Genomic DNA, 144,179 nt, shown 5'->3' with positions numbered 1-144,179 from the left:
GTGTTATTCTGGGGGAGGCCGTAGAGTGTGTAACTTTCTCTCGTCAAGACTTTTCCAATACTTAAAATTGTTGTCCAGGTGCTGCATGAGATTCGGTAAATCTGCAAACGCTGCAAAAGAATGAAAAACACACAATCAGAAGAAGCATTTATTGTGTGTGTGTGTGTTGTGAGAGCATGTGTAAGCATGCTTACCGTCCCAGGCATCAAACATATCTGTTATGAAGTAGTCAATGAAGGAGATCTGGGATTTGGGAATGCTGCAGGTGTTCCGATCAAACACTGGCATCACCACTGGCAAACCCTGCCTTTTCTCCTCATCGGTCTAACACACACACACCACACACACATACCCACACACATGTATTGCTTCTGTATCTCTTTTTTCCAGTATATAAAAGGTATACTGATGCTTTTATGTATTTGTATATATTAATAACATTTTTTAACCTGGGCAAAATACTCCTCTGAGATCCGTCCGGCCCACTCAATGCAAAGCTCCAGCGGTCTGCAGGGGTTTGAGATGTCTGCACATTTTATCAACATCCTCTTCACCAGAATTCGGTTCTCTGGAACTGTCAGAATCCCCTTCACTGTCTCGTCGTCTCCATTGCCCTGTGGGGGGGTGGGTACTCGGGTTAACACACACCATAGGCCCTGTCACACATGAAAATCTGGGGAATCTGGTCCGGAGATCACACATGCAGAGCACAGCGAGAGATTTTCTTTGTCAGATGTCTTCTCACAGGGGGAAAGGTGCTGTGTGCTTTAGGCATGTGGCGATGCCTGGGCAGTGTGTGCAGGAAATACTCCTGAACATTAGCGGCTCTATTCATACGTGTGTTGACTCAGAGTTACCCAGAGTCTTTACTAGGGGGCTAGGGACAAATATTTTGGGTGTTTGTGGTCACAAATACAGCTCTTCTGGGTAAACTCCGGAACATTTCTCGATTACCATACTTGTGTGTAAGAGGCTTGTTTCTTACACATCTGCATAAACATCTCCATTACCCTGCAGGGGGCGCCACAATGATACTCACTAACTGTAAATACAGACCACCTGGTAATATGTCTTATACTGAAGGTATACTGAAGACATCAGCTAACACAGTTAGAGGGATTTGTGTTGGAAATTTAGGGGCTTGTTTGGAGGAACTTTTTACAAGATTAAGGGAATGCTTCAGAGAAGAAAATCAGGATTGAATAAAGTTTTGGTGGATATCTGGAGTAATTTTATTTATGTTTGGGGTAGAGTTAATGAATGTTTAGGGTAGATTTAGTGTCATTTTGGTGTGTGTGTGTGTGTGTGTGTGTGTGTGTGGGCAAATGTTCCTCACCCCATTTTCTTCCAGGGCAGCAAGCGGTTTGTTGATGCTGTTGACAAATTTATTGACATGTTCGAAATGTTTTGTCATCTCAGTTGCCAGCACCATGTCTATGATTGCCTGCCTCAGAGTGCGATACTCATTCCTGAAGACAGAGAGGTATTGTTATCATATTCATTATCATATTAATCATTCTCATCACCAGAGTTGCTTTCATCTTTACAATTACTTTGATCATCATCATCATCATCTTTATCATTGTCACATCATCATCACTATCATTGGCAGTGAGAGCGATAGAGAGGAGTATGAGTATGAGTATTTCTCCAGATTTTTGAATAAAATATGGAACTCTTGTTGGCCCAGGTGTGGGAAGGCTATAATGACTCTGTGTGTGTGTGTGTGTGTGTGTGTGTGTGTGTGTGTGTACCTCTCCATGTTTTTAAAGATGTTGCTCTTGTCATCCCGGGTGCTGAGCTGGAAGGCAAGTGCTGCATGGTGACTTTCCAGGACAGCCGTATCATTGTAGAGCACAGCTAGCTCACTTCCTGCATTACACAGGAAAGAGTTTGTGCGTCCTGGATGGTCCACGTCATGCACTGTTGCAGCTATCAGTGCTGCAACCTCGTCCACTGGGTCCAGACTTTGCTGAAATCAGAAAGAAGGACAAACACAGACTGAGGGGGTCAGTGTAAAATTTGACCAACTGATGTTCATTCTAAAATGGGAAAAAGAAAACAACATGGCATGGTGGCAGATATTGCACTGAAATGTATGGTTCCAAGCCCGTTCTGCTGACCAGAATCTCTGCACACAGTGAAAGAGTGTAGAATAAAGTCAAAGCAAATGTATTTAGTGATGAGTCGTCGTCTTCTAATAAATCCATTCTGGAGTGTCTCAAAATCAAGATCGACTCCAATATATTTTTAACATATATAAGGGCCGGGGCCAATATAGTATTATAGGAAATAGTGTTGTGTGCGTGTGTGTGTGGGTCTAGATATTCATCATGATGAGGGGACCAAAATCTATCTACACACTCGACATGACGAAAATCATGTCTCCATAAGGCAAAGGACCCAAAATGTGTTAAGGTTAGCATTAGGTTTAAGGTTGGGGTAGTAGTAGTTATGGTTAAAGCTAATTTAATTCTAGGTCTATGTTTGACATGTGCTGTGCGCAGAAATCTAGCAGTGTCTCTGCTGAAACAGTACAAAAATCAGGACCCTTACTAAACATATAATCTTTGTCAATAAACATGCCAACAAACAGCTGTATTTTAAACTGTAGCAGCATTTCAAGAATTTAAACCCTGACCTTGTAAATGTAACGAGACCAATGGCCTAATTTGGCAGCAAATCAGGTCTATATTGGATTTTATTCACACAAAAAAAAACATGTTTAAATTAAGACAACATAGTTTATTTCAGCAATATATAATTATTAAAGACTTTTGTAGATTGTATTATCACAGGAAACATGCAGGGCAAACATTCGCCTGGTGATCCTGCATCTGCTGTAAAATAAGTGTTGAGGAATGGTTCCAATGCTGCTTGTACGCAGTGCAGGTTCTGGTGTGAAATCAGCACAAGTTTCCATGAAAGTAGTGTAAGTTTATACAAGGTCCCCCTACGCCTACCATTTAGACAAGACTAAATGTGTGTGTGTGTGTGTATACCTTAACTCGATCTTTAGACAGAAAGTAGGCTGTGGCATGCAGGACATCAGCAGCATGTGTGGAGTTGTGGTATGAGTTGCTGCAGTGGTAATTGGCCTCGATGACCTGCAGCCAGGCGCGCAGCGTGGTCTCAGGGCAGTTCAGAAATTCACACACTCCGAAACGAGAGAAAATTTTCAAGCCCAAGTATGTCAGCGGACTGAGGGGAACAGCAACAAAAACAATATCATGGGCTTACATTTTATATATATTAAATATTAATATAGTGCCTCTAAACCCAGCCAAAGTTTTCCTTAAATATAATTTGTATATTAAGTGCCAGTTTTCTTTTGTAATCTGCTCTTGATTTTGTCAGACCTGATATGAAGCTTATAAGCAGAAGTGTGTATACCGTTTGAGTGTGGCTGCCTCAAGGCTGAAAATGTCAAAGTCCCAGGATTCCTCATTTTCCATTGTCTGAGCCACTCGTGGAGGAATATCATTCAGAGACAGAGGCGTGATTAGGTGAGTTGGCAGGTGATGAGGATCTACACAGAGCAACATAATTACTGTTGTTAACTCAGCCTCAAACTACAATAAAACTACATTTGACCAGGGGTGCCCAAAATTTTGAAACATCCAGAAATACACATTACACTTTACTTTGACAATATGCAACTCATTGCTGTCACTAAATGAAAATCATCACACTACACCAAATCAATACTAACTCACTTTTTACATTCATTCATTGTCTGTAAGTTCTTATCCAGTTCAGGGTCGCGGTGGGTCCAGAGCCTACCTGGAATCATTTGGCGCAAGGCGGGAATACACCCTGGAGGGGGCGCCAGTCCTTCACAGGGCCCCACACACACACAAACACATTCACTCACACACTCACACCTACAGACACCTTTGCGTCGCCAATCCACCTACCAATGTGTGTTTTTAGACCATGGGAGGAAACCCGAGCACAAGGAGGAAACCCACGCAGACACAGAGAGAACACACCAACTCCTCACAGACAGTCACCAGGAGGAAACCCATGCGGACACAGGGAGAACACACCACACTCCTCATAGACAGTCACCAGGAGGAAACCCACGCGGACACAGGGAGAACACACCACACTCCTCACAGACAGTCACCAGGAGGAAACCCACGTGGACACAGGGAGAACACTCCAACTCCTCACAGACAGTCACCACGAGGAAACCCATGCGGACACAGGGAGAACACACCACACTCCTCATAGACAGTCACCAGGAGGAAACCCACGCGGACACAGGGAGAACACACCACACTCCTCACAGACAGTCACCAGGAGGAAACCCACGTGGACACAGGGAGAACACTCCAACTCCTCACAGACAGTCACCCGGAGGAAACCCACGCGGACACAGGGAGAACACACCACACTCCTCACAGACAGTCACCCGGAGGAAACCCACACGGACACAGGGAGAACACACCACACTCCTCAACAGACAGTCACCTGGAGGAAACCCACGCGGACACAGGGAGAACACACCACACTCCTCACAGACAGTCACCAGGAGGAAACCCACGCAGACACAGGGAGAACACACCACACCCCTCAACAGACAGTCACCCGGAGGAAACCCACGCGGACACAGGGAGAACACACCAACTCCTCACAGACAGTCACCAGGAGGAAACCCACGCAGACACAGGGAGAACACACCACACTCCTCAACAGACAGTCACCCGGAGGGAACTCACGCAGTCACAGGGAGAACACACCACTCTCCTCACATACAGTCACCTGGAGGAAACCCACGCAGACACAGGGAGAACACACCAAATTCCTCACAGACAGTCACCCGGAGGAAACCCACACAGACACAGGGAGAACACACCACACTCCTCACAGACAGTCACCTGAAGTGGGAATCAAACCCACATATTGACTCACTATCTATTCTATATGAATTTTTATGTTCATATAAATTATGTTTAAAATATAGCAAATTGGGCCTCTTACAAAGTATTCATTGGTGGCTCTAAATTACATGCACTGAAGCTGGTTGAATTTTGCTGTAATACATGTTTAATTATCAAACAACTGTTTATTACATCAGATGTGAAGCAGTTCAGACTTTATTCAGGACACTGGGCTCAATTATACATAACTATGGTGAAAATTGGTTGTTGATTAGTGAAAATACACACTTTGCTTCAGTTTTTCTTCTGAAATGTAGGGGAACTTACGCTTCGTAGAGAAGATGTACTCATTCCCTGATAACCTCCGCAATCCATCCTGAATGACACACAAACACATATGTTACAAAACCACCAGCAACCAATGACTTCCTATAACTCTAGATCATGAAAAAAATTTTCACACCTCCGTACATCAGATATATGTGCAGATATATGTAAAATGTGAACTGGCACTCTGTGTGTTTGTGTGAGTGAGTGTGTGTGTGTGTGTGTGTGTGTGTGTGTGAGAGAGAGAGAGAGTGTCAGAGAGAGTGTGCGAGAGACAGAGAGAGAGAGAGAGAGAGAGAAAGAGAGAGAGAGAGAGAAAGAGAGTGAGAGAGAGAGTGTCTGTGTGTGAGAGAGCGAGTGTGTGAGAGAGAGTGTGAGAGAGAGGAAGCAGCAGCTCATCTTTGACCTCCTCATTGTCTGATGGCACCACAGCTTCTGTACACAAAAGATATTTTAAGTCATCCCCCCCACCCACACACACAAAAATCAGTGCCTCTGTAGTTAACAGAATATATTAGCTGCACGCAGATATGTACAACATTGCTACACATTTGTGTGTGTGTGTATGTGTGTATATGTGTGTGTAAGTGAGAGTGTGTGTGCACATGTAGAATTAGGTATACAAATAAGTTTTAAAGGGTTTTTGGTGTAACATATAATTGTAATACAAAATCTTGTCTATTTATGGCAACTGTTGCCCAACATTAAAAATGACAATTGTCATTTTATTTTATACAAAAAATAACCAAACAATTAAATAGTTTAAAAATGACAACGAAGAAGAATTAAATGGTAACTGCATTCATTATATTAAGTTTTATATTTATTCATTCATTCATTGCCTGTAAACGCTTATCCAATTTAGGGTCGCGGTGGGTCTGGAGCCTACCCAGAATCACTGGGCTCAAGGCAGGAACACACCCTGGAGGGGGCGCCAGTCCTTTACAGGGCTACACACTCACATATTCACTCTCACACGCACATGTATGGACATTTATGAATCGCCAATCCACCTACCAATGTTTTGTTTTTGGACTGTGGGCAGAATCCAGAGCACACGGAGGAAACCCATGCAGACACGGGAAGAGCACACCACTCCTGACAGCCGGAGTGGGACTCGAAGCTGTGTGACAGCAACACTACTTGCTGTGCCACTATGCTGCCCAAGTTCGATTACTAATAACTAATAATAACTAATGGTATCTAATATGTACATGTCTGTTTCAATGTGTGTGCATGTGTGTGTGCGTATGTGTTAGAGAGAGAGAGAGAGAGTCACCGTCATGAGCCCCCCGACAAGGTCGTTGGTGTGGGGGTCCTCCTCCTTGGTGCCGAGTTGAGGAGAATAGAGCTCTGTGGTCCGAAGGATTTCCAGAACTCGATCCAGAGCCTCAGCCACCGGCATTGGACTGCTCTCCTGAGCAGCATTAATGATGTTTATCACCTAAAAACGCAGTATAGGCAAACACACACACTAAGGATGTATATCTTCACCACTAATGTCGATTCGATACGCATCTCGATACACTGCCACCGATACGATATAATTGCGATACACTGAAAACCCTTGTCGATACGATGCGATACAAATCAACCCTGTTCAGGATACAATGCGATTCAAAAATGATTTGATAACGATATGACTTAATTATAAGAGGATTTGGTTTTATAAGTAATCATTCGATACAGTTAGTTGAGGTTTGAGGATGTATTAGCCTAACCCATCAGTTTTCTTAACTCAATAGCACAATTCTGCTTTACTCTCTGTAACAATCTGAGGGATGTATGCATCTGGTTGTTTTCAATGGAGTAAAACCAATACATAATATAAAAAATCCATAATTCAATACATTCAGACAGAGAATTACATTTTATTCAGTTGAATTACTCAGTTATATTCTCCGTCTATATTTATACAAAATGTATAAAACATATAAGATGAACAGTTTTCAAAAGTGCAGTATTAAAAATATGCATAGAGAAAATTATGATTTGCAACACATACTATTGTCTGCTAGACTTATCTGCTACTCCACACCATGCCGTCGTGCCGTCACCAGGTTTGTCGTGCTACTAACGTATTTTATAGCCCCACGGCATTGCTTGCAGATTGAGTGCATCTTGTTAAGTTGACCACCTCGCTTAAAAAAAACCCAAAATATGGTCACACGTTTGATTTGTGTGTCTTTTTTGGTGCATTAAATATCTCTTTGTCGTTGCTAATGCTCTCGTTTCCTTCCATTTTTGTTGTGTACGTCTGCGTGCTTGAGTCCGTGCCTGAGGACACGATGGTGCATTTATGTTGCCTCAGAAAAAAAAAGAAATCAATAAAAAAATACGTTGACTCAGAAAATACGTTACAATAAGGAATTAATACTGCAAAACAAAACACCCGATTTAACCATGGTATTTGCCGATGCAAAAAGGCTAGAGGAGATGCACCGTAAATTCGCCCGCAAATTAAACCCGATGCAACTTGAATCTACCGGTGCAGTCGCATCGCAGACATGTGTGCCGAACCACCGATGTGAATCGGTGAATCTCCCCATCCCTAACACACACACATTAATAATTAAAAAAAACACATTTTTTAGTAAAATCTAAAATATATCAGTGTTGTGCTGAGTGTGGATGTACCTTGGTAATTGGAGCCTCTATTGTCATGGAGTGGATTCTAGCCATTGACGAGTGTCTCCTTTGAGAACTTCCTGTAAATTAAAGACATAAACAAACAAATCAATCAGGACAGTTAAAGGTGGCATATTATACCCTTGTCCACCATTGAACACAGTTCTGGGGTCCTAATGTAACATCTGTGACATGCATTGTTCAAAATACCACAAGGATCAAACACCACAGCCCTATTCAGAAGATTAGGTATTGTTCCTTTAAATGAGAAAGAGCCACAGCTCACATTCAGCACATAAGTGAGTGAGCAGAAGCACTTGTTTTTAGACATTCTTGCATTGTTCTCTATCTTCTCTGCTTCTTTCACCACATTTAATCAGTACCTATTTGTCCATGCTTGTTGTGATTTTTGCTCCATTTAACCTTGTCTTTGTGCGCTCACATAAAACAGCTCCACTGACCATACAGGAGCACTTTGATGTTCTATAATTACAAAATATAGTCTATCTGTTGCTCTGCAAACTTTATTTGCCCCTTTCATTATGTTCTTCAGTGTTAAGGACCCCCTAAAAAACCGCCACAGAGCAGGTGTGATTTGGGTGATGGATCATTCTCTGCGCTGCAGTGTCACAGACAAGGTGGTGATGTGTTGTGTGTGTTGTGCTGGTATGAGTGGATCAGACACAGCAGTGTTGCTGGAGTTTTTAAACCCCTCTGTGTCACTGCTGGACTGTGCAGCGCCAGATTAGCTACTGTCTCTGATTTTACATCTACAAGAAGGACCGACGAGGTAGACGTGTCTAAAAAAGTGAAGCTATGTCTGAAAACTGCTGTGTATATAATGCTTGCTCTCTCTCTCTCTCTCTCTCTCTCTCTCTCTCTCTCTATGTCACATATACACACACATTTCTTTCTCTAGCTCTCACCCACCATCACTCCCTCGTGATGTTGTAGAGCGAACGTCCAGAGATCCTTTCCTCCGGTCTTTATGTTTACTGGACTGAATATCTGAGAAACAAACACATCAAACATAAACAACACACATGAACACAACTCTTACATACTCACACACACACACGTCAATTTGATTTATATACAAATGTACAGTTCAGTGAGTGAGTACAGCTGAGTGTAATTATATGTATGTTTCATACCTGTTTGTGATTCGGCCTGGACACGTTCACTTGACTGCTCAGACTACAAGAACATACACACACACTTTAGTTGACCAGATTTTTAACAGATCAGAAAATGAACAGTTGAGCAGAGGACATCATAGTTTTCAGTAACGTTTTAATAATATATCACTACTGACACAGTTTATAAAGCTATTTAATTTTTTTTACTTAATTTTTTTATTTAAAAGCAAGAAAGACACTATCAGCCATTTTTAGACAGCATGTGTGTGTGTGTGTGTGTGTGTGAGAGAGAGAGAATGTGTTTGTCCTGTACCTTGTTATTGTCATTTAAAGGCCTGTTAATGGACACATAGTGTCTGACTTTACTGCAGGAGAGAGGTCAGATGTGAAACAGTTATATATTTTAAATATAATTACATATATTTATTTATATATATATATAAATAAATAAAGTGGCAGGTTACTTACCCTCCCTGTCCAATGACAGGTGTTATCTTCACATTCTGCTGGACACTGTCTCCATTTTTCTTTTTGGCGTAATATAAACCCTGCCACTCCTGCAACACATTGACGTTTTTTTTCACATCATCGTCATCACTCCATGTTAAACTCATTGTGGAGAGTGTGTCACAATGTCTCTCTAAAATCAAACACTGCACACACATTACACACTTGGTTTACATGATATTTTAAGAGACAATGGGATGGCACTTTGGAAAAACCTCTAAAAAAAGTCTAATAAATACATGTTGTATTTTGTCTTAAATTATCAAGTTAAAATAATGTACTTTATTTATTACATGCACAATATTTGGTCATGAGGAGTGAAAAGCAGAAAAAACATATATTTTTGAATAATGAAAGGATAAAGAGGTGTTTGTAGTTTAAATAATTAATCATCTCTGATCAATAAGCACTCAACAAGGGTGTGTGTGTGTGTGTCTATTTGTATGTGTGATGCTGAGTACAAAAAACCCCCCCCAAAAAAACCCTGTGTCCACTGTCTACTGTTTGATGTGCTTCCCCACAGACACACAGCCTGTTTCAAGTGTGTGTTTGTGTGCGTGACCTTTCTGCTGTGTGAAGTTCTCTCACACTGAGCGACTGATGTGGAACTTTATGGAGCTGAACCTTTAGTTTCAGACCCAGGACTAGGGCTGGAGTTTATGTGTGTATTTCCCTGACTATGTGGTGGATACATATTGAGTTCATTTATTTGAGACCAGAAACTTTTACTTTGAGAGGGAAACTGAATTTCAGAAGTTGCTCTGAATGTATAGCCAATCAACTTGAACACCATTTAAGGTTACATTTAAGGTACACTTCAACGATCAGCAACCTATGTGTTTTTAAACCTTTAAATCTGCTCAGTGGTCCCCATATATTGAAAATCTGCAAGTTGGGTCCCATAAAAATTTCAAAATTCAAAGAACTCATTAAAAAAAGTTTTCTGTCTTAACTCCAGAAATCTGTTATGTTTCAAATCTGCTCAGTGCAAAAAGTTTAAACATAAATACACACACACACACTGTCCACTCTGTTTGGCATGGTCAGTGTAGTTGATAAAATGTACAATGAGTGTAGTAGATACAAGGTCCTAATCCAGTGATCTTTCAGTGTGTACATTTTGAATGGAAAAGGCATTGCTAGGTGGGCTTTTCAGTTTCAAAAGGAACCAGTGGTTCGTCGAGCAAATCCAAAGATATTTAACTGCTCATTTAAGTGCTAATAAATGTAAGATCATCAATTGGGTGCTCAGCGCAGTTATCATCTCAAAGTGTAATATTCTCTCAAATTACAGCCTTCAATTATAAATTCTGCTGCAAAGAGAGTACTGTTTAAATGGATTTTAAGTATCTATGATTTAGATTTGCATGTGACTTTTTAGTGCATAGTGCATTTGTAAAAACCTCCTAAAAACAACTGTGTGTCCCGAGTTTACTTGCACACACTTGGGCCACACCCCTCACCTTTCCTTTGCGGATGCAGTTGTTGATACTCTCCAAAATGTCAGGTTTGTTTTTCTCACTTTTAGGCACTTCTACATTCTCCTTGGACATCAGCTCCCCCTGCTGGTACCCCATCATATTCTCATATGCAGGGTTAACATACTGACAGAGAGAGTGAGAGAGAGAGAGAGAGTGAGAGAGAGAGAGAGATCTGTTCTTAAAGTGTAGGTCCAGAAAGAGCTCAGAGCCTCAAATAAAAAGTTATCGCGCAGTGCAGCTGGACACTGATTATTTACGGCATGTTACACAAGTAAATAATTGGATATAAAACAGAAATGTGTTCAATATATGTGTATATTCTGGGGCTGTGTTTAGCATGACACAAGGTGCACTGGCTTCTTTTTTCCACAGGTCAAAAGCTCAGCAGTATGGCTCACAAATCTACATTTACCATATATATATATATATATATATATATATATATATATATATATATTTACCAAACAGCAACACTAGAACAGAGAGCAGAGAGATGCCACTATGCACCCGTATCCTTGGTTCCCTCAGGAGGATCGGTGCAAAAAACACCCCATCGCATCATTTTGACCTGTTGCTAATTTAACACCACTCAACAGCAAACTGAAGGCAAACTGCACAGATCTGTTAAAGCAGCTGAAACGCAGACAGGTGTGAGATGAGGGATCATCAGCGGGATTTCGAGCCTCGGGTGCTTCAACTCAGTCGAACATGAATCCATTCAGTTTGGTTATGTTCACTCACTACAAAACTAAGGTAAAATGTGTGTACGTGTTTGTATATAATGTTCACCTGTATGAACTGGTCTTCATTGCTGATCTCAATGGCATCCTGGCTCTGTTCCAATGCTGTGAAAATAGCATTACAGGCTCTACACACAGACACACACAGGCACACACAGACACACACAGGCACACACACAGTAAATCTCTGAGGGATTTTTTAATATGGTATATATAGAACTCTGAAATTAAACAGCCAAAAATCATTATCTCCGTTTTGAATGCTTCTTAGAGGTCTGAACAATAGACCTAGAATCATTAAAGGTTTCCCAGTGAAGTGTGGGTTTCTGTATGTGTGTGTGTGTGTGTGTGTGTGTGTGTATATGTGTGTGTCTCTGTATGTATTACCTGAGTTTGATCTGAGAGCGGATCTCCCCGTGGTGGAGTTGGATGAGTTCATTGTAGCAGGCCATCATGTTGGGGTTTTCAACATATCGCTGCAAACACACACACAGTTACATATTGCAAGAAATAAACAAACACACAGATATACACTACAAACATGCACTCTCACCCTGTTAAATCCAGCAGATAGCAGAGGCATCACAGTGGCTTCCTCCCGGTCTGGCCTATGAAAACACAGAAACACATAAAAAACACTCACACAGTACTGATACATTGATGTCATATAATCAATTAAAGATTTTCTAATGCGTGTGTGTGTGTGTGTGTGTGTGTGTCGGTACTCACCTTTTCACAACAGCAACAATAACAGTGTTCTGAGATGAGCTGAGAGCCCGTATAGAGCTGAAAACACACAAAGAGACACAGTCAAACACAGCATACCAAAAATAATCACCTATGAACACACACACACAAGTACTTCTGGAGTATATCAACTGGTAAGTCTATTATGAAATAGAAAGAGACTTATATCCTCCCACAGTCCACAGACACACATTTGTAGGTTGACTTGCTGCTTAAAAGTGTCCATAGGTGTGAGTGAATGTGTGTGTGTCGCCCTTTGAAGGACTGGTGCCCCCTCCAGGGTGTGTTCCCGCCTTGAGCCCAGTGATACTGGGTAGGTTCTGGACCCACCACGACCCTGAACTGGATAAGCGGTTACAGATAATGAATGAATGAATGAATGTTTGTATGCAATGTTTATATATATATATATATATATATATATATATATATATATATATATATATATATAAAGGAGAGAGAGAGAGAGAGAGAGAGAGAGAGAGAGATAAAGTGTGTAAGATATATAAGTAGAGCAAACATTAACATTATCTTAATATGAAGGACAGCACAATGGACAGAAGTGTGTGTGTGTGTGTTGTGGCTGAATCTAAAGATAGATCTGCAGAGACACCACAATCTTCCAGTTACTCACTAACACATGACTAAACTAAACATTCTCTCCTTCTCTCTGTCTCTGTCACACACACACAGGCAAATTCTCTCATTTTCTTGCCATTTACACAGAAAGAGAGAGACAATGAGAGAGATAGAGAGAGAGAGAGGTATATACAACCATGTTCAAAATTTTAAACCAATAAATGGTCAATAAAATGCAGTTTGTGCAAATGTTTTAAAAGGCATATTTTATATTCTGTTTTCTCCAATAGGAAAAAGCAGTGTATGTAGTTGTGGACAAAGTAAGCATTATAAATAACTGTGTTTTACAATGTGCAAAAATGTGTTGTCTGTAGAGATATATGTTTTTGTTGATTTGAAATGAAAACGTAATTTGATTGTGTGCGCTTAAATTTTGCACACATCTATGTAATAAAACAAGCAGGTGTTTTATCAACATTGTCATGGTTACCGGCAGAGTGCTTCAGCATCAAAATTTCGGGAATGTCTGTGGTCGATGATGATGAGGTCATGGTGTTTCTCCAGGAAGCTGTGGAGTGCAGACTCGGGCGTGCGAGCTACACTCACTCGGAAGTTGGCTCTCTCACACGCCCAGCAGAACCCACTGCTCTGGCTGTCCTCTTTGGCAAACACTAACAGTACCTGAAAGAAGCAAGCAAACATTGCCAATCGCGTATTTAAAAAGAATATAAAAATATTATTTATTTATTATTTTCAAATATATATTGATAATATATAAATACAATAAAAAATAATAGAATTAATGTATGAATGAATGAATGAATAAATGCACAACTTCAGATAGTTCTGTGATTTATTTTCCTTAAGCGAGTTACAATCTTACGGAATCCACCTTTAGTCAATAAAGTATACAAATACAATCTGCTGCTATAATCTGGATTTTAGATTACACACACATTCAATTTCATGTACATATTCTTAAATATGTTTACATACATGCACACACACACACACACACACACACACACACACACACACACACACACACACACACACACACAGTTTACCCGCAATTTACATCCCACTGAAGTCATGTATCATTCTGTATCAGGATCAAGACCATGTAAGGAATGTTGCACATTTTGCAGATTTCTTATTGACAGAAATAAATGAGATGTTTGAAAATCTCTGCTATCGTGTCCTACACGCTCAGAAAAACTGTCACTGGTGGTACACTCAGTACGTGTTCTGTACTTTTAGCTAGGGAACGTAACTGTAAAATATTAACTGTAGGTTTTAAAGTCCTGTTGATTTCATGAGCCCATTTCATCTTCAGGACTTATACTGTATTATTTTATTTAACACAGTTCTATAATAAAAGCTTACAAATATTTACTTCTCCTTCTGGAGAAGAGAATGTAATGTACCTTTAGGGAACAGAACAGAACTTTAACACCACTGTTGTAGGTACATTTACACTGTTTGTCCCTTTAGTGACAATAAGGAACCTCTACAGTACCTTCCTTCATATAGTGTATGGTAAATAACACTATTCCAAAATAAACATGTTTGTCTAAAATATCCCTTTCAAACCTCAAGTCACTAGTATGTCTCTCTGTCTCTCTCTCCGTAATTGTCTGTCTCTTTTTACTTTCTTTATTCTCTGTCTCTCTCTCTCTCTCTCTCTTCATGCGTAAATGGGAACAGCTCAGAGCTGAGTCACACTCACGCACACACAGTAAGTAGAGAACAGTAGAACGTACAGAACATTTTAACAGTTTGTGAGGGCACGCACTCACACACACGCACACTATTATACAGAGTAAAACCCTTTTTTCTTAGTGTGTTCTGTTACATTATAAAAATCAGTGGAAACCCACTTGTTTAATACAAGTACAAATGAAAACTAAAGGTTAAACTTATTATTCACCTAACAGAAATTATGCAATCAAGAATTTTTCCCCAAATAGTATCTATGTAGATTCAGCCAAGCTTTTCTACCACAGGTCAGGACTTCAACTGGACCCAAAGACATTAAACATTATATTAACTACCAGCATCACTGGTTAAAGAAAGAGGAATCGACCAATCACAGCCTGATTTAACATTCCGAGAAACCGCTCTCATTTAGGTCCACTGTGTGTGAGTGTGTGTGTGTGTGTGTGTGTGTTCGAGATTCAGCTGTGAGGACGGGTGACAAAAACAGGAAAAGGAAATCACCCAGTTTCATTTTCCTACAATAATTAAAGATCACTGCACATTCACAGTCAAACACACACACACAGGTCACTGACAGCTGGCATTTCCATATTATATAAACAAACAGAAAAAATCAAAAAAGGTTTATTGAAAGTTTTTATCTGATATTCTGCAGATTTTTTCCTGAAGCTGAGTGTGTTTCTGAGGTTGGTTCAAAGCTTTTTAAACTTCAGCTCTGTTCAGAGAACGTAAAGGCACTTAGAAGGATTTCAAAAGATTTTAAGGTATTTTAAAAAGGAACATAGTATCCTACTTTTCCAGAAGTTAATATGGTTCTGGGGTCTTAAAGAACCATCTGTGGCATGCTTTGGTCAAAATATCACAAGGATCAATCCCCTGTCTAAACAGCTCTGTCCAGAACGTCTAGTTTCAGCACCCGTTCCAGTCGGGAGCAGCAGTTGTATTTTTAAGTAACTTTTACTTGGTCCTCGTAATCCTCTGTTCTCATTTTTGCCATATTTAATCACTGCTCTTATTTATCCTTTTTCCTGGTATTTGTTTTGCTTGGCTCAACCTCGTCTTTGCGCTCACACATAAACACAGGTCCAGTGCTGTGATTGGAGAGACTCAGACATAGTGGCAGGACGATTCTATAATCTCTGTACTCTAGGTAATGCTAACTATACACTAGAAAACCCTATGAAAAGACTTAAAAGGTTAAAGTCTGACACCTCACACCAAACAAATTTTCAAGTGATTTCACACTTACGTTGTTGCGAACAAATTTCCAACGTAAGAATATAAACTTTTGAGTGGAGCTGGACAATATGGCCATAAATTATCTGAAAATATTTCTTAATTTTGGTCAATATGAAGTAATTCCAATCCTGATATGAACAATAAAAAGCCACAGACAAACTGCCAAGAACGGAAAGCAACATAACAGTCGGTCAGTGACAGATGCTCTAAATAATGTATATTGAAAATGTGTATAAAAATCATGTCATTTTATATTGTGATATATATCGATATTGGATTATTGCCCAGCCCTATATTTGTCTTGCTGGAGTTGCAGAGCACACTCAGTCTCTGTTTTAGAGCTGTTTTAACTCTTTTTCTCAACTTGATGTTCTAATTAAATCATTCATTCATTCATTATCTGTAACCGCTTATCCAATTCAGGGTCGCGGTGGGTCCAGAGCCTACCTGGAATCATTGGGCACAAGTTGGGAATACACCCTGAAGGGGGCGCCAGTCCTTCACAGGGCAACACAGACTCACACACACACTCACATATGCTCCTCACAGACAGTCACCCGGAGCGGGAATCGAACCCACAACCTCCAGGTCCCTGGAGCTGTGTGAATGCGACACTACCTGCTGCGCCACTGTGCCGCCCCTAATTAAATCAACTGTGTTTAATATTATCGCAAGTCTTTAGGCTTTGCTGATGCAAATAGTGTGAGGCTGATGTTTTAAATGAGGCACAATCTACCAACATGCACTTCATGCTCTGCCCTAATATGTGGCCCCAGTGTGTCGATTTTTGATCAGGGGGCTCCAGACCAAGCAGCTATATTTGACGAGTGGGTAATGAGAATGTGGAAGTGGTGGATGCTAATAAAATTGACGGTGAAGCGGGGGTCACTAGCAGCAGTGGTGTGATGAGTGAAGTGGTTCAGACCGTCACTCAGCGCAGAGATTCAACCCCTTCATTGTCAGAAAAACAGTATGGCAGAGGTACATTATTTGTCACTAAAGATACAAGCACCCTAATGGACCTTTAAAAGGCACAACAGTGGTGTTAAAGTACAGCTGTGTTCCCTAGAAATACATTACATTCTCTTCTCCAGAAGAAGTGAATATTTGTAAGCTTCAGTTACAGTACATGCAAAATAAAATAACATCCATCAGTCCATTATCTGTAACCCTTATCCAGTTCAGGGTCACAGTGGGTCCAGAGCCTACCTGGAATCATTGTGCGCAAGGCGCAACACAGACACACACACTTTTGAGTCGCCAATCCACCTACCAACGTGTATTTTTGGACAATGGGAGGAAACCGGAGCACCCGGAGAAAACCCACGCGGACATAGAGAGAACACACCAACTCCTCACAGACAGTCACTCGGAGCAGGAATCGAACCCACAACCTCCAGGTCCCTGGAGTTGTGTGACTGCGACACCTACCTGCTGCACCACCGTGCCACCCTATAAAATAACATTATATACTAAATGTACTAAATATGTACCCTTGAGGGTACCACTACAGCACTACCACTTGAGGGTACACCATTTTACTGAGAGTGTAGTGAGAAATGTATCTGCAGTCTTGTGACACTGTCTTTAGATATGGTTTTTTTTTTTAAGTATTTTCAGAGTCTTCTAGTATATGGTTCGCATTAGTTAAGCTCTCCCAACCACCTCACACCAAATAATCGAGACGACAGGAACGAGCCGCAACTCTTGCAAGACTCGCATGATTTGGAACATTGGAAATCTGTCTACAACAGTAAAGTCGCTTGAAGAGACATCTGGGGTAAGGCTGGGATAAGAAGCAGGACAACATTAGAATGACTCATTTTATTCTGTGTTTTCTGAGAAAACTGACTGGGTTCTTTTCTTTTGAAGGTTGTTGGTTGGTAGGAGCTCCAGGTGCCCAAATAATGTACACATGCACTAAAAAATCATTTTTAAATAATTATATAGGTTGTTATTTTTACAGTGCCTTTAAGACTGTATGCAAATGAGCTCAATACAGTGCCTCATACAAAACTATAACTTCAGTCCTATATGAATGTGCCAGTGTCCTGCTTATTCTGAGTATTTCAAAACTGTACATTTTGAATAAATGTAAAACATTTTAAAAACAATTTCTTATCATTCATATGAGGATATATGCAGATCTCCTGTGTTTACTTAATACAGAAATGTATTTTTGTGACAAAACTGTTTACTGTTACAGATTACTGGTCTGTTTATTCCATATATGGAAAAACCCATATGATCATTTAGTTTCTGAAGAGTGAATTGTACATTTAAAACAGGTTTATATTAAAATATATAAAAATAATAAGTTCAGAATTCATGTTTATTAATGAGGTGCTCTTCAGCTCACAATAAATATTAAAAACAGAGCAGTTACACAACATTCCATTACTTCATTTTTTAATTATTCATTTTATTGGTAATGATTACACAATCTGGATACAATTTTACTCATAACAGACACAACACGCATAAGTGCAACTGCCCCACGTCCTCAAGTACTCCCTAAAACTGATAAGCTAAACTAGCCAACGGCATTTGTATTATTATTGTTATTTATAGTATTAGGAAGCAAGAGAATTAAACTTTCAAAATGCAGAAGAACAACTTCTAGTGTATTAATGTGAACAAGGTTAAACACTTGATCTTCACTGTAAAGTGGGAGGGGGGTAATTCAGATTTCAAAAACCTTACTGAGACATAGTGTATATGCCCAGACTTTTTCAACCAAAGTGGAACTGGTTCAGTTTCCATTTGTGCAATCAATTTTGAACAGAGTAGATCACAAGGGAATAAAAACAGCAAAATGCTACGTCTGTGTGCTTTTGACTGTATTCAGTGCGTCATTTATTTTTCTCCTCTGTTCTCATTTACCAGCTCAGCAGGACGGCTCTGGATCATACTCCAATATACTCATTTTTAACTTAAATATACAGAACCTGGCACTGTGTACATGTGCATCACATATCAACATGATCTAAACATGCTGTAAACAATCATTAACAATGATATTTTATTGACTCTATCAGTTTCTCTCTGGCTTTGGAGCTGTCTGAATAACGCACACTTGGTTTCCATCAAAAGAGGTGTAAATGTGGACAGACTCGCTGAACAGAACCAGTTTAAGATCTTGATTTCATTGAAAAGAGCTAAAATGAATGTGTGAGGGAATGGAACTATTTTTCCTTGTGGAAAGTTGATAAAATATATTTTTTCCTGTGTTCTTTAACATAAAACCTAATTAATAATAAACAATGGTAAACAACTGTGGAATAATTACACTCGAGGTTCGTGCTATAATGTGAATGATATAACATGATACACAGTGATATAATACCACACAGTGATACAGAGTGTTACATCCTTTCGTTAGCGCAGTGAATGTGTAGTACAGTTTGTGGCAGTTCCACACTTACAGTTCACAACTCTCTCTGTAGGGAACAGAGCATGGACTGAGAGCTTTGTGGTGTGTGTGTGTGTGTGTGTGTGTGTGTGTGTGTGTGTGTGTTATTCATACGTCACGCTCCTGGTGACGACACACACTAGGAGCTCTATGGATGATTGTTCTTCGAAGCACGTTCTTGTTACTGTTTTGGTTTTGGTTGCTATAGAAATGGTGGGGATTTCAGCTGCTGCTGTGGACTGGGGGACTACACACACACACACACACCTGCAGCTCTGCCAGATACACAACAATACACACAGCCACCTCCAAGACCAAAACTAAGCTTTTATGTTTTTATGTCAGAATACATTGATCCCATACCCTCTCTCTCTCTCTCTCTCTCTCTCTCTCTCTCTCTCACACACACACACACACACACACACTAAAATTCAAATGATTCACTCACAGAACATATATATAACATTATCAACTGTTTATCCAGCCTAAAAATTCTTAAAAACAAAAAAATATTCACTACTAATACGTTCAACACCAGTACCTGACTTCACAGTATGTGACTGTATGCCATCAAATCCTTAAAGGATAATTCCACAACATCTAGAGTACTGCTTTTCCAGAAAAGTAGAGGCCCAGTAATTTCAGAAAAAAATGCTGGATGAGCACAATATCCACAAACCTCTGCACATATAGTGTATCTATGTGTTGCAGTCACAGGATTTTTTTTGGCATGGGCACCTTATTGAGGTCTGGTTATTGATTGTCTGGTATCAGAATGCAGCACTAATGTAAACAGATGGGAACGACGGATACATTTATCTCATACACAGCTCCTCTTTCTGCCCTGGAGAGTCTTACAACACTCAGAAGCACAGCCCATCATTTCATTACCAGTTTCACAAGAGCATTTCTCTGCTTTTCTGTCCCAATCTGATTTATTCATATACAGATAACAGCTTCAGTAATTGTCTCCTATTTCGCTCCTGTGTTATTTGAGTTTGTAAGATGATTACAGACACAAGCCATGCAAATCTTGTGTCTCATTTCCCCCGTTTTCAGGGCAAATATTCTGATCCTGCTGTCCCTCTGCACTGAGAGTGGAACAGACTGTTGGAGGATAAGGTTTTATGGCAACTGTCTGCCTAAATTTATCGTTTACGTTTTAATAAAATAGTTCTCCCTATTGAGTGATGTTTCTACACAGCAGCCGAATATCTTCTGGCACCCTCTGTAGGGCACAGTGTCTGTCATAAAATAATGGTTTCACATATTGCATTGTATGTTGAAAAATGATTTTGAGTGAGCTATAAGGTTCAAGTTTCCCAGTCGAATTAACGTAATAACTGTCTGTATTATTAGTTGTATTATCTGTGATGTGTACTATGTAGGGAGTATGGCACTACTTTGGGATGCATTCTTAGCTCCTCTACTGACGGACACAGACAAACAGAGCTCCTTTTACAAATGTGACGCAGTTAAATGGGTCAGGGATCCATACTTATATTTCTTTAATTTTAACATCTAAACGAGGACTACAAATTTTGACAGAAACAATATAACAATTTAAATATCACCGTTTTTATTTGAGCTGTGTGCTTGAGTAATCAGTAGATCCTCAATATGCTGGCTATTCTACACTGTGATGTCAGAATATTAATTATAAAACCCTTCATTTATAATGTAAACACAAACCCAGGTGTTTTACCTGAAGCTGATCTTCATATAACTTCATTGGTCCGAATTGCACCTCAGTCAGCGAATTCTGAAAAAACACAAAAACAATCAAAAGCTCATTAAAACATTCAGGAAAGAGTCTATAGGCTTCGATGATGCAGAGAAGTCAAAATAAACATGCCACAATGCTTAAAATATACATAATTCTATTCTATTATACAGTTATATTCTATATTCTATTTTTACTGTGAACGTTATAGCGAACACTGGATTAGGAACACAGGAGCATTTTGTAGTTCTTTAATCACACTGTAGTCCATTTGTTTTGCTGCATATTTTCAGCAAATGGTGCATCACCATTTTACCCTGCTCTTCAAAGGTTAGGACACCCACAGGACCACCACAGAGCAGGTATGATTTGGGTGGATCGTTCTCAGTGCTGCAGCGTCACAGATGTGGCGGTGGTGTGTTAGTGTTTGTTGTGCTGGTAAGAGTGGATCCGACACAGCAGTGCTGGTGGAGTTTAAACCCCTCAGTGTCACTGCTTTGGCTGAGAATAGTCCAACAACCAAAATTATCCAGCAGACACTGAATATTTGGTCCCGTGTCCACTGATGAAGGACTATAGGACAACCAACACAAACTGTGCAGCAACAGTTTAGCTACTTTCTATGACATTACACCTACAAGGTCAACCAATGAGACAGGTGCGTCTAACAGAGTGGACAACGAGTGGACACACGGTATAATAACTCCAGCAGCACTGTTGTGTCTGATCCACTTGTACCAGCACAACACACACTAAAATACCACCACCACTGCAGCACTGAAGATGACTTTTGAAAAGCAGGATGAAGGGGGGAGACTACGAAGTGCATAGTATGGTCAGTGGAGCTGATAAAATGGAAAAGTGTAGATACTAATCTAGTGACCGTTCAGTGTAATGTTCAAGCTATTTTATAGGTTGCATACAGAAGCATAAGCCCTACATCCTTGGGTCCGTGAGGCTGCAGTCAGATACAGGAGTACTTTCCACTTTCCACTGATTGGCTTACTTCAAACCTCTGCAGTGGTTTACACACAACGACACACGCACACAGACACACACACATTATAACCATCCATCCATTATCTGTAACCGCTTATCCAATTTAGGGTCGCGGGGGGTCCAGAGCCTACCTGGAATCATTGGGCGCAAGGCGGGAACACACCCTGGAGGGGACGCCAGTCCTTCACAGGGCCACATTATAACCAGCAGAAATTAATATGAAAAAAAGTGTAAAGTATGAGAAAAAGTTGTGAAGCACTATAACACTCAGGTTCTTCCATCCTTCCACACAGGCGTCACTAGTCATGGAAACAAACCCCGGGAGGGATAACATCCCATCAGGACCGCCACAGTGAACACAATACTCACGAGAAACACACGTGCACACACACACACAGTTGTGATGGCAATAAAACACAAACAAAGCACACTATCATAGCTACAGACACTGCACACATTAGTTTCATAATTCGAAACGGATAGCTGATAATATATAGTAGATACTGAAAAATTCATTGCAATTCTATATTTATATCCTATATTTAAAAAAACTAATAATAATACAAAATAATTTAGTTTTAACCCACATATTATGATGTATTATGATATTTACATCATAGCACCAAGCCTTGGAGTGAAATGATTTTGGACATTTTTTCATTTTCAGAGCAGATCAAAATCTGTGAGGAATGCGGTGTAACACGCTGCAGATATTTCTACACAATAACTCTGTCTTGAATCTAACCTTTGCACAGTTATCGAATTCCACAGCAAATATTTCTTCTACAAAGATGATGAAGGAAACCAGTGGAAATCTCAATTAAAGATGTTTCTTAATCTCACACCCTCCTGCACGATAAGATCAGAAATCTGCAGTGTGGTCACCACCATTTACTGTAATGACTATGTGTGAGGAGCTTTTAGAGAAGGACATCTGCCTCTGTTCACCAACACTCAACTACTGAACATTTTCCCACCGCTTTGTTTACATCTCAACCAGAGAATTATTGAGTATAACTTTAAATATTCGCTTATCATTATACTGTCTACATTGGTGATAATAATCTTTAATTAATATTGCATTTCCCTTATAAAATCAGCAATATTTAAATAATGATATTATAAGTCTACTGTAAAGATAAACCAGTCACACAGACTGGGACTTCTGTTTAAAAAAAATAAAAGCCCTCTGACAGTGAGCAGATCCAGGAGCTCAGTGTGACAGAAGCTCTGTATTTGGTGATAAATGGTCATGTTAAAAAAAAAAAAAGAAAAAGCCACCAGCTACACACCCAAGTCACCTAGCTCCAAAACAGTACATTTTAAAGAGAAACCAATACAACCTTAAATTATAATGGCACTTAATGTAAAAATGTTTTTTCTTTCAAAAAGAATATGGCATGCATGACTTTAAGGTCACTAATAGTAATATAATGTAATAACAATGATGTAATTATACAGCAACAACCAAAAGACAATTGAGTATAATAACAAGTGTAATATATCATCATCATATTATATATCCACACACTCCCAATACAGTAACATACACATTTTCTCACACACAGACTAATACCCTGACACACACACACACATTGTGGTGGTATATGCTACAGCAGTGCTCCACTGAAGTGAAAAACAGGAAATTGGACGACATTGTTGAGAGAGCAGACGTCAGTGGAGACAGATATAGAGGGTAAACAGCTTCCTAACACACTATACACACACACACACACACACACACACACTCCAAAACATAAATCATACATACACATTCATTACATACACATATTATACATACACTGCATACCATATACACAAACACACTAAATGTGAAAACTCAACATAAATCACATACACAACATACAATATACATACACACCTACACATTATGTAGCCCCCCTCACCACCACAACACACACAGTGGGCCTGGATGATTATAATAAAGTGCACGGTCAGAGTGCAATTTCATATATTAATTCATTTGTTAATTCAATGTGCAATATTGTACAGACTAAATCTTAAGTAGATTAATTGAACAGAGGGAGTGGGGTGTGTGTGTGTGTGTGTGTGTCTCTAAAGAGGGCAGTAAGCCATGTGAGTTGTTCAACAACCTAAAGCACCAAAAGAAAGACTTTTTGTTCTCTGCTCTCTCTATGCTCTTCTACAGGCCAACCTCCCTCTCTCTCTCTCTCTCTCTCTCTTACACACACACACACACACACATAAAGAAAAAAATCATCTCAATATCTGTAATGCTAACGTGGTATATTTTATTATAATCTAAGCATGATTTCCATATAAATAATTATACTATAATACAACAATACATTTTAATATTAAGTAATATTCCTTAAAGGGCTGTGGGGAAGCACAGTTCTCTCTGGTTTCTTCATGTTCAGGAGCTTCGCGTCTTTTAAATCTGTGTATTTGAGGGGAAAAACGACTGTTTGAACGTGGCTGAAGTTTAACTCGTCTGTACGTTTTTATCCACTGTCTGAATTCCCACAGAAACTCATTTGTAAATCAAACTGTTTAGTTTTTTAGCACTTTTGCTAATGCAGTTAGCCGTCTCTCGAATTCGGAGACTTTTCCACCTTAAGTGACAAGAAACAGCAAAAATAAGTCAATTATTATCGACCTATGAATAGGAATAGAACAATATCCTCATCTCAGTTCATCCTTTGAAAGGTTGGAGTTCTCTTTTGTCAGAGAGAGGAATCCTAGCATAGCATATCTTTTTTTTTTTTTTTACTCATTTACAAACGCTGGGGCTTTGTAAACATATCAGACCGGTTTCCAGCATGGAAACAGAACAGAGGAAATATTTTTTTGAATTTTATAAAAAGTGTTTTATGAGTACAATCATGAACGCCACTTTTAATTATTTATTAAAGTGTAACATACAGCAATACAGAGGATTCTGTAATATATTAATGGGTAAATGCATGACTATGTGTGTGTGTGTGTGTCCTCCCCCATCCACCTTCAGGTATTTCTGTCCTGATCCTGATTATGTCCCAATCCCAGATAAACCTGATCCACACCTTTACCACAAACACACACACAGACACACACACACAGACCTAAAATCCACAGGAAGATCTTAATTTAAAATGTCAATAATTTATATTAACCCACACTGACCCGTTCAGATTAAAACAAACACAGAAAAACAACTTCCACCTCACAGTAAAAGATTTACAGAGAATTCCACATGCTGGGACAATTGCAATTTAAAAAAAAACAAAAACAAAGCAATGAAGTGTAAATCCACTTTAACCTCTATTTAAATCACAACAGTAAAGAGACCATTTGTAAAATGTATCCTATTCAAATTCATTCATTAAAAATAATAATAATAATAAATAATATTATCCTTAAATAAATGCATGCACCATATTGCAAATTCTCAGACTAGACACACTGAAAAACATTAAAAATCATCTTATTTAGGCGATGTAATGAAGCTCTCAGATAAAGGTAACTTCCTGGGAAACCCTACTTCTCTTTGAAAGAGGGTCAGGTCAATGATCAACACTTACATAAAGTCCTCAGAGAATATTCCAGCAGGTTAAGTGCACCGTGGTGGCAAAGAATTTTCTGCAGCAAATTAAATCATCAAAAGATTCAGGAAATCTGGACAAATCTGTGCGTAAAGATCAAGTCTAATCAGCCCAACTGAGCTTAGATCCCACAGGCTCCACTGCGTTAAAATCCAGGACAAAATTCTGTAGTTAATATGGTCACATGGGCTCAAGAATACTGTCACAAACCTTTGTTAATATCCTCATTCCGTTGCTGCATCCAAAAATGATAAATAAACACTGACGAAATCTCTATTTGAGCTCATCTAGATCAAATTGATGCTGTGGTTCAGAAGAATCAAACTTATTTATGGAGTTTTTTACGTTCTCCAAGTCAAAGAGCAAAAGGCCATCCCAGATTATAGCATGAATTTCAAAAGGCACACTGATATGGTAGAATATTTTTGGTGTCTGAAATTTGAAAAATGTTTTTTTTTAACCACAGCAAACGATGTTTGAAGTAAATTTTGCCAGATACTGTGAGGTTCAGATCATTTTTGGTCAGATACAATCAGGTTCTGACAAAACGTTTTCAGATACAGTCAGGTTGAGATGGATGTTTACTGGATACAGTCGAGTTTAGCTGGACTTCTGTCAGATACAGTAGGTTCTAAACTTGTACATAAGGGTTTAATTGCGTGGAATATCCTTGTGATATTTTTATGTTGCGATCAAAATTTAATTCCTGATTAAAATCCTTAGGGCCAACCTTATATGATCCTAACAATCACCCAGGTCCAAACAGTTTGTCCCACTCCTCAGCCCTGAGCTGGAGTCCAGATTTAGATCTCTCAGCTGATTGGTTATTATGCTTTAGAGGTCACAGGACCTGCAGGGAATTGTGGTCCAGCTTTAGCAGAGCTCCAGAACTTTGTGTTTTTAAAGTGATGAAGCTAAAACTCCAGAGGCTCTGGAACTGAGTATCACATGGAGTCGCATGATCATACGGCTGCAGGGAAGAAAGAACACACACACACACACACACACACACACACACACACACACTAAAATCAAAGTTTGTGAGATGTATTCTGCAGAAAACTTCACACAGTGATGTTTTCACCAAGTCGCTGCTTTCTTTCTTAAACCTCGTCTCTGTTGTCTATTTATTTCTTATTCCTCCATTTTATCTAAAGCTGCTCACACTTTCCCAGATACTATCCGACCCTTTAATGATTGAATTATAATCAACATCTTTTCAGATGTAATATACATCTTTGTATATATAGCATGGACAAATATAAAAATATGTCTATGTCTATCTACGGGGTTAATATGTGGAATAGTTGTGATAAGGGACTTAAAATGTGTAGCTCACTCTGCAAGTTTAAAATATGTTCAAAAGTAAGGTGGTAAGCACAAACCAAATGATCATTATTATGTAAAAAGTGGATTTATTTCCTCCTGTTGTTGTTTTGTATTGTCTAAAAAGAGGAGTTAAAGACTGTTAATTAGCTAAGTAAAAAGGGTAGGCACAATAAGCTAATGCTGCAGCCTATAGCTCTTTGGTTTTTATTTGTTTTATTTGTCATCTCTTTAAATTTAATATTTGTTATCTTTATGGGTTTTTTTGTACTTTTAAAATCAGTATTAATTTTGAAAAACAAATAAAACAGTAAATACTAAATACAATTTTGAGTTTCGTATTTTGTTTGATGTTATTCAGAACAGAGGACTGTATTTACAGCTTTATGATGAACATGACCGAATGGAAGATATAATATTGGCAATAAATCTATTTGTTTATAAATAAATGTCCTAATTGTGCTACATTTTGAATTCAATCTGAACTAAACTGCTATATACCAGCAAAATAACAGAAAAAGAATAAAAAAAGTAGACTGGAAACACACTATATTTCTGTTCTAAATAAATTATTACGTTACACTCCCTCCAAGTCTCTTGCCCTGTTGATATCACACAGGTTTAGAGCACAAGGATAAGGGCAACATTTGAGACTGGACAGAGGTTCTCAATTTTTCTCCCCAATTTACTCACTGCCAGCTTCACACATTAGTTGCCCTTAAGCAAAGCACCTAACTCCCAATTGCTCCCCAGGTGCTGGGATGGATGCCCACTGCTCTGTGAGGTGTATTCACTACTATGAACGTGTTAAATGTGGAGCTCAATGTACGTTGTGCGATGACACAAGGTTATACAAGCACATTTTATGTTTTTACTAGTGTTGTCAACTGATTACAAAAATGTAATTAATTAATCTCACTATTTGCTCCAATTAAACACGATTAATCGCATTTGTCCATTCTTAATGCTTTTTAATAATGGTTATTTAAATGTAAAATAAATGAATGTAAGATTAACCCAATGGAATTTATATTGGTAACAGAGAAAACTAAGGCTACAGCGCAGCTCAAACATGGAGATAGGCGTGTGTGTGTGTGTGTGTGTGTGAGAGAGAGAGAGAAAGAGAGAGAGAGTTAAGATAAAACATAATCTACCTTCTGAACTCAACAGTAGTTATGCTGTGTTCAGAAATATCTCTTGAATAAATAAATATGTTTTATTTAAAATTGTGTAAACAGTTGAATAAATTAAGTTAAACGTGGTTCTGTGTAAAAAGACTGAGTGACACTGCACAAGCTTGGGTTATAAACTGATGTCGTCACTTCCTGTCAGGAAGAGCATATACAGCACATACTCAGTTCAGTTTCTGTCTTCTGATGGCACTTCCTCTCTCTGTGTCTCTTCCTCTCTCTTTTCTCTGGCTCTCCCCCTCTCTCTCTGTTATGTTAATGTAAATCAGAGAAGTACTTTCTTAATGCACAGATATGGACTGAAATGTTTCCACGCATTGTGGGGAGATTCTTACATTACGTTCCATTAATGTTGTGGGGACTTACTCTAACCACAACTGACCTAACACTTACTGCAGTTCTAACACATCTTAGGCTTAAACTTTAATGATTTATGTTGTGGGGGCCAGCTTCTGGAAGTCAGGTCCCCACAATGCAAGTATGTAAACAGATTGTGGTCTGCACAACGTTAATGAAACTTGGCACACACAGAGAGCGAGAGTGTGTGAGAGAGAGAGTGAGAGAAATCACTGTTTGTCTAAACACACAGTGTGAAAGTGACATGGTGATTATTCAGAAACACCGGAGATTCACAGGAAGAGGAAAAAGAGCAGAAGCACTGCTAATTCATTTTCTCTCTCTCTCTCTCTCTCTCTCTCTCTCTCTTAGTTCCACTATACATGTTAGGACTTACCATAGACATAACGATTACCGTAGGTAATTAACACTACACTTAACCCGAACCCTAACCTTAACCTCAGTAACTAAAACTTTTGGCTCTTTTTAGTTTTTGGAATAAAAATCAGGACTTGCTTTTTGTCCTGACATTTCAGCAAAAGTAAACATTGTCCACTTTCTCACACACACACACACACACACACACACACATAGCTATCAGATCCTCACAGCAATTTTCCAACATCCTGTAAACCTTTGAACATACAGTGTATTTCACAGTGCAGACGTGGATAAACTAAAACTTTGAAAACATTTTAAAAGTGATAGCTTCTGAAATGTTAGCTAAATTATTTCAAATGATAAGGTGACATTCATTCAATTTTATTTATAAAACACTCTGCAGCCAAATGCCACCGTATATTACTTCAGTGATGTCTGTTAATAATGGTAATTATCTGACTCACTTCAGTGGTGGGATCAACTGCCAGGTAGAGAGAGTTTTAACTGAACCGGGAAAAACTGCTTTTAGTCACAGTGCACCTGTGAGCTGGAATCCACTTCCACTCAGCTCCTCATTTTAAACTTTAAATTCATAACCACTTCACTTTGCCAGTAACTGTTTAATGTTTTTCAAATTAATATTATTTTAATTATTTTAGTCCATGGGAGGCACGGTGTCGCAGCAGGTAGTGTCGCAGTCACACAGCTCCAGGGGCCTGGAGGTTGTGGGTTCAATTCCCGCTCCGGGTGACTGTCTGTGAGGAGTGTGGTGTGTTCTCCCTGTGTCCGCGTGGGTTTCCTCCGGGTGCTCCGGTTTCCTCCCACAGTCTGAAAACACACGTTGGTAGGTGGATTGGGGACTCAAAAAAGTGTCCGTAGGTGTGAGTCTGTGAGTAAATGTGTGTATGTGTCTGTGTTGCCCTGTGAAGGACTGGCACCCCCTCCAGGGCTTATTCCCACCTTGTGCCCAATGATTCCAGGTAGGCTCTGGACCCACCGCGACCCTGAACTGGATAAGCTGTTACAGATAATGAATGAATGAATTTTAGTCAATTTTTGTGTTTATTTTTTATTAATATCTTCCTTAATTTGACTTAAGTTAAAGGTTCTTTTATTTTTTATTAGAATATGGTCTAATATCGTATTGTATGTTTATGGCAGGGCGGCACGGTGGCGCAGCAGGTAGTGTCGCAGTCACACAGCTCCAGGGGCCTGGAGGTTGTGGGTTCGATTCCCGCTCCGGGTGACTGTCTGTGAGGAGTTGGTGTGTTCTCCCCGTGTCCGCGTGGGTTTCCTCCGGGTGCTCCGGTTTCCTCCCACAGTCCAAAAACGTGCAGGTGGATTGGCGACTCGAAAGTGTCCGTGAATGTGTGTGTTTCTGTGTTGCCCTGTGAAGGACTGGCGTCCCCTCCAGGGTGTATTCCCGCCTTGCGCCCAATGATTCCAGGTAGGCTCTGGACCCCCCGCGACCCTAAATTGGATAAGCGGTTACAGATAATGGATGGATGGACGGATGTTTATGGCATTATTATTTCAGTCATTTTAAATAACTGAGCTTTATTCTTATTTTCTTTTTTAACTTTTGTCTCATTTGTTGTTTTTAAATATCACTGATTTTACATTTGTTTTATTATCATTTTAACATTGCTTGATTTTTTTTTCTCTCTCTTTTACTAATTACATCCTAATTTGTCAATTTTGTCATATCCTATATACTTAAATGAATCACGTGCCTCCACTGATTAAAATTATCCTGTGAAACTGCAGTCAAAAAAACATTTAATGTAGAAATATTGGTCAAATCCCTGTGAATGTCGATTCTCCTGACTAAAAGCTCATAATTATTTCTCAGAGTGGTTCACACAGTGCTAGTGTTGTGCTGTGTGCAGATCTGTGTTTCATCTTGGTGATGGTTCAGCATTAAACACTATTTTTTACCTATAATTTAGTGATATTCTGCTGCAGAGTTTGGTTCAGGTGCTCACACAAGATTCACTACTGTTTCCAATTTCCTCTCTCTAGATATATACGAGCTTCGGGATCAACTTTAAACATTTTCCAGACTCAACACATAGCACGCTAGCACAAAACAAGCTAGCTAATAGCACAGGGATCCCCCCTCCTGAAGCTAACTATGCCTCTAGTTGAACTGTTAAAAATGCTGTGAGGTTGAGGGGCCTTTGGGATGGAATTGGTCTAGACACATATCTTCCCATATGAGCACTGTATGAGGAGATCAGGCATTGGTGCACAGATTTGCATAGTGTGAAATCAATACCAAGATATGTCAAAAAGGCATTCCCTGAGACATCCAATTGAAATCAAGTCCATTCTGAATATGGAATGAAGGTTTCACACGCTGCGTTGTGGACACAACACTAAAACACCAGGTATCTTCAGAGTGGACTGGATCAACACATCACATTGGCCAGATTCATTTGCATACATTCTGTCTCAGCTCAACCGTTCCTCACACAACATTCCCCAATTCAAAGGGCCGGCTGCATCATGCCTTTGACTGGGATACGGGTTGGGGTGTTGATGCGCCAGAGCAGGGCAAATGCAGAATTATGCCTGGCACACACTACAGGATTTTAAAAATGACTGATATTGAAATCATGAGACACCCCACATATAGATATTTTTTAGAATTTTCTGTGCTTGATCATTGTAGTCCCCAAAGTTCACAGAGAATGCTCACACTCGACAGACAACTCCAGACCTCAAAACCTCAAGGGTGCTTCTCATGAACTGAATGTCGCGAGAACAGGCGGAGTTTCTCACAAACTGGATGTAAATAAACATCCAGTCCACCACACACTACTGGATTCTGAGTCATAAATATAGAACATGTTTCACATTTACGATTCACAGTCGGGGTGCCCCCGAAGTCACTGGGAGAAAATGGTAGGAGTAAAGGCTGGATTATGGACACACACTGCAGGTTAATGTAGAAATATCTTTTATGATCCCCCCAAAATTAGGAGAACTATTGAAAATATTGGAAGGAGCAAACTGGCCTCAATATCAGCCCGATTATGCTCTAGGGTGTGCCAAGCATTAGTAACTCTACAGCAAGGACTGGTTCCTTAGGTTTATGGTGTAAGAAACCCTGGTAGTCTGCATCCGCAGGTTTGGAACACGGCAGTATCAAAACAGACTGGCTAAGCCATGGCCTTGACTGCTTATTTTGCTTACGATATGTCTCCTAGTGTCTAAGCAACACCACACAGATGTGTTAGGAAGGTTTTCAAACTGGTGGACTGCTGCACCTCAAAGTGGAATGACAATCAGAATAAGATTGGGTTTTAGAACGTATTTCACACCTTCATTTATTGCCAACTTTGCTTTAGTCCATCACTCTTGTGTTTAGGTACGGCATTTAGGTCAAATATCATGTTTTACCCCTAACATGTGTTCAATAAACAGAGAGAGAGAAAGACAGAGAGAGACAGAGAGAGAGAGAGAGAGAGAGAGAGAGAGAGAGAGAGAGAAGGGGTGGTGGAGGAATGGAGTTATGAGCCAAGGCTAGATAAACCACGGCCTGTTTGGAGGAGGCCGAACACACACACACACACGCATATGAAATTGAATTAAACACTGACAATAAATGCTCCAATTCCCACATTAATTCTCCCTCTCTGCCTCTCCCTTTCAAAGTCTCTCAGACTGTCCTTCTCTGTCTCTTGCTCTCCCTCTCTCTTTCAGTGTCTCTCCCTCTCAGAGACCCCCTCTCTCTCTTGGTGGAATGTGTGAGTGTGTGCATGAATGAGAGAGAGAGAGAGAGAGAGAGAGAACCTCGTCAGACCTTGTACTCGAGTCTTATCACACACTCGGCCGCCCAGATGGTGTCGCGCCCTTGACTCAACACTGCAAACACACACACACAGACACACATATACATATACACACACACACAACTGGCTTAAAAACACACTAGAGAAATCACATGCAGAAACGAACAAAAAGATGTTCCGCTCTCACTTTTCAAACTTTTACTGCAGTAGACTCACATTCATTACTTACATTTTCATTAACATTAGTGAAATTCACTACTTTCCTGGTGGAGAGGGACATTCAAGTACGATGCGAAGAAAAGAAACTTATTTAGTTGAGATTTTTCACTAAAATCTCATCACTCCATATAAAACTGTAGGCTGGTGGAGGTCACTGCTCTTTGTGTGGGGGAAATAATGCAGCAGCATGTGTGTGTGGTAGACTTGGGATGTCTGGTTCCATTTACCAACACTGGAAAGAAATCACACGGGACTCTGGGGAAAATTTGTGGAAAATGGGTGGAATTCCCCTTTAACTGTCACAAGCTCAATGTTAAAGAAGATGCTTTAACTACAAACTGCAGCAGAGCAATCCTAGCCAATCAGCTGAGAGACGATATGATATAGCAAAATTATCAGCATTAAATACACACACACCATATTAATGTCATTCACACACACACACTCTTTCACTATGTTTTACTGTGTGTGTGTGGCCTTCAGATAAAATGTGGCCTTCTCTTAAAAAATGGTTTCAGTCTCATCTCACAGGACCTGAACCAGGACAGTATGTCTGTCAGTCAGTCTGTGTGTGTGTGTGTGTCTCTCTCTCTCTCTGTGTCTGTCTGTCTCTCTCTCTCTCTCTCTCTCTCTCTCTCTCTCTCTCTCTCTCTCTCTCTCTCTCTCTCTCTCTCTCTGTCTGCTGAAAGTTCTGAAATTTGAACATGACATTCTTTCTCTGTCTGTAAATCAGAGTGTGATTATTAGATTCTTCTTTTTTCTTCCTAAAGAAGCTGGAAGGTGCTCTAAGGTGTGTACTTTAAGTATACTTCCTGAAGGCCTGAGAAATGGAGAGAATCTTGGCTGAATCTACCTGGAATCCACAGAGAAGGCAATCCGAATCTGACAAATTTTTGCTGGGTGTTTGAACATTTTAAACCTTCAGTTTGTGAGCAAATCTCACCAATGAAATAATAGATTTAATACAACACTAACACTGTGTTAAATACAACAATCATGATGATAGTGCAATAAAATGTATGCATTTCATTTTTATGAATATACTATATCTGATTTTAGAGTCAGGTTCAATGTGAATAATATAGTGTTAATGACAACTTACACCAAGTGATTCACCAAAAATAACTAGAGCAGGGCCATGTAACACCAGTTACAAAACCATTACAGCAGCAGCTTACACACACACACACACCTTTCCTAATTCCCCCTAATGGCAGTGGGAAATCCAACCAAAAATCAGCCAATCAGTGGCAAGAAAAGTTACATATAAAGTAAGAGAATAAACAACTGAAACTGTTCTTTCTCCATAACACGCGCACGTGTGAGTGTGCACACACATACACACACACACACACACACACACACACACAAAGCCTGAGGGAATAACTGTGCAATGATGTGTGGAAACAATTAAACAGGTTTAATAACACACAGTCACCATATAATTAAAGTACAGTAAATAAACTCTCAATGACTGTGTTAGTAAGGCAGTCTCAGGTTTTCTGGTAATAAACCAAAGGTTTCCAGCTGATTAAGACAAACAAAACTGCACTGTCCAAAAGATAAACATAGCTGAAAATTGTGACCTAAAAACTGACAAATTTTTTCTGCCTCAAACTGTCCTGCACACCCCTCTTTAACGGGAATAAGTTAAAAAGAAATCCTTCTCTAAAATGTGGTAAATGTGGTCAAACATCAGCAGGGTGGCCAGCACCGTTTACTGTAATAACGTTCTGTAAGGAGTGTTTGGGGGGGGGGATGTCTGGTTCCATTCATCAACACTGTCAACTGCTCTAATGTAGTATTTCAAGAAAGAAAAACAAACAAAAAAAAATAGTGCCAAAGTCTAAAAGCCCACATCCAACATAAAGACACCATTTTCACCTTAAACACATGATGTCCACCTTATGAAGACCACATCCCCTTCCATACACACAAAACAGCAGCTTAGTTTCAGATCTTTCAGAAATTTCTGCATATTTTCACAGATATAGTGGTCCCCCTTATCTGCAGGGGATACATTCCAAGACCTCAGCACATCATTCCAAACTCTATGTTGAATATTGTCACTGTCCAAAGAAAAACATCTCCAAAATAGTAACTTTACAGGAGAAGGGAAAAAAAACCTTTTTCAAAAGTAATGTCTATGGTTCATGTCTAAGTCCATTCATCGTGAACTTTTCACATTTGTGTTCAAATGATGTAGTAAACTAATAATAATAATAATAATAATAATAATAATAATAATAGCAACTTACATGTTTTTCCTTGCTTTTCCCATAAATACCTATGACTAACTGCAGGTAGCGTGTACAGTGTGGATACACTGGACATACATTATTTATGCCCTAAGCAGAACAGCACAGGGTTTCTTTATACTCCTCAGAATGATTTGTGGGAAGTGAGGATTTGATGGGATTAAGCCGGATGAATATAAATATTAAAGGTGATGTTTACGGTTATGACAAGCTTTTTACGAAATTCACATGTTTTTTCATATTTGCTAGCTCTCCAGTCTGTTTGCGTAAAACCAGTCTAATGTGTTTACGAAGTCTCTGCACCAGTAAACGGGTAAAAAAAAAACTGTGTCTCGGTCCAGTATGCTAGGCTCACAGCAGCTAAAAACCATCTGGAATTTTTTAGACAACAGAGAGAACTCCAAACGTTGAAAAGCACTAACCCCAATGAGGATATTGCTCTATTATTGCGCCACAGATGGGTAATACTGACTTATTTATACTGCTTCCGATTAATTAAAGTGACAATATCTGCAGATTTGGGAGACTGCTAACTGCATGAAAGTAAATAGGCCAAAAGTACAAAACTAAAGAACTTGAGTTACAAATGAGTTTCAGTGGTAATTCCAACAGTCAAACTTTAAAGTTAAACTTTAGCCACCTGTTTTTATCTCAAACATACTGTTCCACCTTAAGAGACGTGGAGCTTCTGAACATAAACAAACCGGTGAAAACAGCAGTTCCCCACAATTGTAGATGTTGTCTTTTATCAGTCAAACACCACTCCAACGTGTCCCAAAGTTATGGATGGAGAGCCTTCACTCCAGAGAACACAGTTCCACAATGTTATGGTGGACTCGTGGCAAAAGGCTCATGCGTTTGTGCTTTAGCACATCTCCTTTCATCTCATGTTCTTCTATAAAGGTTATAAACACTGTCTAGAGATTATAGACTATTGTGGTCAGCAAATGGGGTTGATTTACTGTTGATTGACTGAAGCAGAATCACAGACAGTTCCGGGCAGTGTGTGTAACTGCAACTGAGTGTTCCTAGAAACACACTCATGAAAAATAAATAAATAAAAAATACACCATACATACTAACACATGCACACAAACACACACACATCCCATATGCAAATAATGTACACACTCCAAATAATGTGCACATACACTGTACCATAACTTTGGCACGGGTCACATTTTTGCCCAGTTAAATTATTCAGTAAATTAACAGTAACTGTGTGTTAAAAAAGGCCATTGACAGAGTCCTCTGACCAATCACAGAGCAGTTTAACAAGTCCTCCAACCAATCACTGACTGAGTCCAATAATCAATCACATAGAAGCTTGCTGAGTGATATGACCAATCAGAGCTCAAGATGAGTCTAGAGAGTGTGTGTAAATATTTTTACACAGAAATCTGAGAAACCCACTACAGTATATATATATATATATATATAATAAAAGTGATTTATCAGCAGATCCACAGTTTATTGTAGAACCTCTCTCTCTTTTTGTCTCACACACTGACACTCACACACACACACATTTCTGCAGAAATGTTCAAATGACAAAATGGATTTCTTTTGAAAGCACAGATTTTTATAAAATGTCACTGATTTCTGTCACAGAAAAATACAATTTAGATCCAGAACTCTGTATATGTATTCACAGGCTCTACATCACATCATTATATCACATCTACAACAGAACCATTACAACCGTTAGACATTTACTGCACTCTGATATTCCAAGTCCAATATAAAATCTTTTAACGGTTCAGCCATAATTAGAATTAAAAACCTGAATACGACAAACGGGACATATACAGGTGTTTACGCTGCATGTAACCATTTTCTAAATACATATGTGTCTCCAATACGGTCACGTTGGAGGAGAACGCAAAAATTGTTCTGCTTTTAATTAGAGAGGGGACAATATGTTATTATTGATAAGTGTTGTTATCAAATACACTTCTGAGTATACGCTGGATATGGTCAGTACTTAAAGAGCACTACCACCCCCATGCTTCTCTGCAGTGAACATAAAAACCTTCATTTTTCTTTTTCTTCAATATTATCGTTATTAATATGTAAAGCCTCCCATTCACGGCATTTTCAGCAGTTGTTCTATTATAAGAACGTATAATATAAAAAACATCACGTAAAGCAGTCTGAAACAAACACACAATCGTCCCTGCTTACGAAGATGTTGAGCAGCATAGTGAGGATAAAATTCAGTGGCAGTTTTAAGGTATAGCGTTCTGTCTGTGTTTTGCAAATCTATTACGTGTAAATACAATTATATAAATATTAAATCAGAATGTGTATACTTTCAATATTCTCATTATAGAGGAACTACACCCAAAGACATTTTCCACCATTAGCAGAATTTTTGTATTGATTTGTACTATTAAATTATTCCAGCCTAAAATAAAACATGGAAATATATTTATAACTGTAAAAATAACATGGTTATTGCGGTCAGTTCCACATCAGCAGAACAGCTTGGTTTCAACACTGTTGTATTGATGGATATTTGATAACAAATTGCAATGACACATAAGAATATGGAAGTCAGTAAGCCTGTATTCCCGCCTCCTGATGACCCGGTCCTCGTGCCGCAGTCGCACTGGAAGATAATGTCCACTAGCACTTTATCCTCATTGATTTACTTGTTGAATGGGATTTTATCTTTAATTTTTGAAATGCAACACATTACAACACAACAAATCCTTGACTCTGTCTGCTGCTTTCTTTGCAATGGCACCTGTCATGTCAAATAATTATTCAAAGTTAAAGAGACAGGTTGTATTAGTTATCCTTTAATCTTTATATTTATTAATCTTTGCTTTGTAAATGTTGCACTTTAATATGGCATTTTGTCTCTATATGATATACAGTTCCCGTCAATAGTATATATTTCTATGTATCTATCGATCTTGCTTTCACTCAAACCAGGTCAATTTTGGTGCATTTCTATTGGTCCATCTATCATAAAGTATTTGAGTAGCATATAATGCAGCAGCTGTGTTCAGAAGATGCAGGGAAATAAAGTTATGAAAAAAGGGAAGAAAATGATGATGTGTGAATTGTTTTGGGGACAAAGATGACACATGAATCCACATAGAGTCCATGGGACCCTCACACAAACACAGACACACTCACCTTGGTGCAGGGTTTGATGGGAAGGCCCTGGTGTGTGTTGCTCTGAGGTGGAGAGAGCGAGTCCTCTGCTTCTTTCCCGCTGTGATACACCACCCGATCCGAGATGTGGATGCTGGAGGCACAGCCCATGCTTCAACACACTCCTAAACTCTGTCTCTTCTTTATCAGCTCAGCTCAGGCCTCTCTCCGCGTCTCTTGGCCTTTAACTCTCAGCCTTCTTCAGATCCTGTGTTTCTACTCTATGCACTGAATGTGTAAGCTCAGTGTAAATGTTCAGGGAGATTAAACACAGAGAAATAACCCCCCCCCCCAGCCCCCGAAAAACACCGGGAAAAAGATCTCCAAGTCTCCTTTGGGCCTTGTGTGAGGAAAATGCATGAGTGTGCGTATGTGTGTGTGTGTGTGATGTGTTATCATTTAGCCCCATCCATCTCTTCTTCTTCTTCTTCTTCTTCTTTCCTTCTTCTCTCCCACCACTTCTCCATCACTGTACCTCCATTTCTCCAGACCTCTGACCCCACTGTTAGAGTTTTTATTTCTCAGGCTTTACACAAATCCATGGCCGTAAACACATCACACACACACACACACACATTTAAACACACAAGAAAACCAAAAACTATAAGAAGAGAAAAAGTGTCTGGTGCTCTTTTCAAGTCTCATCAACAGGCTGTAATATTCCTGATGCATAGTGGTTCCTCCAGCCTAAAGAAGGTAGGGGGGGCTTCAGTATCCAGCACGAGCTTAATCCCCAACACACACTCCATTGACACAGCCACACACACACAAACACTAAACATTCAGAATAATCACACAGATCCTCCAAATTCTCAGAGACAACAACAAAAAGACTGCCAGAAAATAAAAGCAGCAGAATAAGGTGTGCGATCCTCCACCAGGGTAACCCCCCCCCAACTCCAGAATCCCCCAAAAACAGCAAATCCCTCAAAACCCTGTCTCTGAGGAGCTCCCGAAATCCGAATGCTGAAAAAACACGCAAAAAACAAAAACAACAGCAGAGAAAAAAAAGGAAAACGAGGAACCCACAAAACAAATCCTATCGGCCCTTTAAGTTTGTGTCGATCCCGAGGAGAACGGCGTCGCGCGCCTCCGTCGCTTCACGAGGCGTTTTCTCCCTTAGTGTGTCTGAGCGTGTGTACATATTGAATAAAATAAGACCGTAAATCCATAAATACAGCAAGGAGTTTTTCTTTTTCTTTTGCGCTCTTTCTCTCTCTCTCTCTCTCTCGCTCTCTCTCTCTCTCTGACAGCGGCGGATCCAATAAAAGCGGCGAGGATTTGACCTCCAGCCTCTGCTGACGTCAATGCAAATGAGCCGCGCGGGGGGCGGAGCGAGCTGGGAGGAAACCAAGAAACACACCCGTATTCGAGCAGAGGAACAGAACATACCCGCTTTCTGACAAACACACACCGCTTGTCCTACACAAAACCAACCCGTATTCCGTTCGTTGTCTGAAACCTACCCGTATTTAATCCTTGGTCAAAAAACCCACCAGTATTTCGTTCTTGGTCTAAAACACACCCGCATTCTGTTTTTGGTGTAAACCCACCTATATTCAGCTGTTGGTTTAAAACACGCCTGTGTTCCTTTCTTGGTCTAAAACACACCCGTATTCTGTTCGAAAACCTGTACAGTTCAGTGGCTGAAACACGCCTGAATTACCTTTGAGGAACTAAAAGCATCAGTTGTCCGCCAACACCATTTTCATACATATTTTCCATTTTCTGACTGGTTTTGAACAAATATTAAGAATTCAATTCATACTTGGTACAAAACTCACCCATATCTTCGACCCACAAAAAACACACCAGTTTAATACACATAAATCACCTGCACTTCGCCAAAACCCCCTACTCGAATTCTGTTAAAAAGCCCCTATTCTGTAAAAAACCCAACTACACCTGTAATCCGACAAGTGCCGCCTTCAAGTGACGCGATTGGTTGGTTCTGTCTTGAGTTTCTGTGGCCTGATTGGCTGACAGCTCACACGCACGCGCAGGTTTCACAGTTATCCGAGCGCTGTTTGTGAGAACGCGTTATAGCTGGAGCTCAGCGGACATTTAATATATATGTAAATACAATTATTTATATTTTATATTTTAGACAGTTAGGACTCGACAGTATGTTAACCAAACACACACACACACACACACACAAGTAGTGTCGGGGAAATGAGTAATAATAATTTAACTGCTAATAATTCTATACAAATGGTCTAAACTAAAAAAAAAAATCAGGCAAACTTAAGAGCTCAATTACGGTTATTTATCTTGACGGTGAGACGTTTCTGCATTTTTTTTATCTAGCCGGCCTGCGTTCGTGAGGTTTAATGGTGTATAGCGCCACCTGGTGCTTGTTCTAGGCTCTTGCAGGCGTGTAAGAATGTATATCAGTCACTAAGTCCGTGACTCAGAAAACTTTGAATCTCAAAGTACTCTGATTAGCCGTGTCAGTTCTGACGGTGTGGAAGTCAGTTTAGTTTAGTCTTAATTTGATTTTTAAGCCGCTATGAATCTCAGTATGCCACACTGGTTTGTAGATCATTTGGCCACCAGAGGGCAGCACATTCCGCTGAAATTATTAGGATTTAAATATTCTCCACTAGTGTCCTGTGGTGAATTTATGAAGACTGATGATTATCATTTAATCATTAAAACCTGTCATATTTTATTGAATATAAGTTTTAATATAATTAGAGAGAAGCTGCATTGTGTCTGAAAGCAGTAAAACAATACAACTGCAAATATAGTGTACAACTGTGTATAAAGTAGATAAAGCAGTACAAAATTCTGATTATTTTATGCATTCTTGTGTGATTTTATATTGTAGTAATAATAGTAAATTTAGAGGATGAGTAAAAACCATCTGCATTTTCAGTGGACACCAATAGATGGGGCATTTTTATTGGTCCTTTTATAGTGAAATTTCAACACAGCAGCTGTCCTTCGCACTATGTGAAAACTGACAAAAATGGATTTACATGTTTATCTTTGGAGATGTAATTTAAAAGTTATTTTTAAACAGTTATCCCTTTGTCAATTTAAATAATTGTAAATTAATCAAAAAACATGTTTTTTTTTCTCAGTCATTTTTTAAAATTTTATTTTCACATCATGCAAAGGTACATTTTCCCTGAATATGTTTCTTATAGAATTGTCATGCTTTGACTTCATACATATTGCTACACTTCCCTAGCTTTAGGGGTCAGTTCTGCCACTCACCAGCAGGGTGACCACTTTGAAAGCACTGAAATGTTCCCAAAATTAAAAGAAAAACAAAACAAAACAATAACACATTAAAATGTGAAAATATAAGCAGCGAAGCAGTGAAGCGGCAACAGAAAAACTTCAAATCTTACCAAAAGTTCACTATTGAACAGAAACAGCTACGTCAGCAGGAGACATAGGAAAAGAGCCCGAAAATTGTACGAAAAACGGTATTCATGACATACATATATATATTTACAGTTTGGTTCACATTTATAAATATATTCTAGCTAAGAAATCAAATGTGTAATGACCTATGACAATGACTGATAAAGAATGTAAAAAATTCATGGGAGAATTTTGCTCCTTATGAAATAAAACAATTGTAAATAATCGTTGATCGAAATAGGAGGTAGAGACTGTTTGTCTGTTCCTGGTCTTGTCTGTTTTCTTGGTGACGTGGAGGAGCAGGGGGATTATTAAGGGACGGTGCTGCATTCCTACAATAATTAATTTGCAAATGTATTAAATACATTGCAGTAGTTGGTTATTAACATTTAGACGTAGCCGGTCAGAAGAGAGCAGTTGTTATTGAGGCACCAGACTTCGGCACTGTTTCTGTCGTTTCTGTTTTTTGTTTTTCTGTTTGTTGTTTGGCAGAAGCTCTTTAGCACAGCAGTAAAATCCCAGAACATGCAGCGGAGCGGATCATAAGTAACTGGATGTCCAGTGTGAATGCTCATCGCTGTGAGAGTTAAACTCAATAAGAACTGCCGTGTTCTGGCGGCTAGTGGAAGTAAGACTGCAGTGTTCCATGGCGACGGATGTCGGTGGTCCAGCAGTGGAAGCCCCCTCCGAGAGAGTTAGCGTGACGGATGCTCACCTTTATTGTCTTTATCCCTGTTTAATACACAAAATGTCAGTGCAAATCCTCATACTCATTATTATATCTGTCTTAATAAACACTTTAATGCATTTCATTATAAAAATCAAACCTGATCTAAACAAATTTTAGTAGACATCACATATTATGAGTCAATTCAGTTGGTTTAGCCTGCACCCGCTGTGAACACAGACATTGAGATGCTATGTAAGAGATGCTCATATGCCAAATGTCACTATGCACAATGCCAAGTGTCTACTTTTGCCCATAAAAGGTACTAGTTGAAGTAGCTGAAAAAAGCTTTCATGTGTTTGGAACTGAACTATGAATCAGACTTTGCAGAGAATGAGATATTTGCAGTTCCATCTTGGGCAGGCACCACAGTGTAATATCTGTATCTTTTATGGTGGAACTTCAGTTTGAGGAACTCTGAGTTATTTAAAGAGTCAGTATAGAAATATTTAAACTCAGATACTGCAAAATCAAACATCACTCACCAAGGTTTTCAAACATTTTCTGGATGCTTGTCTCATTGGCGTCCACCATGACACGCTTCTCATCTAACATCAGAACGTTCATGGACAGCCATTTGGATGACATCCAGAGAGGGTGGTCTATAGAGAAATAAAATGCAGTTTAAGTACATAGACATATAAGGTACAGAAAATAATGGAGAAAAAATAATGATGTGTAAATGTGATGCAATAACTCAAACTGACTGTCTGGAATTAATGGAGTTGGAGGTTTCACCACGCTCCAGCCTGCTTTCTTAAACATCTCAATCTGGAAAAAAAAAGAAGCAAAAAAACAGGCAATTTTACCACATTACATCATTCAGACACAGGAATGAGTTTATGGGCGGGCTCAGAGGAAGCTGCACACCCAGTGCAACAAAACAAATAAAATGGAACAAGTAACATTGTAAGGTGCGGCACAATGATGCAGCAGGTAGTGTCGCAGAACCCACGACATCTGGAGGTCGTGGGTTCAAGTCCTGTTCTGGGTGACTTTGAGGAGTTTGGTGTGTTCTCCCTGTGTCTGTGTGGGTTTCCTCCAGGTGCTCCCATTTCCTCCCACAGTCCAAAAACACATGTTGGTAGGTGGATTTAGGTTGGTAAGTGTCTATAGGTGTGAACGTGAGTGTGTGTGTGTGTCGCCCTGTGAAGGCCTGGCGCCCCCTCCAGAGTGTGTTACTGCCTTGCGCCCAATGATTCCAGGTAGGCTCCGGACCCACTGTGACCCTGCACTGGATAAGCGCTTACAGATAATGAAAGAATGACAGTAATATCATTGTCCATCAGTCATTCTGTAATGCTCCTTATATCAGTCTCTGTAAAACATTTCATCATTCAGTCACTGAGTAACATTATATCATTCAGTCATTCTTTACCAGTCCATCAGTCAGTCATTGTGTAACAGTCAATCAGTTAGTCATTTTGTAATTTTGGCAACAATAACCCACTGTTAATAACAGGGTCATTCTCTTATGTTTCAGTTTCTCCTGTCTAACATTATGTGTGTGTGTGCATGTATGTGTGTTTTTGTGTGCGCGTATGTATGTTTTTGTGTGCGGGTATGTTTGTGTGTGTGTGTGTGTGTGTGTGTGTGTGTGTGTGTGTGCACGCATGTTTGAGTGCGTGTGTGTGTTTACCTGTCTACAGGGTCTGTCTGGATTGGACAGTACCAGGCCTGGCCCAATGATGTTAAAAGTGGCATCGATGTGCATGGGGTTTGGGTCTTTGAAGGAAATTATGTGAACTTTATAGTTTGGTGCCAAGTGACGACGCATCCACTCGATCCCCATAAAATTAGTCACCTGTAACCATGGAAACAGCAATAATGACAAATTAAAACGCAAATCCAATAGTGTATATAGGTGTGTATGTAGACAGGTGTGACAGGTGTGTACATAATACATAACAGTTATACATGTGTGTTTTTAGTTGTGTTTTTGCAGGTGTGTGTGTGTTTTACCTGACTCCTCTGGACAAATATGTCAGTTCCTGCTCTGATGAAGTCTGCAGCATCGAAGCAGGGCTCGTGTTCAGTCGTCACAAATTTACCTTCAGCAGCAAGTTTGTGTCTGTCCTCCACTGTACGGATTGGGTAATCCTACACACGCACACACACACACAGTAAATATGGAAGGCCATGGCTGTAAATTCCACATGCAGTTTCTCAGTCTGCCATCAGGGAGAGACCTGATGCAGATAGCCAGTGTAGGGGTAATTTGAGATCACAGCCACATAACCATAAATCTTTTGTGTTTTGTAAATATAGGTGTATTCCATATTTAATGCCTGCAATATATTCTAACATGTTGGTAAAGGATAATTTATACCACATTTATCACTTTCCTCTTTTTTCAAAATGTAATAATAAAAATAAAAAAATTAAGAATTCAGCTGAAGTTTGCAAAAAAAAAATCTGCAATCTGTTGATCTTTACATACAGCAATGAGCCTCTGAAATGTTTGATGATAACATTTCTGTAGCCACACAGTGTGTGTGTACCTGGTCATACAGAGCGTCACTCATGGTGGGTTTAGGGGCAGTGGTCCACTTGGCTCCTTTGCTGAAGTACTCTTTGATGAGGGGTCTGTATGCCCTGTACTCAAAGAATCGGGCTCTCCATGCCATGGGTGCCTCGATGATCTCATTACCCACCACCAGCAGGATGTCTCTTGGCATCGCTGCATACATACCTACACACACATACACACAAACACAAACAAAACACACAAACAAACACAGGGCATGTTGCAGATGTTCTTTTCCAGAATGGCATACAGTTATAAGGTGAATATAATGTGAGGAATCTTGTCCAAGGGACCCTTATTGCTATTGCATGTTAAGGATATCTGAGCTGGGAATCAAACACTGCTCTCCTGCTCTACTGTTTTTATCTAAATACATATTTTGATATTGGTTTAGGACATAATATTCATTTACACATTACAGTGTAAACTGGAGTGGGATTTTTATTATGCACCTTCTGTTTGGATGGGCAGTGAGACCCCCAACACAACACTATAATATTGTGCTTCCTTTGTCAATTTAATATATAATAAACAAGAAATACTTGCATATAAAACGTTAATAATGGTTACCAGTTTGAATTCACTGACTTGACAGAGTCCTCAGATCACTTACAGATTAGTTAGTTTTCTTTTACAATTCTGTGTAAATGGTCTGTTCTATGAAGGATGTTTTGTTGATCTTTTTTATTTCCGCTCACCTGTGGAGGCAAAGTCAGGTGTTTTGTACTCCATTGACCAGTCGATTGGCTCAGGTCTGCGGACAGTAACACCCTCGAGGCGCAGGATGTTGCACATCTCCTCAATCTCCGCCACTGCCTTCTTCAGGTGGTCCTCCGGAAATGACTGACCTCCGAACTTCTGATAGAATGGCCAGTACTTTTCATAAGTGTTTGCCTGAGGAAAGAGAAAATTAACATAATTTTACACATCCGGAAAAGGAATAAACATCAGCTGTGGCCTTTGGCTAAATCAGGGGAAAGGTTTATTGCTCTGAGGTTTATTACTCAGATATTGCTTTAAAAGCTTTAAAAGATTATGTCTCAACCTTGACCTCGACCTCGATCTGACCTGTGATTTTAACTGCATGTGTGTTTGGGTGTGTCCTGACCTTGACCTCAACAGTGAATGGTGGAACTCTGGCATTTTCAGCTCGACCCACGATCACCTCCTCGAGTGGGTCCCACTCATTAAAGGAAGAGACTGGACAGTCCTCGGCCTCATCATGCAGAACTGGAACTGCTGCTGCTGAGCTGGAATTACGGAAAATACCCTGAAACGCACCACTAACTGAGCGGGAGATCTGCATAGAGGATAGAAAAAAAGAGAGAGAGAGAATTAAATACTCCAGGAGTGAATAGGTAATGGAGTCAATGCACAGATGTACTGATAAAATAATGTTTAAACAAATCATAGAATAAGTAAAATAATGAGTAAATTGATGACTGCATGAATGATGAAGTGCATGAACAAATGTATTTTTTATTTACGAATGCACAGAAATCCCAAACACTGCATTAAAAGAAACATATATGACGTGTTATAATAAAGGTATATTTGTATAAAACAATGCAAAGGGGTATTATTACGCTGATACAGTAAAATATGAATGAATATAATGGAATGAATGGATAAATTAATGCAGGCATAAATAAATATTTACTGGATGCAGTAATGCTTGAATTAATCTTAATAGGAAACGATTAATGAATACATTTCTGTATAAATGAGCCCCTGATGAATGAGTGATTGCCAGGTGAATGTGTAACACGTCATTACACAACTGCAGAAAAACCAAGATCAGTGAGCTCAAAAAAAATATCCAGGGTTCATGTTAACGTAAGATAAAGAGGATCCAATCAATGAGCGAAAACTTTGGAGCCAATCAGATCTCAGCATGTGGGTTTTTTATTATTATTATTGGAATATTGTGTTTCAGTAGAAATTATTTTTAAGAGAATAGAACAGATGGAGTAAAGATAAGTAAAGACTGCTTTAGGTCTCATGATCATAAATGAGACCGTTATAAAATACTCCCTGTAAGGCAGTACTTTTCTTTATTGTACATTACTGAACTTTAGAGTACATCCCTGTATTGGGTTAAATAGAGCACGTTAGCAAACATTCTTAAAAAAGTGTCCAATTGTGCACCTACTATAATGTACTTTAATAGGTACAGCAGCCTAATTAAAACAGCAAGTATGATATTTAAGTAGGCGAAAGCACCATAATCAGAAAATGGTTCCCAAGAGGAGTGTAAGCAGGTTTTGTTTACAGCCTAAATCCCTGTATGACGGTAAAAAAAATAAAGTTTTTTTGATAAAATTTTCATCAATTATTTAAAAAAATCATTTATTTATTTATTTTCACCATGTACAGTTTTGGAACAGTCAAGCAAAAAATAACAGTACGCTAAAATTGTATTATGCACCCGGAAAAAAAAGGAATTTTGAAAAACATATTCTTTAATTGTATGCGCATGCGCAGAAAGTCAATGCATCGTTAAATCGCACATATCGGCAGGCAGCACATCTCGTCAGAACACCTCCGGTTGTAACGGTTTATAGAGTGAGACAACATTGTTCACTGTTTCCAAGCTGTGATTAGTGAAGAAAAAAAAGCTGAAACACGCAGTCAAAAACAAACCTCTTAGGTAACGAGACTGAACGTGTTTCCAAGCACTGGGATCATTCTTACAGTCCATCATTAATTTTCCACACTATGTAGAAAGAGCTAAAATGAAAAACGATAAAACCGAGAGCCACTGTATGTTTCCTCTAGGGCCACAGTGAAGCTTCTCATGTCCTCCAGCATCTCTCAGCACAGGAAGTGTGTACCACTCTTTTCTTCTCTTTGTGGATCACTCTGCTTTAAAATAAAAGCTAAGCTCCAGAATATAAGCTACCACTCATTCACAAATCGGTACAAAACACTCATACACACAACAACACACGCACACAGCTACACACGCACCATTACAGTGTAAGCAGAGAAGAGGATTAGAAATTGAGGGAACACAATTTTTGTGTAAAATGCTATAGGTGAGTAGCCTATACTATACCAAGTTTCCGATGAGGTGGGCTGCCTCCGCCCCCCGGCTACCCCCTCTCAGACAGCGCACACGCAGCATTCTTTCTCTCTCTCTGTCTCACACACACACACGCACCGCGCCGCTCACACACTCACTTTATATACAAGACTCACAGGGCCAAAAAAAAAAGAGCCATGAAAACTGAACCCTTACAGCAGCACATTTTTATCAACCCCCTCCTTCTATATACGGGTCATTGATATGACATGCAAATTCTTGTGTCTGAGTGCATTACTTGGGTTTAAAACTATGGTAAATGATTCATACCATATATCATTTTTTTCAATAAAACCTATATTATTTGATCATATTTTAAGTATATAATATATTTATAACTTTTACAAAGTTTTTGCATCTCAAACACCCAAAATGTCAGGTGGCACAACCGTCCGAGCAAATTAACATATTAAAAGTTTTAAACATAATATATAAATAATAAAAAAAATTCTAAATAAATGTGAGGGCATATTTATATACTGGAGACCTTTCAAATAAACACAATTTTAAAACATCATTAGATCTTGAGATGTTCAGAAAATTATTCAATACTCAATTATTAAATATTTAACACTACTGAAATGTCAGGGTGGCACAACCAAAGTCAACAACTTTTATTGTGAATTGGAGAGAGACAAAAGTAAACAGGATATTGCATCATTCAGAGGACCCCACGACCCCGCCCTCCCAATTGACTTTCACTGATGTTTGATAAGGTTTGTAAATCTCTCTTAAATACTGATAAAAATAGCCCATTTCAGTTCATAGTCAGACTTGTACATTTTACATGTCAGGTGGTACAACCAATGTACAACCAGGAAAAATTTATTTTAAAATAAAGTTTTTGATTCTATAAAATAATTCAATGTATAAACTTTCTAGCATATTCAAAAGGTTATTTAGGTGTCCAAGTAGTAGCCTGTTTAATTTGAAATTATAAGCAAAAGTCAGGTGGCACAACCACAGGTAATGTCACTATTGAAAATTATATTATTTCATTGTTTATATAATAAATATTTATTAGTTGTAAATTAAAACATGATATACAGTTTAAATACCCTTTAAATAACATTTTCAGTTTAGAGTTTTTCATGTTTTTATAGTTATCAAAGGAAAAAGAAAGAAGGAAAAATGATGAAGCCCCCAATCAGACAGCTGTCCAGAGCAGAACAGAACATAAAAAAAAAAAAATCCTGCAAGAAAACGAAATGGTTCTCCATGTTGATTTTTCGGAAAACTTTGCCTGCAAACTTAACGGTGAGGTACAGGCATTTCACTTTGGAGGGAGTCAGTAGCAGGCAAACTGTCCACACCTGTGTAGACTACACAACAGTATTATGCCAGCATAAGCATTATGAGAGCTGTGTGGGCCCATCTTGAACCAGTGATACAAGATGTATTGGATAGTCAGACCCCACAAGCTACTACTCTCCATATGATGAGTGACAGACCTGTCACTCAATACCGCAGCATAGCACCATCCCCTTCCTTTCAGGAATCACTCAGGTCACTTGGTACATTTCTGAAAGATCCCATGGGAAAGGTGCCCCTGATGGGGTTGTGGGTGCTCCTAAAAGGATTACTGACTCTGCTGTCAACAAGGGAGCAGACATCCAAAATTTTTAACAACATTTGTTTAATAGAGAGATCGGCACTGAGTGAAATAAAGCTCTCCTGGGTGAGTGAGGAGGATATCAGAAGGCTTAATGAGGCTGTTCCTGATGTTATGCCTCCTATAAAGGAAACTCTAGCAGTACACCAGGTGATCTCATCAGAACCAGGAAAAATATTGCACAGAGAACTCTCCTGTTTCTGTAGCAGACTGCATATTTGCTAATGCCATAACACCACTATGGTCAGCTTCAAAACAAAGAGTACTTTTGTGTACTTGGTGAAATATGAAGGCCAGTCATGCGAGGACAGGTTCTTCAGGTGAGTGGTGAGGAGATTGAAGTCAGCAGTTGGGCAACAAAAATGTGTTTTCATGGCCTCATCCAGCTGATGAGATATTTTACTACTTAACTGATGTTCTCCAAGTGATATCAGAACCAGAGCCTCTTAGTTCACAGCACTCACGGCTTACCGATGCAGTCTGGGACCGCTTTAGTAAACACACCTGAAAAAACAAGCTATTAGCTTTCTACGAGTGTTGAACATTTCAGAATGTTGTTCAGTCAATCCCCTTTTTTAATCTAGTGCTGCTTGTTACTTAACTTGTGTTGCAATCCTACCCCTATTCAAATGGATTCTTTTAAATTTAGTGACTACTTTGGATTCATGAATTTAGATACTTGAATTTCAGTGAATGTACGTTTTTAATCAAAATTAACCGACATTTTACAAATGAAACTTTATTGTTGTTTGTTGTTAAATCACTACACATTTTTATCTTGAGTGTAAGTTCCATACTGTAATCCTGTTACTATTAATGTTTTAAATTCACTAACTACTTGATGCATATATATATTTTACTGGATCTAAGCAGAGATGTTTTTCATTAAATATGACTGTAGCTCAGCTGTTCAGCTACAATTCACTTATCAATCTTAACCATTGTAGCCTATTCAGATTCAGATTGAATGTGAAGTTTGTCGTTTTTAGGCATGTGATGTTGCCCACAATTATCAGTTTAGTACTGTTAAATGAACAGTTATCCAGTTTTAACATTTGTTTACTGACATCTGTTACTTCTGACCTAAATAAAAAAAATAGTTTTTTAAATGTGAAATACATACAGTTTCTCAACATATGTCGTGTCATTTGGAGTCTTCTCAGGCAGCGCGACTATATCGTCAGGTGGTGCGACCAGGTAAATTTGTAGTTTAAAAAAATAAATAATAAATGGTTGGAAACTGTGATGTACATAACTACTGCATAACCCAGTATTAATTTTCATATTTGTATAGTCTCTTTTCAAATGTAAAGTTAGATTTTAATAAAACACAGTAATCAGCTCCAAGAAAACAATAATCATAAGTAATTGTTAATACACAGTTAATCTACAAAACAATTGTGTGAGGGCCACTGTAGACACTCTCAAGTCACTCACAAAAAGTTCACATAGAACAAAAACAAGGGAAGTATATTTTCTAAAAAATTAATCTTCGGTTGCACCACCTAATGTTTTTTTTGGGTGGCGAAGTTAAAAATACAGTGAAAAAATGTAAATAAAACAGTTTATATGTTGTGCAATACATATGACTCATGACAATGCAATATGAATTAAATATTTATTATATCAACTTTTAAGCAATACTTTAAAAAATGTTTTTTCTAAAATCCTATTTTGTCAATGACCCATACACACACACACACACACACATACATGCATGCACAGGGATGATGTGAACATGTGCATTCTGATTTAAAAATCACTCTTTCATTAATCTCTACAGAAATCCCCTTAGTGCATTTCCTTCCGTAATGAATCCCAAACTAATTGTACAGTAATCAATCATATCGCTGACTGTATTCACTGTAAAACACATCAGCCATCAGTTGTAAGGCCAAAGTGCAGGGTTTTTCAAAGACAAGGTCCAAAACCCCTGAAGGTGTAGAAGTAAGTATATCTTTTACAGTTCTATAAGATTACACTGAGTTACGAAATCACTCATAACTCATCTTCAGAAAGGGGAAAAACTTGACTGAAAAACATATATTCTGTGCATAAATAATGAATAAGATACCGTGACATTAAATTTAGTCACTTCAGCACTTACATAGGGTCTCCATCAATTCAGGCATTTAACCTTTAGTAAAGTTTTATATGCTTCTTTAAGTTACTTCATGTGATGAGATTAGCTGGAGACAATGATGATATAATCAATGAGCATATGACAACAGAGTGATTGACTGACTGACTGGCTTCATTGCACGTTAACCAAGAGCTGTTCTTTATACCCTAGATGTATCATGCCTTAAAAATAAGCAATCAGTCATGGCTGAGAATTGCTGCTTTGAAACTTCAGTGTGGATCCAGACAGCCTCACATTCTTATCAAATAAATGTAAGGAACCAAGCCTGTCACCTTGCAAGTGCAGGTGAGCTTGCCTCTACAATGTTAATTCCAAATACTCACACACACTCACTGACTTTCACGTTCACAACTCCTGATAACTGGGTTTGACTAGTCCTTTACTTTACAGCAGTGCAAATGCAGGTGAAGACAGTAAGTTATCGATTATTATACTTATACTTTTTTTTTTTCTCCCTAAATCTGCATCCCCTAGTCACAGAAGACTATGCAAGTTCATTTGAGTTTGTGTGAGTTCAATGTGCTTGCTTCAGTTCAGCAGAAACTCTCAGTTCACATAACATACGATCACGTCATGTGATGACCATTTATACAATCCCCATAAAAAGTCTGCCGATGTCAGGCAGTGCCTGATAACCTGCATTTTAAAAATTATCTGTTCAGACTTAAAAAGGTGTGAATACCCAAGGTTTTAATCAACCTTGAGCTGTTCAGTAATCTTATAAGCCAACAGACTATTTTAGAATGGTGTACTTTCCCAGCTTCATCAGCCTTGTATCTCAAGTGCAAAACTACACTAGGAAACTTAAGAATCTGAACTTGTATCTGATCAAATAGAGTTGAAGAAAGCAGAGAAACTTGAGAAAACAGAACCTGAAATTTCACAAATGCAAACTTTCAAGCTTATAATTTTATTTAAACATATTGAAAATATTGATATGAAACCTTGAAAAAAGTCAGGTGTGTGTACGTGTAGCTATATAGAGGTGTGTTTTTGAGTGTGTGCATATGTGTAACCCCGCACAGACCCCATATCGCTTCCTGTATGTCTTATCTTCTTCTGTGACCTTGAGGCTGAATAAAGTGTGTGAAAAGCACGTCTTGTGTAGAACTTGCCTCTCCGGCAGAACAAGGGAGCCCAGATTGGGCTGATACACAATCAAGGAATCCTGTTTCCAATAGTTTGATCTATTTCATAAGCATATCAACAGTGTCAAAACAAAACCTCATATCACAAACATACAAAACACACTTATAGAAAAGTTAGGACACTGTCAAAATGTAAAAATAAAAACTTCACAAATGCAATGATGTGCATTTCAAATGATTTCAAATGCTGAAACTGAACTTTAGAAAAATATATATGCCCATTTTTAATTTTGATGTCAGCAAACTTTAATTAAAAAAAACCCTGAATAACTAGAAATAACCTGGTCTCTTTGCCTAAGGTTTAATATTATTTAAGATGGCTTCCTCTGGTCTAAAGAGGAGAGGGAGCTAGTTATAAACTCACAATCAAAAGCCAGCATCTGTAATGTTATGAGGGGTACATTGGTGCACATGGCATGTTTGATTTGCACATCTGTAAAGGCACTGCAAATTCTGAATTATACAGGTTTGAAGCAACATGTAAACATCCAAACAATGTATTTTTCCGGTAAGTCCTTGCTTATTTCAGTAAGACAAAGCCAATTCACACTCTGCATTTATTAAAACAGCATGTTCCTTAGTAAAAGAATCCAGGAGCTAAACTAGTCCAGACCTGTCACCCACTAAAAGCAACTGGTGGTTTATGAAACAAATGACACTATCACGGAGACTGAAATCCTGCAAAAAAAGCAAGAATGGGAAAACATTTCACTTTCAGAGCTACAGCAATTAAAAATCTTGGAGACAACACATAATTATTATAATTATAATTATTATTATAATATTATATTATTATAATTATTATCCTTCAGTTTCTTTCCAAGGGCCACTCTGGTTTTGTGGGAAGCCCTTTGTACTGTTATTGTCATTATTTTGTGTGTATATAGCTGTAGCTTAGTCAGCCTGATGTATAGAGAGTGTGAGATATGAACCTTCCAGCGTGTGTCCGGCGTGGTCAGTAGGCTTGAGGTTAAAGTCTTATTGATATAAACAGAGTTTATGAACAACAGAGACAGCTGCACTGACCCAATAAAATTAATAAAATAAATATTACTGATAAAAAGCAGCTGAATCAGCAGAGAACCTGGGGTGAATCCATTGGCCATAGGTCACAGAAAACTGGGTCACAAAACAACACAAAGACAAAAAAACATTTTTAAGTTCATATTTTCAAAAGAAACTAAAAAAATGAAGTACTTTTAAAGAGTTCATAATCATTGTTTATTTAATCAGCTCCACTGAACACATATGTGCTCTTTGCAGTTACAGGCTGTTGTCCAGCTGTGGCTCTGCATACTTTGTTTATAGTATTTCCTTCATTGAAAAGACCACCACAGAGCAGTGGTGGACAGTTACGAAGTAAAAGTAATTCGTTACTGTACTTAAGTGTTTGCAATTTGGGCGACATTTTACTTTAACTTCACTACATTTCAAAGTCAAATACCTTACTTTTTACTCCACTACATTATGAAAATGTGTGAATAAAACCGTAACGTGTTTGGACAAATCTGCGGTCCGCGCGACACACAGCGACTCCATTGCTAGGAGACGAACAGTCTCCGCGCTAAAACAAGTGAAAATGTTTCTCCGCCTAAAACCAATAACACCAAAGGCAGGCTTTGTTCTTAATCATCTATTGTGTGGATTTTAGACGGTAAGTAATCACGTTCAGGTCTTAGAACCGTTATGAATTAACAAAATGATTGGACCGTTTAGTATGTGGCTGTATTTGAGTCAGTAACTGCTGTTCATTCATAAACAAGGTTTACGGAGATGTCACCGAGGGTGAGAGTCAATTGGAGGTTTAAACACAATACGTAAAGCGAGGTCAAAACCAGAAGAAACATTCCAAAACTCCAAAATCAGTACAGAGACATAAACAAGTCCAAAAGCCAAAAACGAATATCAGACAAGAAGTCAGAATAACAAAATCGCAAAAAAAGTTTCAGAATTGCAGACATCACTCAACTCAACTATGCAGACAATACAGATAGCTTGAAAGAACACTCTGTAATATTTTTACATTAAAATTTTACAGCTTAAAAATCATTGTGATATTTCACTGACCTGTGACAGGGAGAGTAGAGCTTCTGTCGTTGCTACTCTGGGCTCAGCACTGCAGAAACTGCACTATGTAACTTTTGGAGGAGAGTAGGAAACAACCTTTCCTTCCCCTCCCTACCAATTTTAGCACAGTGCTGTAAAAGTTAATTACAACCCAAATCTTTCCTAGTGTCCCTAAATTAGTAAAAAAAACTATGTTATGTACAAGTGTCCTATGTCATTTATAATTGTTAATTTGGCTTGTCAAAGCCATATTAGTGTTCTTCGAAATCTTATTATTCTTATTCTTATTATTCTTATTCTTATTCTTCTTATTCTATTCGCAAAATGTAAAATGCTACTCCTCCTAGTTTATACTTGCAACTGTATCACTCTGCATTTACACCACCAAACCACTAGGGCCACATTTCAACATCATCTTCAACCCTGTGTAGTACACAATGTAGTGGTGGAGTAGTATTAGATTTACAAATCTTTAAAGTACACCTTTTAGGGAGTGTAGTGTAGAGGAGTTAATATTTCTGGACATCTTGACTTGAGCAACTTGAACCATGTTCATCCGTCGTCTGCGTAGACGAGATGAGTTAAATTTCTGGAGAGGTGCACATCAAGCCGCGCCATTTATGGCATAGGTTCAACACAGAATCTTAAATTGGGCTTAATCCTCTGGAGACAGCAACCTCTGTTGGTTTTGAGGGGCAGCGCCTTGGGTGTATGCAATAGTTGATATAACATCATTCATTGTATTTAATCTTTGGCCATTTCTGCTGTGTTCATTGTCAGAAAATTAATGACAATCTGTTCAAAGACGGGGGAACCAAGAGCGACAGTCTTTTCACCTAAGTTAAGTATGAGTCTTGTTTTAAAACGTATAAAAGAACATTAGAGCCATAATACGTCATGGTACTTTTACATTCAGTACTTAAGAACATTTAAAGGTAAATACTTTTGTACTTTTACACAAGTGGAGATTTACAATGAGGACTTCTATATTTACTGGAGTAATATTTTATCTTGAGCATCTGTACTTATACTCAATAATATATGGGTTTGTGTACTTTGTCCATCACTGCCACAGAGTAGGTATGATTTGTGTAGTGGATCATTCTCAGCACTGCAGCGACACTGATTGGTGGTGATGTGTTGGTGTATGTTTTGCTTGTAAGAGTAGATAGACAGAGATTTAATCCAGGGACAAACAAAAATAACCAGCCAACACCATCATTTTGGCAGTTTGCTGTGATTACTCATGAAGACCTAGAGGATGACAAACCAAAATATGCAGATGACACAGATGACCCATCATCTTATCAAACTCAAGCAGCACTGCTGTGTCTGATCCACTCATACCAGCACAACAAACTAAAACATAGTTCTGTGTTTTAGATGAGTCTGAGTTGAGTGAACCCCAACATGAAACCCTGGAATATCACATACACACACACACACAGAGTAACATTATAACTAAGCACACATCAATGCTTCTGAGAAACATGATACATCCCATGACTTCCACAGAAGTCCAGGGGCTGGAGCGTACTGCTGTCACTCAGGTGCTCCAGAACAGTAATTAATAATGTAATAAATAATGTGTGTAAGATCCTGTACTGATATTCTATTATATATATTTAGTTAAGAGTGGAACAATATAGCAAAATGAATGAGAACATGGGCTTCTAAACATAGACCTGGATACAAAATTTCACATTATTATTTTAGGTGAAATTCTTATTATATTGTATTATATTATATTATGTTATACTATATTATATTATATTACATTAAATTGTAATATACATAGGCCTGATTATTAAGATTAATCCCTGGATACTGTATTGTTGATCATTTGTATTCATTTCTAATTGGTTTGCATATGTTGGTAGGTTGGTTTTGTTGTATAATTATGTTCAAAAGCCCATTTTTCTTGTTTGGAAAAAATGCAGAACTATTTCAGCAAAAGGTCATGCACACCACTTAAATTACCAAGATAGAAGTACACCAGCATTGCCTTAACAACCAGCAGAGATAACCCAGCTGTCACCTAGAATACCATAGCAGCCACATGAGATAACCCAGCAACAACATGGATTACCATGTCAACCATTTAACAACAGCTTAGCAACCACCTGAAACACCATAGCAACCACCTAGCTATGCCCTTGCAACCACCTGTGATACCATATCATTGTTCAGAAAATTCACTTCTTTAATCTAAAACTTATCATAATTGTTTAACTAAGAAAATTAAGCATTAAACAATTTCACTACAGCTGAATTTATGAAGAATTGAGGTATACACATCCTTACTTCCTGAACAGCATTTTGCCTTCTCTGTCTTTTTATTTCACTGTGGGAATGAATGTCTGTGTGTGATATGTGTGCGTGTATTGTGTTTCTCAGTGGAATGTGAGCAGCTGTTACTCTCTCAGTGAAAGTTTGACCCCAGAACACAGCTGGCTTCTAAGAAGACATTAATACCACAGATCCATAGTAAAAATCAAATCTACATATATATTTAAACAGCTCTCCTACTACAGTTCCCTCTCAAATCACAAACAAAATTACGCTGCAGCTTATAGAATAAAAACAGCATGTTCTGAGCAGTTTTTGGTAGTTTGTTGGATTTCTCCTTAAGATCAAAGTAGATTCTCTGTTATATATCTGTATTTCCTCCTTAATATCTCTGTAGAGTCCCTTTAATGTCTCTAGAGGTGTTTTAGCAGGATCTACATTTAAGTCTCCTGAGAAAACAATTAGCACATTTTGAGAAGTAACATTTTATTCTGGGAGTGAATTTAGGTTCTGAAAAAAGGTTGTGCAGTTAGTGACGGGGATTTCACGCAGTGGAGGTCAGAAGTGTCATGTCTGAAGGTGGTAGTGTGTGTGTGTGTATTTATGTAAAGGATGAGTTCTGGCATGCTGGGTATAGCATGGGCATTTTTGGGGACTGAAACTGAATCACAGACATGTGATTATGGTGTGTGCGAGTCGTGATCTGAAATAGGGTCAGCCTTTACTTAGAAACACACACACACACACACACACACACACACACTAGGAAACTCAATCACTTAAGGTAGGAGAGAGAGTGGGTGAGTTCATGTTACATTCACGGGTTTGGACAAGAGTTTTACTGTAAAGAATTCAGTATCTGTATCTTTATAGGTACAGAAATAAATATAAATGACGTTCTACACCGTCCATATCTAAGAATACTACATTCTATGACCAAAAGTTTTGCTCATCCATACTTTCTGCTGAAATGAAGGGCATTAATCAGGAATTGTTAAGCCTATACTTTTCTGGGAAACATTTACACAGTAGAATTTGAATTTTTGATGGTGTTCAGCCAAACAATCCAACCAGTCTTAAAGGTACCGACAGGATGGAGCTTGAACACTGCAGGTTACAAAACCTCCACTGCTCCAGAGCCAAATACTGGCAGGCATTATACCCCTTTTTGAACATAATGACCATAGTCATGTGCAGCTGCTCAAGAGGGACCCATTTTATAAAAAAAAAAAAGGCTTACATTAGATTCTACAAAATCACCCACTCCATCTTCAAAGCTACTCTTCAGGTGGTGCTTTTTTGTAGAGACACCAGGGGCGCTCTCACACAGAAACAGCAGCTCACATGCTCAACTGCACGTCTTTCACAGAGAACTAACATTCATTCATTCATTCATTCATTCATTATCTGTAACCACATATCCAACTCAGGGTCGCGGATTAGAGGTAGAGCCTACCTGGAATCATTGGGCCTTCACAGGGCAGAGAACTAACAGAGTTAGTTTATTTATTGGCTGAATTTGAAAATAAAACACATAAAATCCAATAAAAAAAAGTTTTTATTTTTCCAATTTTTGTTGTCCCGTTCCAAATTGTGAATAAAATAGGAATCTATGAAATTAGCAAATCAATTGTTTTTATTTACATGTATTTATATTGCCCTGTGAAGGCCTGGCGCCCCCTCCAGGGTGTATTCCCGCCTTGCGCCCAATGATTCCAGGTAGGCTCTGGACCCACCGCGACCCTGAACTGATAAGGATTACAGATAATGAATAAATGAATGGATGAATGAAAGTATTTATATTTTACACAGCATCCCAAGGGCTTGTGAAATTTAGACTGTGCATTCATGTGCTATGTTAGGTTTAATTATTGTTTTGTTTTATCCAGTGTAGTTAAATTTAGTAAATGAATAGAAAATGTGCCATATAATTGAGAGCAAAGTGTTCTTTTAGTGAATTCTCTGTATAGCATAAGTTCATCTGATCTTTTGTTTTCTCAAGGAATCTCAAGGACCGTGGTCATACCACCTTTCTATAGAGCTATATTAGGGACAAAAGTTTTGTTCATTTGAAAATAAATCTTGAGACTGAACTTTGAATTCTCTGTAAGCGCTTATCCAGTTCAGGGTCACAGTGGGTCCATAGCTTACCTGGAATCATTGTGCGCAAGGCGGGAAAACACCCTGGAGGGGGTGCCAGTCCTTCACAGGGCAACTCACACATTCACACCTGCAGACTTTTTTGAGTTACAAATCCACCTACCAACATGTGTTTTTGGACTGTGGGAGGAAACCAGAGCACCCGGAGGAAACCCACGCAAACACAGAGAGAACACACCACACTCCTCACAGACAGTCACCTGGAGGAAACCCACGCAGACACAGGGAGAAAACACCAACTCCTCACAGACAGTCACCCGGAGGAAACCCACGCAGACACAGGGAGAACACATCAACTCCTCACAGACAGTCACCCGGAGGAAACCCACACAGACACAGGGAGAACACACCAACTCCTCACAGACAGTTACCTGGAGCGGGAATCGATCCCACATCCTCCAGGCCCCTGTAGCTGTGTGACTGCGACACTGTGCCACCCTGAAAAATGCAACAATGTATTCAAAGTTAAAATAAGTGTAGGATGATTTTTTTTCAGTTTAAATTGAATATTGATTCAATTATTAAATTTTATTGAATTAATAATTTATTTTCATTTTTCACTTTCCTATATATTTTGATATTTGAAGTCTTATATTTTTTAGTTGCAGATTTTATATTTTCAGATTCAGATTTTATTTTTTTAGTTTAATATCTCTTTTTCGGTCACATCATTTTCACTTTCGGATCCTTGTTGTTCAGTTTCAGTTTTGGACCTGATCTAGTGTGGGAGGCGGGGCATCAGCAGAGGGGGCGTGGTCTAATGACTAACAGCGTAGCAATGAACATAGAGGACCTTCCTTACTGTTGACTATGAGAAATATCACTGAACACTAACGTTATACGAAATACTCGGTGTAAAACATTGACTTCAGTGAGCTCTTTTAGACAACATACGGCACCAATTGCAGTAAAAGAGTTATAAACTCTGTCAGAGTACGTAGTTTCACAGTCACACTTTAGTTTCCCAGCACTTTGCTGGCGATGGCATTTGCTCCATCAGGACAAGCTGCAACGAGCCAGTAATGAATCTGAATAAGCCGCTTATTCCCCAGGTTCTTAGTCTGATGTTCCGTTCCAGCTTAAACTGTGCTTTAAATTAAACTGGTTCTGTTGCTCAAAATTCAATTTAAACTGAAAAAAAAATCATCCTACATTTATTTAATTTTGAATACATTGTTGTATTTTTCAAAGTTCAATCTCAAGATCTAAAGATTTTTTTTTTCATAATAACAAAACTTTTGACCCATACATTTCCACATCAATAAAACATGTGTAGAGTGGAGTAGCAAACTCCCATGCCTCTCCAATTATTTGTGAGAGTGATGATCCGCCGTTCCATGGCCAGGACAGAATCTTCTGTATTGTTCCTCCAGAATGCTAGGTTCAACTACTGGGTGGGATTCTCCTTTCCAGAACCTTGCCTTCAGATGTTCTTAGAAAATGTACAACACAGGTACATTTCACCAAACATGTGTAGACTAGTAACAAAACATTTTTTTTGCAGGGGAGACACACAGCTGTATACACTGGTGTAATGTAAGAGTAATACCTCCACACAGGGGTGAATTAAAGATTAAACCTGACCCTGAGAGATGATTGGACGATAAGGAGGAGGATTACAGTTGACCTGTGTATCTCTTTTCCAAAAAAGGCAGCTGTGTTTTGACATTCCTCCCTCAGAAAAACACAAACAGCTGTAAAGATGGAAATATTCTTGGCTTCTTTATTCGGAGCAGGTATTATTTTGGCGATCTTCTATGTTAAATTCCCATATTTTCTGCAAGACTGTAGGTACATAATGAAGATGAGGGCAGTTCGCTCCAAAAGGATGAAGTTCCGTGAAAGAAAACCGTTCTACTCCATCCTAGAATGTTTTTTGGACAGGGTTTGTGAGAATCCAGACAAGCCCTTCATTGTGTTTGAGGACCAGGTGTACTCCTACAAGCAGGTGGAGCTCCGGAGTAACCAGGTGGCTCGAGCCTTGCAGTTACACTCTGGGTCCACAGTGGCACTGTTGCTAGGTAACGAGCCAGCGCTGGTTTGGGTTTGGTTAGGTTTGTTTCAAATCGGCTGCTCTGTTTCTATGCTCAACACCAACATCAGAAACAAGTCACTCTTACACTGCTTCAACTGCTGCGGAGCCTCAGTCCTCATCGCTGGAGCAGGTAAACAACAATCTACTTTATACACAAACACAAACTATTCATTTTGTCTATTAATTATTTCTAAATGGGTTATAGGTGTCTGTTATTAATATACTTTAATTAATCTAGTGCAAAGCAATATGACATCAAATCAATATAATGACTAACTGAACTTTTTCTTATGTACATCACGATTAAGATTTCTGTTATGGCAGTTATCTAAGCACCACCAGGGAGGAAGATTGATGTTCAGATTGATTCTTAGACCCAAGGAGAAATTAGAGGAACAAAGACACAGGGTCAAGGATTCTCTCCAATCTCTAGTTTATTTGAACAGTTGTTGCAGTAAACAGGTGCTGGTCATAAAATTAGTATATCATGAAAAAGTTGATTTATTTCAGTAATTCCATTCAAAAAGTGAAATGAATTGAAGTGAGTATATTATACTCATTCATTACACACAGACTGATATATTTCAAGTATTTATTTCTTTTAATTTAATTATTATAACTGACAACTAATGAAAACCCCAAATTCAGTATCTCAGAAAATTTGAATATTACTTAAGACCAATACAAAAAAGGATTTTTAGAAATGCTGGCCAACTGAAAACTGTGAACATGAAAAGTATGAGCATGTACAACACTCAGTACTTAGTTGGGGCTCCTTTTGCCTGAATTACTGCAGCAATGCGGCGTGGCATGGAGGTGATCAGTCTGTGACACTGCTCAGGTGTCATGAGAGCCCAGGTTGCTCTGATAGTGGCCTTCAGCTCCTCTGCGTTGTTGGCTCTGGCATATTGCATCTTACTCTTCACAATACCCCATAGATTTTCTATGGGGTAAAGGTCAGGTGAGTTTGCTGGTCAATTAATAACAGGGAGACCATGGTCCTTAAACCAGGTACAGGTAGCTTTGGCACTGTGTGCAGGAGCCAAGTCCTGTTGAAAAATGAAATCTGCATCTCCATAAAGTTGGTCTCTGTGTGTTTCAGAACAGCGAAAAGCAGTGTGTGAGGTGATGTCAGAGTTGACTGGTGTTTGTGTCTATATTCTGGGTGACACTGAAGGAATGGAAGGTCTCCACAACCTTAGTGAAAAAATTCAACAACAGCCAAACACACCAGTACCATACACACTCCGAGAGAACATCACCATGAGCAGTCCTGGACTTTATATCTTCACGTCAGGAACTACAGGTACACATTTATATACACAAATATAATCTATCTCTATCTCTATCTCTCTCTCTCTCTCTCTCTCTCTCTCTCACACATACACACACATGTCCCTCAAAAATGAAAGGGCAAGGTTGTGGTGCTGTTTGGAGAGACACCAGGTCTTGTGTTGTGTTGTTGTTATGGGTACTACTTTCTCTGTAGTATTTTAAATGTATTTCACATATTTTTCTTTGAGTGTCCCTTTTCTCATAACAATGGATTATTTCAAATCTCCTAAGAAATATCACTTGGAAATCAATAACCTGAAGTTAATGTTTTCTTTTCCTTTTAAAGAAACACCATGTGTGCTTACTACTGTATAACTATCCCATGCAACAAATGTAACTATCCCAATGCAACAAAACCAAGAATTTGTGATTTGTTCATTCACTTGACAATTTTTCTAACTAACAAAAGCACAAGGAAAAGAATCCCAGGGTTTTTCACTATGACCAACTTGAATGTATTTTGTAAATATTAACACATTTACAATTTGCCTGCAGCAAACTGCAGAAAGTTGGGAGAGAGGCATGTTTACCACTGTGTTACATCACCTGTTCTTATAATTATGCTGTTTTATCATTTGGGAACTGAGGATAATAATTGTTGCTGTTTTGCAAGTGGAATTTTCAAGTGGTGGTGCAGCAGGTAGTGTCGCAGTCACACAGCTCCAGGGACCTGGAGGTTGTGGGTTCGATTCCCACTCTGGGTGACTGTCTCTGAGGAGTTGGTGTGTACTCCCCGTGTCTGCGTGGGTTTCCTCCAGGTGCTCCGGTTTCCTCCCACAGTCCAAAACACACGTTGGTAGGTGGATTGGCGACTCAAAAAAGTGACCGTATGTGTGAGTGTATGTGTTGCCCTGTGAAGGACTGGCGTCCCCTCCGGGGTGTATTCCCGCCTTGCGCCCAATGATTCCAGGTAGGCTCTGGACCCACCGCGACCCTGAATTGGATAAGCGGTTACAGATAATGGATGGATTTTCAAGTGGAGTTTTCAGTTCATATTTGTTGATGTCTGAATCTTATGCAAATAGCAGACAGATCTGGACTGCAGAGAGACCAGTAAAACACACACAATGACACACTTTTACCACATTCGGAATGAGGCCTGGCATTGTCTTGTTTAAATAACAAGGCATCACTCTAAAAGACATAGCCTTGATGGCAGCATATATCTCTATAAAATCACAATATACACCTCCAAATTAGTGGTACCTTTACATATATGCAAGTCACCCATGCTTTGAACACTGATGTAACCCCCCATTCCTACCATGAGGCATGTTAGCATTTACACTTTTTGCACAGTGAGAGAACCCATTCTGAAAACATTTGAAATGTTCCAAGACATGTTCAAGAAAATGAACAATTCTGTTTTGGAAATGGATTTTTAGAAAGCGTAGAAATAATACTTTGACTTAATTTACATTTTTACTATTTGTGCTTCCACAGGACTTCCTAAAGCTGGCTTATGTCCTCAGGACAGAATTTGGAGTCCTGTATTTTTCCAATTTCTGGTGGGAGTTATGCAGGATGATGTGATTTATATTACTCTACCTCTTTATCATGCAGCAGGACTACTGATTGGACTTGGGGGTGCTATAGAGCGAGGTTAGACTAATCTTTTACTCTTTCTCTCTATCTCTTTTTCTCTCTCTCTTCAATTACAATTGCATTGTCTAATATTTATTGACCAAGACTGTACAATCTTTACAGAAATCTGATGAAAGTCCTATTCAAATAAAACTTAATCACAAATCACAAAATAATCACAAAAATGCTACAAATGCACAAAAAAGGAGAAACCACATAAACTGGATCTATATCACAATATGCTATATTTAGTTAAGGTTATTCCACATAAACATAGAAGAAATCATATATAACCTCTATAATGCAATACACTGTATTTAGAGATGGCTATTCCTCATTAAGTTAATGGAACACTTTATAATCTCAGCATGTATGACGATTAGCTATATTTAGAGTGGATTAAGCAAATTTAAGATAAATCAGGCTGTATCAAAACTTGCTACATTTGGAGCTTTTAATCATTATTAAACTAATGAGAAACCATTTTAGTTTAAAAAAAATAGCTCATGTCCAACTCAGTTCTCAGTATGTTGTAATTTAGTCCAAGGAACATTTAATCTAGGTTAAAGAAATGAGGCCTTAGTGTTTAATGTAAAACTAGGACACTGTTTCTCTGTAGCTGCTCTCTGTTTAACTCTGCTTAGCTCAAAGTTCATTTTCTGAAGGAAGGTTCATCCAGTTGTAGTTCAGTACTTCGGTGCTTCTGTTTATTTAATAGGCATTTATTTAATACCTCACTTGGTGTTTAAAAAATATGACTAAAATGCATAATTAATATTACCTATTTTTCTTTGGGAAAGCCATATAAATATGATATATACACACACATTTTTTCATCTATATAGACAATCAATGTTGTTTTATATATAAATCCCATTTGCAGAACAGTTGGAACAGTGGGCAAAATATAAACAAATTCAGAATGCATTGATGTATGAATAGGGCGGCACAGTGGTGCAGCAGGTAGTGTCGCAGTCACACAGTTCCAGGGACCTGGAGGCTGTGGGTTCAAGTCCCACTCCGGGTAACTGTCTGTTCTCCCTGACTGGTGTGTTCTTCCTGTCTCTCTGGTTTCCTCCCACAGTCCAAAACACACATTGTTAGGTGGATTGGTGACTCAAAAGTGTCCACAGGTCTGAATGTGTGTATGTGTGCTGCCCTGTGAAGGACAGGTGCCCCCTCCAGGGTGTGTTGCCTTGTGCCTAATGATTCCGGTTAGGTTCCGGAACCTGAAATGGATAAGCAGTTATAGACAATGAATGTATGAATCATTTATATCATATTTGATTATATTCTATTTAAATAAAAATAGAACAAGATGTATTGCAAATTACAAGACGATATTTCACATTTTGAATTTTATGCCAAGAACCACACAAAAAAAACAGTAAAAAATTGTATAGCATCCTAACATAACCTATACACTGTATGTGTATGTGTTTGTGTGTGTGTGCAGGAATCACAGTAGTATTGAGGAGGAAGTTCTCAGTGTCTCAATTCTGGAACGACTGTAGAAAACACAATGTTACAGTAATCCAGTACATAGGAGAAATCATGCGCTATCTCTGTAACACACCAAAGGTAACACACACACACACACACACACACACAAACTAACAAACACACTAGTTAAAATGATGCATTGTTGACCTGTAATAGGGAGAACGGTGCCTCTATCACTGCTGCTTAGGTTTAGAACTGTAGGAACTGTACGATGTAACTCTGTAGAAAGAGCCCCAGGAGCAAAATAACAAACCTTACGTAGTGTTCATTTAACTATGGCTGTAGTTATTGTGACTGTGATTGTTATTGAGATTATTATTGTGTTTACAGAGAGGTGATGATCGTGATCACCAGGTAAGGCTGGCCCTGGGGAATGGAATGAGGTCCAATGTGTGGGAGGAGTTTCAGCGGAGGTTCGGAAATGTGGAGATTAAAGAGTTCTATGCTGCATCTGATGGAAACCTGAGTTTCATAAACTACACAAACAAGGTCGGCCCAGTGGGACGAGTCAGTTTCTACCACAGGGTCAGTGAAGAACTCTGCGTAAAATATTCCTCCAAATCTGACCATTAATACTGAATTCTGAGTCTTAAACTCTTAAAAATAAAGGTGAAGACCTTATAAGATAAGGCAAAGCAGCTAGAGTTGCCATGGAATATTGCACCACTAGGCGAATATTTGAGTGGCAAATGGAGGTTAACCCGCCAAAATAGAGTGAGGTTCAAGATGAGGTGCATCATGCAAAGGCAGGTTCTGCTTCAGGGCCTAATGGTGTGCTGTATCGGGTGTACAAGTATGCACCTGAGTACACTGAGTTTTTGTGGAGGTTGATGGTCATTCCAAAAGAGTGGAGAAGAGCAGGCAGTAACCTTATACCTAAGAAGAAAGATGCTGTAAGTATAGAAGGGTTTCAGTTTCATTGTCTTCTTAATGAGAAGAATAAGATTTTCTTTAGTGTGATAGCATGGAGAGGTGCTGCTTATTTGAAAGCAAACAAATAAATTGATACATCAGTACAAAAGGCAGGGGTTTCTGGTTTTGCAGGATGTTTGGAACATGGCAGCATGTTCTGGCATCAGATTCAGACAGCAAAGAAACAGGGTTGGGTTTAACATGTCATTTTCCTAGATTAAGCTATTGCTTTTTGCCTCTAAATAGATATAATGGCTAGATGTACGATTTCACCATTAGCATTTGCAATTACAATGGCAATGGAGGTAGTAATTACGGCTTCGAATGGACCCGGTGACGTCACAAAACCCTGTCTCTAACAGGAATCGCTGGTTAACAAATTGTTTATTTCATAGAGTTAACAGTTCCATATGTGGATGCAGTAGGTGAAGCATTCTAAAGGAAGAAGTTAAAGTATTCAGACTTGGCGGCTGAGGTGAGGGAACGCGGGTGACAGGCACATGTAAGACTGATGGAGATAGGTGTTAAAGTATTTGTAGCCAAGTCTGCCACATCCCTGCTTGTGCAGTTCGTTATCAGGGCCAGAAAATAAGGTCAGCTTTGTAGGAGTTATCAGAAACAGCTGAAAGGTGTAGTCAGTTGTTAGGATAAGGAGAGCACAGATTACTTGGGGAAATGTAGAGATGCTATTGTAGTTGTTGGTGATGTAGTATGTAAAGTTCACATGGAACTGGTGGCACTGAGCATGCATTAACGGTGCCAGTGGGGCTAGGTACAGCCTTAGTCACCAAGGAGGCCAGTGTGGATTTATGGTTGTTGATGGTAAAGGGTAAGGTAGGACTGTAAAGCTGGCTTGGGGTGGGGCTGGGACACCAGACTTCACTGTTGCACGTTTTGGAGGAGTTGTGGGCTTAATTCAGCCAAACACAATGAAGAGCTAGTGATGCAATGGGTGGTTTGGGTACTCATGTGCTGGGCTCAATGAGTAACCGTAGGTGTTAAGGATAGCTGGTTGCTGATTGAACCATAAACGGCTACAGCAACCTTTGTGCTGAAGTGTAAGAACAATTTTGTGGCTGCAGTTAGGAAGAGAGTGTTGTGGACCCTATGTGAAGCAATGGATTGGCATAGGATATTTTACATATTATCCTGTGTATGATCATAATTATTTGTAATTGTAAGTGTATGGGCCTTGCGCCCGATGATTCCAGGTAGGCTCTGGACCCCCCGCGACCCTAAATTGGATAAGCGGTTACAGATAATGGATGGATGGATGTAAGTGTATGGTTGAAGTGCATTACTCTTCTTTAGTAAAATCTGACCTAATATTTAGAATGGTAATTAAATTTTGTGTATTTGTGATCAGATGACCACAGAGAACATAGCAGACAGTTAGGAATGTGACTAATTTTGTCTCAGCTTGACACTGGATTTTGTCAGATTACAGGGGATTTGGAAATGATTTTTTGCGTTCTTACAGATGATGTTTCCTCACGCTGTGGTACAGTTTGATGCTGAGACAGAGGAGCCAGTCAGAAACAGAGAGGGACACTGTGTTCCTGTTGCAACAGGTCAGTCTTATATGATATTAATTTCCATTCAGTCTAATACAGCTTTATTCTTATTTTATATTGCGTATATTGTGTGTGCATATGTGTGTTGTGTGTTTATAGGCGAGACAGGTCTCCTGGTGGTGGAGATAACAAAACTGGCTCCATTTGTGGGGTATGCTGGGAACCCAGAGCACACGGAGAGGAAGAAGCTGAGGAACGTGTTCGTTGAGGGAGACGTTTATTTTAACAGCGGAGATCTGCTAAAGATTGACAAACACAACTTCCTGTACTTCCAGGATCGAGTAGGAGAAACTTTCAGGTACTGAACAGCCAGAAAAATCTCAGTAAATATTTCCAATACTAAAATAGTTAAAATTATATCTCACATTCCACAGTGAGGCGCTCAGTCAATAACACTCTTTGGTATTAGACCAAATCAGGGTCTGCATAATACAGTCTGATAACACAGTGACACTGATTTTTTTAGTCTTGCAGCGCCCCCTGGGGGGTTTAAAACATTACTGACTTGGCAGAGGTCATTTTTATGTATCTATTTTTTATATTTCTTCCTAAAAACAATTTGTTGAAAAACTTGGACACGTTCAATTACAGCTTCATTTTTCTTTAGATTATTACCGGAGCTACAAGGCTAATGGAATTATTCTGTAGTTATTGTTGCTGCTGCTGATGATGTTATTTTTGTGTGCAGATGGAAGGGGGAGAATGTGTCGACCACTGAAGTGTCCGATGTCATTAGGATGTTGGATTTTATTGAAGATGCTAGTGTTTACGGTGTGGAAGTTCCAGGTAAACAGCTCAAATTAGTAAGAGCACTAATATTCTCTACTGAACACTGTCTACTTCAGCAAATATGGTGTGGAATTATGGCTTAGATCAGCATTTCCCAACATTATTTCCATGGAAAATTCGTAGTCATCTAAAATGCAAGTAAATAAATGATAATAAAAAATCAATTAATTAATTAATTAATTAAAGGGCGGCAGCAGGTAGTGTCGCAGTCACACAGCTCCAGGGGTCTGGAGGTTGTGGGTTCGATTCCCGCTCCGGGTGACTGTTTGTGAGGAGTTGGTGTGTTCTCCCTGTGTCCGCGTGGGTTTCCTCCGGATGCTCCAGTTTCCTCCCACAGTCCAAAAACACACGTTGGTAGGTGGATTGGCGACTCAAAAAAAAAGTGTCCATAGCTGTGAATGTGTGTGTGTGTGTTGCCCTGTGAAGGACTGGCGCCCCCTCCCGGGTGTTTAATCCCGCCTTGCGCCCAATGATTCCAGGTAGGCTCTGGACCCACCGCGACCCTGAACTGGATAAGCAGTTACAGATAATAATTAAATTGTGACAACAGCAGATCAATTGTATTTTTTTTATTGAATAATTTGCTTGTCACTATTGGAATCATATTATTCTATGGACATACTTATCAGGACCATGTGTCTTGCACTCACTAGCATGTCAGCTCTGACTCCCAGGGAATTAACACTGTCTGACTGGGCTCTGGATGGGACTTGGTATATATTTCTAACCTTCAGGAGCTGGTAGATTTGTGATAGAATTATTTCAGATTTACAATCAGGAGACCACTGAGCATTAAGAATCCAATAGAATTCTTATACAGAAAACAAGTGTACAAAAAAAACAAGTCCTATAAGATCTTCAGTCTTTGGAATCCTATAAAACAGTATTGGAAAAACTGAAAATCCTACAGGATATTTTGATCAGGGGAGACACTGCAACAACTTTGCTTTTGTGAAACGCATAAAGTGGATCATGTCTGATGGACAATGTGAAAGTAAACTACCCTCTATTCTTGACACACTAAAATGGAAACCCAGCTTTACCTACACCACCGGTTGTAAATGTGGTAGAGCTGAAATAACTCAGGCCCACCTCAGATTTGTTTTCTAGCCACAAAAATTTTCTGACGTTGTAGCTGTATTTTTATTGATATTTTTAAACTCTCACTTTTATTTTTATGTCAGCAACATCAGCATATTTTGATGGTATCCCTAACTAATTATTCTATCATTTCTTCATTATCTGTAACCATGTATCTGGGGGTGAGACAGGAACACACCCTGGAGAGGGAGCTATTCCATCACAGGGCACCAACTAATCACACATCCACACAATCTCTCACACTATGGGCGCATCTGAATATTCAAGCCACCCACCAACATGTTTGTGGACTGTGCGAGGAAACTGGAGCACCCAGAGGAAACCTATGCAGACAAAGGAAGAACACACCAAACTCCCCAAACACAGTAATCCTAGGTGGGGCTCAAACCCACAACCCCACGATCCAACCCCTCTTTGAAGACATTAAAGTTTTTAAAAAAAAAAAAAAACAGAAATGAGTTTTAGGGGTTTAATCAATGATTGGGTGGTGACTGATTGTTTTAGATTTTTTTACCTTTTTCCCCCCAATGTGTGTGTGTGTGTGTGTGTGTGTGTGTTTAGGTAATGAGGGCCGAATTGGAATGGCAGCTGTGACGATAAAGGAAAACCGAGAGTTTGACTCCAGAGAGATGTTTAACCACATCACCCACTTCCTTCCTGTTTACACCAGACCCAGATTCATACGCATTCTGGTAAATTACAGTACACTTTAGTTCTGAGGTCATTCTCTACTGGGCATCATGTTCATATTAGGAATTCCAAGTCTAGGCTGGCTTTCTCTGTAACATAAATTAATCTTAATTAAATAATGCTTAAAATAAAATCTTCTATCATATCCTGTATTAAGCAACATCCTTCCAACCCAGATCTGTTTTTATTCTGTGAAGTTTTCCACTGAATTTTACTGCTATGAGTTATGAGCTCATTAAGGAGTTAAATATGAGTAACACAACATGTTACAAGCCACAAACCTACGCACATTGAAATGACAACACACTGTCTGTGTGTGTGTGTGTGTGTGTGTGTGTGTGTGTGTGTGTGTGTGTGTGTGTGTGTTTTCCAGGAATGCGTGGAGATGACAGGGACATTTAAGCAGGTGAAAGTGAATTTGGTAAAGGAGGGATTTAATCCATATGTCATTCCTCAACCTCTCTACATTCTCCAGGAGAACACTCAAAACTATGTTCCTCTCACACACTACATTTATAGAGCCATTACCACAGGGAAAACACAACTCTAACACACACACACACACACACCTGTGAGAATGACTGTTACAGAAACATTAAACAGGAGATGACTGCCTTTTGTCTTTGTTAATAATTGAACACAAAATGTTTTATTGGTTGATTTTTATAAATCAGTTTTATAATGTTTTATTTATATGTAAAAACATTTTTATAAAAATTGATAAAAATATCAATATATAGTCTCTGGTGTGTATAATGTATGGACCTGTAACTGAAGAGATTAACCACATCTTAAATATCACTCATTAGAACTTTGAGTGAGGGAGATGTGGTAAATGGAACTCCTCAGATCATCCAGCATCTCTCAGCACAGAAACTGATGTGTGTACTTAGTGTGAAGAACGACAGCACACACACACACACCCTTCCTACAGGCTGCAGCTAGAGGCTTCTCAACTGAGCTACAACGTCACACAACATATATCAATGACACTCAAACTATTACATTCATCGTGAAAAGAGGAATAGAGGATGAACATGAATGCAGGGAAAAGTAAATTCCTTTAATCACTGATAAACCTTTGAAAACGCTCAGGAAAGTACACAAGCTGCAAATTGATGTGTTAGTTGTTGATTCGTTGCGGTGCTGCCCTCTGTCGGCCACAGCTGGTGTGGAGCTGAAATCTCGAAATTAATAAAATAAAGAAAAGAAACAATGCAAACTATCTTTAATAAAAACATATAATTTCTGCTTTTATAATTATGATCATGCAGTTTACATTGATTTTTTCATAATTATACAACAAAAGTGTCTGTTAAATGGTTTATTGCTGAAACCAGTGCTGGAATCACTGTCAATATTTACTTGGCCTTGTAACAGTGTTTCCTGGCTTGGCTTCTAATTGGCTGATAAATTCCTCAACCTCTGCATCTGATTGGGTAATGACATTTCCACAATCGCCCCTTTGTACTGAGCTGTTTAAGACTGAACCACAGAATGTACAGGTGCAGGTCATAAAATTAGAATATAGTGAAAAAGTTGATTTATTTCAGTAATTCCATTCAAAAAGTGAAACTTATATATGAGTATATAATACACATTTATTACTCACAGACTGATATATTTCAAGTATTTATGTCTTTTAATTTAATGATTATAACTGACAACTAATGAAAACCCCAAATTCAGAGTCTCAGAAAATTAGAATATTGCTTAAGAGCAGTTAAAATAAAAGAAGAGTTTTTAGAAACGCTGGCCAACTGAAAAGTATGAGTATGTACAGAACTCAGTACTCAGCTGGGGCTCCTTTTGCCTGAATTTCTGCAGCAATGCAGCGTGGCATGGAGGTGATCAGTCTGTGGCACTGCTCAGGTGTCATGAGAGCCCAGGTTACTCTGATAGTTGCCTTCAGCTCTTCTGCATTGTTGGGTCTGGCGTATTACATATTTGTCTTTACAATCCCCCATAGATTTTCTATGGGGTAAAGGTCAGGGGAGTTTGCTGGCCAATTAAGAACAGGGAGACCATGGTCCTTAAACCAGGTACTGGTAGCTTTGGCGCTGTGTGCAGGTGCCAAGTCCTGTTGGAAAATGAAATCTGCATCTCCATAAAGCTGGTCAGCAGCAGGAAGAATGAAGTGCTCTGAAACGTCCTGGTAGATTGCTGCGTTGACCTTGGACCTCAGAAAACACAGTGGACCAACACCAGCAGATAACATGGCACCCCAAACCATCACTGATTGTGGAAACTTTACACTGGACCTCAAGCAACGTGGATTCTGTGCCTCTCTTCACTTCAGAGAGCATAATTTTGGACCACTCAGCAGCAGTCCAGTCCTTTTTGTCTTTAGCCCAGGACTACCGTCAAGTCCACAATCTTCCCCATGATTTTGTATCCTACAGAACTAGACTGAGAGACCATTTTTGAGTAAATTAGCTGATTAGAGTGTGGCACCAGGTGTCTTCAATATTGAACCTTTACACAATATTCTAATTTTCTGAGATACTGAATTTAGGCTTTTTATTAATTGTCAGTTATAATCATTAAATTAAAAGAAATAAACACTTGAAACATATCCGTCTGTGTGTAATGAATGAGTATAATATACAAGTATCACTTTTTGAATGGAATTACTGAAATAAATCAATTTTTTACTGATATTCTAATTTTATGTCCAGCACCTGTTTTAAAAGTGAGGTATAGCCACAAATGAGAGTTTAAGGTGTTGTGTATCTAACCCTTCTAAAGTCTAACACATTAAATAATAATACAATAAACCTGATTGTTTTGAAAATCGTACATTATGTGGCCCTTTAACTGAAGCTCCTCCTAGTTCATTTAGAAAATTTTGAATCATATCAATTTTGAATGCATCATGTTTAGGCATTTACCAATATATTTTTTTTCTTTAATTGGTCTTTCATGGGGCGGCACGGTGGCGCAGCAGGTAGTGTCGCAGTCACACAGCTCCAGGGGCCTGGAGGTTGTGGGTTCGATTCCCGCTCCGGGTGACTGTCTGTGAGGAGTTGGTGTGTTCTCCCCGTGTCCGCATGGGTTTCCTCCGGGTGCTCCGGTTTCCTCCCACAGTCCAAAAACACACGTTGCAGGTGGATTGGCGACTCGAAAGTGTCCATAGGTGTGAGTGTGTGAGTGCATGTGTGTGTGTCTGTGTTGCCCTGTGAAGGACTGGCGTCCCCTCCAGGGTGTATTCCCGCCTTGCGCCCAATGATTCCAGGTAGGCTCTGGACCCCCCGCGACCCTAAATTGGACAAGCGGTTACAGATAATGGATGGATGGATGGATGGTCTTTCATGTATTTCACTGCATTTTATATATATATAAAATGCAGAAAAAATATAGAATATAAAATTATTGTCTCTGTTCTTCAGAACATATCAGGAAAACGTAACACTGAGCCAATGAGAAACACTGCTCCAGAGGTCCTTGACCTGTTAGTACTCTGTTCTTCGTTCTGACCTCTTTACATTTCATATACTGGTGGTAATAAAAACACCAAGACCACATAGGCCCCTTTGTGTTGATCGGCACAACCATGTTTCCATATTTAGAGGAACTAGTTGTTTCTGTTGCTGTCTGAAACTTGGCTTGAGGTCTGAAGTCATTCAACAGTCCTCCCAGACCAACAGACTCATCTGTATCATCATCTTCCTCCGAATCTGTCTCACAAAATCTATGTCGACAACTAAACCAACAAATTTTGCACATAAAGGCTTTTGGAAAACTAAAAATGCATTTTTGTTTAATAAAAATACATGGTAAAATTGTCTAAATGTGTTTAGCTGCTGTAAAGAACAGACAGAATCTTCTGAATATTTATTATAATGAATTAGCATTTGACAGGTACAGTACAGTATATCTGAAATGGAACAAAAATGCTTAGTTTTAGTAGAAGTAACACCATACAAATCACACCTGGAATTGCTTCATTTTTAGCAATAAAGTAGTCTTGAGATTTTCTCCTGTGTTTTCATGATGATAGCAACGATTTTGTAACGGTTTGGTACATGCATGGAAATACTTCCGCTTCATTCAGAGTTCAGTAGAGAACTCAGAACACTGCCCCAAAGAATGGAAGTTTGTTTCGGTCTTTCTTTTCATTAGATGATGAAAGAGCCACCTCCAAAGACCATGTATGATATTTGATATGTTTGGCTTTTAATGGGCTAAGTAAATATAAAGTAAGTAAGACAAGAGATTTAATCGTCTATTCTGTTTCTTACAGTGGACAAGAGATCCGAATGAAATAAGCACAACTGAGTTCATAATGTTCCCAACAGGTCATGTCTGCTCCAGCCTTGCCAGGAACTCATGAATAATTTAACCCTCAAGTTACACATGAAGGAGAAGAAACACCAGCTTTGTATGGAGTCAAAGAGGGTCAACCTGTTCGTTTTACGTGTGTGTAGTTGCTCAAACGCAGTTACATTTGTGAGTATTGTTTTACAAACTCAAAATCTTTTTGACTCCATAGCTTTGATACATGTTGGAGGCCTGTGGCAGATTTAGGGTCCCTTCAAATCAACTTTGTATTGGCTGCTTCTTCCCCAGGAACGTTCCTCTCGTTGATTGGTTGTTGGTTACCGCCTCGGCTTCTGTTTGGCTGTGGAATTCCTCGGAGCGTGTTGACGTTGTTACTGGTGCAAATAGAGTTCATACACCGGCGAAGAGTCTCTGAGCGGAGGAGAACCAAGTTGTAACGTGGGATGTCTGTGTTCCTTACTCTGCTGGTGGGGCTTGTCCTCCTGCCGGTGCTGCTCCGTCTCTGTTTCCCGTACTTCTGGGACGATATGCGCTACGTGCTGCAAATGGTTAAGGTGGCGTTGCGACTAAGGCGGTACCGTTCCTCGGATCCGTGCTACACGATTCTGGACTGTTTTCTAGACACGGTGAAACGGAACCCGGAGAAGAAGTTCCTGATATTTGAGGGGGAGAGTTACTCCTACGCTGAGGTGGACAGACTCAGTAATAAAGTGAGTAACGCCGTTCGGGCGTTCTGCTCTGTTAAAGAGGGCGACACTGTGGCTCTGTTACTGGGGAACGAGCCAAGTTTCGTGTGGTTCTGGCTCGGGTTAAGTAAGCTGGGCTTAACCGTGTCTCTCCTTAACCACAACATTCGGTCCAAATCTCTGCTGCACTGCTTCAACTGCTGCGGGGCCAGTGTCCTCATCGCGGGAGAAGGTACACACCCTTTACTGTCTGTTCGTGTTACTCCACACTCATTACCCTGACCTCGGTGCACAGTTAAACCTTGTCTGTAGGGTTTCTCTTAAAGAAACACTGAGGTTTACGCAGAGGTTCCTGTTTACACCGTTTGACTTGAAAACGTTATTCACGGAGGACTTCTGCTGATTTTCTGAGGGAAGTTAGGAAGCTCAGAGAACACATCTTGCTACACAGTCCCTTGTCCGTGTACTGAACTAGATCAATTAAAGTGGTTGTGTATTAAAATGTATACACGTTTATTCTCAGTATAAGATATGCTCCTTACTTTCACCAAGATAATAAACACCTTTGCTTAAGACTGTCTATTTAAATCCAAGAGTACATAACCGGTTATTCTGTAATATTAGGATGCAGTTAAACAAACACTTAGTCAGATAAATACACACCTGTGAAATTTAACTGCACCCCAAACTGATATGCGACACCACTAGCTCCATTGGGGAGAATTTTAGGGGAACTCTGCATGAGTGAATTAGTTTGAGTTAGTTTTTTATTATATTACAAGCCCATTTCATGAGATGCTTCATATCTAAAACAGAACATTCATTCATTCATTCATTATCTGTAACCACTTATCCAATTCAGGGTCGCGGTGGGTACAGAGCCTACCTGGAATCATTGGGCACAAGGCAGGAATACACCCTGGAAGGGGCGCCAGTCCTTCACAGGGCAACACACACAGTCATATATTCACTCACACACTCACACCTACGGACACTTTGGAGTCGCCAATCCACCTACCAACGTGTGTTTTTGGACTGTGGGAGGAAACCAGAGCACCCGGAGGACACCCATGCAGACACAGGGAGAACACACCACACTCCTCACAGACAGTCACCCGGAGGACACCCATGCAGACACAGGGAGAACACACCACACTCCTCACAGACAGTCACTCGGAGGAAACCCACGCAGACACAGGGAGAACACACCACACTCCTCACAGTCACCCGGAGGAAACCCATGCGGACACAGGGAGAACACACCAAACTCCTCACACTAACTGGGTTGTGTTAGGGTGTTGCTAACTGGTTGTTATAGTATTTTTGCTGGTTGCCAGCATGTTAAAATATGGTGATGAGTTTTTAGAAGGTTGTTTTTACAACACCCTAACATATAATTTTGTGTGGGGTTATTTTGTGGGTGATTCACTGAAATAATAACTTAAACAACGACGTGATAATCCTATGATTTAATGAGACTAAACAGGAGGATAATGACCTCAAGTTCTGATCACAAAAGATCTGGAACAAACTCTCTCTCTTTCTGTCTCTCTCTCTCTTTCTCTCTGTCTCTCTCTCAAACAAACACTGTTTTATTGGGAAAAGCATGTATGCTCAAAAGTAGGTCAGTTGTGCAAAATCTTTGGCACTTTACTATTTACTCATTTTTAATAAGATACATTTTATAAATAAATATTGTGCATATGGGGCGGCATGGTGGCGCAGCAGTGTCACAGTCACACAGCTCCAGGAGCCTGGAGGTTGTGGGTTCGATTCCCGCTCCGGGTGACTGTCTGTGAGGAGTTGGTGTGTTCTCCCTGGGTTTCCTCCAGGTGACCTCCCACAGTCAAAAGACACACGTTGGTAGGTAGATTGGAGACTCAAAAGTGTTCTTAGGTGTGAGTGAATGTGTGTGTCTGTGTTGCCCTGTGAAGGACTGGCGCCCCCTCCAGGGTGTATTCCTGCCTTGTGCCCAATGATTCCAGGTAGGCTCTGGACACACCGCGACCCTGAACTGGATAAGGGTTACAGATAATGAATGTATTGTGCCTATTTATTTATAAATAAATATTCGTTATAACATTAACCAAAAATTTTCATGTGTGCACTATTGTGGATTTTTTAAATCATAAGTTTATTTGTGTTTCAATTTTTTCACAGAATTTTTCAGCTGATCAGTGAAAGAAAATTGTTTTGACTGTGTGCCCATATTTTTATGTGAGACTGTGTTAGATGCATCAGGAAATTTTCCTTTACTTTACATTTCCAGTCCTAGTTGGCAGTATTTTATTATGGTTTCAAATTAATGCATTCACTTGAATTAAGCTCTAAGTTAATTTTGAACAACAGTGGAATTAAATTTGAATGGTTTCAATAAAGTGCGTTTGCAGGTGACTTCTGTTTCTGTTCTTTTCAAAATTCAGACTGATAATAGAGATAAACATGAGAATGGAAACACTGTAAAGCCTGTGATCTGTGATGCCCTGCCTCATTGGATTGTAAAGGTTTAGAGCTGTTAATGTTTACTCTGCAGGTTAGGAACATTGTACTTTAAAGATGTCAACTGTAATGAATCCAAAGGCTGAATTGTAAGTGATTACAGAGAGTTAAATATTTAGTTAAAAATTGATTTGCTAAAATATTAACTTAAACAACAATGTGATTATCTTGTGATTTAATGCCACTAAACAGGAGGATAATGACTTCAAGTTCTGATCACACTCAGTTAATTTTATGCTAGTAAATTATTAAAAAGACCTTCCTAAATTTCAGAATATGCTAATGAAACAGAAGCGCAAATGAAGTTACTACTACACCCCTGATATTTATCAGTTTTACTACACCCATTTGTTTGGTTTCCATACTTCTCTTACATCCGTTTCTATAGTTGTGCTATACTCATCTTAATAGTTACATCACCCCCATATCCATAGTTGTGCTACACTAGGTTCTCGAGTTCTCAATAGTGATACTGAATCATGTTCTTGTGATGATGCTGAGCCATGTTTTCTGTTCAGATTTGCGAGATGCGGTGGAGGAGGTGCTGCCAGTGCTAAAAGAGCAAAAGGTGATGGTTTTGTTGTTGGCGGATCGCTGTGATGTGGATGGAATAATTGGTTTTAATGAAAAAATTAAAGCAGCGAGTGACAAACCACCTCCAATCTCTCTGCGCTCCAATGTGACCATAAAGAGTCCTGCCCTGTACATCTACACATCTGGAACCACAGGTGAGATACAGTTATAGAGCAGGAACTCCAAGTGAGATACAGTTATAGAGCAGGAACCACAGGTTAGATACAGTTATAGAGCAGGAACCACAGGTGAGATACAGTTATAGAGCAGGAACCACAGGTGAGATACAGTTATAGAGCAGGAACCACAGGTGAGATACAGTTATAGAGCAGGAACCACAGGTGAGATGAAAGATGTGTCTAGAGGGTGCTCCCCTGCCACAGAACTATATTTGGATCATTGGATCTGTGATTGACATATGAAAACATTTGAAAACTAACAGTTTAAACATATTAAAATAAATATGAATTTGAATTGAATTTTGCCACATAAATGTTCTAATATATATATATATATATATATATATATATATATATATATATATATATATATATATATATATATATATATTATAGTGTGTGTGTGTGTGTGTGTAAATATATTTAGGTCTTCCAAAGGCGGCGGTGATAAGTCAGGAGCGAATGTGGTTGGCCACTTTCTTTCAGAGCATGTGTGGAGTGACCTCTGATGACATAATCTACATCTGCCTGCCCCTCTACCACAGCTCAGGCTTCCTCATGGGGCTCACCGGGGCAATAGAGCGAGGTGGTTATTTAGAAATACACTAAACAACGCTAAGCTAGCCTCCACTGGGGCAGTATAGGCATAACATCACTGTCCAAGAAAAATATGTATCTATATTTGTTCTTATTTTATTACACCATTTGAACACAGCAGTAGCCTTCACTTTGTGTGAAAATGTCATGATGAATGGACAAATAGAAATTCTTAAAAATTATTTGGAATAAAAGCTTTTTACATTGACTTCCATTGAAAATAAAAAAGTTTTTTCCTTCACCTGTAAAGTTACTATTTTGGAATTACATGTTTTTCTTCAGACAGCAAAAATATATATCAGCAGTCAGTGTTTATTGTTAATTCAGTATTTAATGAACAAACTCAAATACCCTCACTGACAGTTTGCTTTGAATGGTCATTAATCCTTTAATATCTGTGTGTTATTGTAGTGTGGACTGTAGCATAAAATGGGCTGTTTAAGTGTTTTGGAAATGCAGAGTGTTGTTAATTTTGCTCTGATTTCAGTCTGAAGGTGAACTCAAGTCTGAGTTCTGAAGGTGAACTCAAGTCAGATTTCAGTCTGAAGGTGTGTGTGTGTGTGTTTGGGTGGGTGTTTGTGCAGGAATCACAGTGGTTCTGAGGAGGAAGTTCTCAGCGTCTCAATTCTGGAATGACTGCAGGAAACACAATGTGACAGTGATCCAGTACATAGGAGAAATCATGCGCTATCTCTGTAACACACCCAAGGTAACACACACAAAAATACACAGACTTTAACAAGCACACACATCAGAAAATGAGAAAACAATGCTACAGTGAGAAAAGAAAATAAGCAAAAAAACAAAACCTCATTCATGCATTGCATGTTTACAGTCACTATTTTGTGTATATGGAATAAAAGTTCTAAAAACTCATACATAAAAACATGCATTTGACATTTTAATACAGTTAAGGTGTCCTCGTGGTTCAGATGAATCATTAAAATGTAGTCATTTCCAACAGTCATCTAAAGCTGAACACCCAAAAAGCTTCTCCACTGTAACGACAGAATACAGCTCAATTCTTATATTGTAAATAATATGAACTGGTCATACACTTACAGTCTTTTTCTCCAGAAGAGGGTGTGCTTAGTGTGTGACCCTTTATATAGAAGCGTGGTGATCTCTCACTAGTTCTCTGTCAATTGTTGTGTTTTTGTTTCAGTCAGAGAATGATCGAGTTCATAAAGTGCGGATGGCCATTGGGAACGGTATCCGGGGCGACACGTGGGAGGAGTTTCTGCGACGGTTCGGAGACCTGTGCATCTGTGAATGCTACGGTGCCACAGAGGGAAATGTTGGCTTTGTCAACTACGCTGGAAAAATCGGTGCCACTGGACGAGTGAATGCTTTGTTAAAGGTTTGAAGAAGACTATAGCACCCTCTGCACTTATTGAAGGTTTAATGCACATAATTTAAAAGTAATTTAGAATGCCTGAAATACTAGAGGGCGGCAGGGTGGCGCAGCAGGTAGTGTCGCAGTCACACAGCTCCAGGGACCTGGAGGTTGTGGGTTCGAGTCCTGCTCCAGGTGACTGTCTGTGAGGAGTTGGTGTGTTCTCCCTGTGTCTGCGTGGGTTTCCTCCGGGTGCTCTGGTTTCCTCCCACAGTCCAAAAACACACGGTAGGTGGATTGGTGACTCAAAAGTGTCTGAGTGTGTGAGTGAGTGTTGCCCTGTGAAGGACTGGCGCCCCCTCCAGGGTGTATTCCCACCTTGCGCCCAATGATTCCAGGTAGGCTCTGGACCCACCGCGACCCTGAACTGGATAAGCGGTTACAGATAATGAATGAAATAGTAGACTAATTTGATTCAATTGTGTATGTTTATATTCAGCTAGCCATGCCCTTTGCTCTAATTAAATACAACACTGAGAATGAGGAGCCAGTCCGAGACTCCAGAGGTTTCTGCGTGGAGGTTCCCACAGGTAAAAAAAACTTTTATAGTAATCACCTCCTGTTTAAGCAACCGCTTAGTTATTTATATATATATATGGTTTCACCTTTGGCCCTGCTCGTCCTCTTTTGCAGTGCGTAATTTTTGTTTGCTATTAGGTAACTGTTGATGTTTTGACACATTTTAGCACTAAAAACTGCTAAACATTCATCTCTTCTGATTTGTACCATATGGAAAGAGACATTTTACCTTTTACATATTTACTGCCTTTTGTAGTAAAAAGTCTGTTCAAATTTCTTTTCAGTTTGTGCAAATAAAGCAGCGGCTGTTTGTACTAACCTTGTGACATATCACAAATGTGGGCTTTTTTAAGGTCACCAAGCCCAATGCCAAGAGTGGACTAGAGGGTTATAAAGGCCCTCTGTATTTATCTGTGGAGCAGTGGAACTGTGTTCTCTGGAGTTATTGACCTCCATTAATTCACACTAGCCCACTACTGAAAAACAATAAATCATTAGTGTGTGCATGTTTGTTTGTTTGTTTGTTTGTTTGTTTGTTTTAATCTAAGTTTGTTTATATGTGTGTGTATGAGTAAATCTTTGTGTAAATGTGTGTTTATAAGTATATCTGTTTCTTGTGTTTGTGTAGGAGAGACGGGTCTCATGGTGTCTAAAATCACCAAACAGACACCGTTTAGGGGCTATGCTAACAGCCCGGAGCAGACAGAGAAGAAGAAGCTGAGGAACGTGTTTGTAAAGGGAGATATTTATTATAACAGTGGAGATCTGATGAAGATCGACGAACATGGCTTTGTTTACTTCCAGGATCGGATTGGAGACACCTTCAGGTTTTTATTCGCTAAATAAAATATATATATATTTACAGCTTGAGCGTTGCAAGGGTCAAAACATTGTATTTATAATCAGGAGGGCACCAGTTCCATCCCCAAGCTGTAGCCCTACACTCTCAATAAAAAGGTATGGTGCAGGTAAATTATTGGTCACTGAAGGTACATACAGTGTAAATTTACCTTTAAAGATACAATAGCGTTCCCTAAAGGCACATTACGTCCTCTTCTCCAGAATGATTTTATTATGGAACTTTGTAAAATAAAAGAACATAATATAAGTACTGTAGATGAAATGGGGTGTATGAATTCGACACAATGTCAAATCTACAATTATAATAGAACAAAGTACAATTATGTTGCCTAACTGGAGTTGCTGAGAGTACAGTGTGTGTGTGTGTGTGTGTGTGTCTGAACCTAGAAGTGCAGAGAACTAATCTTTTGATGACAAAACATGTTGATTTAAAAGACAGCTCTACACAGGAGAGATAGAACATGTGCTGTGAATGACCCTAGAACACAGTGTTTTTAAAATGTATGTATTTGCTAAGATATATTGCTTGCTTTGTAAAACTTTTCACAGATACCTGTATTTGCAGTTTTAAATTAAAAGCCTTCTGTAGAACATGATGTTTCATAAAGGACTAGCGGAGACACTGCTATACTTTGTTTTACATGAAAACTGCTTTAAATATTTATATATGCTGCCATACTGTGTGTTTTACATCACATATAAAATAGAGGGGTTGTAAACTATGGAAGCCCATTTCTGCCACATAAAACAGTCCTTTAAACAGGCATCGTTAATACGTAAGTTTAGTTGAGATACAAAGTCATATGATTAACTTAGTATGCCCAAATACTGAGATAGCAACTTACATATTAATGAAAAAAAATTGGTGTCTATTTTAATTATTAATTTAAGTGGCAGAAACAGGCTTCCATAGAGGGTGCAATTTGTGACAGGATGCAGTAGCGCTGGGCGATATGAGCGCGAATCAACATTGTACATTTTACCACGATTACGATTAACGAACAATCATTTTGTTTTTGTATTTTTGACCGTCGTAGTTCAGTGACGAGTCTTGTGCTGTAAATATGCTTCAGTGTTTAAGCTGGGATATTTTTTCTAATGTCGCTGGGAACTTGTTCCTCTCTTGTTCCGCTCTTTTGTGAGCACTGTTTATTAGTATTAGTATTATCTAGTAGGAGTTGGATCGGGACTTATTATCGGTATTATTAAAAGACTCAGATCAGGATCAGGGGCAAAACAACTTGATCGTGACATCACTACTTCCTAATATGGTGGAACTGGCAACAACTAATGATTGGGAATACAATTAAGCAAAAACATAGTATATAGAAACAAAACTTACAGAGTCTTAACATGATGCTTAATTTCAGTTTGAAATTTGTGTCTGGATTGCCTTTTTTTATTTAATGCTGGAATTATGAGGCTAATTTAGCAAAATGCATGCTAACTCTAGTCCTAACTAGTCAAACTATGTGGACTTTTGTGAGATGTGTGTGTGATGATTAAGACCAGCATTCGTTGTGTTGACAGCCTTTAGACCTGTGTGTCAGGTGTTTTCTGATTCTTCACATTAGTCTCCTGTTTGTGTTTTTCAGGTGGAAGGGGGAGAATGTTGCTACCTCTGAAGTTTCTGATGTTTTGATCTCTATGGATTTAATTGAGGAGGCAAACGTCTACGGAGTTAAAGTCCCAGGTTCTGAATCTATTTCTAAATCTAAGCAGTCTGCAATTGTTGAACTTCAAAGTGCTCCTGTATGGTCAGTGGAGCTGAGAGAATAGGCAGTAGGTGGTCATAATATTAATGACTGGGTGTGTGTGTTTCAGGTCACGAAGGCAGGACTGGGATGGCTGCATTGAAGCTGATGGAGGGGCAGAATTTTGATGGCGCTGCAGTGTTTGAGCTGATGGAGAATCTCCTGCCAAGCTACGCCCGACCACGCTTCATCAGGATACAGGTAACCCCACCCACTGAATCCAAAGTGAAGAAACTCCCACCCCTCGTTTGCATGTGCCCACCTAGGTGTGCAAGGCTTTAGTGTGTCCCAGTTCTATTATTGACTTAAATAAAGGGTGCTCACGAGCTCCCCCTATGCACACTTGATGCAATCCTTCCATTATTTCACAGCATGTGACCCTTTAGTGAAAAGAATTACCGTTGATCTACCAGGGGCCTGTGAAGTTACATAACAAGATGCTTCGGAATACACAGAAACATTAATACTTTAAGTGTAACTAGAAACTTTTATCTTTATTAAGACCTGTGTAGTTTGATTCATGTTTTTAAAATGCTGAAGTTAATGGAAAAGACTTGTTTAATTGTAGTGATGTAAACAGATTTAAACATCAGGCGGTTCATATTAATTTGATCAATTTCAGTTTTGGGTCTTCCAAAAGTTATTCAGACTGACCAAGGTTCAAAATGTATATCCAGGTGTTTCTCAGATGTTCTGCCTCAGTTACTCAGTTACTCGATCATGCTCGAAGTCAGGGTAAGAATATATAAATTAATTCAGGTGGCAACTTTATGAAGTTGGTAAAATGGCAAGGGCAAACATGCAGCCTTCATTGTGAGGGATATAACGGGTGTTTGATCTTCATACTGAAAACGTTCTTTTAGTCCAGGAGATCAGGTCATGGTTCTATTGCCCCTTATGATGTTTCTCAGTGTAAGGCTGAGTAAGTGAATTATTTGCCAAACAGGGAAAAAGCATAACACTTAACTTTGTCTATTAAGCTTTTATGGCCTTATTGTGAACGGGAAACCAACCCACCCTCGCTCAGTCCCATGCACTTAACTGATGGTTCTGTCTGGTCTGAAATGTCTACTCTGCTGTGCCCTTTGGACTCAAATGAGATAAAGGAGCCTGATGTAGCTGTGTTCTGTGGTTGTTTAAATTTTTCTGAATCATGAAAGTAACACCCGTTTGACTTTGATATATCTCCTTTCTGATAGAAGAACTGAATCAGTCAAATTAATCAGAGAATAGACCTCTTTATTTTCTCATACACCTTTGCAAACACATTTAATATAAAATGATACTGATGCAGTTGATGCTGTGCCCATTAAACAGTGCTTTTACCTGGTCTCTGGAGAGAAGTGGAAAATGTAAGAATTAGAAGTTCAGTATTTATCGTCAGATGGTCTAAACTAGCCGTCTTTTTCCTGCTGGTCATCTCCTTAAAAGTGACGTTCACACCTGGAAACCCTTTTTTATAAAATTCAGAAGATCAACATTTGCTAGCTCTTTAGTCTGTTTACGAGCTTGAAACTATTCCTGCTTCATAGGTAGGTGATATTTGAATGACTTAAAGTGGAAACGTCTCCAAATTTAGGAGATGTGTTACCGAAAGTGCTACAAAACTAGCACAAAACAGTGATTAAAAACTTACAAACAAATTAAAACTAAGACACGTACAAACAACAATAGTTTTTCCCTCAAACACACCATTCCACTTTAAAAGATGTAGGGCTTCTTTGCGTAAACAAAACAGAGAGAACTGTGTGATCAGTTGCTTGCTGGTAGTTTCAGATTTTGTAATTAAAGTACAAAGTAAATGCCGTCACAAAGCCAGATTTTTTTTGTTTGCAAGTTTGATTTGCTAAATTGCTGTTTGCAGTCTTATTTTATATGAATATGCACGATATATCTGCTCTTATTACGTCGTGAGGACTTTATTCTTATAAATTTATGGGTTATTTAATGCACCTGCAATGTTTCAACTGTCGATGGACGGGGTTGTTGCCGGTTTGGACGGTTGTCTGTGTTTTAGATGATGTTGTATTATTCAATGATACATGGAACATTCATTATTCATTTAACCATTTGCCTAATGCCTTATCATCAATAGTGAATAGTGAGTTTGCAAAAGCAAGTGCATCTTATCTCGGAACTGTTGCAGGTCAGGGCCAAACGCGTCCTCTGCAGGCCAAAGTGCAGGCTGTCATTGAGTTTTCACAACCAACTACCAAAAGTAGTTGGTGTGTTTCCTTCGTATGATGGGTTACAATCCAAGTTTTTATGAAAACGTCTTCACAGTAGTTGTTGTTTGGACCTTGGCTTCTCAGTTTACTTTTGATAAAGTTAAATCACTTCTGAAGGCTTCGCAATGCAATTAAGCTTTCAAGATTCAGGTGAATCCTAGTATCACACGAGCTGGGGCTCTTTTGTTGCAGACGTTACAGGGTTTGAATGGCTTTTGTATTTCTTTTCTGTTCAGTGATTGAAAATGGGGCTCTGGTCTTAATTTGGGCTTCGCAGCATTTTGATGTTCATGTGTCATGAAAAATTTGGTTCCCTTGATGGTCTAGGGTGATTACAACACTCAAATTAACTTCTAATGTGCTGGTACCTTTTCTTGCACCTGTTACGCACACCAGTGCCTTAATGTTTAATTTTTTATGTGGTTGTTCCTGTTCTTGCACTTCTCAGGGCATGTTTGAGAAAGCTTGATCTGGCTTTGTCAAAAACTGGTTCTAGTTAGTAAGAATAGATTAATTTAGACTAATTTGGCTCATTGTACAGCTCCAGAATCCTGTGGTTGTGGGTTTGAGCCCCCTGTCTGTGAGGTGTTTGGTGTGTGGTCCCCATGTCCTTGTGGGTTTGAGCCCCCTGTCTGTGAGGTGTTTGGTGTGTGGTCCCCATGTCCTTGTGGGTTTGAGGCTTCTGTCTGTGAGGTGTTTGGTGTGTGGTCCCCATGTCCTTGTGGGTTTGAGCCCCCTGTCTGTGAGGTGTTTGGTGTGTGGTCCCCATGTCCTTGTGGGTTTCCTCCAGATGTTCCAGATTTCTCCCACTGTCCAAAAACACACGTTTGTAGGTGTATTGGTTACTCAAAAGTGTCTGTAGGTGTGAGTGAATGCATCAGTATGTGTCGCCCTGCAAAGGACTGGTGCCACCGCCAGGGTGTTTTCTCGCCTTGCACCCAGTCTGGAACTGGATAGGCGGTTACTGACAATGATTGAATGAATTAATGGTTAATTTTATTGAATAATGATGGAGAAACAATTCTCATGTTTTCTTTCAGGAGGCGCTGAACACCACCAGCACTTTTAAACACACAAAGAAGATGTTGGTTGAGGAGGGATTCGACCCAAACACTGTTCGCGACCAACTGTACTTCCTGCTCGATGCCAAGAAAACCTATGTCCCCATGACCCATGACATCTTTAACTCTATAAAAGATGGACAACTCAAATTATAACACGAACACACTCGCACAAATATAAACACTAACGTACAATCACACACAATCAGTGCCTTAAAAGGAGAGAGCTTTATTTTCCAAACAGAAGAGAGACTTAATTACATATAATCAGTACAGAGATTATTTACAACAAAATGAGAATAAACAACAAAGGGCTGATAGGATACACTTCTGAATAATTCCAAAAACACAAGAAATGTTATTTTTATATGTAAAGCAATCATTTTTATACTCTTGAAAATTGCCAGTTGTTTTGCCTCTAAAGCTGAAATTAAAGAGCTGCTGAGCAAAGTGTAAAGTAGCTCCCACATTTGAACTCGTGTGTATATTTGTGTGTTTGTGTGCGTGTTTATTTATGTTTATTTCTGTGTTAGTGTACAGCAGGTGAAGTAGCTCCCCCTGCTGGAGCTCCAGTGTATGGGCCTGTATATCTGTTGCATGGCACACTGCCAAAGACTAGGCACGCTGTGGAACTTGAGCAGGCGTTTGCGCCCCCTGGTGGGCACAGGGCTTTCAGGAATCTGCTCTAGGGTCCCAGGCTGTGTGCCTTCCCTTGGGTTGTAGATGAGATCAGGCCTGGTGGGTGGGAGCTCTGCGCTGCAGCTCATGGATCGAGTGGCTCGTCGTTGGCCCTGCCGCACCAGGTGCTTGTCGATCATCGGCTCCGCAGCTATGGCACTCACTGTTGATTGGCCGGCTGCTGGCTCCGTCCCCTGCTCATACCACAGAGCCTGCTCGTCGTCAGAGGGCTCGGCGTCAGAACCCAGGCTGAGGGACGGCCCCCGGGGGCCCAGAGCAGTTCCAGCTCGCAACAGCTCCGCTGCTGTGCTCTGGATGATGTCCCAGTCTCGCCGAATGTCTTGTGGCTCAGTGAACTGAGATGTAACTGAGAAACGGATGATCAGCTTAGTGCCCACTGCTGCCGGGATCAGGAACATGGAGCCAGACTGAGTTAGTCTCCGTAAGAGCTCCTGGGTCACCGCGTTCCCACCCTGAAACATGCACATGAAACTTGGGTTAAAGTTATAGTTAAAGTTATACTGCAGTTTATCCAAGGAATGTAATTCAGCTAAAAATTAAGGGAAGATCTTTGCAATGGTGCTAGTTCCCCTAAATCATCACACAGCCTGGCACCAAGTCCTGCACAAATTTAAACCTTTTATTTCCAAGGAAACCTTAAATGAAATAGATTTTTATTTTAAATCCAAAAAATTCTTAAGATCTTCTCTGAAGATCTACAGGCCCCTGAGTGTTCTGCACTGTGTGTGATGGATTATATGGACTTAACTGAGAAAGGTTTTTGTGGGTTAAATCAGACAGGGCCTCACTCTGGGCCGCTTTGTTTTACAGACTATGGTCCACTCTCTGTGTCTTGCCTTGACCTGGTTATGTCTTTTCCTCAGTACCAAACTTTGCTTTCTGATACAAACCTGTGTTCTCTTTGTTGTAAAAAAAATATCTGGAATTGGCAGGTTTTTATCTTTTGAACTGTGACAAAAGATCCAGCTAACAATCTAACAATCGTTAGCCAGATTACACAACATTCACAAGTGAATAACACACACACACACAGCTCTCTTTCCAAACACAAAGGAGGGCAAAGGCTGGAGTTATGAAGGAGGACATTTACAGTTGTTGCAGTGTGTTGTAACTTGTTTGCGCTAATCTTTAATACTTTAAAATAGGGGGGTGTAATAAAAAGTTCAGTTACAGCAGTAAACTTTAAGGTTTAAGGTCATTCAAGGAACAGTAGGTAATATTTCTACCTTAAAATTACAGCTTCAGAATAAATATGATGCTTCACTATGTAGCTTTTGGAGGAGGGTATGAAATAACCAACCCCCACCCTTGATTTCAGGACTCTGTGTATGTGTGTGTGTGTGTGTGTGTGTGGTCTTACAGTAAGGCAGAACACCACAAGTCCCAGGTGTCTCTCAGCTGGAATCTGGAAATTAGGGTCAGACCGAACCAGAGACTCAAACAACTTTGCCATCTCTACTCCCTAGAGAGTGAGAGAGACATAGAGACATTAGTTCAGAGGTGCAGCTTTCTCTGCAGAACCTAAAGAAAACACATGAAAATCCCTAGGTTCAACCACCCTCAATCACTATGTTGAGTGAACCTGAATCACCTTCAATGACACTAAATAACCCTGATTCATTCCCTGTGACACTGAATCACCCTCAAAGACACTGAATGACATTGATTCACTCTGTGACACAATCACTCTCACTATTTCTGAACGACCTTGATTCACTCCCTGTGACCCTGAATCACTCTCAGTGATTCTGAATGGCCCTGATTCATTCACTGTGACCCTGAATCACTCTCACTATTTCTGAACGACCTTGATTCACTCCCTGTGACCCTGAATCACTCTCAGTGATTCTGAATGGCCCTGATTCATTCACTGTGACCCTGAATCACTCTCACTATTTCTGAACGACCTTGATTCACTCCCTGTGACCCTGAATCACTCTCAGTGATTCTGAATGGCCCTGATTCATTCACTGTGACCCTGAATCACTCTCACTATTTCTGAACGACCTTGATTCACTCCCTGTGACCCTGAATCACTCTCAGTGATTCTGAATGGCCCTGATTCATTCACTGTGACCCTGAATCACTCTCACTATTTCTGAACAACCTTGATTCACTCCCTGTGACCCTGAATCACTCTCAGTGATTCTGAATGGCCCTGATTCATTCACTGTGACACTGAATCACTCTCACTATTTCTGAACGACCTTGATTCATTCCCTGTGACACTGAATCACCCTCAGTGACTCTGAATGGCCCTGATTCAGTCCCTGTGACCCCAAATCACTCTCAGTGACTCTGAATGGCCCTGATTCACTCCCTGTGACCCTGAATCACTCTCAGTGACTTTGAATGGCCCTGATTCACTCCCTGTAACCCCGAATCACTCTCAGTGACTTTGAATGGCCCTGATTCACTCCCTGTAACCCCGAATCACTCTCAGTGACTCTGAATGGCCCTGATTCACTCTCTGTGACCCTGAATCACTCTCAGTGACTCTGAATGGACCTGATTCACTCCCTGTGACCCTGAATCACTCTCGGTGACTTTGAAAAACCCTGATTCACTCCCTGTGACCCCGAATCACTCTCAGTGACTCTGAACAACCCTGATTCACTCCCTGTGACACTGAATCACGCAATGTCTCCTAATCATTCAGATTTACTTTCAGTGACTTAGTCATGTGAATCATTTTTAATGATTCATTTTAATGAAACATTTCAAATCACTCTATATCAGAGGTCTTCAAATCTAGACCTTTGATCCAGGTTCCAGGCCAGGATTTTACAATGACCATCCGACCCTTAGCATTTGCAGCTGTAGTGCTATACCAGCCGGCCATTTTAAAACCTCTACATGGAACCTGGATCCAAGGCCTTGATTTGAAGACCCCTGCTGTATGTCTGTAGAATCACTCTTACGTGTCTGATGTGCGCTTGTAGGTTCTTCAGACCAAATGAGCGCATTACAAACCATAGCTTTAAGGAACGAAATCGACGGCTCAGAGGAATCTGCCAGTGCTAGAGAGGGAGGGAGGGAGAGAGAGATAAACATGGTTTGATTGTTCTTAAATGAATGGTGGAATTATTCTAAATGTTTAATTTTGTTTTTTAAGGTTATATTGCTGGCATGGTGGTTGCTATGGATTCCCAAGCGGCAATGTTGTGTATGTTAGTATGTGTATGCGTTTGTGTACCATAAAATCAGTAGCCCCAGAGTTGTCATGTCTGAGATACAGAGGGTCAACGCTGAACGTCTGCTGGAGTTTAAATTTATCTTTCACCCTGCAACAAGATATACTCTAACATTTATAAACATATTATTAATCCCATACACACCTTAATAGCACATTATTAGCCCTTACATACACATTATAAACCTAGCGTTAACTCTACATTTGGAAAAAACACACATTTGCACCTTTTAATGCCCATTAAAGACAAATATAGTTAACCCTCTCATCTCTTACCAGAAGGCGGTGCAGTCAAAGTGCACCATCATCCACTTTGAGGGATTGAAGACAAAGGAGTTGGCAAACTCAATTCCAGAGAGGAAGTACCTGAGCTCAGGACACAAGAGGGCAGAACCTGCGTACGCTGCATCCACATGCAGCCACAGACCCTCACGTGAACCTGCATATACACACACACACACGCGCACACACACACACACACACATATGAAAACAGCATATTTACACACCCAGAGGCACAGAGAGGGCAGTTATATTCTCTTGTACTTCCGGTCACTTGGACCAACCTGACAGTCACCTAATGACAGGACACTTACTTAACAGTTTCACCAAATGGAACATCCCATGCTATAAATTATTTACACTTTTAAAAGAACATTTAAAATATAGAAATGACTGAATATACTTACAGATAGGTCCCAGTTCATCCAGACGGTCAAAAGAACACACACCTGTAGAACCCAGTGTAGCACACAGCTACACACACACACACAAACACAATCATTTGAGAGTTTCAAACAAAATTATAATGACAATATGTCATTGATTTCCAAAATCATCATTATACTGACACCTGCTGTATATTCCGCACATTTCCACCAGAGATCTCTACATCCCTCAAAAGATACACAGTGCAGCTTTATTTGAACTCAAACAGAGAAATACCTCACCATAACAGGCAGCAAACCTCTCCTTCGGTCCTCCTGAATCGCTCTAATCAGAGTCTCTCCTCTCAGAGAAAACTTCTCATCAGTCTCTAAAAACCTGATCTTCACCAGGGTGATCAAGCCAGCTTTCTCCACAGAGGAGTGAGCCTTCAATAAGGACATGGATAATAATCTGTATAAGTAAATAACCTTTAAATAACATGATAATATTAAGAATATATAGAAAGCAAACTCTTAAAACATAAAAATTATTCAGCCTCTACTCTGTATTACAGAGTCATTATTGTGAACTGTAGAGGTATACCTGGTCTGAAGCATATGCAATTAATCTGGAGTTGATGACAGACTCGTCTGTGTCTGAATGTAAATCAGTGAATTTTTCTGAGTTAGTCTCTGTAGGGTCTCTGTTCTTCAGCTGAAGAATTTTATCTTTTCTAGCGGCCAACAGGGCCACCAACGTACACTCACTCACTGTACTCTGAAATGCATAAAAAATATAAATAAACAAAAAATGCAATTATTAAATAAAGTTCACCTTTAGAGTATAAAATAATATAAAATAAGTACTGAGTAAGTATATGTGTAAGAAATATGTGGTTTTTACTGGATATCTTCAGTTTATTTAATCATTTGCTCATTAGTCAGCTATGTACATATAATGCCTCAATACATATAGACTACTGTGGTAAATCACATGCCCTGAACCTAATTAGTACAAAGCCCCATGAAACTCTGCTAGTGGCTGTATTGAAAGTAGCTGACCATGTCCTTCTTTCCTTCTCTCTAGGTGGGGGGGTTGGGGTAGACGACTACTGACATGCAGACTGCCCAATTAAATGTTTACAGAGAAGGTTATCGACCAATAACGGTAGCTCTACAGTCAGACCGTCCAATCAGAAGATTTTAGGCTACTTCACCATGCCCCCTTCTCACTCAAGCGAACCAAACCGAGTAAGGGAGGGCGGGACTAGTTTGTGAATGAAACGCTTCTCGAAATTCTATGTAAGCTCTAGAAAAACAAAATGTCCGCCCGGACATTTTTTTTAAAGTCTAAAAAAGAGGACATGTCCGGGTAAAAGAAGACGTCTGGTCACACTATTGTAGGTGCCCTGTAAATAATTTTAAAGGATCTATAATTACATTCAGAACGGCGGCGAATTCAAGATAGAAACTGCATTCCTTATTTATAAAAAACAACAGTAATAGACACTTGCATAAACTGTCATACTTTTATTTAAATTTTGTAATCTATAAATATGCTTAGAAGTACATTGGATTCAGAATATAGTAACATGCCTTATTTGTAAAGTGTTTGTAAGAAATACCAAGTAATAACCACATATTTCTAGTATCATACCCTTTACTTACTCTGTACTTACATTTTCTTACACATTACCTAACTGGTACATACTCTGTACTTACGGCATGCCACACTGGTAAAATGCTTGTAAGACACCCAGTAATAACAACATATTTCTAGTATCATGCCCACTACTTACTCAATACTTAATTTATCTTCTGGCTTATTTAACAGGTCCATACCATGTACTTAACCAGTAATTAGCGGGCTGTAATTTTAAGTGTAACCCAGTTTATAAATCAGGTTCAGTTTTATAGGTTCAGGATAAGTTAAGTTCACAGTACTGTGCAAAATTCTTAGGCACTTATTATTTTATTTTTTTATATTTTAAATAATTCTCAGTCTTTTCCATGTGTGGTGCTGGTGTAACATTCTATATTATTACAATAAATACAAAAACCAACATTTTAAAACATAATAGATGTGAGCAAATGTGAAGAACAAAGCTTGTTTCCAGACATTCTCATGACTGTATGGATTAATTAAATCAACAGCACCCTTAAATTTAACATTTATTAACCGGTTAAGTTAGGTACTGAATGATAACCTCAAATAATACTGAACTGCCCCAAGGAGAGATTTGGAAAGGGTTAAATCAACACATTCACACACAGAATATCACTATTTACGGTAATATCAATCAAATGGGGTGCAAATTATTTGTATTATTGTACATTTCTATTTCTTTATTATTCTATTATAATGTATTATTTATTATTGTCCCTATAGCTAATATATTCAACTTTTTAATTGCAAATCAAATCTTTTTCAATGACTACTTTCTAATTTACATGCTCTTGTATTAGAAATGAGTTTGATTGTAGAGATACACCAAAGATAAAATAGATGAATATTAAAATGCTCTGTGAAGTTCACATGCGCTCGTTTATGATCAGATTTACAGCTGAAGTTCACCAATTCCTCACAGCATAACACCCAGTGGACCTGAGTTTACCTGCAAGATCCCTCCTCCGCGGCTCTCTGGATGATGGTGCAAGAAATGATCTGGCAAACCAAGTGCTTTACACAACCAGTCCATCACACACATCTCCAGCTCTGTACAGGCAGGACTGGATGCCTGCAACACAAACAGAAACACATGGGACAGGGGGATAGATCTCGTATGTGTCTGTGTGAGTGACAGTAGGTGTGTACAGATTTATGTGTGTGAGTGTGCATTAGTGTTTGCAGATTTGTGCACAACTTTGATTCTTGGGTGTTTGTTCAGGTTTGTTATGATTCGCAAGCATGTGTAAAGGTATGTGATTGATGTGGACAGGTGTGTGTGTTACCCAGGTGAAGCCAAGGCAATTGATAGCGTCTGCAAGCATGTCTCCGAGCAGAGATGGCCATGAAGTCAGTGCAGGGAAATATGCATGCATATGAGGACTCTGCCAGTGTACCACCTAGACACAACATACACACACACACGGAAAGAAAGAATTTTAAGTGTGAAGAAGTGTGCTCTGTAAACACTGTGTAGATTCTGTAGTGAATGTGTAGTTTCTGTGTGCTTGTGGACCCTAAGAGAATGTGTCTCAGTGCTGTAATGCATGTCTGTTCCATAGTGAGGTATGGGTTCTGTTGTGTGTCTTCTAACCCCAGGCATGATGATGTTCTCCACATCCTGCAAAATGTTTTCCCAAGGTTCTGCATCATGTGGAGCAGAGGAGGGCAGCAGCGGACGCAAAAACCCAGGACGTACATCAGGAACCACTCGTCTGGAGCGGATCTCGGTGAGATAACAACTGATATAATCCACCAACTCTTTACCTAAAAAAGGATTAAAAAATGTATATATATATATATATATATATATATATATATATATATATATGTTGTGTTACATGATTCAAAATCAGTAAATTATTGTTTTAAAATGTATGAATAAGAAGCCAGTTTTACTAAAGTGAAAGCTATTAAATGAATTATATATATATAAAATAATATAATAGAAAATATGTCAGTAAATTACATTTGGATTTGTTTTAGAGGAAGAAAGCAAAGAATTCATTAGTCATTAATGTAAAATAAAGCTTAGTATAAGTCTTATCACGCATTGTATATATTACATCTCAATGTCAGTGTCCAGTCAAAATCACGTATCACCTATAATAGTAACTTTACATGTAAGTGAAAGTAAAAACTTTTATTCCAAGTATTTTTGGAGCATTTCTAATAGTCCACTCTTCATTAAATGTATACATATGAAAGACAGGTGATGTGTTCACACGATGTAGTAAAGGTAAAATCCACAAAAATGGAAATACATGAAGCAAAAACATAGAATTATTATTATTTTAATTTTAGAAGGAATAACTCTAATTGGGAGTGTGAGTGTACCACTAATATGTGCTGTGAAAATAAGACTGAATTAATACTAATATATTACTGTATTATATCTTACGTGTGCGTGTGCCTTACCTCTGCGTGTGTATTCCTCCACCTGCATGATTCTCTTCTTCTGTGTGTGAGGGTCGGATGGAGAAATGATCCAATGTCTAACAGAGGAGTGTTTTATACACACACACGCACGCACACACACACTCATACAAAAACACAATCTCTCTCTCACTGCTGTTTACTGTGTTTGAGAGAGAGATAAGAGCTCTTTGAGCAGCAAGATGAGCTTGAACACTGTCAAACACGGGAGAAATTTCTCAGGTTTCATTACACAGAACACACATCTGAGTGTACACACAACACGGGAGAATATTCACCTGTTCACATCACTTCATTATAATTACCAGGTAACCCACCCGCGCACAAACACACTGTATACCCATGCACTAACTGAAACAGGAAAGTACAAAGGTAGATACACTAAGGCAATACATACATAGGTACACACCAAATGTAATTCACACAGACACACACACAAACACACACAAAAAAGGTACAGACGCACAAACACTTTGGAAGAACAAACAAAACATAATATAACACCCTTTGTGGTCTCATCTAACATCATGCGGGAGGGAAACCCCACCAAAATTACAACATTATGGAATAAATTATTTATGCTGATTAAATTTTAGATAATTTATCAATATCCATTTCCATCCATTATCTGTAACCGCTTATCCAATTTAGGGTCGCGGGGGGTCCAGAGCCTACCTGGAATCATCGGGCGCAAGGCGGGAATACACCCTGGAGGGGACTAATTTATCAATATGTTACATATAATAATGCAACTACATGTCTTCAAATGGTAACTTACAGAAAAAGGAAGTGAATATTATTGCAAAGACTTTATTCCAAATCATTTTGGAAGATTTCAGTCTGTGACTCTTTTACACCAGTGGCTCCCAAAGTTGGGGGCATGGAGCCATTATAAGGGGCACAGCATGGCAAATGAATGAGGAATATTTGAGCACTGGTAGCACTGTGTATCAGAGTGGAGGGCTCCAAAATATCCTTGTCTTCTATAGGGGTGCACTGCAGAAAAAGTTTGGAAAGCACTGCTATATACAATGTAAAAAGCAGATGGATTTATTTTATTATACAAAGCAGGAAAAATGTTTTGTTTTTTCTATCAGTCTTTGACTGTTCCATCTCTGAGAAAATCAAGAGACCAACATTTACATGATCATCAACATCATGAACATCAGGGACCACGGGTTCCTACGTTTTATTGTAAGTCTTCAAAGGAGCAACCAGTCATTTTTCTTCTTCGTGTCATGAAATCATAGTGACACCAAAAAAAATTACGTATTGCTCTTTTAAAGTGGAACTATTCACATCTACAACTGCTGTTTTCAGGCAAATGTGCTGAAATGACTGTCTGTGGTAACTAATTCAGTGAGACAGAAGGTACAGAAAAAGATCTAGAGAACCCTTTTAACACCAAGACACCATTACTTTTGGACAATAAAAACTGTATCTCCTCCTTTACAGTAAGAAGGCTTTACAAAACCTTATTATAATTCTTAATTTAATTCCAAGCATTTTAGAGCATTTAATTCTGAAATTTCAATGCAGTGTAAAGGGGAGATGGTTTTAAGATACAAGGTTTTGTTCCAACAGCAATGTGTTTTATGATTACAGGAAATTGGAGGATGTTCCACTGTAAGATTTCTGCTGGAATGTCCTCCAGGGTTGATTTTCTGGAGGTTTTAAGCGAACTGTTGCACTGTTTATGGTCATGTTTGACCACAGCAGTGTTATATAGGGCTCTCTTTAAAAACACAATAAAACTCTGCTGTATTATTACAACCAAGAAAAAGCAGATGATTTTCCAGGATTTCTGTAAACTTTCCTCCAGCGCTGGGCTTATTTTTTGAGATTTAAAAAAAATATATTTTGAGTGATGTAATGTTACTGTTTGAGTTTTGTGGGTCTCCTTTTTTAAAACAAAAAAGTTCCCATGTCTCTGTCTCTGATGTTTTCATGCGGTTTTCTTTCCCCCTTGGCGAGTAATGGCCTCAAGTTTCTGTCGATATGCCTCTGCTTCCTGCTCCTTCTTTAAAAACTGTTGCCGATATTTCTGAGCTTCTCTGTTTGCCTCCTCCAGCTGCTTCAGTAGTGCCACCTTCTCCTACAGCAGGGATTGACAGACACAGACATACACATCTGAATATCACTATTTACAAGTTATTATTTATTACTTATAAAATGTTTTCTATAAAGATTTCTATGTTTCTGTACATATTGTTTTGTAGACACAGAATAAACCAGTTTATACTCCACTGAGCAGGTCCCTAACAATGTGGGCTGCCATGTTAAAAATAGGTTCTGTACAGAAATTCTGATACACCCATAAAAAACAAATGGTCTCAGTCTGATATGCTAGGCTTTTTCTCTCTATGCTTACAACAGGGAAACGGCATTTGGGGGTCTGTCTAAAGAACACCAAATGCTGTTAGAAAAAAAAACTGAGAATAAAGCTCTTTTCATGCTCCATAGGTGGGTAATATTAACTTATTCCTATTGTTTCAGATTATTTAGGTTAGAACTGACTCTAAATTTGGGAGAGCTGCATGAAAGTAAACAGATTGAAAATGCTACAAAACTAAACAACTCAAGCTACAAATTACTTTCTGCAGTAATTCAAACAGTGAATAAAAACTTAAAGACAAATGAAACTTCAGCCATATACAAACTAATCCGCTCAAACATACAATTCCACCTTAAAAGACACAGAGCTTCTGAACATAAACAAACAAGAGAACAGCACTTCCCCAGAATGGTCTATGTTCCCTTTCTGAATGTGGTATGGAATGTTTTTGTAGAGTGTGATACAGTTTCAGAAACCACTTGCTGTGTCTGATAAACACTGAACAATTCTCTTAAAAATCTTAAAGTGAAACAGCTAAACAACACATGCCTAAAATCTCTTGGCTGATCAACTTCATTCAGGTTAAGAGGGAGGGAGAAACTGTCTTTTTAAACACAGTATGTTCACCAAATTTGATTTGTACTTAGAGATGTGTTCATTGGTACAGGTTTTTATAAGTGTTTACGCTTACCTTTATCTGGTGTGTGTGCATGATCTGGCTCTCCTCATCCTCATCCTCCAGCTCCACTTTCGCTCGCTTAACCAGTGGCTCCTCACTTACCACAGTCTCCTCCGCTATATCAGTTGCGGGAACCGTCAGAACTGAGGAGTAACACTGTTATTAATAATGCTCATAACACAGCTATTAACAATGCTATCAAAAATAAAATCTTGTACAGCTAATTGCTGTTACATTGCTATTTGCACTAATATTTACACAACTATCACACTGCTACTACATAATGAACATTACAGGGCAATTATATTAGTATTATATAGTGTTTTAAGGTCTGTCAAAGTGACTCTGTAGATCTTATAAACATTATACCCACAAATGTAAATGTAAATGTTTTTTCAGAATCTATGTTGCTGTAAGTGTTGCAGTCCTAAAGGTTTTGCCAGTATATGCTAATTAAAGGAACACTATGTAGTATTTTTACCATAAAATTAAAGCTTAAAAATTGTGATTTTGATGCTTCACTGACCTGCCATAGGGAGAGTAGAGCCACTGTTGTTGCTACTCGGGCTCAGCACTGCAGAAACTTCGCTATGTAAACTTTGGAGTAGAGTAAGAAACTACACCCTCCCCGGAGAATAAATCCCTAATCTTACCTAGTGTACCTTTAAACAGCAAAGGCAGATAATTAGGTGAGAAGAGGCTGGGCTTACCCTGCTGTCCATCAGGCATGGTAACGATGATTGGCTGGCCAATTGTCCCACCTCCTTGTAGGTTGCCAAGCTGAATGCCATCAGTTACTATGGTGATCACCTGTTGACCTCCGGAGCTGACCACCTGTTGAATTGCTCCATCCACTGAATCTGCTGATACCACCTCCTCTGCAGCCATCACTGAAATAACAAATAAACACCAGTAAATAAACACAGGAAAATGTGGTAGTATCTCACACATCTCACATTTCATGTGTGTGTGTGTGTGTGTTAGGAGTGTTGTCTGTTCAGACTCTGAAACCATTACTTGTTTACTTGGGACTGGGATAATGTCAGTTCTAATAATTGTTGTAATTTAAACAGAAGAGGATTAAACATGGTGTGAATCTAAAACATAGTCATGGTTCACAAAAATCTAAATGATCTCTTCTGTGAGAAGATACATGTTACCTGTTTGTTTGGTGTTGTTGCCGGGGGAGATGAGTCCGGTGAAGTTGACCACGCCTCCAGGGCCAATAAAGAACTGTGGTGATGCTGTGTGGATGGTAAGAAGATCTGGACTTTCTGGGTTTGTGTTTATTTGATTCTGCATTGCCACCTTCAGAAAACAAAACAAAAACACTGTCAATGCAGAAAAGCCCTTCTCAGCCAATTAATAAAAAAAACCCTCCCAGTGATTATTATCATACACAGGATAAGATATAAAATATGTTATGCCAATCCATTAGAGCCGACCACACTCTCTTCCTAAATACAGTCACAAAATTTCTGTTGTTGAATCCTACCCCTCAACACTAAGACTGCTGTGGCCGTTTATGGTTCAATCAGCAACCAGCTATCCTTAACAACTACGGTTACTCATTGAGCCCAGCACGAGTACTCAAACCACCCACTGCATCACTAGATCCTCACAGGGGTCATCAGGCAGACACCTCATCTGTGTTTCTCTGAATTAAGCCTCCAGAAGGCTCAACAGTGAAGTCTGGCATCCAAGACCCCCGCCTCCCACCACAAGCCAGCTGTAAATCCCTATCTTACCCTTTACCATCAACAACCATAAATCCACACTGGCCTCCTTGGTGACTAAGGCTGTATCTAGCCCCACTGGCATCGTTAATGCATGCTCAGTGCCACCAGTTCCATGTGAACATTACATACTACATCACCAACAACTACAATAACACCTCTACAGTGCATTTCCCCAAGTAATCTGTGCTTTCCTTATCCACAACCACTGACTAGATCTTTCAGCTGTTTCTCCCCTAACACCTATCTCCACCAGTCTTGCATGCGCCTGCCACCCGCGTTCCCTCACCTCAGCCAAGTCTGCATACTTCAGCTTCTTCCTTTCAAATGCTTCATCTACTGCATCCTCCAATGGATCTGTTAACTCTATGAAATAAACTATGAGTTTACTTTCAGAGTAAAGCACTATGTCTTGCCGCAGTGTAGTTAACACAATGCACTCTGGGACCTGCATTTTTTTTTTTACTTACGTCCACCAGCAATTTCTGGTCTCGTGCTTTACCCCAACTACCAATATTTGTAGCCTGCGTACATTCTTAAAAACACCCCAATATGATGAGGCTCTGATTAAGTTATAATAATGTTATAAAGACATGAATGATGGGCCTATAATGAGATTATGATATTGTTTTGATAATTGTATGATGAGGCAATAATAAATCTTCTATGAAAGTATGATAGAAATGTTATGTTCATGTTATATGTGATGTGGTTGGCAATAACTGTGGACCTGCAGTATTTCTGCCAGTTCCTCATTGTTGTTGTCCAGGGCGATGTCCAGGGCAGTTTTGGAGAACTTGCTCTGAGAATGTACATCAGCTCCGAAACGCAGCAACAACTCCACCACGTCACGGTGTCCATGTTCAGCTGCCCAGTGCAGAGCTGTCATCTTTAACATATCCTTCGCATTTACATCAGCACCGTGCTATACCCAACACAAACAAACAAACACACAAATGCACAATGCATTCTTTGTTAGACTACGTGAGGATGAAAGCTCAGGAACTGGTTTATTCCGTGATTACTAAATTACTAAATTACATCTTGAATACAAAACAAATCCACTGAGTATAAACATCAAAGAACGTCTCACATCATATGATGCACTTTCCCTTCTTAAGGAGCAGATCAAACACAAACCATACAAACCCATATAAAGACAAAGCAACGCATGTCAGAGGGATTGTAAATATACAGTGCATTTGATTATTGATTTCTTATTAGAAATCCTAACAAAATATATTAATCTGTGTGAATATACATTTTCAGATTATATTCTTTCATTATATTGTATGATTCTTAAGAAAATATTCCATGAATTATGAACTTTCACAATTTTATCAAATTATATTAAGTGCTATAGAATAGAAAAAAAATTATGAATAATTTCCTAAATGTTTATAATGGAATACTTTGGAACCTCCAGCTTACACTGTGGCCTTTATTTACACATCTTTTATTTGAATATTATTTTATTTATCTATGCAATGGTCAATAAGAACCACCCACCTGCAACAGCACCTCAACAATGGGGGCGTGGCCTTCTGATGCCGCCATATGCAGAGGAGTCCTGTCCACTTTTGTTCGAGCGTCACGGCTAACTCCAGCGCGGAGGAGAACCTCTGTAGTAGAATAGTGTCCGAACTGAGCGGAGAGGTGTAGAGGAGACGTCCCCAGCTAAAAACACAAAAACTGTTAACATGAAAAACAGGAACTCTCTTATCTGTAGGCGTCTTACCTGCCCAGACTTTAGACCCAAAATTCTGTATATGGTCACAATGTTCCCCCAGGTTTTGATTCAGCTTTACACACTTTTTTTCTCTCAAGCAGCTTAATGAGCAGAGCTCAGAGAAGACTTTCTAGATCTTATAATGAAATAAATAACTGTTTATATTTTAATAATTTGACCCACCCAGTCAGTGGTGAAAGGTGCACCGTTGGCCATCAGGATTCGAACCTCATCATCCTGCCCTGAGCGGGCTGCCTCCAGCAGCTTCTTTCCAAGGTCCACCAGAGACATCTACAACCGAAACACATTGTCCTGTTACAAACAACACATGTCCAAAATATTCTGGACAATCCAGCTCAGCTACCATAGGGTCCACACACTCCTGACATGGGGGTTTGAATACATTACTGTTGATTTTCTGAGGGAAAGACATCCTAGAAATAGCAGAGAACATACTAATGACGTTTGAACTGCATTATCATATTTGATGACTGCATGGGAAATGCATAAACATGCTCTGTTGCTTATGCATTTACTGATCTCTATATTATCTTTTCCTTTTTTTACCCCCAGTATGTTAAATGTTTTTCTGCTGATACTATTTTTTTTTCATGTATAGATCTGCTCAGGCTGATTTATGTAGTGATTGGAATAAGAATGGCGGAAAATGAGTTTCATAAATTTATGTCAATCTTATGAGTAATACTTTTAGAAAAGAAGCCGTATTTAATACTTTATTTTTACTTTATTCAATATATTCTAAAACATTAGCTCTATAAATGCTAACTAAAATATCATTTAAAACTAAATAAAAAAAAAAAGACTTCACAGAGGATTTGTTCTCATTAAAGTTGAATTTATTTGACTTTAACCACTTTACATGAGAATTAACCATAGGGAATAGAACATTACAATATTTAAGTAAATAAAAAAGGAAACTAGGGAAACACAGATGTCCATTATGTTTAGGACGTTGTGGCTGGGGAGCTTCAATTAGACCCAAGATGTAAGACCATGGCAGAACTTGTGTGGAGGATAGGAGAGTGTTAAATTATATCCAAAATCAAGCTTTTTGATATATTTGCAGGTACATGTAGACCAATAGAAGCAGCAAAAGTGTGTGATCAAAACAGTTTAAAGCTGTATAAATGCATACACAAAATGTACGTTGAGAGTAGTATATTGAATTCAGGGACTAGCAAATATACGTGTCTAGAACATTAACCCCTGGGACTAATATACTAACATCACGGCTTAGTACGTTAACCCAAGGTACTAGTACATTTAAGTCGGTGTCTAGTACATTAAGTCTAAGATCTAGTACTAGACACTTGTGTGAATGTACATTAACCCCAAGGACTAGTACATTAATCCCGGGGTCTAGAACAGAACCAGTCTCTACAAAGTTGTGCTTCACGTTTGTTTTATTCCTGTGATTTCTGTTGTAAATGAACTCACACCAGCCGTGACAGAATCGCTTTAAGCACATTAAAATTCTTAACCATTGACAAACATCGGTCCTTAGAGAGCTGCAGAATTTAAGAATAAACTGAAAGAGTTTCAGAAATCTGGAGTTTTGTCACAATGTGGACAGAAAGCGGACTGTAAATAAACCGATGTGGTTTGAAGTTCGAGCCGCGGCCTTCGGCTCAGTCCGGACAGAGCAGGCCACAGCGCCATGGGGAACAGAGAAACAACGGATCCCGGGACTAGAACAGCGGGAACAGAGTAAATTGTTGAAAGAAATTAACAATTAAAATAAAAATAAATAATACAGAGTCGGGAGGACCCGGGACTGCGGAGCGAACAGGAAATCACTCAGCGCTGTTCCGGGGGAAGTGGAAACATTCTCCACCACCGAACAGACATTGAACTTCCACATCCGGCGGAACCACAACATCAGAGAAAATCAGTCTACGACATTTTAAACCTGTAGTATGGACACAGCGCGCACTTACCGTCAGAGTGTACGTCTTTAGAAAGCGTCCAGGGCTTTAAACTGAGACAAAAACTGCTCCCTCCATACCTTCTCTCCCAATGTTTATTAGAAGACTGAGAAACGCGCGCGGAGGGATACTTCTCCCCACGCAGCTCCGTTTTTTAAATTTTAGATAGTATCTCCAGGTCTAGACTCTTACGTTCTTATTGGAACGGCTAACATATGATACTTAAAAGTGTTACCCTCTTACAAACCAACACAAATTTAGCAAAGGGCACAAAAGAAAAGATCAATCATAGGGAAATATTGCGCGGAGGGATACGTTGTGCTCTGCGATTCGGCGCTGTGATCCTAATCTAGCATTTCACATTTTTAATCTTTACATATTTATATTAGTTTATTATTGTTTTAAAAGCGTAATTTATAACTCATTCAATTTTATATTTAAGCATCATCCGTGCTTTTCCACATAAAATTATTTTCATAGGGTATTAAGTGTCAAGAACAAAAATAATAATTTTTCAAGTATTATTATAATGAGGTATTCATGTTCATGTTAAAAGTCCAAGTTATTATTAAAAAAACGAAACTCGAATAAGACAACGTTTTCGATAAAGCTTCCTCATTTTGAATCAACTCCTGAGGTTCATGTTGAGGACGTTTCTATCACACCCGTTGTCAGACAAGCCCCGCGCTGATTGGCTGGCAGGGTGCCGCCCCACAACACTGATGAATATTTATAGGACCTTTTACGTTACAAGGTGAATCATTAGTGGTTTTGTGAAGGTTTTTACGACAATTTTATATTCAATACTGTCTGCAAATTTGTTGAGTGAAAATAAGCTCATATTTCAATACACATATACTGTATTTTATTCATTTTAATATACTGCATAGAAAGTAAAAAGTCATGTAAAATATGATTATTTTCATGTATTTTATTTATTTATTTAGTTAGTTTTGAAAATATTTTATAAGGTAGCATTTTTCTGAATACAGGTTTTTAAGTTAAAAGAGCATGTTGGATGAAATAAATGCAAATAATAAAATAAAAACTTAAAATACAAATGGGGCTTACTTTTCATTAGTGCAATGTCTCCCAAGTCGAATAATTCAATCACAATGAAAATAAATGTAAAAAAAAATATATAGAAACAATTCAGAGATACAAATTCAAACTCAAAACACTTTAAAATTAAGCTTACTTGTATGAATACTGATGCAACATGCATTTGAAATGAAAAGGTGGAATCAATTACTGAACTCTGTAGTGCATATCCTTAAGTGTATAAATTATTCATGTATAAAATCAAAGATTAAATTACACATCATTCAAAATATGCACATGATGTTTTGAATAATTAGCATTTGGTTATTATTAAGATGAAATACATTACAGGCCTTCTACAGCAGTTTTGTTTGTTTTAGCTTTCGTTACTCCAGATTATTCAGCTGGCGAACTTTACAAAAAAAAAAAATACTTTTTGAAGAGAATAGGGATGTTAAAATATTAATGAATATGACCATAGTGGTGAGGTTGACACAGCTGTGGGGGAGGCACATTATCTAGTCTTATCTAGTTTACATTGTCTTTTGTTATTTTAGAACAGACTATGTTTTATATATATATATATATATATATATATATATATATATATATATATATATATATATATATATATATATATATATATATATTACATTACACCTCGCTCTATTTTGTGTCCAGTTATTATAATAAAAAATAACGACAGCCAATCAGAGCACGTCTGGGCGGAGCTTCGTCTGAAAGCGAGTGTGAAATGGACTAGCAGTGTGTTCCGGGAATCAGCTGGAGGAGTGTTTACAGTGTTTCTGCGACGAGGTTTGTGTTTATTTTATCTTTTATATCATTCAGCACGTTTAAACTTCGCTGTCTGAAGAAGTAGAGTTCGAGTTTGTAAGTCCAGAGCCTTTCAAAATTAGCTCAGCTCAGCGGTGTTAGAGGGCTTTAAGTGTTGATTTCCTCTTCATGATTTATAAATTAAACAGAACCAAGCTGTGTAAACAACAGTGGAAGGAATTTAAGGCCGTCCATAGCTGATTATTGGATTTATTTGGGGGTCGTTTGCTAGGAATAAGCTATAGTTGGCTTCTTATTCGCATTAATTCTCATATTTCGTTTCCGTTCCACCTTAAATATAGTGTAACCGTTTAAGGCGGAACGGATAGTTTGAAACGTTCGATCTTCAGAGATTTTAGCGTTGTCGTACTGTTCTGTATGTATATTACTATTGTAATAGACATGATTAAAACACAGAGGAAGTCATATTGTTCATGGTCACTAATATATTTACATAAATTTAAAGTTGCTGTCATGTTATCCGTGTCAAACTGTTGAAAGGGGAGTCCCGCCCTAATTTCCACATAAATCCAATGTTTGTGGTGTAATGTGAAATAGATTATTGTATAGACTCAGGTTTCTTTCCAGTGGTGGGAACCAGGCGTCTTAATGTCTACACAACCAGTGATGACCTCCAACCAGTCAACAGAGATTTGTATGGAATGATGATGAGGATTATGGCAAATAGTGAAACTCTCAGCTGTACATTTCTTTACCTCACACTGTCCTAGATGTATATCTCCACCAGGAATGGATTTGAAACTAAACTCTCCTCTAACCAATGGTCAGACATTAGCAGTGTGGTCACCACCATTTACTGTAATGACTTTATGTAAAGAGCTTTTACAGGAGGATGTCCGCTTATGTTCACCATTACACTGTTTAATCCTGAAGTTTTTCTGGAACCAAAATTTCTCCTCACTTAGTTTACACCAGTACCAAAGAATTCATTGAGAATTTTGAGAATCTAGTGAAATGCCCATTTAAATATTTTTATACTGTTGTTCTGTATCACAAATTCTGTTTTTCCGTGTCAGCAGGATTCAGTTCAGATTTCTTGTGGTTTCTGTTCTGGTTGTGAGGAGGATGAAGGGATTTTCTTCTGTCTTTGAGCTGAAAACTAAACTTTGAAAATGCCAGCAGTGTCTGGGTTAAAGGAGCTGTATCTCTCCACTTCTCTTGGAGATCTCAACAAGAAAGCTGAGATTAAACCTGATAAAGTCAGCACCCGGCAGTAAGCAGATACACTACTTCTCACACTTGTTCTGTGAATAGAATATGTCCAATAAAAAAAAAAGTTGAAGGAAAACACATCCTAAACTTTGTCAAAAAGAGTAGATTTGGATTATTTCTGTGGCTTTGTTTATTGTGAAATTGTAACACTATGCAAAAGAGTAACTTGAGGTCTCAAAATAATTGGACTGTAAGATGTATTTGTTAAGCAGAAATTGAGATTAGTATAATTACACATAAACAACAAATTGTAATTGTCATTGTAATTGTGAAGTAGTATCATTATTTACTTTTACCATCTAATCCCTAATATATTTCAGTACTTCATTAAAGTAGGTCAGATTCCCAATTCCAATCAAGTAACAAAGTGAGTTAGGGAGTCAGGACAATGGGAAATAAGGACTTGGTCTGTTTAAATGATATGATATTAATTATGCAGAATATGGATATTAACATGGTTACCGCGTCTCCATAATGTTAATAAAGATTCTAAGATCTTTGACTACAGTCTTTATTTTCCGTGTTTTTTTTAATGGTGAATTGTACTGAATATTGGGAGGATAACTCTGTTTTTTGTTTCTCAGTTATGTTCAGAGTGCATGTAAAATCTTTAAGGCAGCAGAGGAGTGTCGCCTGGATAGAGATGAAGAGAAAGCTTATGTCCTTTATATGAAATATCTTACGGTTTATGATCTCATCAAAAAGAGACCAGACTTCAAACAACAGCAGGTAAAAACACATGACAGGCTAAAAAATCTCCTGTCGTCACATCAGTGATTTGTATGAGCTTGATTTTCAATTTTTTTCTATAAACAAAATAAATCTGTTTCAAAAAGTCACTATAAGGTTTTTTGTGTTATAATATTTTTCAGGATTTCTTTCTGTCCATCCTTGGACCAACCAGCTTTAAGAAAGCAATAGAGGAGGCGGAGAAACTCTCAGAGAGTTTAAAGCTCAGGTTTCAGTCGCACACAAACACACATACACTGACATTCTGTTATTAGATTATTAGAAAAATCAGATGGCTTTAATCTTAGTTCAGGCCAACACTGGATTGATTCTTGGCATCCAGGAACAGATATTTAGAGATTAAAGGAAATTTTATGCATTCTACCAAAATATAGGTCAATTCTACTATCCTCCTTTCTCTTCATGGTCTGTTCTTGACCTATTTATTCCTGTTTTGTGTCGTACTACACCGCAATTATCTTCAGAATCAGTAAATTATTAAATGATCCTATCTTTAAATCCCCCCATATTCCAGTGTTTAAGGTTTAGATAGTTATGAAGAGTGTTTTGGTGTGAAATGGGTGATTGTAGAAAAACCTGTGGACTTTCAGTGGTTTGAATGGACCCAGGCATGTCAGTATCTTCATCACAAATACAGCTTTTTATTTCTTCTTCACAACCATCAGTGACCTCCACCAGATTTTTTTTTAAATTTTGTAAAACTTTTAAAAGGTGCAGGCTCTAATTTCGAAACGTCATTCTCACAGGTATGAGGAGGTGGAAGTGCGGAAAAAGCTGGAGGAGAGGGATAGGAGAGAGGAGACAGCGAGACAGGAGGAGAGAATGAAAGCGGAGGACAGAGACAGAGGACGAGCGTCTCCTAAAGGCGCTGAGACCAGAAGAGAAAGTAAAAAGGTACAAGGTCTAAAGTCCAGGTTTTACAGCACAGTTAGTCTGTGTTTTACTGTGCTCTGTTTAGAAGCCTTTGTTTTTATTTGTGTCTACTGAGTCAGAAACAATTTTAAATATGCTTCCTATTAGAATCTTGAGATCTGAGGTAATTTTTATTTTCTGTGCTTCTCACAGACTAAAGGAGAACAAAATGAATTGAAGATCGCACCCTCTACAGGTGAGGCATATACCTCTTTCTGTGTTTTCAGTTACATAAATGTATGTAGCTGCTAGCATTTTACTGTAGGTGCACATTCATAAGGCTACATGACACCGGCATAAGCCTTTCATAACAACAAAGTTGCTGTAAAAGGCTTATGTAGGTGTTATGTAGTGCTTATGAACAAACGCATACAGTTAATATTATAGTAAAGATGTCACATGCATAATGAATTAATAGGAGGTTCTAACACTGAGTGATGTATCTTTTTGTATTTCTTTTCTCTGTCGATGTTCTCTAGCACCCCCTAGTGGAGGAGTTAGTGCACAGCAGCTCTATACTATGATGCGGGATGCTGCTATGTGTGTTCTGGTGATGGATGCTCGTAGACTTTCAGACTATCAGGAGTCACACATTATGGTCCCGGGTCAGAAATGTATCCCTGTTCCAGAAGAAGCCATCAGTCCTGGGTAATGGATTTAACGATAAATAATAAGGATCACATAATCAACAACATCAGTGACATCAGTAATCACACATCTCTGTTGCAGCTCTAATAATCACATTATTATTGCAGCTCTAATAATCCCCTAATAATCACAACTCCCTGTTCCAGGGGCAGTCATCAGACACATTTAACAGACATAGAAATACACTAAAATATCACAGCACTCTGTACATCAGTGTATACACACGTCTGTGTACTGGCTCTGCTACTGGTCCAACATGATAGATTTCCACACATCATGTCGAAATAGACTTGTGATGGGTCCTGTTGAGTGTCAGTCCACTTTTTTTCCTGCAGTAGTAGAGACCCTGGCAAAGCAAGAGTACAGCTCTAATAACTAGTAATCACAGATGTAATTGTTCCACCCTTATAAACACATCATTTGTTATGTATCATTTTTACAACTCTAAATTCTACATCAGTATTCATGATATATAATTGTTCCAGCTTCATAATAACATCTATCACATAAAAAATACACTTATTACTGAACTAATAATGACAACAATAATCAGTCATCATCCTTACAGCACTAATTACCACACCAGCCGTGTCATTATCTGACCACATATATAATCACATTACACCATTGCTGCAGCTCTACGTATCACACACATTACTACAATATTCACACCAATATATAAACAGATGAATATACACATGCAATATGTCAGAGCAAATGGGGATTTTTCTGAGCACCGATGAATTTGCAATGGTGTGCCACAGGGCTCTGTTTTAGGGTCATTTATGTTATCATTTTGGAATTTTTTTTTGTTTTTTTTTTTAGAGCTCCGTGGGACTCAATAAATAAACATAATGTTTACATCATTTGTCCATAATGGAACTTCCTCTCCCTGAACTCCAGTAAAACAGAAGTGCTGCTGTTAGGTTCTAAGTTCAGTGGAAATATAAATTTTATCCTTGACCTAAATTTACTGTTAGTTCCGTAAACACCTACAGTTAAAACCTTTGTGTAGCACTGATTAAATCCTGTATCATTAGGACAGAACAGGGGTTAATTCCAAAATATTATTCCACATATCTGTTTAATTATTTTTGTCTAACTTTTAGTTATGATTATTCCAGGTATTTCATTTGAATTTACATTATTTAAAAACACCTGCTGACAATATTGCATCACAGTTGTATAAAAAGAAATGATTTTGTGTGTGTGTGTGTGTGTGTGTGTGTGTTTATGTGGTTTTAAATCAGGATCACAATTAATCAAAATGAGCAGAAGCTACTGGAGAAATGTTTTTGTTTGTTTATGATGGCATTGGTATTTTGTTTAATAGGATCACTGTGAATCAGATTGAGGGGAAGCTGCCGGAAATGTCATTGTCTCAGTGGAAGCAAAGAGGAAATGTGGATTATATAGTTCTTCTGGACTGGTTTAGCTGTGTTTCTGACCTGAAGATGGGCACCACCTTACAAAGCCTAAAGGAGGCGCTCTTTAAGGTACAGCCACACTGATGTGATATCTGTAAATCTGAATGACCAATATACACAGGTTCTGCGTGATGCCCTGTTTACACTGTGTTATTGTACCAACAGCAAAGGACCAATGTATACTTCCTGGTTAATGATGTGAACTGGAAGTTAATTTAAATTTCATTCATTTTTTTCTTGTCTTTATTTATTTGGCAATTTGAACACGTAAGCCGCACGTTACTTTGGCCCTCATTTATCAGAGTTGTGCATAGTCAAATCTGACAGTAAAATGAGCAATCAAATTTCCTTCAAACAATTTGGTGTGTGTGTATGACCAAACATGCTTAGTACAAGCACTTGTAATTTCCAATGCAACATTTTAAGGTTATTTAAAATAAGTGCTTGATTTGCAGTTAAATCTAAAAATGGAAGGTATTGTGTTTTGGTAGGGGAATTTCAGTCACTGGAATTGTATCAGTGTAAACCATATTCAACAGTGAACTCGCCACTGAATTCTATATTTAAACTAGTTCAGTACTTTAACACCTTCATGGAGTAGGGCATGTTTTATGCAGATGGTAGGCACAGGTAAGCTGGTACCTGATATCATGCACTGAAGCTGATATATCAACAGTGCTCAAGTCGCCCTCTAATGCGAAAGTTTCATGAATCAGACAATGACTGATTCAAAAGTGAAATATATTCTACTCAAATCTTTGCTTTTTAATGTTACTTTGAGAAATATGGGCAACTGAAATGTTTACAACAAATAGAAACATAAAAATGTAAGAATATTTTTGCCTTCTCCTCTAAATTGATCAGTTTGTAGACCTAGAAAATGTGTGACCCCAGAAATTACAGTTAGCAAAACATACAACATAAAGTCCAAAATACCCTCAGTTTAGATTCCACTAGACTAGTGCTAATGCCTAGAAAGAGTAAAATACAAAATAAACATGCAAAGTGCAGTAGAAACATTAGTTAGTGCTAATTAAACACAATTTTCTGTAGCAGAGTACATAGAAACAAAATATAAACACATTTGATCAGACAGGACTTAGTGTTGATAAAGAACAGCATTACAATCCTCCCCTGTGTAATACACAGGGCACAAACTAATTAATGTAACAGGCATTAGAGATGTGATCAAATGTGATGTGATGTAATTTGATAGTAGTGTATTCTCAGTGGAACAGTGTAAGTGAGGTATTTTAATGCTTGTTTATCCACAGTTGGATATTGTTAGTTATGTGTCTTGTGTATTTCCAGTGGAACACTGTTATGTTTCTATGCAAAAATAGATAATAGTATGTACATTTAGTGTGTGTTTGTTTTGTGTATGCAGTGGGACAATGTTACAATCCTCCGTAGTGAGCCGATGGTGCTGGAAGGTGGATATGAAAACTGGCTGCTCTTCTACCCAATGTTCACGTCTAACGCTAAAGTTAAAGTACCGAGAGAACACACATTCAACACACTACCCCAGTGTGAGTATCTCTGTCAACACAAATAAAAAACACAAACTCCTCTGTACAAAGCACAATAAAACACAGAAATGCAACTCAGAATTCCCAGTACATAATGACACATAATTATGAAGCTCTTTAGGAGTCATTGTTCTGACTGTCTGTCTGCGTGTGCAGTGAATTTCAGTTACCCATGTTTGGAGGAGCCTCAGATCGAGAATGTGTGTGTGGAGGACGTTATGGAAAGTGTGCAGATTAACGGAAAAGTTTCTGATGAAATCACACATGTTGACAGCACAGCACATGATACACACACTCACACATACACACAAACTCCAACACACACTCCAACCCACTCACACACCCCACAGCCTTCTGCCACTCCATCCACTACGAAACAGCCCACAGCCACTGGGAAAAGCATTCCGCAGGTAACACACATATACACACACACACAGTGTAGTGCAGTTATGACTTTTTGTTACTTGGTAACAATGCTTTTTAAACATACATATACTTTTCAATAATGCCACATAACACTTTTATAATCAGCTATAATTGTTATTTTGAAAGTTATAAATATATAATTATACAAGTGTCACAATTCTTTTTAATGCCATTTAAATGGATAATGACTGTGCATAATTGTAAAGCACCTATAACACTTATTAAAAATGTTAATGTTTAAAATCAACAAGTTATTCCTCAATTTTATTTATAATAAATATTAATGTAAACTGTCACAATGATGTGACTTGAAGCATTCATATTAAAGGCATTTTATAATTAAACACAGGTCATTATCCATTTTAAAGGCTTTATAAAGAATGGTGACACTTGTGAGTATGTTAAAGAAATATTTAATTCTAGCTCATTTTAAGAGTCTTATGAGACATTATTAATATGTTTATAAGCTTACAAAGAGTTATAAACCTATTAATAAAGACATAAATACAGATTTCATAGAAAGTGTTATCAAATATTTTTTGTATTTGTTTGTTTGTCTTCTCCCTTCCAGATCGACCGCTCCAAAAAGCCATCTGTGAAACTCTCGGATAGCGGGAAGTCAATTGAAGATGTTGGGGCTAAGGACGCTCCTGTCTCCACAGCTGTGAACGGCCCAGTGATCCCGGACCGATCGGTCAAACCTCCTATGGAACCAAACGGCACTCTGAAAGAGGAGCAGAAGAGAGAGAGTGAGGATGAAGTGGACAGAAAGAGGAGAGAACAGCAGGAGGAGGGAGAAAAGAAGAAGAGCGAGAGGGAAGCAACTGAGAAACGACAGACAGAAGAAAAGGAGAGGAGAAGAGGAGAGGAAGAGCAGAAACAGGAGCAGAGGAAACTGGAGCGACAGAAGGCAGAGGAAGAGGAGGAAGGAGTAGGAGAGGAGCGAGGCAGGAGAGGAACAAAAGAGCAGAATCTGGACTCTCAGATCAAGAGCATGTCTCTGGACTCTCCTCTCCCAAACTCCGCTGTCTCTGAGATAAAGGTGAGACACACCAAAGAAACAAACTCTGACATTGATCTTTTTATTACACAAATGTTAATAGATAAAACTTCAAAACATCTTCTATAGAGGATAAAAAATGTAAAGAACAAATGGTATGAAAACCCAGGTCTGTGTACGTTATTTAGTTTTCTGGTTCTTGTCCTGAAATAGAAAAACGGGGAATAACCCATTTCCCTATTATGAAGGGTGTAACCAAAGTACATGTACCTCTTGGCAACTCACGGAGAAATCAAAACTAACATTGATTGAGTCGCTCAGAGGTCAGTGTGTCTTTTGATATATCTTCCAAAACAGGGAAATTACTCATTCTCTGTTTTTCTATTGCATGATTAGAAACGGAATACCAAATAACGAAAGGTACACAGACTGACCCACCCTCACTGTTGTTGCCCATATGTCGTTCTTGGCAGCATGAAATTATAAATAATGTCAAGTTAGACTGAAGTAGTTTAATATGAATTCCATCCAAATATTTGCTTGCAATTAATGACACCTTATAACGATGGGAATATCTGATATATATTTAATTAACACTTGAAAGTGTGTGTGTGTGTGTGTGTGTGTGTTACAGAGGGAGCCTCTAACTCGAGCTCGTAGTGAGGAGATGGGGAGAACCGTACCAGGACTACCTGAAGGGTGGATGAAGGTATACACACTCGCACTCTCATCATTACACATTAACAGAGACAGCTCCTCTCAAATCTCTCAGTTTGGGCAATGGTTGCAGTGATTGATCATTGTTCATTGGGTAAATTAAGGACAAATTTCACAGTATTGTATAAATGACTTGGGGAAATATCTTGACACTGTCATCTAACATTGAGGAGCTTTGTTTCTGTGGTCACCTCCATGTAGAAATATCACCAGTTCATTATAAATGCCTTTTTTACTAAATTTACTTTGCCTCTACAGTGACTGAGCAACCAACAGTGGTCATAGACTTAAAAATTGTCATTTAGTCAGCTGTGAAGTTTACTGTAGCGAAACTGACCAGAACACCAGCTGCTCTCTAAAAAGCTCTGGCTGCTCCAGTTATCCAGAATTGTGCCTGAAATTAATCTATGTTAGAAAGAAAGAAAGAAAAAAAAAAATATATATATATATATATATATTTATTCCCTTTTGGCAGTGTGTCACCCACTCGCCCTAATCCACCCACCGTCCATACACATCGTCTGGATTACTCATTGCCTGTAATGTATATACCTTGATATATAGCACCTGCATTTTCATGGAGTATGTCATGCATCCTTCTTGCTCTGTCTGTTGAATTGGACAAGCATTGGGCTACATTATGAGAAGCTATAGTCTTATTAACAAGATTCTCTGTGAGTGTGATTTATGATTCTTATTAATTTATTTTAAATTGGTCACATATCTGGATAGTACCATCACTTAATCCAGGCCCAGACAGGACCTGGTCCACCATTTGATAATGCCCAATTTCGACCTTTAAATGTAGTTCTTTAACATATTCACCCAGACCTAATGTTCCTGTATATATCTGATCTAGGACCACCTTCACTGTGTTGTAAAGTCTGAATCTGAAAATGATGTGTTTTATTTATACGCGTGTTCGTGTGTTTTAGTTTCTGGACACAGTGACTGGGACATATAGGTATTACCACTCTCCGACCAATCGGGTTCACCTATATCCCCCTGAGGTGAGTGTCTCACAGACTCCACCAGCCACACCACCCACACCCAAGCAAAAGCCCACCCGACCCGCTGCCTCGGACAAGGAGAAGGAAAAAGAGAAGGAGCGAGAGCAGGAGAGAGAGAGAGAGCAGTCCAAACTCAAGCGCTCATATTCGTCCCCTGATATCAGCCAAGAGTTGAATGCCATCAACAATGAGGGTCCCAGAAAACCACTCTCCACCCCCACCATCAACAGAGATAACAAGTATGTACACACAGATGTCACACATACACACCAACACCATTACAAGCCAGCCCCTGCACCCACTATCAACAGAAAGAGCAATTACATACTCACACACACACACACATATATACACACACACACACATATATATATATATATATATTCCTGGTCAATTTGTACATTGCCCCCTCAGACCCCTGGCTGCAACAAGTTACGCTAAAGTGGAAGTGGCCCGTCCGAGTGCAGCCAAGATCCGGAACATGAACCCTGTTTTTGGAGGTTTGGGTCCATGTCTGACTGGTCTGAGGAACCTGGGAAACACCTGCTACATGAACTCCATCCTCCAGTGCCTCTGTAACACTCCTGTCATGGCTGAGTACTTCAACAGGAACTTATACATGGACGACATCAACAGGTAATACACAGGGCAGTAGATATAGCTGCTGTTGTCTATATGAAATACATATACACAGTCATAACAGAATATTATGACCATATCCTTGTTTCTACACCCATTGTCTGTACTCTAAGCTCCACCGGCATATTGTAATTTCTGCAATTAAAATTTAGTTTGTCCCCTTACAACCGGTATGATTTGGGTGGTAGATCCTTCTCGGCGCTGCGGTGACACTGACGTTGTCGTGGTATGTTAGTGTGCGTTGAGCTGGTAAGAGTGTGAAAAGACCCAGTGCTGCTGGAGATTTTAAACCCTGTGTCCACTCACTGTCCACCCTGTGACACACCTACCTCATTGGTCCACGTAAAGTCAGAGACTGTAGCTCATTTGTTTCTGCACAGTTTGTGTTGGTTGTCCACAAGTACACATCAGTGGACACAGGCCGCTGTAGGCTGGATATTTTTAGTTGGTAGACTATTCTCAGTCCAGCAGTGATACTTAGAAACTCTAGCAGACCTGCTGTGTCTGATTCACTCGTACCAGCACAACAGACAATAACACACTACTACCACATCAAAGTTGCTGCAGCACTGAGCATGATCCAACACCCAAATTATACCTGCTCTGTGGTCATCCTGTGGGGGTCCTGACCATTTGAATGGGCAAACAGAGTATGCAGAGCAACAAATGGACAGGGAAGTGGTCATAATTCTCTGTTATGACTGTGTATAATTATAAGACATTTCTTTTATATAATGATACAAAACAGTACATATATCTATTTGATACACGAATCATTTATACAGTGATAGGAAATGTGGGGCATCTGCACTTTCCACACAATTTCTTATTATTCTCAGGTTTCAACTCTTTTGATTGCTGTGTGTGACTGGTGTGTTAGGTTTTTTTTCTTCTTCTTTTTTTGTAACAGAGCCAACATCCTGGGTCACAAGGGTGAAGTGGCAGAGGAGTTTGGGGTGATCATGAAGGCTTTGTGGTCAGGACAGTTCAAATTCATTAGCCCCAGAGACTTCAAGATCACCATCAGCAAAATAAATGACCAGTTCTCTGGATATGAACAGCAGGACTCTCAGGAGCTGCTCCTGTTTCTCATGGATGGACTCCACGAGGATCTCAACAAGGTAAAAACAGACACATAACACATGGAAAATAGTATAGCACTAATAAATACAGAAAAAAACTGTATAGAGAAGAGAGGAGTGGTGAACAGAAAAAACAGATGCTCACACCAGAAAAAAACGAAAAGTGAATTTCCTGAAAAAAAGCACAGAATGATGGTTTGCTATATTGTTGCTAGGTTGGTGTTTTTGTGGTTGCTATGGTAGTTGACAGGTGGTTGCAATGGCAGTGGCTATGGTATTTTTCTGTGTTTTTTAGGTGTTCCTGGTGGTTGCTAAATTGTTGCTAAGTGGGTGCTTTGTCATGGCAAACATGTTCCCTAGTTTTTGCTTTGGCTTCCAAGCTGATTTCTTAATGTGTTTGCTGCGTAAGGTGGTTGCTAAAACCCACTTTTTTTTTGGTATCATCATACCTGCTCCATTGTGGTCCTATAGGGGTCCTGACTATTGATGAGCAGGGTGAAATGGGGGATAAAATAGTATGTAGAAAATCAGGGGGACTACAGTCTGTAATTGTATAACTGCAAAGTGGTCAGTGGAGCTGAGAGAATGGATAGTGATATAAGGTATATATTCCTAATCAAGTGAACATTCAGTGTATAGCACAATATTAATGAGGGATTAGTGAGCCATTTTGGTCATAGCCATAGCCTTTCCAATGCTTTGCAATAATAGGTAGAAGTACGGTATACGTAGGAAATCACAGTGGTCAAATGACCTGTGCTCTGTGTTTCTAGTATTTAACATCAGTTTCATTTCACTTTTGTACATGTTTAAAATCTTAATTCATTTTAGTTTCTGTGATTGAATTTAAAAGCCCTAATTCTCATGTTTTCAACATCAGCAATTGGAAAATAAAAGATAAAGAAACATTGCATAAGTTAAATATTGTTTCCTTGTGGAGTGTTATGATTTCTAGCTAACAGAAATCATAGGTGGGCTGTGAGGTGGGAAATGTTGAGAACCTCTGTTTTAGACAACTCCAGGCCATGAATTATAAAGGAAAAATGACAATGTTTTGGTCGTGAACTTTTCAAAAACCAAGAGCTGTTTATTTACTGGCTGTTCTAAAAATCTCACTAAATGACTACATTTATTATGAATTCTTCTTTTTTTTCCTTTGTTTTGTTGTTGTCATTGTGACGGCGTGTGTAGAGAGTAAGTACTCATGAGCCCTGTGTTCTCTTCTTGTTGGGTTCTATGAGTGTGTGAATGTGGGTGTGACTGTAATTGTGTGTGTGTGAGAGAGGTTTTCTGCATGGTTTTTGATTGTGTGTCGGACAGTCAATCATCTGAGCAGCTCTTTTTTGCGTAAGGCTCGCCCATCCTGTCTCATCATGCTAGCTGAAAGTGCAATGTGTGTGTATGTCTATGTCTGTCTTAAGCCTGGACTATTATACTGAATAGATTGGAATACTGCTAGTGTTGGTTCATGTCGGTTTAATCTCTTTAAATGATTGCAGGAGAAACATGATATATATGTAGGGTTGGGTGGTATAATGGTAATACGGACAGTATCTCAAACTGAGGGCAGCATTTTAAAATTATGACATGTGTTGTGTGTCAAATTTAAGTTCTGTGTTTAAATACAACGTCAAAGGCTTTATGTGCATTTAAGAGAGCAACAGAGAGGGGGCGCTGTGGGAGCTCACTGACTTGTGATGTCACACTGAAAACGGGTTGGGGAAAAAAACACAAACCCAGTAGCCCACCACAGCTGTGCGTTTAGCTTTGAATAGGGGTTAAAAATAAAGAGTGAAAGGAAGCTGAAAATGGACAAAATACAGACGACTTCACACTAATTTATACTCACAGATATAAGGCATTATCTCAGGAAAATCAGGAAACAGACAGGAAATTGTCTGCTATCTTGTGCTAAACCACAAGTGCCTGTAGGGTAGAGATGTACTTGTTTGCGTACGCATCATGGCTGCCTTGCGTATCTTGCATCAGTTTGGAAGCTGTTGTTCACAGCTTCAGAAAATAAACAATATGCGTACACAAGGTGCAGTACACATGTAAATTATAGGGGCAGTGCAGGTGATCAACAGCATCACAGTAGTCAAATCGTTTGAAGAACCGGTCTTTTGTTGCTTATTTTCGAACTTTTCTATTCTTTCAGCACCCGTCGCTGAAATTTGCTGCCCCAGAAAATTTTATCGTCAACACGTGTGTCAGTGTGCACTGTTGGTAATTCCGTGATTACCACGTTGATATGAAAAATGTGGATACCACCCATCCCTAAAAAAATTTTTTAAATAATTATTTTGTCAATTGATGAGTATTAATGAGTATTATTATTCTTATTATTCAAATTTTATCCTTATCTGCTTTCACCTTTATGGTGTAAATATCATGACCATCTTCATCAATTTACTGTCTTGGGGACTTATGTAGTCCTGACTCTCCTTTTGAGTGTTTAAACAAAACATAAGCATGCTGTGTGTGTGTGTGTAAGGAATACTTTTTCAAAATCTAACCTCTACACAATCTCTCTCTCTCTCTCTCTCTATCTCTCTCTCTCTCTCAGGCTGATAACCGTAAACGCTGTAAAGAAGAAGTGACAGATCACCTCGATGATGTCAGTGCGGCTGAAGTAGCGTGGAATAAACATAAACTCTTGAACGAGTCTATCATTGTGGCTCTGTTCCAGGGTCAGTTTAAGTCCAGTCTCCAATGTCTCAGCTGTCACAGAAAGAGTCGGACATTCGAGACATTCATGTACCTGTCTCTGCCTCTAGCGTCCACCAGCAAATGTTCACTACAGGTGCACATTCATACATACGGCACAACACACTCCGAGGAGAACACTTACTGCTAATTCTGTTATATCAACTCAGCACACTTGAAAAAATTACTAACTTATTTTCAACCAGTCATATGTTCTCCTCCAACATTCTGAGCTGATGTAATAGAAGCAGTGGTTAAAGTGGTTAAGGGAGTTCTCCTTCAGTCTTTTGAGTTTGTCGCAATGTGTGATGGGCGACTTGGCTAAAGAAGGGAATTAGACACAACTTGAGTGAACAAATAGTGATTGTAATACATGTAAATTTTTTAAGAATGTAATATAATTTGCAAACTGGATTAAAAAGCGTGTTTTGTGTGTGTAGGACTGTCTGAAGCTGTTCTCTAAGGAGGAGAAGCTGACGGACAATAATAAAGTTTACTGTCCTCACTGTAAATGCCTTCGTGAATTCACCAAGAAACTAGAAATCTGGAAAATTCCTCCCATTCTACTTGTACATTTAAAGCGGTGAGTACTTGTGTGTGTGTGTGTGTGTGTGTGTGTGTGTGTTTTAAAGGTCCTATATCCAATATTAGGTGTCATGCAGTGTTTTTTGTACCAATGACCAGAAGTTGACACATAATATAATATATAAATGGATGTGACCACATGATTTAATTACTGCCTTTACTCCAAAAGGGAGTGGATGTAAATATGTAAAAACCATTAAGTGTAAATTTGTTATTATGACCATACCATGCTGCCTTGACATTGGTTATGTGTGCCGTAACTTTCAGAGTTTCACATTTGAGGGAGAATAACACCTTGCTTCAGTCTCTCACATTGTCATGGTTTTTATGTCCTGTGTTACTGTAGAAAACCATGAGCAAAGAACAACACACACAGAGGATATGTGCCTTCACTACTTCACTACTAGAAATCAGTCGATTTGTCTTGGGAGGCTTAACATTCAGTATTGGCGTACTAGTGTTATGATTTGGTGGAATACAGCTCCATAAACATTCAGACACCAAAGTTGAATGACTAAGTCTGGATCACAGACACCATAGTAGCTCATCTCCAATGGAGCTCCATCACTTCAGAGAATATTTTCATTACCCCGCAGCCCAGTGCTGTGGCCCTTGCAACCTAAAATTAAGCATGGTGACTTTAAGTTCATGTGCAGCTGACCCTGAATGTCCCCTTTCGTGTGTGTGTAGGTTCTGGTATGAAGGTCGTTGGAAGCAAAAGCTCCAGACCACAGTGGATTTCCCTTTAGAGAACCTGGACCTGTCTCAGTATGTCATCGGCCCCAAAAGCAACCTCAAGAGATACAGCCTTTACGCGGTGTCTGTGAGTGCACTTGATCTACTCTCACCCTCTGTTCTGTTTAGTTTGTCTTTATTTTATTCACTTTACTCCACCAGTCCAAACAGGTTTAGCCTCCTCTGATCTGGAGTGCTGGTTTGAACTCCACTTTGTGGAGTCTCTTGTTCAAAGTTTGTCAAAATTAATAAAAAAAAAAGTGGACTAACCCATTGTTAACCAGGTGTTCCTAATCTAGTAATCATTTAGTGCACAATGAGTATCATTGTCATGGTCATAATTTAGCCTCATGACTGTGTGCACAGCTATTACAAATTTATCATTTTACACTCTCTCTCTCTGTGTGTGTCTGTATCTGTGTGTGTGTGTGTGTAGAATCATTATGGAGGTTTAGATGGAGGCCACTACACAGCGTACTCTAAGAACGCAACCAGGGAGCATTGGTATAAGTTTGATGATCACGAAGTTTCTGAAATCTCCACCTCTTCCGTCAAGTCCTCAGCTGCTTACATCTTCTTCTACTCCTCTCTGTGAGATTGTTGCTATGGCGACCAGGTGCAGCTCACCTGCCTAGAGGCAGAGCTGCTGTGAGCAGGGCTTAAAATTCAAAGCCCCTCTGTAAAAATGAGGAGCTGAGTAAGAATTTCGCAGAGAACCAAGATGGAAAAAGCTCACATGCATTTATCCCTCTCTTTCTTTCTTTCTCTTTCATTAGAGAAGTTAAACTGTTAATCTGTTTTTATCAGCAGGAAGAGGGCAGAGCTCTCTGACTGTTTTGCCTTTGGACACTAACAGCAGGTGGGGCGTAGCTTTGTGTGTGGTTCGATCCTGTCTGGTTCTGGAACCTTCAGACCATTTGAATTCAGATTGCGTTTGTGAGTGCCTGACCTCCACAGTCAGACCAAATATATCTAGAACCTTCTATTGTGGAGCGCTGGGTTGATGTCTAGAAATCTGATCAGGTTGTTGAGTTTTGATGTGATTTCTAGAAAGGATTATAGATCTCCAATTGGTTCTCTGGAGGTGTAATTGGGTTTCTAGAGATCCTTCTGGAGCTTCTGTGGCTCATAATTGAGTTTCTGGTATGTTTGGTTATTGTATTTTGATTTGAAATTTTATACCTGTTTCTGAATATTTAGCTGAATAGATAGAGATCTTGGTCTTCTGGAGCTTTGTTTGGATTGGTTCAGATCTCGTTATTTCAGGGAGCTTTGCTGGCATCTGGTTCTGTTTGATCTGGCAATGAGAGCTAGACTGAAAGTCTTTCATCTTTATAGACCTGCCACTTTACCTTCCACTAAAATAATTTTAAAACATCAACAAACAGCTCTTGCACACTGAACATGTACGTACAGCTTACAGAGACCATTTTTATTTATTTTAAAAGTGACCAAATCCTTCATGAGAGATGTATGGGTTACAGCCGAAACCCAGAGAGTGGAGTCTAGACCAGGAGAGAGAAGTCTGTTTATTCACATTAATTCATTATATGTTCGTGTATTCTGAGCCATTTAAAGCATTTAACGTTGAATTATCATTAGCACATTGTATTTATCAAATTAAGCTGTTCTATGTGATAAACATTAGTCAGGCTCCTGTTGCTTGATGTTCCAAATGATTCCAGTTGTATCTCAGAGTTAAACTTGCAGTAATACCCAAATATAACGTGTTAATGTGCTACTGTGGCTATGCTAACCTATGGCCGTAATGATTCCCGGCCTTTGAGCACAGCTGGAACAAAATAGCTAAATATTTAGCGTGGGTAAGTAGTGTAGATATTTATTAACCCCAACATCTACTTAAAGCCATAGTTTTACAAGAGCCTACACAATTTACAACTTGCCCCACATATATTTGAGCAGCTGGGACATTCTTGGTGTTTTAAGAGGCTAAGAAGAAGTTAGCATTAGCATCGTGGTTGACTTTTTAAAATTATTTCATTGTTAGCCACATTAGGTTGATGTTCAAATGCCTCAACACAGTTTAAGCCCAGTGGATGTTGTTAGCTACATCATCTTGTTGTTCCAGTGCTAAAGCTTGAGAAGCCCCAACCACATCTCAGCTGTACGTGGTTTAAAGGGGTGAGGATGGTATATTGTCTGTTAAATTACAGTTTATGAAACTCAAACTGACATTTACTGACAGCTTTGTGGATTTGCTAACTTGAGAACCCCCAGCACACACTCACACATATCGCAGCATGGCGCCCAGCATGAGCAGGGGAATTCAATTCTGTGGGAGTTTATAACAGTGTAACAATTTTTTCTTTTCTCCACCTTCATTAGCTGTGTACTCACAATAACAAACATGTACCTAACCAGCAATGGAAAATAAATTAAATTAACCAGTAACCTCTGATCCAACTTGGTTTATTCACTGTGTGTGTGTTTCATTGATACTGCAAAATACTTGAGCTTAAAGTGTAATAATTCAGGAAATCCAGACATGTAATATTGTTTTGCCATATTTTAAATCAAAATAAATAACATTCAGTATCAAGAGTTTAACGCACCTGACAGGCAGATGACTTTCCAGTGAACTGAGGCTCAAAACACACATATTTAGGAGAGAAAGCCTCATACCAGTGAACATAAAGTTGTGTGATGTGTCTTCAAAGTATTTTGTCTGTTTTCAGCTTCCTGACTCTTTCTTTTAACCCAAACTCAGTGCTAAACTCACAACTGCCCATGTGTAACATCACCAGTCAGTAACTCCCACAGCGCCGCCTCCCTGTGGCTCTCTTAAATGCACATGAATGAACTCGTCGGCCTTGTACTAACACAGAACGGAAATTTGGCACACCAAACACATTACAAATACAGCCTCATGTTAAGACACCGTCCACCCCGGAGCTGTGTGACAATGAGTCTATAATGAAGTATTGAAAAATACATTTAGTGTACATATTTAAAAGCTATAGAAGTCTGGTTATAATGAAACATCGCAAGAGAAAATACTGGATTGTTTTTACTGTCTGTAATCTAATTAAACTGAGCTTTGGTGACATCTGAGATTCCATATGAGGCACAGAATATTTTTCTAAAGATTTATAATCAAATTCAAACCTTTCCTACAGGATTGTAATCAAATTAAACTGAATCATAACTGAATCAAATAATTACTTTTCATGAAGGTCATATGACTGGACACTCACCCATACAGAGTTAAGAGCTACTGGTTTTAACAGGGATGATGACTAACAGTGTAACATTTCAGTGCACAGGACTGTTAGCATTAGTTTGTTCCACATAGGATTATTCACATTCATAATGACTTATTGCAAATGAGCTTGTGTGAGAATAAATGAACAACATAAACAATAAACGACAAGAATGGATTTGGTTTCAAAGCATGTCATTTACTACAGGACACAATAGCAGAGACTTTAAACATCACGTTAATGTCTTTCAAAGAGAAAACAGCGTAGAACCAGATTTCCTTATGGTCATGAGTCCCACTTCAGAATGATCACAAGAGTCGACTGATATTTGAGGATTCAGTGGGACCAGGAATGTTTCTCATTAAACAGAACCATGCACACAATCTAAAGGAAAGCGCAGTGTAAGTGTGTTATTTGAGAATTGTCTCAAAACATCACACACACTCCAGTGGATTTAAGAGCATGTGATCATAAAGAGAAACTCCCTAGAGGCACACACACACACACACAAACACAAATTCATGCAAACTCTCTGTCCAGAGATAGTCAAGGTCACAAATGCCTCATTTTCTGTCTACAGAGGGCACTAAGCTGAGCTTAAAACAACACATTATTGGGGCATTTTTCTCATATATAGGAACACAGTTAATGCTGGAGTAGATGATTTTGTAGAGCCATTATGTGTAAACTTTCTGAAAAAATCCTACCGAAAAATGACCCACCTTCTACTTTCAGCCCTCTTTCCAAAGTCACTCCCCTAAAATACAGGAATGTCACAGCTGGATAAGACACTCAGAGAAAGTATTTGGGATGCAGCCCAAGCCTCCCATCCCCAGTAACATTTTACTTCAAGAAATATAACAAACTCTTTTTAAGACAAAACTCCTACTCCAATTATAAATTACAGAGGCCAGTGGCCTGTTTTAACCCCTGCGTTTTAATCCCTAAGTGCCCTATGAATGCAATGAATTGAGGCACACCTTGATACTCTACTGCACAGCACATTTTTTCTTCTTCTTTGCTTCTTCCACTTGCAGTTCCACATCAGTTCCATACTGACTCACCTCTGCCACCATGTGGACCACCTGACAAACAGTTTAATATATATACAGTTATTACAACTGAGCAAATCATAAATAACAGTTCTGTGAATATACATATTTGTGATTATTAGAATACATGCTAGTAGGGTCTCATTGAGATGTCTTTTTAGTCTCTGAATGCAAAAACAAAAAGAAAATAAAAAGCACTGATCATGACATGTTTACCGGGAAAGTTCTGCCCTTTAGTAAAAAATAGAATACGGGGGGAAAAAACCCTATGCTATGGAGATATGAACAAATTAACATGCTAACTATTTGCAAATATTGTGATGTGTCAGATTTTCCCAGTGATTTCAAAATTCTTTAGGTGTGAATTTAAAAATCTCTGTTCAGAGAAAGAGGAGCCTGGTCTTGTACGAGCCAAAATAAGTGGACAGGACATGGACTGAGATGGACATAGACTTGAGAGATTTTACTATAAGGACATGGTTAAAGTGCTATAAGCAGTACATAACCTTGGAAGTGGAGGGGAAGATTTTGGTTTGCAGTCTAGAAAAGGCCAGCTTTCCGTTAATCATCACCTCAAAACTCCCTGGAAACAACACCACACACACACACACACACACACACACACACACACACACACACACACACACAGAAACAAAATTAATAAACCTTTACTAATAATAATTCTTGATGTTTATTTTATGCACAATTTACACTCAAAATATTAGATACATGACACCCAGCCCACGCATTATTGACTAAGGTGACCACACGTCCTCTTTTATTTGGACATGTCCTCTTTTTTAGACTTAAAAAAAGTCCGGGCAGAATTTCACAAACGTCCGGGATTTTGTTTTTCTAGAGCTTACATAGAACTTCGAGAAGCGTTTCGTTCACAAACTAGTCCCACCCTCCCCTACTCCGTTTGGTTTGCTTGAGTGAGAAGGGGGAGTGATGAAGTGGTGACATCACTGCCTCTGGCGGGAAGCTTGTGAATGGTGCTTCTTTCGTTATTCATTATATCTGGTGATGTTTTGGGCTTGTTTTTCTCTCCAAAGATCACACTTTCACTCATTATGGGGGTATTGCATTTGGACATGAAACATAGGTGCTGCTTATAGAAGAGGGACTGAGAGAGAGAGAGAGAGAGAAAGAGAGAAAGAGACACCTGTTCGTCCGATCATGGAGGAAATGTCGGCATCCGGAACCATCTTCTTGATCTCAAAAGCTAGGTCCCGGAACCTAGATTCATAACCTCATCTACAACTACTCACACAGACACACAGTATACATATTTCATGTTAATGTCAGTATACACTGAGTTGATTTTATATTTCCCATAAGCATTACATAACACACAATTCATAAAACAGCTGGGTTAAAGATTAATCCAATAGTGTCATCAAGTCTACTTTAGAAATAGTTCTGAGAATCAATGCTTTTTAGAAAAAGCCTCTATACGTTTATGTGAGTCATTCTTCTTGATGGAGTGCTACTAATTCTCTTAATAGTTTGTGTAATTAATCTTACATTATAGAGAATTAAATACTGAATGTTAAAAAGTGTTGACTGTGTTAAACAATTTGAGTGTGTTTCTTCTTTGTGTACAAATAAAATGATCATGAGAATAATGAGGAAAATTAATACAAAAACTGATTTTTATCTGAACACCTCTAAAAGGGAACTGTTCCACGTGGTGGCACTATTTATGATAAAGTGAGCACCTGGTAACATTGCTTTCACTGCACTACTTTTAACATTAGAAAAGTATTTCATGAACAGAATTTTCTGAACTAGATGAGCACAGAGGTGTTATTCATAAAAAGAAATAAGCAAAAAATATGCAAAATATACATATCAGATCATATTAGGGAAAGTCCTGAAGAACATCTTTGTGTGGAATAAAACCACAGAGCAGGAAAGCTTCATGATGCTTATGAACTGACTTTGCTTATTATTTTACTTTTAATAAGCTATTAATTAAGTTGTTTAAATGTAAATAGAGTAGCTGAGAAAGCTATATTTAGACAGTGATGAGGTTTCTGCACTAACAATTGGCATCTCAGTGTTATTATTATTTATTTATAGTTATTATGCCAGTATTTGTGGCTTATTAAACATGTTTCAGTGTTTTATATTTTACATCTATGAACTTTATTACTATATTTACTTTATTGCTTTTATTCTGTGTTTAAAGCTCTCACTAAAACTAATGTATAGTATTTATTTACTGTCATAAAACTGTATTTACTTGAATATATTTAAGTAAAATATTCCCCTGTCTATAAAAACTATTTGAAATTTAAATTAAAATAGAGGTTTTATTGGAAACCACTTGCACTATGTTTCTAAGCAAGGGTACTACTACTACTACTACTACTACTACTACTAATAATAATAATAATAAAAGATACTTTGAACATAAACTTAGATCTTAACAACAACATAGGGTCAAATTTAAGCAAGTACATTTGTTAATAATGCAAAATTGATAATGTAATAATATACAGTACTGTACACCGTAATAAAAAACAGAAAAAAATATTCAGTAATGTTTCAGAAATATTCAGTATATCAGCATTAGTAATATTAATACATTAGTTAATTAAGCGGCAAAGAAGATGATGATGATGATGATGATGATACATTACACAACAGCTACTGAGTATTAATTAGTAGGAGACGTATTTATTAATCAATGAATTTATGACTAAAGAAGCACTGAGTGAACCCTTTCACCACGCTGAAATAAATATTTGAGGAGCAAGTAATGATCAGAAATATTTATTATTTGGTCATAAAATTAGTAATAATGTATTAAATCAAGTGCAATCAATTACTAAGGTCAAATGACTCAGTTATAAATATTTGGATGCTTACCAGTGTTCAACCAGCACTTTCACAGGCATCCTGCAGAGTATCAAAAAGGATGAGTCTCTCTGTGTCTCTCTTTCTCTGTGTGTGTGTGTGTGTGTGTGTTCATTCACTGCTGAAACTGTAATTCTCTGAGCCCTCTCTAACCACACCCTCATTTCTTTATGTAACAAGGGAAGTATATAATGTTTTTATTTGGAAATCTATTTGGTGTGTGTGTGTGTTGGAGTGTCATAAACGGTACTGTGCTCCTTATCTGTCCGTCAGTAAAATTAATCTTAAGTCTCAGTAAAAGACCTGAGCGAGTGAGTGAGTGTGTTCTCTGAACATATAATTTTTGCCTATTTTTATTTTATCGGTGGTGGAAAAGTTATATCAGTGTGTGGTTGTGTTTGTTTTTCTCTTTTTCTCTAAAAAGATACATGGTTATAATGTATTGATTTTAGGTGTTTAGAACTATATGAACGGTTCATGAGAAACAGCCATGTCTTGCTTTGTGGAATATATAACTTGATAACTACAGGGTTCAGGTAGGGTGACCAGACCTGAGATGGTGAAAAAGAGGACACGCCTCTGGGGCGCGGGGTGATGAGCTCTCGCCCCTCGCTGCCGTTGTATGCTTAGCTGAACCTATGTGTGCTTTTAGGTCCTTTACACCTTTATTTGCTACACAAAACATGGGAATTTCTTTTTTAATTCATCCGAGAACTTAGATTTACGTTTCGGCATAGCTGCTCGAGATGAGGGTAGGTACATGAGCTTTGCCTGACGTAAACAAGGACTACTGACGTGCAGACTGACCAATGTTTACATGTTTAAATGTTTACAGAGAAGGTTATCGACCAATAACGGTAGCTCTACAGTCAGACCGTCCAATCAGAAGATTTTAGGCTACTTCACCACGCCCCCTTCTCACTCGAGCGAACCAATCGGAGTAGAGGAGGGCGGGACTAGTTTGTGAACGAAACCTCTCGAAGTTCTATGTAAGCTCTAGAAAAACAAAATCCCGGACGTTTGTGAAATTCCGCCCGGACATTTTTAAAATCTAAAAAAGAGGACATGTCCGGGTAAAAGAGGACGTGTGGTCACCCTAGTTAAGGAGACAATTTAGGTTTATATTCTTGCTCTGTACGTTGGTCGGAGAGACCACGAATGATCAGTACATGACTCCGATATTTGTGATCTATAGTAACTTTACGTGAAGGCTGAATGATCAATCTGAAGAAAACAGACCTCACGAACGACACAGGAGACAGATTTTGGGGAGGTGTATAAATGGAGACGTGTCACTGATACGGTGAGAGTCACCCATTTCGTTTGCAGCTCCCCTGCTAGTGATTCCTAAGGCAATTGCTTTGATATTGGTATTTGAATTTTTCGTATTTGAATTTCTGTCTATCAACACTGTCTATTTTCATCAGCACTGCAGGCGGACCAGGTGAGCACACTCAGATCCTCCAGAATGATTCTGAAGTGTTGGTACAGGCATGAAATTCATGTATTGGCCTAGGGTTCAAGCACATAGTGTGTAGAGTTGGCAGACTTATGTAGAATCCAGTTTAAGTATTATTTTGTTGATCTATATGGAACTTAAGATCCTATTCACCTGCACATGTCAGTGGTCTTACCATATGAGCATGAATATTTATCATAATTAAAAACAGAGCTCACCAGTCATAGCAAAAAAGAAAAATTGTTGTTTTGCTAAACTTTGACTTCCTTTAATTTTTCTTACTCACTGTGTAAATAAGATTCATAATTCATTAGTTCTTGTGAAGCCTCACTGGCCAAAACTGATTATGGCCTCTCTGTGCTGATGCTTCCTTACACCCACACTTAAAATAATATTAGAAAATAAACTTTGTCTTGGTACTTTGAGTATGTGTGATGTATGTCCTATGCACATAAAACCTTTTAGAAATATATCTGAAGTGGTCAAAAGCAGATGAAAACCCCAAAATTGTAGGCGCTTTACTTATTTTACTTATACTTATGAAGTTATTGAAGCTGGAGCAGACAGTGGACAGATGTCCTCTCCAAGTGTCTCTTTACACCCCAAGCTTTCTAAAAGGAATATGATTACCTTTACTGCAAAAATACAGTGTATATATCTTGTTTAGACCTAATGCCAACATCATACAGTTTTTTTTCCTTTACTTTCCTTGAGAAACAAGTCTCCTGTACCTCGTCAAGTGGCTATTTACCCCTCACCAAACAGGAAATACCCTTTGCTATGGTGTGTTCTTATGTACTGAGTATATTTCTGATGTTTACACTTGTTTCTCACCAAGTGTAGAGAGCTGAACTCTGATTGGCTGTAGAGCGAGGCAACCTCTCCCACACCCTCTCCTGCATTTAAATATTTAAAATTTTATATATAACTACTCTACTCTATATATAACGCCTGTCCGATTTTAGGAGCACTGCTCACACATTACATCACACAAAGACCCTCTGACATCACACAGAAACCAACACACATCAGAGACTGTAAAACACACATTTCAAACACAATCACTTATTACAAATAATCTGACACTGCACATACCTACTTGGCTCAATGTCCAACAATTTTGCCATAGCCACAAAAGTCAGTATATTTGGGAACAGAACTGAGAGACAAAGATTGGCTACGTATCTGGACTCGAGGGCCCTCAAATCTAAAGAACTGGCTCACAACCTTGGTGTATGAAGGGACTCAGATCTCAGTTTTAGTAGTCATATTAAAGCGGTTACAAGATCAGCATTTAACCATCTTAAGAACATCAGTAAGATTAGAGATTTTTTGACTAAACCAGACCTGGAGAAACTTATCCATGCCTTTATTTCTAGCAGGATTGATTACTGTAACGGTCTCTTAGCTGGACTTCCAAAAAAGACCATTAAACAGCTTCAGCTGATTCAAAATGCAGCTGCCAGAGTTCTCACTCAAAGCAAAGGAAGAGATCACATCACCTCCCACATCCTCAAATCCTTACACTGGATACCAGTCTGTTACAGAATAGATTTTAAGGTGTTATTACTGGTCTATACATGTCTAAATGGGGTAGGACCAGTGTATTTATTAGATCTGCTACAGAGATATGAGCCAAGCAGAGCTCTCAGATCTTTAGGAACTAGTCAGTTAGTGCTGCCTCAGGTCAAAACTAAACATGGAGAGGCAGCTAGAAGAACATTAGAAGAGCCCTGACTTTAGACACTTTTAAATCAAGACTTAAAACATTCCTGTTTGAGCAGCTACAGCTCGGTTTAAAATATTCTGCACTTTTCTGTAACAGCTTTTTATTTCTTTTATTGTCATTTTAAATTGTTTTAATTATTTTACTCTTTTTATTTAATTGTCTTATTGGACATTTATGATTTTATTCTGGCTTTTAATTTAATTGTTTCTTTTTCTGTAAAGCACTTTGAATTGCTTCTGTATGAAAGGTGCTCTATAAATAAACTTGCCTTGCCTTGCCTACATCTCCCAACTTATACTACAGTTCGGAGTTGTCAAATTTGGATCGGCTGTCATATTAAGCTAGTTAGTGCTTGAACCCTCTTGTACATATTACATTTCTATCTACAAAATAAAATAAAGTTGGTCAGTGAATACATTGGGAATCTCGGAAATAAAAAGAGAATTCTTATTTTTATTGCATTTTACATAAAAACACAACCGTTGTTGAAAGAGTAGTAATAATATATAAAGTCTGTTTTAAAGCACATAATCTTAAAAAGATTCGTCATCCTTTTCCCACTAATATATCACAAATTCTATAACGTGCAGCTCACATGAGATAAGGTGAATGAACAAGCTTATGCTCCATATGCTGGTGAAGAATCGCTGGAGGATCTCCCTTAATATGTAATCTTAATGTCTGCATTAGTTGAAGTGTTTAAATTATGAAACAAAGAGTGGGTGGTTTAAAATTTTATTCTGTAGATAAAAAATTATAATAATAATAAAAAAACAAATCTAAATAATATTCTGCAACTCTGTAGCTGAGGTCACTTCCTGTTTCTTGGTCCTCTGTTTCCGGGTCAGGGGGAGGTTTTTGTCTGGACAGCATAAATAAAGCCAGCGCTGGGAACAGATGAAACACATTTTTTTATTTGCAACTTTTAAATCTTTAAAGTAATATTAGACAAGAAGAAGGATGTCAAATATAAAGTAGAGGTTTTAATTATTATTTAACGTATGTTCTTTACAAAATGACATCTATAATATAGTAACACATATACAGCATACTGGGGAACACCACTGACCCTGTGTAAAAAAATAAAATAAAATAATGGAATCCGTGTAAAAAGAAATATTTTTTCCATGGCTTTTAGTGTCAATGAGTGCAACAAACATTTTCTACAATTCAATATCAGCTTTTAACATTTCCATTGCACAATTTGAGACCATTCTTTTTGACAGAATTACTAATATTATACTATACTGGTAGGTTTATAAACATGGGAAATGGCCTGTTCATGATCCAGACAGACGAAGAATAGCAACAGCAGCTTAGATTAAGTGTAATATGTCACTAATAATCATTTCTATCTGTAAATCCCTTTTATATAGCCACATTTTAAGACTTAGAGAAAATGTAATCAAATTACAGATAAGTAATTACAGATAAGTAATATAAATGAAGTGGTCCTTAATTCGAAGATAAATTCAAAGGTTTAAACATGCACTACCCTTGACTGTCTAATTAAAAGAGGAACTGAGTTCCAGAGTTTTGAAGCATTATAACAGAAAAGTAGCATCTCCATGACTCCTATATTTTGTGGAAATTTCTAGGAGAAACTAAATTGTTCTGTAACTCAGCAAAGACTTTCAGCAGCTTGATTTTTATTTTCCATCTCTGTCCACCCTCACCTCTTTGAGGCTTCCTTTCGCTGTCCAGAGACGATAGAGTGCCCAGCCGGGCACCATCAATATGGAGGAAAGAGAGAACAGCCGGCCAAGACCATACGCCCAGCCTGGATATATGTACCAGCGATTGTAGGTCAACGGCTGCAGCTCCACCAGGTAATATATAAACATCACCTCAAATTGGGGAAAGAGTAAGAAGTGGTGGAGGTAAAGCATAAAGAGATATGAGTTAGACAGAGGCTAAACAAAGCTGGAACATCGGAAATACTGAGACTAAAACACTAGCAGGAGGATTTAATGGGCCTGATCTTGTTATGTAGTGTATCAGTATTATATTAACAAAGTTTGGTCATTTTCAAGACAAATCAAATAGACAAAACAAATAAGTCTCACCAGCGAGCCAAATGGAGTGAGGTATTTCCAGCACAGTCTAAAGATGAAGTTGGGGTACGACCCTGTCATGTCTTCAATGACCTCACACAGCCGTTCTGCCCCTAAAGAAGTCAAAATGGCCATGAAAAGTGATGTGCTAATGAAAGTCAGTGTTAAAAACAGTGTTGTAGAGACTTGCAAAGGCAATTATGTAATGATTGCTATATATATATTGATATATATTATTTTATACACATTAGCAACAGCTCATATATTTGGTCTAAAATTAAGTGCATTAATCATTATCTTTCCCCCAGCTTTTACTTTTCCAAGTGTTATTCTAGATGATAAAATATTTCTGTGAGGATTTGGTGGTATTTAGCCTTGAGAGCATGAGTAAAGTCTAGTACAAAAGTTGCATGATTAAAATGTACAAGATCGAGTATCACATCAGTGAATCTTTAGCCCTGTAAGAATTCAGTAATTATTAAAAATGTTTATGAATGTTTGGCGATACTTTGACTTCACTGACTCACCAAAAATCCAGCCAATGGACACGGATTGAAATATGGAGAGGAACAGAAGGCAGGCCCCACTACAGGCATAGTAGTCAATCAGCTGGAACCAGTACACTCCTCCCTGCCAGACACAACTTTACATTACCAAGTGCAAATTCAGCTCAATGAGGCAGTTATTTAGGTTCAAGCAGGTTCAAGGTTTTCCAAATCAGGGCCATGTAACACTTATCTTATTTATACTGTGCATATAGCACATTGGAAGCATTTTCAGTTTAAGTATTTGTATTGTATCTACAAACCAAATTTTGAAGTCTAATGATACATTTTTACAAAAACTATTTTATAATCTCATCATTCAGACACCATTTTAATGAGACCACTATTTATACCCTCCTACTCTATCCAGTCCTCAATCTTTCCTTTTTCTGACCTCTGTGACCATGATAAGCTGGCAGCAGAAGCAGAATAGGCAGAAGGCAAAGAGAAAGAGTTCTCTGCGTCCAGTCCCACGGAGAACTTTCGGGAAAACATCAGTCACAGAAGTGATGATCCCTTCCATGGCAGTAAACTGGCAACCAACAAAATACAAAACACAGTAGAATCAGAACTAGATAACTAGATCTTTTGAATGTAAGCTATGTTTTTGTGTGTTAGTCTGTATACCTGTGTGTCAACACACAGGAGAATGACCATAATGAAAAAGCAAATGGCCCACAGTTGAGGTAGTGGTATCATAGCCACTGCCTGTGGATAAGCTATGAAGGCTAGACCAGGTCCTGGAAGAGACATAACGGAGAAGAGTTTTAGTATTTCAACTAAATGTATTAACTCCATTATATTTGATATTTTTTCTTTTTACTGACAAATGATATAGGTCCCTTTCCCAGTCAGGGATGAGGCCTAGTCTCCGGATTCAGTGGATTCAGCCTTGGGTGACTGACTGTGAGGAATTTGGGGTGCTCTCCATGTGTCTGCATAGGTTTCTTCCAAAAATACCTGTGCAAAGGTATGAGCTTGTGATGCCCTGTGATGGAATGACACCCTGTCCAGGGTATGTTCTTGCTTTGTGCCAAAAGATTCCCTTAAGGCTCCAGACCCACTCTAACCCTGAACGATTTTAAGCAATTACAGAAAATAAATGAACGACTAGGCTTAATCTCTGACTGAGACACTAATCTTAAATCCAAACAAACCTGATTCTGCCACCTCCTCTATTGGTTTGCCATGTTCATGAGCCATGAAACCCAAAACCGAGAACACAGCAAATCCTGCAATCACACTGGTGCTACTGTTCAGCAAACACAACCTGAAGCAGTCCCTAGGGCCAAAAATACACACACGTACTTAACAATTACATAATATTTGTCTGGAGACTTACTGCTATAAACAGGAATATTTTACCATTACTAAATGTCCCTGGTAAGAATTACCTGTAGCAGTTGTTGTTGTATGTGTTGTAGCTCCCCAAGACAGTTAGCATGCCTACACATGTGCTGTAGGAGAAAAAGACTTGGGCCCCTGCCTCCATCCACACCTATACAAACACAGACATTTCACAAAGCAGCTGGAAACAACTAGGTAGAACACTAGAATACTTTAGAAGCAATATTTTAGGAATCTGAAAGAATAACAGAAACACCCAATTAAAACAGACCTTAACTTAGCATGTTTTTTTTTTTACATACGTCAGCAGAGCAACGTTGTTGTGACTAACAAACACTGGATTGCTGAGTTTCTTCCTGTGTTTAGGTTTATTTTTTCTTGATATATCACATTTGTATTAATACACTGTTTCCACATTGGTCTAACTCCACTTTAAATCTTTTTCTTTAAATCGTTCTGAGGATAAAATATAATAACTATATTTTCCCATTATTTAGGACTCATATTTTACACTCAATTTTTGTAATTGTTTTTCTGCTTCTTGTTAATCGGAGTTGTTGCACTACTAATTTCACTATTTATACTATTTACAGAATCATATCTAAGACTGAACTAATTAAGTATTGCATTGTACCCTGTTAATGCTAAATCATATTGCATTGACTTTGCATATGCAGATGGTTGAGTTTTTAGTTTGGTTATTTATTGTTATATATATTTGCAACCCTAGTTTCATTTTATTTGGGCAATAAAAAGGAAGCCTATGCTCATAATGAACGATTGTAGATGTGTATTGCCTGTGCAATTCAATTGGTCCGTGCATTTGGTCTCTTAATTTTTTTAGGTCTGTACGTTTTGTAGGAATGGGCAGTGTGCCTCCTCTAAAGTTTTAGAGTGTTACACTTACAACAAACCTTCCAATTTGGTCCCTTGGCATGGTACTTAAGAGTTTATAGAAGGCAGAAGGAGCAGTATTTGATCCAAATGGCATTACATAATACTTGTAAAGGATGCCATCATTCTTTTATCGCCATTTCCAATCTTAGTGAAGTACCATGAATACCAATAGTTTTAGCCATACAAAACTTTATATTACACGAGTGCCCCAGATGGTCAGCTTTAACAAGAACAACAAAGAGAGGATATGAGATTTGGGCTTTCCCCTGCATGCCTTCCATTTAAAATTTGCCTAAAGACTGATAATTGTGTGCATTGCACAGGGAAAACCACCAATTCTAGCATATCCCAATAATGTGATACTTCTCAGATGTAAGGTGTGCCTTGGTCCACAATGTATGAAATTAGTCTTTTAATTATTTCAAGGAAGTCTAGTTCCTAACAGAGCGCAAAACACCCATGACTATTAAAATGACTTACTTAAGCCTCAAATCAGTATATTTACTTAATTCACAAGATCAAACTCAGCAGATCTGACTGAGTTCCATGCAAGACAGCACCTGTGGATCCAACAGTTTCTCAGGATCCGGATAAAGGTAGAACACAACTCCCTGCAGAGCTCCAGGCAGAGTCAGCCCTCGGACCAGTAAAACCATCAGCATCACATAGGGGAATGTAGCTGTAAAATACACCACCTGAGAAAGTTGGAAAAGATATATAGATGGTAAATGAATATTATTGTAAAATGTACAGTTAAAGTACAACACCTGAGAAATTCCCATACCTTGCCAGTGGACCTAACTCCTTTCCAGATGCAGAAATAACAAATGATCCAGACTGCAGTCAGACACAGGAGAATTTCCCAGTGAACACTACCCACATCATCAATACCCCGAGAAACGGACAGGACTCTGTGTCTATTAAGACAATCAACAAAATTAGCCATTTAATAAATTTGTAGCTTACTGCAAAGACTGAGAGTTGTGGCCCTGTCTTTGTTTCTGTATGTCTCATAGTTTCCATTTATGACAACTTGAAGATCCAAAATCAATTATTATAAGGTTTCCATATACAGTTTGCCACATGAACTGTAGCTTGTCTTAGTTCTGTTATTGTCTATTACTACATACTTGTCATTGTATCAAGTAAACTTATAGACCATATAGAGGAGCTCTGTAGGTTTACGGTTACTGGATATGGCTGCTTTGTTTATATCCACACTAGTTAGTCATTCACAACCACAAGATGACTGCTGACTAAACATTGATACCCGTATACACTGACAGTTACAACACTTACTCCCAGAATTCAGTGGCAGGTGATGTTGAGTTGCTTTGCTGGGTCCAGTTGAGAGTCAGGTTCTTTCCGACAACATTACAATCATCTGAAAAATGCACAAATGAAATCAATTCACACAGTGTATTAATAATGATCACTTTCGCTAAAAGTGTTTCATTAAATTTAACTTATATGTCACATATCTCCTGAATTGTGAAACTATCTAAACTCTGATAATTAATAAGTAATCTAAAATGAATGGGTCAAATGAATCATTACATACGGGTGTTCCAGATGTTGTCACAGCTGGCCCAAGGTAGACTGGAGCTGAAGGAGTAGGCCAGGTAGAACAGAGCCCAAGCCAAAATCATCATGTAACACATGCCATAAAGTTGAATCAGCTGACCAGCATAGCCAATACCTGAGGAATAACACAGACATCAAGCTACTATTGAACAGTCTGAGAATGTAGGGTATGAACCGATATGAGCAGACACTGTAAATCACCTCTGCTTTTCATATTTCAAGTTTATAATTTAATAACTCAGACAACAAACTGCAGGTACCAAGTGCAGGTAACAAATACATCAAACCTCTGCTTAAATTACATTCATTCATTCATTCATTCATTCTCTGTAAGCCTGTAAGCCCTTATCCAGTTCAGGGTCGTGGCGGGTCCAGAGCCTACCTGGAATCATTGGGCGCAAGGCGGGAATACACCCTGGAGGGGGCGCCAGTCCTTCACAGGGCAACACAGACACACACACACACTCACATTTACGGACAATTTTGAGTTGCCAATCCACCTACCAACGTGTGTTTTTGGACTGTGGGAGGAACCCGGAGCACCCGGAGGAAACCCAAGCGGACACGGGGAGAACACACCAACTCCTCACAGACAGTCACCAGGAGGAAACCCACGCGGACACGGGGAGAACACACCAACTCAATTCAGAGCGGGAATCGAACCCACAACCTCCAGGCCCCTGGAGCTGTGTGACTGCGACACTATCTGCTGCGCCACCTGCTTATAGATTTAATAGATGACATGGAAATGATGTCCATATGCTTTCCACTATACCACAGAAATTAGTACATATGTCAGCATTACTTCTGTCAGTCTAAAGAGTCAATGAATATTAGACTGTATACAACCTGATTTTAAAACATCTGCTTGATTGTGGAAAAAAAATCCTTTTTGTGGACTTTAAAGTATCAAATCTAAATGAACTAATATTACCAAATTATTATATAGTACCCTATGAAAAATTAAATCAACGGAAAAGTTCAAAAGAAAATATTTCACATTTTCACCCTTGAAATGCAAACTTTAAAAGCCACAACTGATATTCTTTTGCTTGCAAAGCCATAGTGCATTAAACAACAGGCCATGTTTAATTTTACCTCAGGCTGGTTAAGTTTTAGTGGCAGACATGCAATGTCCATGGCCATATTCCGTAGGTTAGCACCAACATTATTAAGTGTAAACACTAGAAAACTTGATATTCTTGTAACCGTTTATTTTGTGTAACCTAGACATGTTGTAGTTCATGGAAAGCAGAGTCTCATGTTTTCCAATTCACCTCCTGCTTTTACAACACCTTCTGCACCTGTCTCATGTTTATAACCCATATATTACTGGTTTTAGCCGACAGTCATGATGTATGGGGGCTTGTCCAGATTGTCCTTTTGCTGCTTGGGTAGTGGACAATGTAACAGAGTATAATTACAACAGAGCTGGTATTTCATCTGTTGTCCAGATTTCACAGTTGAAACTGTGTAGGAAAATTATCACCACACAGTGACCAGAGACTAAAGCAATATTAACACAGTTAACTTATATCTGTGGATGGAACTGGATCACTTGTGTTTACTGAGGTTTCACAGAAGGAGCAGCATGAATTCTAAAGGTTACAGTGCTTTACTTTGTGCTGAGAGTCAGTCAAATGCTGCAAATCTGATAAGACAACCCTTCATTGTAGAGATGGATAACAAAACAAAAGGTAACTTGAAATAAACCAAATAGCTAGTGAATTTGGAGGGACTGAGTGCTCCAAAACTATTAAAAATATAAACTTCAGTCACATCTTTCCATCTGGATTTCAAATCCACTTTCAATCTAAAATATTAAAAGTGTGTGTCAATGTCTAAATATCTCTGACAACACAGTAAAGAAAATTATAGAACAGGTTACACTTTCAAAAACTTTAACATCTCTACTCATTCAATTACCCACGTTTGAATGTGACAAGTGGCATTTTGCTAAAGAAAACATCCCCCAGACTATGACACACCATCGTCCTCCAATATTATCTGACTTCACACGCTTTGCTTTTAATGTTTCCTTCCTTTGAGCCTCATGATGAGCTCATGATAGGTGTGGTGACTCTGGAATGGGCTTTCTGTCCGAATTCTCTCAAAAGACAGAATATACTATCCTTCATTAAATGTTGTCTGTCTGTGTGTGTGTGTGTGTGTGTGTGTGTGTGTGTGTGTGTGTGTGTAAAAATGTGAAATATGAAAGCTGCCTCAATCAGAATTGAGCTTGACCAAGGGAGTCATTAGTCATTACTCTACTTTACACTGAATGACACACATACACAAAGCTCTGTTGCAATATACAATACAGGTGTAGCAGAGGTGGCCAGGCCAGATTCATTTATTCAAGCATGACATTGTCTAGTGTTTCTTGTCCATGGAATAGTTTTATATTTAATTCAATGTCATATATAATAAGTAAATGACTTCAGTATGTCAGTGTTCTAGGTTTATGGGACACACTAGAACATGGAAAATGTATTTTTATTCTATGATATATATGTTCTCTTTGATAAAATATATTTTGCTGCAGTCAAAATAAATCCTTGTATCTCAAATGGTAACTGTTAGGATGATGGAAGAAAATGGCTTAACACATGATGGAAGTTAAAGCCATTGTCCACTCAATTTTAAACTTCCAACTGTAACCGTTATGTGCGGCGATGAATGTGATCTGAAGTGATGAAGAAAGAATGACCCAGGCTTTTGCCTTTAGAGAGATTTTTTATTATTATTTCTTCTGCAGTTTCCTCTGTTGGATTTTAGGAGGAGTGTAATGAAACTATACAGGGTTTATATGTGAATGTGGTGTATTTATACTTAACTTTTAGTAAGTTTACCATAGTTACCATTAAATGACAAAAGAGCAGAAGGTTTGAAATATGAATTACAGTTATATGTTACACAAAAACACTTATCTAATACAATATCATGACAAAGTGTTTAACAGTTGCAAAACCAGCTGCCTCTCAGCTCTTGTGCATTACAGAGGCGTCCAAACCCAGATTAGTAAGGGTTTATACTAAGGTTCTCGCTCAGCTACTAGTTGTTTACATGCTGATGTCATGCTGATGCCAATGTCAATCATTCTGAGATTAATCCCAACACTGTAGTTAAAAGCAGCAGCAGAGAGAGATTTCTGAAGCCTTTAAACATTAAACTGTGGTACTATAATAATACATATTAACTATAAGGGTAAATCTTTTTTTTAATGTATTTTTTAAATGACCAGTCGTGCAGGATCACTGACCTTCCGCCAATGGACAGACTCGTTGCCAACATGTGATGCCCCCTTGCTGTGTGTATTGTCCCATGGATGTCTCCAGCAGAAACAGGGGGATTCCACATGTAACAACAAACACCAGGTAGGGCACAAGGAAGACCCCTAAGGAATACATCGGTGACATTACCAACATATTTATGATTGTATATCATAATATCACAATTTGGTTTACTTAAACAGACTGCATCTTTTTGGAATACTTCAAAGAACTCGGTTAAGGCCAACTCTAGCGCAAATGAGTGAACGTTCCTTTTAAAGCCCAGTGAAGTACTTGGACTAGTTTTACAGTAAATAAATGTAATAGAACCTGTTAAAATGATCACCAGGATTTTAAATAGAGCCAGTACATATAATACATGTACTTACCTCCTCCGTTCTTGTAGCAGAGGTAGGGGAATCTCCACACGTTGCCCATGCCCACCACATTCCCAGCCACAGCTAGGAGAAACTCAGTTTTACTACTCCAGTGACCTCTTTCCTCAATATTTCTCCCCATCTTTTCTCCAGCTTCTCCAGCTCTATCTAACCTTTTTCTGCTCTACCTCTTCTTCAGCTCTGTCTGACCTGACCTGATCACCTGACCTGCTCTATCTAGTCTTTGTAGCTATGCTTTGATACTTCTGCTCTGATTTTGCTCTGCTCTATCAGGTATTCTGCTCTACCTGAGCTTTTGTCCTCTGTTACTGCTGTACCTGATCTTCTGCTCTAGCTGATCTCTTAGTGCCTGATCTGTGTTTCCTTTTCCTCTGATCTTCTGTTAAACCCCTGATCTTCAAGAACATTCTTCAGTCATTTCCTAGCTTTGACAACAATCTCTGAGCCAATCACGTATGTGTATATACAGTAAATACAGGAAGAGGGCAGAACTGGATTTGCAGTGTTTTTAATCTTTGAACTGATGCCAAGTTTTTCACATTCATTAAATATGAAAACTGAGTTAGTTTGATTTGCATTGTTTCATTCAAATTTCTTGAATTTATTAAAAAAATGATGCAGAGATGAGCTCAGTTAATAGCAACAAAGGAAATGTGGGATTGAGAAAGGGCAGTGAGATAGAACACATTTTTTCACATTTAAAAAAAACATTTTAATTCACAGGAATTCAGAGCGTTAAAAGCATTAATTCATTCACTTACAAATTTATGTTTAGATATGTTCTAGCTCACAGCGTCAGATATTAAGTCTCATTTCTACAGAAAGCTCCAGTCATTTTTGTTTTCCAGTAGACTCCATTTTCTGAAATTAACATTTTAATTCTAATAAGCCAGAGAAATTTACTTATTTGGTCTAATCCCCTGAGCAACAATATGCTTGAAAGAAAACATGAACTTCCACATGTGTTGAGCTAATGCCCATGTTGGCATTATTCCAAAACATAACATGCTTGGAGGAGAGCAGTTGTACTACTGAATCAGATTTGTACCAAAAAAATCATACAAAAAAAAAAATAATTTCAAACATAAAACTTTTAACTTGTAAACAAAATATCCAGTTCTGACGTTTGTGCTCCATGACCTTTGCACGTGAACTCTGAGTTCTGCCCGTGCCCTCTGAGTTTTGTGCTGCACGAGTTCTGTGCGCGTGCTCTCAGAGATTCGTGCGCCTGATCCCTGAGTTTTGCAAGCGTACTCCACGTTGCAGCCCAGCAGTGGAGAGACACAGTGGGGATATTACATAGACACGAATACTCTCTGTGACTTACTAAAACGCTGAAATACCTGCAAAGTCCAACGATATCAATGTAGATATTGAGGTATTTCCGTCTAAAAAATTGTACTATGAAAACAAATCTATTTGTCTCTCTGCTCTGGGATAAACGAGGTTTACAATAAACAAGCAAAATGAAAATTATTTAAAAACTGTAAATTCCCAAATAAACTACATAAAATATGTAATCGCAAATAAACGCCAAAAAGGCGCTTTGTCTAGCGACAGCACACCGAGGGAGTCGACTCCTAAAAAAGCGATTCCTTGACACCGAGATGCCCAGCAGTGTGTCGACTCTTTGCCACAATCTTAGTGCTAAGAGTCAGTTCGGTGAATTCCAGTGCAAGGAGTCATGATTCGGAGCCGATTTCAGAAATAGCGAAATTCAATTCATATTGAGTGCTGTCCGCTTCAAACTAATATTTGAT

General features: G+C 38.7%; 8 protein-coding genes and 1 long non-coding RNA gene across 12 annotated transcripts in view; 3 read left to right on the top strand and 6 right to left on the bottom strand.

The window, feature by feature from the left end:
• Nucleotides 1–39,602, bottom strand: part of pde8a (phosphodiesterase 8A) — a 41,165-nt gene extending 1,563 nt beyond the window's left edge. Inside the window, exons 1-22 of the mRNA XM_066684967.1 lie at nucleotides 38,347–39,602; nucleotides 21,110–21,166; nucleotides 13,525–13,715; nucleotides 12,438–12,494; nucleotides 12,262–12,316; nucleotides 12,096–12,184; nucleotides 11,758–11,836; nucleotides 10,951–11,091; nucleotides 9,449–9,537; nucleotides 9,294–9,345; nucleotides 8,996–9,038; nucleotides 8,772–8,849; nucleotides 7,851–7,921; nucleotides 6,493–6,657; nucleotides 5,214–5,262; nucleotides 3,394–3,529; nucleotides 3,003–3,201; nucleotides 1,755–1,972; nucleotides 1,337–1,469; nucleotides 450–614; nucleotides 195–324; nucleotides 1–110 (exon numbers count right to left, since the gene is read on the bottom strand). The exon at nucleotides 1–110 is cut by the window's left edge and continues 1,563 nt beyond it. Coding sequence (XP_066541064.1) covers nucleotides 4–110; nucleotides 195–324; nucleotides 450–614; nucleotides 1,337–1,469; nucleotides 1,755–1,972; nucleotides 3,003–3,201; nucleotides 3,394–3,529; nucleotides 5,214–5,262; nucleotides 6,493–6,657; nucleotides 7,851–7,921; nucleotides 8,772–8,849; nucleotides 8,996–9,038; nucleotides 9,294–9,345; nucleotides 9,449–9,537; nucleotides 10,951–11,091; nucleotides 11,758–11,836; nucleotides 12,096–12,184; nucleotides 12,262–12,316; nucleotides 12,438–12,494; nucleotides 13,525–13,715; nucleotides 21,110–21,166; nucleotides 38,347–38,475 — 2,433 coding nt within the window. The 5' untranslated portion in view covers nucleotides 38,476–39,602 and the 3' untranslated portion in view covers nucleotides 1–3. The remainder of the gene's footprint in view (nucleotides 111–194; nucleotides 325–449; nucleotides 615–1,336; nucleotides 1,470–1,754; nucleotides 1,973–3,002; nucleotides 3,202–3,393; nucleotides 3,530–5,213; nucleotides 5,263–6,492; nucleotides 6,658–7,850; nucleotides 7,922–8,771; nucleotides 8,850–8,995; nucleotides 9,039–9,293; nucleotides 9,346–9,448; nucleotides 9,538–10,950; nucleotides 11,092–11,757; nucleotides 11,837–12,095; nucleotides 12,185–12,261; nucleotides 12,317–12,437; nucleotides 12,495–13,524; nucleotides 13,716–21,109; nucleotides 21,167–38,346) is intronic.
• A 1,628-nt stretch (nucleotides 39,603–41,230) lies between these two features.
• On the bottom strand, nucleotides 41,231–48,149 carry gatm (glycine amidinotransferase (L-arginine:glycine amidinotransferase)). Of its 2 annotated transcripts, none has more exons than XM_066685297.1 (9): nucleotides 48,055–48,149; nucleotides 46,105–46,296; nucleotides 45,695–45,890; nucleotides 44,971–45,161; nucleotides 44,432–44,569; nucleotides 44,109–44,273; nucleotides 43,177–43,240; nucleotides 42,955–43,071; nucleotides 41,231–42,474 (listed from the first exon to the last, which is right to left on the bottom strand). In XM_066685297.1, the coding sequence occupies exons 1-9, from the start codon at nucleotides 48,121–48,123 to the stop codon at nucleotides 42,362–42,364; spliced, it is 1,245 nt and encodes a 414-aa protein (XP_066541394.1). In that variant the 5' UTR covers nucleotides 48,124–48,149; the 3' UTR covers nucleotides 41,231–42,361. The 2 variants fall into 2 exon arrangements, with proteins under 2 accessions (XP_066541394.1, XP_066541395.1); XM_066685298.1 differs by lacking the exon at nucleotides 48,055–48,149 and adding an exon at nucleotides 47,967–47,986.
• A 13,053-nt stretch (nucleotides 48,150–61,202) lies between these two features.
• Nucleotides 61,203–71,658, top strand: LOC136709459 (long-chain fatty acid transport protein 2-like). Its single transcript, XM_066684712.1, has 10 exons — nucleotides 61,203–61,665; nucleotides 62,638–62,841; nucleotides 64,314–64,472; nucleotides 65,911–66,035; nucleotides 66,288–66,482; nucleotides 68,350–68,440; nucleotides 68,543–68,741; nucleotides 69,132–69,229; nucleotides 70,895–71,025; nucleotides 71,397–71,658. Exons 1-10 carry the CDS (start codon nucleotides 61,203–61,205, stop codon nucleotides 71,571–71,573), a joined length of 1,842 nt encoding a protein of 613 aa, XP_066540809.1. The 3' UTR covers nucleotides 71,574–71,658.
• Nucleotides 71,659–75,385: 3,727 nt separating this feature from the next.
• LOC136709454 (long-chain fatty acid transport protein 2-like) lies at nucleotides 75,386–88,308 on the top strand. 2 transcript variants are annotated; one of them, XM_066684705.1, is made up of 11 exons: nucleotides 75,388–75,472; nucleotides 75,593–76,222; nucleotides 79,008–79,217; nucleotides 79,669–79,827; nucleotides 80,423–80,547; nucleotides 81,004–81,198; nucleotides 81,674–81,764; nucleotides 82,382–82,580; nucleotides 84,210–84,307; nucleotides 84,439–84,569; nucleotides 87,637–88,270. In XM_066684705.1, exons 2-11 carry the CDS (start codon nucleotides 75,748–75,750, stop codon nucleotides 87,811–87,813), a joined length of 1,860 nt encoding a protein of 619 aa, XP_066540802.1. In that variant the 5' UTR covers nucleotides 75,388–75,472; nucleotides 75,593–75,747; the 3' UTR covers nucleotides 87,814–88,270. The 2 variants fall into 2 exon arrangements, with proteins under 2 accessions (XP_066540803.1, XP_066540802.1); XM_066684706.1 differs by lacking the exon at nucleotides 79,669–79,827 and having other exon boundaries at nucleotides 75,386–75,472; nucleotides 87,637–88,308.
• Nucleotides 87,991–96,307, bottom strand: hdc (histidine decarboxylase). Its single transcript, XM_066684707.1, has 12 exons — nucleotides 96,280–96,307; nucleotides 95,456–95,628; nucleotides 95,148–95,261; nucleotides 94,811–94,933; nucleotides 92,800–92,973; nucleotides 92,499–92,642; nucleotides 92,238–92,304; nucleotides 91,826–91,988; nucleotides 91,553–91,640; nucleotides 91,278–91,376; nucleotides 89,717–89,818; nucleotides 87,991–88,808 (listed from the first exon to the last, which is right to left on the bottom strand). Exons 1-12 carry the CDS (start codon nucleotides 96,305–96,307, stop codon nucleotides 88,176–88,178), a joined length of 1,908 nt encoding a protein of 635 aa, XP_066540804.1. The 3' UTR covers nucleotides 87,991–88,175.
• Nucleotides 96,308–97,166: 859 nt separating this feature from the next.
• Nucleotides 97,167–104,966, bottom strand: gabpb1 (GA binding protein transcription factor subunit beta 1). The gene is made up of 8 exons (XM_066684880.1): nucleotides 104,735–104,966; nucleotides 102,960–103,067; nucleotides 102,557–102,724; nucleotides 101,778–101,972; nucleotides 100,472–100,619; nucleotides 100,022–100,201; nucleotides 99,324–99,454; nucleotides 97,167–98,392 (listed from the first exon to the last, which is right to left on the bottom strand). The coding sequence occupies exons 2-8, from the start codon at nucleotides 103,065–103,067 to the stop codon at nucleotides 98,243–98,245; spliced, it is 1,080 nt and encodes a 359-aa protein (XP_066540977.1). The 5' UTR covers nucleotides 104,735–104,966; the 3' UTR covers nucleotides 97,167–98,242.
• Nucleotides 104,967–106,515: 1,549 nt separating this feature from the next.
• Nucleotides 106,516–124,480, top strand: usp8 (ubiquitin specific peptidase 8). 2 transcript variants are annotated; one of them, XM_066684714.1, is made up of 19 exons: nucleotides 106,516–106,579; nucleotides 107,638–107,831; nucleotides 108,415–108,559; nucleotides 108,703–108,788; nucleotides 109,327–109,474; nucleotides 109,646–109,688; nucleotides 109,972–110,140; nucleotides 111,474–111,636; nucleotides 112,955–113,096; nucleotides 113,253–113,506; nucleotides 114,094–114,564; nucleotides 115,157–115,231; nucleotides 116,175–116,488; nucleotides 116,664–116,885; nucleotides 117,799–118,009; nucleotides 120,537–120,773; nucleotides 121,117–121,259; nucleotides 121,952–122,084; nucleotides 122,433–124,480. In XM_066684714.1, the coding sequence occupies exons 2-19, from the start codon at nucleotides 107,731–107,733 to the stop codon at nucleotides 122,589–122,591; spliced, it is 3,216 nt and encodes a 1,071-aa protein (XP_066540811.1). In that variant the 5' UTR covers nucleotides 106,516–106,579; nucleotides 107,638–107,730; the 3' UTR covers nucleotides 122,592–124,480. The 2 variants fall into 2 exon arrangements, with proteins under 2 accessions (XP_066540811.1, XP_066540812.1); XM_066684715.1 differs by having other exon boundaries at nucleotides 106,565–106,579; nucleotides 107,635–107,831.
• A 925-nt stretch (nucleotides 124,481–125,405) lies between these two features.
• LOC136709463 (uncharacterized) lies at nucleotides 125,406–129,252 on the bottom strand. The gene is made up of 4 exons (XR_010804493.1): nucleotides 129,147–129,252; nucleotides 127,435–127,532; nucleotides 126,776–126,852; nucleotides 125,406–126,302 (listed from the first exon to the last, which is right to left on the bottom strand). It is a non-coding gene; the product is annotated as an uncharacterized lncRNA (long non-coding RNA).
• Nucleotides 129,253–132,992: 3,740 nt separating this feature from the next.
• LOC136710071 (sodium- and chloride-dependent GABA transporter 2-like) lies at nucleotides 132,993–142,794 on the bottom strand. The gene is made up of 14 exons (XM_066685701.1): nucleotides 142,411–142,794; nucleotides 142,012–142,146; nucleotides 138,727–138,864; nucleotides 138,465–138,549; nucleotides 137,950–138,082; nucleotides 137,726–137,860; nucleotides 136,316–136,419; nucleotides 136,079–136,203; nucleotides 135,549–135,661; nucleotides 135,316–135,453; nucleotides 134,904–135,006; nucleotides 134,389–134,489; nucleotides 133,999–134,169; nucleotides 132,993–133,209 (listed from the first exon to the last, which is right to left on the bottom strand). Exons 1-14 carry the CDS (start codon nucleotides 142,538–142,540, stop codon nucleotides 133,102–133,104), a joined length of 1,719 nt encoding a protein of 572 aa, XP_066541798.1. The 5' UTR covers nucleotides 142,541–142,794; the 3' UTR covers nucleotides 132,993–133,101.
• Between the last annotated feature and the right edge of the window lie 1,385 nt (nucleotides 142,795–144,179).

The sequence above is a fragment of the Hoplias malabaricus genome, chromosome 11 (genome assembly GCF_029633855.1).
Source record: "Hoplias malabaricus isolate fHopMal1 chromosome 11, fHopMal1.hap1, whole genome shotgun sequence".
In the NCBI taxonomy this organism is placed as follows: domain Eukaryota; kingdom Metazoa; phylum Chordata; class Actinopteri; order Characiformes; family Erythrinidae; genus Hoplias; species Hoplias malabaricus.
This window is presented reverse-complemented; position numbering and strand designations above follow the sequence as displayed.

Bases quoted from the DNA above. Each gene is read 5' to 3' on its own strand.
- gabpb1 (XM_066684880.1), bottom strand. From the start codon at position 103,067: ATGTCTCTGGTGGACCTTGGAAAGAAGCTGCTGGAGGCAGCCCGCTCA. The intron at 101,973-102,556 runs GTGGGTGGTTCT...TGTTGGGTATAG, and splicing joins TTGTTGAGGTGCTGTTGCAG to CACGGTGCTGATGTAAATGC. The intron at 99,455-100,021 runs GTAAGCCCAGCC...GTTACTCCTCAG, and splicing joins CATGCCTGATGGACAGCAGG to TTCTGACGGTTCCCGCAACT.
- LOC136709454 (XM_066684705.1), top strand. From the start codon at position 75,748: ATGTCTGTGTTCCTTACTCTGCTGGTGGGGCTTGTCCTCCTGCCGGTG. The intron at 79,218-79,668 runs GTGAGATACAGT...AAATATATTTAG, and splicing joins CTACACATCTGGAACCACAG to GTCTTCCAAAGGCGGCGGTG. The intron at 79,828-80,422 runs GTGGTTATTTAG...GTGTTTGTGCAG, and splicing joins CACCGGGGCAATAGAGCGAG to GAATCACAGTGGTTCTGAGG.
- LOC136710071 (XM_066685701.1), bottom strand. From the start codon at position 142,540: ATGGGGAGAAATATTGAGGAAAGAGGTCACTGGAGTAGTAAAACTGAG. The intron at 142,147-142,410 runs GTAAGTACATGT...TGTATTCCTTAG, and splicing joins CTGCTACAAGAACGGAGGAG to GGGTCTTCCTTGTGCCCTAC. The intron at 135,454-135,548 runs GTATACAGACTA...GTTGGTTGCCAG, and splicing joins TCCTGTGTGTTGACACACAG to TTTACTGCCATGGAAGGGAT.
- usp8 (XM_066684714.1), top strand. From the start codon at position 107,731: ATGCCAGCAGTGTCTGGGTTAAAGGAGCTGTATCTCTCCACTTCTCTT. The intron at 107,832-108,414 runs GTAAGCAGATAC...TTTGTTTCTCAG, and splicing joins GATAAAGTCAGCACCCGGCA to TTATGTTCAGAGTGCATGTA. The intron at 116,886-117,798 runs GTAATACACAGG...TTTTTGTAACAG, and splicing joins TACATGGACGACATCAACAG to AGCCAACATCCTGGGTCACA.
- LOC136709459 (XM_066684712.1), top strand. From the start codon at position 61,203: ATGGAAATATTCTTGGCTTCTTTATTCGGAGCAGGTATTATTTTGGCG. The intron at 64,473-65,910 runs GTTAGACTAATC...GTGTGTGTGCAG, and splicing joins TGGGGGTGCTATAGAGCGAG to GAATCACAGTAGTATTGAGG. The intron at 69,230-70,894 runs GTAAACAGCTCA...GTGTGTGTTTAG, and splicing joins TTACGGTGTGGAAGTTCCAG to GTAATGAGGGCCGAATTGGA.
- hdc (XM_066684707.1), bottom strand. From the start codon at position 96,307: ATGCAGGTGGAGGAATACACACGCAGAG. The intron at 91,377-91,552 runs GTACACAAACGC...CTCCCTCTCTAG, and splicing joins CTGGGGCTACTGATTTTATG to CACTGGCAGATTCCTCTGAG. The intron at 88,809-89,716 runs GTAAGACCACAC...TGCATGTTTCAG, and splicing joins TTGTGGTGTTCTGCCTTACT to GGTGGGAACGCGGTGACCCA.
- gatm (XM_066685297.1), bottom strand. From the start codon at position 48,123: ATGCTGCGTGTGCGCTGTCTGAGAGGGGGTAGCCGGGGGGCGGAGGCA. The intron at 45,162-45,694 runs GTGAGCGGAAAT...ATGTGTGTGTAG, and splicing joins ACCTGACTTTGCCTCCACAG to GTATGTATGCAGCGATGCCA. The intron at 43,241-44,108 runs GTAAACACACAC...TTTTTTTTCCAG, and splicing joins CAGACAGACCCTGTAGACAG to ATTGAGATGTTTAAGAAAGC.